General features: G+C 35.1%; 16 protein-coding genes and 1 long non-coding RNA gene across 35 annotated transcripts; 8 read left to right on the top strand and 9 right to left on the bottom strand.

The window, feature by feature from the left end:
• The first annotated feature begins 20,997 nt into the window (after positions 1-20,997).
• On the top strand, positions 20,998-22,816 carry LOC120771761 (probable proline--tRNA ligase, mitochondrial). The gene is made up of 6 exons (XM_040099942.1): positions 20,998-21,132; positions 21,187-21,438; positions 21,505-21,766; positions 21,831-22,386; positions 22,445-22,613; positions 22,674-22,816. Exons 1-6 carry the CDS (start codon positions 21,040-21,042, stop codon positions 22,716-22,718), a joined length of 1,377 nt encoding a protein of 458 aa, XP_039955876.1. The 5' UTR covers positions 20,998-21,039; the 3' UTR covers positions 22,719-22,816.
• Positions 22,817-22,919: 103 nt separating this feature from the next.
• LOC120771763 lies at positions 22,920-24,748 on the bottom strand. 2 transcript variants are annotated; one of them, XM_040099944.1, is made up of 3 exons: positions 24,666-24,748; positions 23,258-23,515; positions 23,021-23,187 (listed from the first exon to the last, which is right to left on the bottom strand). In XM_040099944.1, exons 2-3 carry the CDS (start codon positions 23,496-23,498, stop codon positions 23,021-23,023), a joined length of 408 nt encoding a protein of 135 aa, XP_039955878.1. In that variant the 5' UTR covers positions 23,499-23,515; positions 24,666-24,748. The 2 variants fall into 2 exon arrangements, with proteins under 2 accessions (XP_039955879.1, XP_039955878.1); XM_040099945.1 differs by lacking the exon at positions 24,666-24,748 and having other exon boundaries at positions 22,920-23,187; positions 23,258-23,498.
• On the bottom strand, positions 23,503-24,659 carry LOC120771762 (G patch domain and ankyrin repeat-containing protein 1 homolog). Its single transcript, XM_040099943.1, has one exon. The coding sequence runs from the start codon at positions 24,648-24,650 to the stop codon at positions 23,613-23,615; it is 1,038 nt and encodes a 345-aa protein (XP_039955877.1). The 5' UTR covers positions 24,651-24,659; the 3' UTR covers positions 23,503-23,612.
• A 501-nt stretch (positions 24,749-25,249) lies between the features above and the next one.
• LOC120771861 (baculoviral IAP repeat-containing protein 5.2-B) lies at positions 25,250-25,914 on the top strand. The gene is made up of 3 exons (XM_040100109.1): positions 25,250-25,404; positions 25,466-25,645; positions 25,712-25,914. Exons 1-3 carry the CDS (start codon positions 25,306-25,308, stop codon positions 25,838-25,840), a joined length of 408 nt encoding a protein of 135 aa, XP_039956043.1. The 5' UTR covers positions 25,250-25,305; the 3' UTR covers positions 25,841-25,914.
• A 667-nt stretch (positions 25,915-26,581) lies between these two features.
• On the top strand, positions 26,582-85,069 carry LOC120771736 (transcription factor GAGA). 11 transcript variants are annotated; one of them, XM_040099901.1, is made up of 12 exons: positions 26,582-27,134; positions 27,761-28,061; positions 28,128-28,347; positions 29,678-29,890; positions 30,763-30,927; positions 78,317-79,087; positions 80,267-80,405; positions 80,584-81,024; positions 81,535-82,092; positions 82,278-82,380; positions 82,452-82,632; positions 83,449-85,069. In XM_040099901.1, the coding sequence occupies exons 4-12, from the start codon at positions 29,744-29,746 to the stop codon at positions 83,749-83,751; spliced, it is 2,808 nt and encodes a 935-aa protein (XP_039955835.1). In that variant the 5' UTR covers positions 26,582-27,134; positions 27,761-28,061; positions 28,128-28,347; positions 29,678-29,743; the 3' UTR covers positions 83,752-85,069. The 11 variants fall into 11 exon arrangements, with proteins under 11 accessions (XP_039955835.1, XP_039955837.1, XP_039955836.1 ...); XM_040099903.1 differs by lacking the exon at positions 28,128-28,347; XM_040099902.1 differs by lacking the exon at positions 28,128-28,347 and having other exon boundaries at positions 29,675-29,890.
• Positions 36,641-40,325, bottom strand: LOC120771739. Its single transcript, XR_005705001.1, has 3 exons — positions 39,518-40,325; positions 38,969-39,061; positions 36,641-38,912 (listed from the first exon to the last, which is right to left on the bottom strand). It is a non-coding gene; the product is annotated as an uncharacterized LOC120771739 (long non-coding RNA).
• Positions 85,070-85,974: 905 nt separating the features above from the next.
• Positions 85,975-87,779, bottom strand: LOC120771738. The gene is made up of 3 exons (XM_040099910.1): positions 87,455-87,779; positions 87,239-87,381; positions 85,975-87,169 (listed from the first exon to the last, which is right to left on the bottom strand). The coding sequence occupies exons 1-3, from the start codon at positions 87,530-87,532 to the stop codon at positions 86,743-86,745; spliced, it is 648 nt and encodes a 215-aa protein (XP_039955844.1). The 5' UTR covers positions 87,533-87,779; the 3' UTR covers positions 85,975-86,742.
• Positions 87,780-87,883: 104 nt separating this feature from the next.
• Positions 87,884-90,466, top strand: LOC120772200 (conserved oligomeric Golgi complex subunit 7). The gene is made up of 2 exons (XM_040100666.1): positions 87,884-88,495; positions 88,549-90,466. The coding sequence occupies exons 1-2, from the start codon at positions 88,013-88,015 to the stop codon at positions 90,328-90,330; spliced, it is 2,265 nt and encodes a 754-aa protein (XP_039956600.1). The 5' UTR covers positions 87,884-88,012; the 3' UTR covers positions 90,331-90,466.
• A 799-nt stretch (positions 90,467-91,265) lies between these two features.
• LOC120771468 (mannosylglucosyl-3-phosphoglycerate phosphatase) lies at positions 91,266-97,124 on the top strand. 5 transcript variants are annotated; one of them, XM_040099481.1, is made up of 8 exons: positions 91,266-91,348; positions 94,172-94,605; positions 94,664-94,750; positions 94,820-95,383; positions 95,809-96,143; positions 96,239-96,418; positions 96,485-96,733; positions 96,801-97,124. In XM_040099481.1, exons 1-8 carry the CDS (start codon positions 91,317-91,319, stop codon positions 96,969-96,971), a joined length of 2,052 nt encoding a protein of 683 aa, XP_039955415.1. In that variant the 5' UTR covers positions 91,266-91,316; the 3' UTR covers positions 96,972-97,124. The 5 variants fall into 5 exon arrangements, with proteins under 5 accessions (XP_039955415.1, XP_039955417.1, XP_039955419.1 ...); XM_040099483.1 differs by lacking the exon at positions 91,266-91,348 and adding an exon at positions 91,940-91,980; XM_040099485.1 differs by lacking the exon at positions 91,266-91,348 and adding an exon at positions 92,246-92,411.
• A 581-nt stretch (positions 97,125-97,705) lies between these two features.
• LOC120771668 (ARF GTPase-activating protein GIT2) lies at positions 97,706-101,235 on the bottom strand. The gene is made up of 8 exons (XM_040099784.1): positions 100,597-101,235; positions 99,829-100,529; positions 99,606-99,762; positions 99,454-99,539; positions 99,146-99,391; positions 98,679-98,884; positions 98,149-98,557; positions 97,706-98,069 (listed from the first exon to the last, which is right to left on the bottom strand). The coding sequence occupies exons 1-8, from the start codon at positions 100,787-100,789 to the stop codon at positions 97,869-97,871; spliced, it is 2,199 nt and encodes a 732-aa protein (XP_039955718.1). The 5' UTR covers positions 100,790-101,235; the 3' UTR covers positions 97,706-97,868.
• Positions 101,236-101,890: 655 nt separating this feature from the next.
• Positions 101,891-108,818, bottom strand: LOC120771051 (sodium-independent sulfate anion transporter-like). Its single transcript, XM_040098854.1, has 10 exons — positions 108,693-108,818; positions 108,233-108,275; positions 105,211-105,510; positions 104,908-105,132; positions 104,574-104,689; positions 104,198-104,501; positions 103,827-104,129; positions 103,615-103,760; positions 103,388-103,558; positions 101,891-102,366 (listed from the first exon to the last, which is right to left on the bottom strand). Exons 1-10 carry the CDS (start codon positions 108,720-108,722, stop codon positions 102,145-102,147), a joined length of 1,860 nt encoding a protein of 619 aa, XP_039954788.1. The 5' UTR covers positions 108,723-108,818; the 3' UTR covers positions 101,891-102,144.
• Positions 108,819-109,138: 320 nt separating this feature from the next.
• LOC120771050 (ribonuclease 3) lies at positions 109,139-114,116 on the top strand. The gene is made up of 5 exons (XM_040098853.1): positions 109,139-109,879; positions 109,947-110,860; positions 110,948-111,689; positions 111,766-113,345; positions 113,469-114,116. Exons 1-5 carry the CDS (start codon positions 109,251-109,253, stop codon positions 113,822-113,824), a joined length of 4,221 nt encoding a protein of 1,406 aa, XP_039954787.1. The 5' UTR covers positions 109,139-109,250; the 3' UTR covers positions 113,825-114,116.
• A 586-nt stretch (positions 114,117-114,702) lies between these two features.
• LOC120771052 (mitochondrial-processing peptidase subunit alpha) lies at positions 114,703-116,985 on the bottom strand. The gene is made up of 6 exons (XM_040098855.1): positions 116,894-116,985; positions 116,461-116,839; positions 115,977-116,393; positions 115,775-115,915; positions 115,211-115,715; positions 114,703-115,133 (listed from the first exon to the last, which is right to left on the bottom strand). The coding sequence occupies exons 1-6, from the start codon at positions 116,932-116,934 to the stop codon at positions 114,964-114,966; spliced, it is 1,653 nt and encodes a 550-aa protein (XP_039954789.1). The 5' UTR covers positions 116,935-116,985; the 3' UTR covers positions 114,703-114,963.
• LOC120771056 lies at positions 116,952-118,099 on the bottom strand. The gene is made up of 2 exons (XM_040098862.1): positions 117,987-118,099; positions 116,952-117,925 (listed from the first exon to the last, which is right to left on the bottom strand). Exon 2 carries the CDS (start codon positions 117,914-117,916, stop codon positions 117,620-117,622), a length of 297 nt encoding a protein of 98 aa, XP_039954796.1. The 5' UTR covers positions 117,917-117,925; positions 117,987-118,099; the 3' UTR covers positions 116,952-117,619.
• A 591-nt stretch (positions 118,100-118,690) lies between these two features.
• Positions 118,691-123,478, bottom strand: LOC120771053. 4 transcript variants are annotated; one of them, XM_040098856.1, is made up of 4 exons: positions 123,202-123,478; positions 122,453-123,120; positions 121,495-122,350; positions 118,691-119,151 (listed from the first exon to the last, which is right to left on the bottom strand). In XM_040098856.1, the coding sequence occupies exons 2-4, from the start codon at positions 122,594-122,596 to the stop codon at positions 118,901-118,903; spliced, it is 1,251 nt and encodes a 416-aa protein (XP_039954790.1). In that variant the 5' UTR covers positions 122,597-123,120; positions 123,202-123,478; the 3' UTR covers positions 118,691-118,900. The 4 variants fall into 4 exon arrangements, with proteins under 4 accessions (XP_039954790.1, XP_039954791.1, XP_039954792.1 ...); XM_040098857.1 differs by having other exon boundaries at positions 122,453-123,182; positions 123,289-123,478; XM_040098858.1 differs by having other exon boundaries at positions 123,289-123,478.
• Positions 119,176-121,576, top strand: LOC120771055 (protein lifeguard 1). Its single transcript, XM_040098860.1, has 4 exons — positions 119,176-120,164; positions 120,217-120,383; positions 120,442-120,675; positions 120,746-121,576. The coding sequence occupies exons 1-4, from the start codon at positions 120,047-120,049 to the stop codon at positions 121,157-121,159; spliced, it is 933 nt and encodes a 310-aa protein (XP_039954794.1). The 5' UTR covers positions 119,176-120,046; the 3' UTR covers positions 121,160-121,576.
• A 4,583-nt stretch (positions 123,479-128,061) lies between the features above and the next one.
• On the top strand, positions 128,062-128,790 carry LOC120772306. Its single transcript, XM_040100819.1, has 2 exons — positions 128,062-128,474; positions 128,558-128,790. Exons 1-2 carry the CDS (start codon positions 128,167-128,169, stop codon positions 128,733-128,735), a joined length of 486 nt encoding a protein of 161 aa, XP_039956753.1. The 5' UTR covers positions 128,062-128,166; the 3' UTR covers positions 128,736-128,790.
• Positions 128,791-141,910: the final 13,120 nt, after the last annotated feature.

Genomic DNA, 141,910 nt, shown 5'->3' with positions numbered 1-141,910 from the left:
GACATCCAGCGGCGACCTTGATAAGCATAAGGCAAAGGCGGCAGCTATAGTGGAAAGCTAACAATTACGAACGTTGTTGTGCTTATTGTTGTTGCTGTAGCGCACGTAACGACGACTGCGTTGCTGTCGTTGGCATTGGCAATAACACACGAGAATGGCAACAACAATACACAACATTAGTAACCATGACAGCAGCTGAAGGGCCGAGTGGGAATACGAGTACATACATATATACATATGTATATATTTATATCATTTTTTGTATTTACATATAACATATGCGTGTAAATAATGTAACAATTTGCAGCTCCTACAAAAACGTCTGTTGGGGTGGCAGGAGCGCTCAGTTCTCTGCTTACCAATCGCTCTCTGCACTAGTTACGCTCTGAAAATTTCGAAGTTCACAAATTGGAGAAGAGCGTTTACAACACGCGTTAGAGTACCACGGCGAATTGCATCGTGACGTAACGGAATGTCATCATAGGCAACTGAAGACGCTTTAACGAGAAATTGTCACCTCAACCAGTGCTTGGGAGGGATGGAACCGAGACTAAGCACTGCAATCTGAGATCCCAAAAATAAAGGAATTTCACTTCCGAAAAATCCATTGTGATAAAAAAAAAACTGTTTTTCGGATCCAGGTTCTACAATATGAAATTAATAATTGTATAAAATAACTCTACTAGAGGTAGTATAATGACTCCTAGATTTTTTCAGCACAAAATGTGAAAAAGTTTGCAAAGCTAAAGATGAAAATTCCAAGCATCGAGCCTCATGAAGTAATTTTCCACTAAGTTAGAAGCATTTAAGGCGTAGGTACGGCTGCGACAACTTTTAGTACTGCTTTCATTGAGGGTCATAATTTATCTCCTCATAAGCTCCTCTAATTTCTACTCCAAAATTTGTCTCCGCCGTACATGATGGCTATCTACGCTGTCTACGTCAATAAAGAAGAAGAAGTACATGATGAGAGATTTACAAATATAACTCAAAGATACCCTAATTTATAACCGGACAGTGAGTTTTACCTCAGTAACAATCCTCAAAATTACTTCAGCAACATTTTATGGCATAAAAACAAAAAATTTCACTTAAGAATATAGAATAATTTTTATCTAATCGGTCCGAACTATGAGCTACATCCTAACAATATATTGGATAACCGGTTAGGCATTGGATTCAGCTTTGAGAAAAATTTCCAGACACAAAAAATATTGTCAGCAACTTGGATTTTATGGCTTCCAGTGATGCTAAAAAACCCCAGACGAAAAAGGCCATACGAATTTTGTTTCACCAATGTATAGTCCTATAAGTTTTATACTAGCCTTGAAATCATTTAAAGTGCGTTCAGTGCTGGTCGAAGAGTGCTAACCTCGTTATCAGTAGCAACGAGTATCTTTGTGATAAGACTGGTGTGGGTGCCAGGCCACAGCGGAATCGCAGGAGACTGTAAGCTGATGAGCTAGCAAAGAAAAGCTTCCTAGAGCTGCTATCGGTAGAATGAGAGCGGATTGATGCTCCTGTATCCTCTTGTGGTCTACTGCTTAACGGCTGGGCTTCTCGGACGCTTGGTCAGCGCTGGGAGACAATCAGTACGTGCGCTGTCGCAAAAGCCTTTTGACCCAAGATCAATGCCAAAAGATCTAGTGATCTCTTTGCCCTCAGTAAGGCCAGTCTTTCCCTAGTCCACGCAGTAAAGCTGGGAATCCTACCATACACCATCTGTAGAAGCTGTATGAAAGAAGATGAGGTGGAAACAGCTCAACACTTCCTTCTTAACCGCGTTGGAGAGGTCAAGACTTAAGCACTTGGGTGTGAATACCTTCGGATATCTCACCAAGCCGGCAGGAATGGAAATTAAACACCTGTGCAAATTTATATTGGCTACTAAGCGTTTTGCTAATTTATAATTAGAACACAGGAGTTCTTCTTTTTATGGCATCACAAACGACTACATAAAGTAGTCCACTTGCGATATTTGATCGGCCATCTAACCTAAGATATCCATAAGTTTTAAGTTACATATAGAATTAGATCAAAAGTTCTTCATCTAACAAAAATATACTCGAAAGTTGAAGGCTAGCGAGAACCAACTGGAAAGGAAATACGCTTTGCTACAATACCACTTAGGTGTTGCTTCAGAGAGATTGAAAAGCAAAATTTTTCGAAAGTCTCCCTTTCTCCCTTTGGTGAGCACACATTTCAAATGCTCAAAAGAGTCATCGAAAATTAGACACAACGGATGGACCATTTGAGACGTCGTCGGCTACGTCTCATCCAATCTTCAAAAACTAAGTGCCAAAGAATGTTCTTTCGTATGATAATAAACATTCGCCTAAAGTTAAGTTTGATGTTTCTGTGTCTTTTTTTTTAAGTGGGGAACCTCATTATGGATCACCCTTTATGATCAAATAAAAAAATACGCAATGTTTGCCTTGAGATGGCCATCAAAACTCTCGTTTCTTCAAGAGAAATTTTCAGCACATCCGCTTTCGTTGATTTCTAACTTTTAATTCATTTCAAACTGCTCTACAGTAAAGAATTCAACTCGCCTACAAAAGACAAACTCAAATGGAACAGCAATTAAATGGAATTGTGCTCTTACTTGCCGATAGAGAGCTATACGAGTATCATAAGCTCAAGTGTTTACATTCTCAAAACAGTTCCGAATTAACCATATTAACTAAGAAAAGGTGAAGGTATGTCACTCGAAAAAATCAACAAGTGGTTTTGCTAGTGTGGTGAATTTGTGGTTTATTGTGAGAGAGAGAGAGCGCGTGCGGATTTTCGAAAAGCTGCATTAACTAAACTCTTGAGAGCACGTGTCACTTACGACTGTCAAATATGCGAAATGGTGAATAAAGCGAAAAAAAAATTATTTTCATGAACTACCCCCCGCCGTACAAATTTTTCAGCAAAGTTTGCTTGTTTCGCTCACACTTGCTATTCGCTCTCTACAAATTTCATGCTCCGCAATGAATTTCAGGAAACTGCTGTGGTGAATTTTAAAGGTGTAAATATGTATGTCAAAGCCAGTATGTGTATGTGTTGCGCTTTTTTATTTTGCTGTTAAAATTCGTAAGCGTTAGCTGTTGGCGTCCACTTGTGCGCTCCACTCGCTCACAATGAGTGAACTGCAACAACATTGTGGAAGAGCGGTGACTGCCTGGCTGACGAACTGTGACTGCCCTAGGGCAGTTAACACTCCGTGCTGAGAGATTTTTCTAAACACTTTGTTGTTATAATTTGCAAAAGTTGTTGTTGCTTACTTGCGTGACGCATAACTGAATGTGTCTACAACGCTTTCGTTAAGCTCATTTAACGCTGTAGAATTTTTGATTGTTTTGCATTACTCTCTCGCTTTATCATACTTTTTTTTATTACTTTATGTGCACTTTCGTCGACTCATTAAACTATTTAAGAACACTTTGTTACGCTGCGCTTATTTTGAATAGAAATTAAACACACTTCGACCGCAAAATAATGAGCGTATCGGTTACAAGCTGTTGAGGGCAAGAGGCGGGGAATCAAAACGACGACTGTGTGATTATAATTTATTGCATTTGGTATGTTTAAGGTATGAATAAATGAATGCAAGTTTTGTCAGAGGCTGAAATAGCTAAAATTTTATAGCTTATGTATCAAGTTAAACTAGTGGGGATCATCTAAACATGTTTCTGATGAGTTTAAAACGTTTTATGGAGTCTTTGTGATACAACGATACGAGTTTTTCTGATTTCTGTCCTTAGCAGTAGAAGTCTGACAGTTACGCGTCCTGTGGATCAACTGTAGAAGCTAACCATATAGTATATACTTTTAATTAGTTAGATAGTGGGGATCATCTAAGCAGATGATTAGTTCAAAATGTTTTATAGAGTCGTTATGATACTGTGATACGAGTTTTTTTGGTTTCGCAGAGAACTACCCTTAGCCGTAGAAGTGTGACAACAACTGTAGAAACTAACCTAACTTACGTCAAATTGATAGAGCGCCCAAAGTCGATATTATGGCATCCGATCTTCATAAAAAGTTAGGAATTCCAAGTAGATCCAAGAGATTAATAATAAACATGATTGATTGATGCAAAGTTGACTCTAAAATACTCTTCTCTTCTAGTACTCTCCGATTGATCTTTATCTGACCTCGAACCTCTGATTAAGCTATCGTTAAACTCATAAAAACCGTTCAACTTCTTCGAACTTCGATGGGAATTAGAAAAGATTAATTGACGATAACTTAACCTTATCTGACCTTGAGCGCTGATTAAGCTGTCTTCAAACTCATAGCAACTCTTCATCTTCTTCGAACTCACCAAAAGTTACCCCAATGTATGTTAGCATCCACCCGGATCCATCGAAAAGGACGGGGATTAGAAAGGATGAATAGCCAATAACTTGACTTCATCCATATAAAGGTATTCATCCGCAATTTCATGGTCTGTACTTTGCGGCTGAGAGACTCAATTACTCGTTGGAACCCAATAATCCTCTTCCGTGAAGTGATCACAATGTTAAGATTCTTGGCTACAGATACTAATTGTCTTAGCCAGTACACATACTTTCATTCATTAATTTTATCTCTTTTATGTTGAATTCTGGTATGAAGATTTCTATTGAACAGGACTAAGCTTATTTAGTTTTTAAAAACTATTTCGATGATTTATTTCCAATCAAAAGGCTTCTAAAGTAAATATTTGAAGATTAAAACTCGCCATCTAAGGTTAAATGCGGAAACATGTTAATTTATACTGCACCGAAGCCTAAATACCCTTCAGAGGTCCATTTGGTAATTTCAAAACGATATCTCCAAAACTGAGGGACACACAGACAGAAATCGACTCAGTTCGTCAAGTTGATCATTTATATGTACACTATATAGGGTCTTCAAAGTTTTCTTCGCAGTTCCACAAACTGTGTGGCAAATATAACATACCTAGTTCACGTATAACCAGGGCAGCCCTCTTTTAAACAGAATTTAACAAACAGTTTTACTGAAAATATGAGTAATATAAATAGTTGCGACACTATTTATGTTATCATATAAAAGATTAATAGTCATTTTCACCATATATACATATACTTAACCATACATACATATTACTAGACGACGCGGAGAAATGAGACCTGTGGGAAAATCAGTAGCTGGATCGCTTTACAAATTTTTCATGTTTGTCTATGCTTCAAATCAATATACGCGTGGATTTCTATGTGTCTTGTTTGGTATAAAGTGGCTGATATAATATATTTGTATGTAAAGGGTGATCCATTTCGAGCTTCTTTATAATTCATATTTTATGGGGAATGTTATCATTCGAAAGAATAATCTTTGACATTTATATTTTGAAGATTATCTCTTTCAAATGTTGGCCGCGATTATGTCTCAGATGGTCCATCCATTGAGCCCAATTTCGATGACCCATTGGAGCATTTCGACTGGTATCTGGCGAATGACACGCGTGCTGTTTTGCTCCAAGGCCTGAATCGAAGCGGAATCGTCCAAATACACTTTAGAATTTACATATACCCACAGGAAAAAGTCTAACGGTGTGATATCACAAGATCTTGTTGGCCAATCGACCGGCCCAAAGCATGAAATTATCTGCTAAAGAGTTATCTCAATAAATCCACTGATTGATGCGATGTGTGGGAAGTGCGCCGTCTTGTTGAAACCAAATGTCGCCGAGATCACGAGCTTCAATTTCAGGCAACAAATAGTCGCTTATCATGGCGCCATTGACGGTTACGTTCTCAACGGCATTTTTAAAGAAATATGGTCCAATGATTCTACCGGCACCCAAACCACACCAAACCGTTGCTTTTTTCTGGGTGAAATGGCAGCTCTTGGATCTATCCAAGTTATTCTTCGTTCCAAATATGGCAATTTTGGTTATTTACATACCCATTGAGCCAGAAATGGACGACATCGGTGAACAAAATTTTGTCTCGAAAATGTCCGATCTTTTTACAATTTTTCAGGAACATATGGCAGTCCGAGTTGCTGTGGTCAAATCGACTCTTCCCGCACTTCGTGTACACTTTCAGCTACGACTGCTATATTTTCTTTACTGCGTGCTGAACATTGTCTATTCGGTCGAACATTATCCAATAAAAAATCTCAAGATTATGGTGTTTCGAATAGTACGCTCAGTAAGCCGATTATGTTGACCATCAGTTGAGCGAAGCACACGAAACACATTCTTTACAATACATGATTTTTCGTAATAAATCCATGATGAAATGCCAAACAATACTGAGTAAAAATAACATGACAAAAAAGGCTTTAAAAAAGTACTTCTACTTGGATCACCCATTATTACAAATTGCACATCGATTGCAACAGCAATAGATCAAACAGCAGTTATGCGTGTCAAAACCGGATGTATATAGTTAGAAGTAGTATATATGTACTAGATTGTAAACAAATTTTGAATTTGAGCTCTGTGTTAATTGATCACGCTGAGATTGATTGGTAAGAGGAGATTTGATTCGAGCAGACCTAATATCTTACATACAGGAAACAATGCGAACGGAAATACTACAGTTATGCTTAGATAACTTATATATACTTATTAAAGATTTCTACAATTGGCACGTACCAACTTATCAATATATTTCAACTCATGAAGAGGCGTAATATATTTTACTACAAACCCAGTCACTTGTTTCCTCGCCTCTTCATCCTACTATAAACGTATATGAGAATGAGCTAAATTCTGGTGGAGTATGTAGTGATTAATAAAAACATTTCAAGTTCCTTAGCGGATACTTGATTCACTCATGAGCTAATTATCTCTCTATATACTGAGTTACAGGGCCACAAACGAATTTCGGGAAACGAAATAACAGATGTGATGCATAAGTGCCATCCGTCTGGCTTCCGAACCCGAACAGTAAATACAGAAGTCACTAAAAACAATAATAACAATGAGATTTCCAACATGGAAGACAGACGGATCAATGCGAAATGGAATGTATTAAGGACATGCGCAAGAGACCCGAAGGAAAACACGCAAGCTTTTTGCTCACACGAAAGAACCGCAGCACATGTGGTCTAATGTCAGGTCACAACCTACTGACACCCCATGCGTGCTGGATGGCGATAAGTAACGACGATACATGCAGAAAGTGCAAGGAAATAGGCATGAGATAGACGCTGGAACACCTCTTGTGCTTCTGTTCAGCATTATCTAGAACTCGGCCAACTGGGCCGAGATATCTAGGAGCTTCGCAGTTCAAGGAACTAGATAAAGTATCAGAATTACATATCAAAGCTCTATTAAACTTCGTTGACGTCCTGTATGAAGAATACTTCAGCTCAATGTAAACTGCATCTCCATCTGACATTAGTAAGGATCACTAGGTCTGAAAGAGTGGTCTCACTACTGAAACCTGAAAACCCCCCAACCTGAAACCTGGAAACATACCCCGATAGCTCTCTTTTCCCCAGTAGTGAAGACCCTTGAGCCCTTGCTACTCCCAAAACTCACTCACCACCTGAATTTAACAGACCACCAGCATGGCTTATGCAAGATGCACGGCACTTAGCGTCATAAACGCCCAGATAGTTCATGGTCCAAGCCAAAAGTCACCCTGTGAAATGATGAACCCCATACCGCTGCACTTGTCTTGACTTGCAGAAGTGGACCATGACCTACCTGAGCGGTCGGCAATCGTACTGTTTCGAGATAAAATTTCCAAATTGAGAAAAATTGAACAGGAGGTCCCGCATGGTGGTGTCCTCTCCCCTTTACTGTTTAATTTCTACATTTCGAAACTCACTGAACCGCTAGAAGGAATTTCTATCACCTCTCACGCTGATGATTGCACGGTATTGACAACGGGCAATGAAATCGATGGCATGTGCTTAAAAGTAAACTTCTATCTCTCCGACCTTTCTCGCTTCTTTTCTGCAAGGAACCTAACACTCTCCCCCAATAACTCCACTGCGACCATATTTACGAACTGAACGAAGGAGTACAGACAGATTATAGTTGATAAAGATAAATTTCCGACAGTTAACAAACCTAAGATTTTTGGTGTAACACTAGACAGCCTGTGCACCTTCACTCCTCAAACGCCCGCAATAACAACCAAAGTACAAAGCCGCAACAAAATCCTCAAGTCGCTAGCAGACAGTTCATGGCGAAAAACACATAGAAATGTGGTTGACAACACACAACACAATCGGTCGGTTGGTCCTAAACTGCATTGCGCCGATATGGTCGTCTGGACGTAGTGAAAACAGACGTAGAAGCTTCAGGCATGTCAGAGCACCTCAATCCGGACTATAACAGGACGGCTCTTTACATATGTCTACGGTCGAACATTAACATAGCGAGTCCCGTATGTTTCCGCTTAAGGAACATAACAAACTTATCTCCAAGCATTTTCTACTGAGATGTTTTCGCAGATATTGTGAAAAGGAAATGAGAAAAAACCAAACCGTATAACTATCTCAATAACCTTGTAAACGACAATATATTTTTGAGATATCCTTTACACCAAGTCGCCCTTTATTTTAGCAAAAACTTACAGAAAGACCTTGTCTTTGCCATAACCTTGCTTCAATGAGCAACTACGACAACAATCAAGTTTTTTTCCAATAAAATGAAAAGATCTGAATTATATGTGGTGTCTGCAAAACAGGCTACGGATCACACTTCGGGTTAACGCACAGCTTGGATTACATAAATCTCTTGCAAGCATATGATATCGATCGGGTTACAAAATTGTGCGATGTGATCTCATTTGACAGTTGAGAGGCTTATTAAATCTACTCTCTTTGCGAATTTGTTAATCAACTGACATCCTTATAAATGCTGCGCTCAAGGAAATTTAAAATTAGATAATTAGCTTATGTGCCACCAAGTACAGACACGAAGGATATTTAAACGATCTCCTACATATTTCACTAACACGCACACTACATTGTGTATACGTTTCTTAAGAAGCGCCTAAAGTGTCATATAAATTAATAAATGCCACTTCTGGTCTCCGCCGGCGTAACTACAATGCACTTACCGCGCACTTCAAGCGCTTATAATGTGCCACAGATTTGCTCCGTGCGAAATGAAATTAAACTCACCGGCTGATGGCGGTTCGAAACCGCCGCCAACCTGTAACGCGGAATCGGTAGAGGTCACAATGTAGCCAGCGCTTACAATTGGTCTACTCATTTCATAGCGTGGTGCAGCAGAGCCGATATACATACATATGTACAAAAATGTTTCATTGTATGTACATATATATAAAAGAATTTATATATATATATATATTTATGTGTAGGTATGTGTGCGTTTATGTGACCGCACTGTTGGGGAAAGTCTCCTCAATTTTCTGCTTTATACGAGCACATTTGCTCATCATTTCTGTTTTTGCGCTGTCGATTTGCTCACACGCTGCCTCAATGAACGCGTTCGGCCAATACGCTCGAGGGCGAAAATGCAAACATTTAAATTATCTCGCATAAAATTACTTTTCTACGCTCAGTTTCGCATTCGATAACCGATCCACACCGGTTTGCGCTACTTTATTAGCTGCTGGAGCATCCTCTGCTAGCCACCTGTGAGAGTACGATGTACGGAAAACGATACTAAAGTGACTAAATAATATGTCTGCATGTATGAACATGGATATAAACACATATATGTATGTATATGCAAGTAAACATACATACAAACATTGTTCATAAAGATCTAGTCTGATTTATAGATATGAAATAGACTCGAGATTTCAGCAAATAATCATTAGTGCTTGTGTTTTCATTCACAACTGTTTAAACTGTTATATATTTATGTATGTATGGTTAATAATATATTTATATACATACACATACACACGTACATAGTCACATTTACATATATGTTCATTACATAGCTGCAACCTGCACCACTCATTACAACGTAAGCAGCTAAATGGCAGATTCACGTGCTGCCAAGCGTAAGCCAACAACAGCAAGTAAATACATATGTATATGCATAAATACACTCATACACACACATAAATGTACATGCATGCGAGCACAGCACCTCTCCGTCCATGACATTCAATCTTCATAACATCAAGTCGACATTTAAAAGCTCAACACTGTGACCGGTTCGGAAAGCAAGTGGCTCACACTGCAGGGTGTTTGAACTATGACAAGGTCACTCAAAGCGTCATTATGAACTGCACGCATACACACACCTACCCATACATACACATATGCTTATTTATAATATTAATTTACTATTTCTAGCTAGATAATATTTATTTATTGAATTATGTTTATGCATTTTGCTAACAAGTCGCGTTTTGGCTTGAAACTCGTACTGCTGCAAGCGTCAGTGTTTGTGTGTGTGCATATAAATGGCACAAAGAGTTAATAGGAGGAAGAGTTATGGTTCATAAATATACTAGAATTTAAAATGTGTCAATAACGTACATATATGTTGGATAATTAAGTAAACAATTGAAAGTATTTAACGAAATTGGAAAAACAAACATAAGAAAGGAATAAAAAAAAATGTTAAGAAAAGTTGTTCACCTAAAACAAATTTAACGCAGAAGGCGAAAATAGAAAAGGTGTAAAAATTTAAAAGCGAAAAATATGAAATGAAGTTAATAATTTCGAAAAAGTAAGGCTTAACTTCCAAAAAAGGGTTCCGTACAACATTTGAATTTTGTCGTACAGTTTGTAACAGGAGAATTGAAAAGTCCCCTACCATAGTAAACCAAATTTTTTTGGCAAAATTCGTTTTTTTATCCATCACAGTTCCCTTCAAGAGTGATACACTAATTGTAGCGACTCTCCAAATTTTCGATACTAACTATTTTTTGTGGTACAATTTGTCTTTTGCCTCAAAATAGGCCTCAGTTTCGATGGTCATCTCTTTATTCGAGGAAAATTTCGTCCCAGCGAGCATTACTTTGAACTGATCTGAGAACACGAAATAGTCGGTTTGGAGAATACAGTGGATGCGAAAGCAATTCGAAGCTCAACTCATGGATTTTTGCGATCGTTTTCACTGACTTGTGACGTAGTGCATTGTCTTGGTGAAACAGCACTTTCTTATTTTTTTCAAGTGCGGCCATTTTTTGGCGGTTTCGTTCTTCAAATGGTCCAATAACGCTTTGTAATAGTTACTGTTGACGGTCGTTCCTTTTTAAGGTAGTCAAAACAAATTATTGCACGCGAATCTTAAAATACAGATGCCATAACCGCTTGTTAACCCACTGATGCGTTTTTTCACGGGTTCATCGTGTGCAGTCCACTCGGATATCTGGCGATTGATGGTGCCATGTTTTATCCATGGTCATATACATATTGTGACAAAAAACGCGGAAATTGCAATTAAATTTCTTCGGGTAAATGATATTTCAAAAAAAATATATATTTGGATAAGCTGGTAGGACTGTCTTTAATTATTGTTCTTCTTAAATGGCGCCAATTCGAGGTACCAAGTGCAGCCAGGTCCTTCTCCACCTGATCTTTCCAACGGAGTGGAGATCTCCCTCTTCTTCTGCTTCCCCCGTAGGGTACTGCGTCGAATACTTTCAGAACTGGAGTGTTTTCATCCATTGGGACGACATGACCTAGCCAGCGTAGCGGCTGTCTCTTAATTTTGTCGTCGTATAATTACTATGGCAAATATGAGCAAGAGAGCCCGACAACTCTCGGGAGTCCACTCTGATGATTTTGGTGGATATTTTGGGTATCAAACACGTTCTTGCCCGACTCGTCCCGATAAAGCTGAATTTTTTCAAAAAGACTACCGTAAACATTTTCTTAGGGCATGCTTCATCGTGCGAATTCCGATCCAACATTCATGGAGAGCAATATAACTGCCGATGAGTAATGGATTTTTGAGTTTGACATAAAAGTCAACAATCATCGGAATGGAGGAAAAAAGAACCAAGCCGAAACCAAGAAAACCATGGCTAAGCCGCTCAAAATACAAGGTGTTGCTAATTATTTTTTCCGGTATTCGTGGGTTGGTACATCATGAATTTATTCCGGAGGGAGCGACGGTCAATAAGTAGTTCTATTTGGCGGTATTGAGGCATTTGCGTGAAAGCATCTGTCGACAACAGCCGTAATTGTGGAAAAACAATTCATTGATTTTACACGACGATAATGAATCATCTCATCGAGCCACGATTGTGTCGAATTTAAAGCTAAAAACGCAATGAATGCCATAGAGCAACCACCGTATTCACCAGATTTGGCGCAATGCGTTTTTTTCTTGGTCGCCAAACTGAAGTTGCCTCTCCATGAAACCCGTCTTCAGTCGATCGAAGAGATAAAACAAAATCCGCTGAAGGCCATCCCAAAAAGTTCTTATGAAATGTGTTTCGAGGACTGGAAAATCGTTGACATAAGTGTAATACATCGGGTGGGGATTACTTCGAAGGCGAAAAAATAAAAAATTGACGAATAATTAAATATTTTGCATTTTATTTACAATCCTTAAGATCCCAGACGTTTCATGTGCTTGTGAACAGTCTCGTCAGTCTAATTTAATCTTTCAGCAATCTCTCGAGTTGTTATTCGACGATTTGCAACGACCAATGACTTTATTAAATCATATCGACTTTAAGAGTCCTACCCTATTAAACTTATTTACGGATTTGTCCATGGCTCTGTGTACTGTAAAGTCTCCGGCGTTCTCTTATGGGTGTTACAAACTTCAGGCGATAAAATCCCAAAACGAGGGTCAAACAGTTAATGCCGGGTTTTTTCGACAGATTAAGAAACGAGTATAAATATAAGGCACAAAGTTTGTGAACACTACAATCGTTATGGAAACAAAAAACTAGGACATTTTATTATCATAAAATCATATACATAAAAAATTTTCATGCTAATCTTGGCTTAATAGTAAAGAGCAACGAACTATTCGAGACCTTCGTATGATGGTGCAGCGCTATCAAGTTCACTAACTGACTTGTTATAGCATTCAGCGCGTCTCTCTTACTTCACTATCGGAAATGAAATTCTATCGAATATCATTTTTTATTTCAAAGCAACATACTTAGCTTAGCAGCTGAGTAATTAAAAGCGTCTTAAATTGTTGATGGTAAAATTTATAATAAATTGTATTTTCTTTCTTTTTTAGTTTTGTTTATTTCTCTTTTTCTGTCTACAAACACTTTTTATTATTTATTAATTTATTTATAAATCATATTTTATATTTATTTTTAACAATTTAAATATTTTTTTGTTTATTTTTTCATCAACAATCCAAGATCATCGACGTGCAAGAGTCAATTCTTTTCACAAATGCGAGCCAAGCAGTGGAAGTAAGCTCGCATACAAACACACATATGTATCATACATACTACAAACTTATTTACTGATGAATTTCAACTGCGAGATAGAACAATTCAACGAAAAAAAATTGTAAATATGATAAAACGTCTGGAATAAAACTTTTGCGCAAATATTTGGCAGACACACCTCCACCCATATCCACCATACCGTACCATGTACATACATACGTATGTTTGCATAAAAATAAAGTATTTGCCCTTCTTCGCACCGTCGCGTCGTGCTGATTATACTATAGAACCAATAATTATTCAAATACTCCGCATAAAGAGTTGGTCTCGACGCCTAGTTTCCGGGAACACTGCGCATTTAAAATTGAATACTTAAAAGGCAACACATACAACATTTTATAAAATAAAGTAAGGCTAAAAATGTTCCATTACTGAGAGCCCTTACTGTTTCTATCGAAAAATCTGAAGCATTGTGGTCGATGGTCTCGAGAGTTCCCACCAAAAGCGATGATTTTACTTGGAAGAAGAGGACTGTGCCCACAAATGATCATCGAAAACTCACTTGTGAACTGCAATCCAACCTGATCAATCTGTGCGCAATAGTTTCCGCCAAAAGGAGGTTTCTCGTCGAAAGAAGGTGAACTTTATCATGATTTTATGACTCTTTAAAGCTCATTTGCGAGCAGTGAGACGTCTGAAGCCCAATATTTACTCCAGTTTGTCCCACAAAAATCGGTTTTGTGACTGATCTCCCTGGGCGGAAACATGGTATTGTGAAACTTAGGGAATTTGTAAAATATACTATATTTGAAAAGACAAGAGAAATATGTATATCCCGAAATTTTAACTTTTAAGACAAAACTTAAGCCTTTCAAACCGAAAAGCAATCAGTAGAGCAAAATCACAAAATTAAAACCCCACTTCCTTCAGAAGGACCTATGGGGATGAAACATACATGTCCCATCAGCAAACACTAAGCAGGACATATTCTTCTTCTTTTTTATTGGCGTATTCCAGTCGTTCTTCCTGGCCTTTGCAACGGAGTAGATTTCTTCCTCTTCCTCTGCTTCCCCCGGCGAGTACTGCATCGAATACTGTGAGAACTGGAGTGTTTTCATCCAGTCGGACGACATGACCAACGTATCTTTGGGACAAAGATCGATTAATTCAGCCTGAAGAAACATCCTCAAATGGGTTGAGGCTGATCGACTTCACCGGTATCCGAAATATGGTTATCTGTGGTAGAAGATTCCAGCTTAGGAATATTTTATGCTACTTGGCTGTTTCGTAATCGAAAAGCCACCAACCAGATGGATCATGTTGTGATAGACGGAAGATAGGTCTACAACGTTTTAGATGTGCGTACGCTCCGAGGTCCTAGCATTGACCACTATTTTGTTGTAGCAAAGATACGCATCCTCCTCCATGCAGCAAAATACGCACATACCAACAAATAAAACTAACGGGACATATAGGTCTCATAAAACAATCGAATATTCACAAATAATTAGCAAGATATGCGAGCACTGTCACTTTCAGAAGAAAATTTAATGGTTTAGATGTACTTTTACTGCACAACAAATATTTTGAACCGTTATCTCAATCTCAAAATACCAGACGAGACATATTTAAAAAAATATAATGCGTAGCATCCATTTGTTGTGAGAGAACTTCTGTCGGCAGGTATTTATCTGTCAATTGGCTACCAAGATCGTGTGATATTACCTGTCCACTGAGAGATCTTTTCCTAAGGGGATATGTAAAGTCTAAATTCTAGCGGACAATCCCGCTTCAGTCGAAATGTTCGAACGAGTCATCGAAAATTGGACTCAAACGATGAACCATTCGGACCCAATAGGTCCGAAAATATTAATATTGAGCCTCGACGAGGAGAGTTATTATTTTAAGACCCCAGCAGTAAACCCTGAGCAAGCGGAAGACAAAGAAATATACGGTTCAAGGTACTAAAATAAGCTTAGAACCCGCAAAGAATTCTCTAAATATAAACTCATATTTAGTTTGTATTTTTAGACGAGTGGTTTTCAATGAGACAATACTTTTTTCGGGAATGATCTTTTTGACAGTTGTTGCCTGATTTATACTAAGTTTGGTTTGCCATTTCAAAATGAATAGACTTACTCCAGAACAACGTTTGCAATTGGGGCAAATATGTTATCAAAATAATGCCGCCCAGGAGAGTCGATAATTCGAAGACCCGAATGTATTCATTCGCCATCGCGCGCGGCATTTGCAGAAAATTGAAGCAGAACGACCATCAAGCTCGTCACACATTCGATGAATGGGCCTTTGCCTATTTTCAAAAGTTACATTTTTTCGGCGATGAAGCTTATATTTGGTCGAAATATGATAATTCACAAACCATTGGTTCATACTTCTTCAAAAATGTTATATGTAGAACCACGATTAAGGAGTTTTTGGTGTCTAAGCTGGAGAATATTGATGTGGATGACCTTTGGTTCCAACAAAACGGCGCTGCATGCCACACAGCCAGCGAGCAAGAAATTTATTAAAGGAAAATTTTGGTTTGAGCATTATCTCGCGTCGTGAGCATGTCGCGTGGCCTGCAAGATCATGCGATGGACTATGTTTGGTGTAATTATGTGAAGTCGTATGTCTATGCATATAAACAGATAAGCCAGAGATGACTGACGTATTGTAACAAAATATTTGGCACGTTATTGCTGATATACCGACTCAATCGCTGCAAAAAGTGTTCGGAAGTTGGACCTCTTGTCGAAAGTTTTTTCGAGTCCATCGCGGTGGTCGCTTGCCCGAAATTTACTATAGAAATTAATTCGCGGAAAAGACGGGCACAGAAGTGGATTTCATAAATAGAGTTGGTATAAAAGCCTGTTCTTACGGCCCTCTTTGTGTTTCGAGATCAAAACCAATGTATTTAGTGCTTCACATTTCGATTTATGCCACGCAGAACTGGAAGTTCTACTAGAAGTAAACATACATACAGATATCTGCAGAAGTAACTTTGTAAAAGCTGTTGGACACTTGATTCTTGGCGCACCAATTCACCTGCCGTTCCAGCCTAGATGCGCACAAGTGATTTAGAAACTGGCTTAAACGTGCATAAAATTGTTAAATCAGCACACAACAACCACTTACAGACCAACTACATACAACAAATAACAAGAAACAACAAAAATATATGGTCGTCACAGCGATCACTACACAACAACAATGACAATACAGAAATGTCATTACGCCTCATACTCGCACTCATACTCATGATCGTACTCGTTTAACTGAAAAACGAAATAAAAATCAGTTTAATGACGGCAGCGTCAGCAATAAAGCAATAACAAATACAACAAACTATAAAAAATACAAGTAATAAAGTTGACAACAAGTGGTCTTGTTGGCGTTAGCTGCCGCAAACAGCTACTTGAGCACTTAGCACAGCGGCGAGAGGGCCAGTAAAGTGCCGTAGACGCGCATGCGCAGAACCCATAATACGAAAACATTGCCAATTGACAATAAAATGACGGCAGTGATGCTGATGATAGTGATGGTACTACTTCTGCTAGTGAAGCCAGGAGGTGGAGAAGCGATGTTGTGGAGGCTGATGAGAGCTAGCGGTGGCACAGCATAGCTGCAATCGCCTAGAAAGGTGCAAGTAGCAAGGAGGAGATTTATAACAAACGAGTGCATAAAAGTGGACTTTGGATATCCAGTATGTGGATAGTTGCAAACATACAAGCAAGCATAGATAAGCCACTTGTAGTTTAAATGAAATAGCATTTTAGCCATTGTAGAATTGTCCTGATATAGTCAGCTTACTTTGTATAAGTGGATAAAGTTGTTGCTGCGAAAAAATATTGAAACGAAGTTGGGAAATTAGTGGATTTTTATTGAAGAAGATCAAGAGATATATATGTATGTATATATAGTTGTGTTCATATTAATATATATGTATGTACATTAGAGTGGGTAAAAAAAGCTACAAAATCCACAAAACGAAATATTTTTTCAAGTAGATATATTTCTTTCTATCGGATATTAAGAATAAAAAAATTAATTTTAGATTAGAAAATCCTCCGTCTAGAGTTCATACTTGGAAAGCTTTCTTAGAGGTGTCCATCTAACAATTTTTCAGAGTACCAAGAGAAAAAACATTCGTTATTTTTGACTCACCTTAACATTCATGTATTATAACAACCATTAATGAGGCTATTATTCTTCTTCTATAGCGTATTTTTGCTTAAGTAATTTTAGCCTAGTTCGCAATAATGTTCCTGTTTTTTGTTCCTAACAAAGTCCTTCTACTTCTTTCCTTTTTACTGTTTGGCGCCAATTGTAAATTCTTAGTGTAGCCAGGTTCTTTTCTACCTGATCTTTCCAACGAAGGGGAGCTCTTCCTCTTCTTCTGCATTCCCCAGCGGGTACTGCGTCGAATACTCTCAGAGCTGAAGTGTTTTCATCCATTGCGCCGACATAACCTAGCCAGCGTAGCCACTGTCTCTTAATTCGCTGAACTATGTCAATGTCACCATACATATATGTATGTACATATGTATGTATCTCGTACAGCTCATCATTCAATCTCGTGCTGAGTCCATTTAGACATGTCCGTCTGTCTATCTGTCCGTCCTTATATCGGGGGACTACCGTTTTTAAGATATTGATCTGAAATCTTTCACACGTTCGTTTCTTCAAATTCATTTCTGTGTTACGCCGATATCGATCCACTATACCATATAGCCGCCATACAAATAAAACGATTAAAATCAAATCTTTATATATTTTTTTTATTTGACAAGATATCTTCCCAAAATGTTAATGAATTATTGTTCAAGGCAACACTCCTATCACCGAACAAACTTTGCAGATCGGACCACTATAGCATATAGCTGTTATTTAGACTGACAGATCAAAATCAAGATAAAGATATTTTTATACCATTTTATGGTACATTAAATTCACCTGTGAAGGGTATTATAGCTGTGGTGATGTCAGATTTAACTTTTTTTCTTTTTTTAATCAACTAGATTGTTCCATACTAATGTTCTTCATTCTAAATGGGGTCACTGTCGATAAGTCTCATTACGGAAGCAAGTCGTTGCAAACTCCACCGCCGGATAGAAACTTCTTCTTATAATAAGCGATATTTGTTTAAGCAACAATCCACAAGAGCGAGACTTAAATCTAAAAATTGTATTTTAACGCTAGAAAGGCATTTATTACAGACGCTAAACTAACAACAACAACACGCATTTGAATATGTAATGCCGTAACGAATTACATTTAATAATTGAATAAATAATAATAAGAATGCAACTCACCTTCAAAAATGACGCCGCTTTAACCCCGATGTATAGTTCCAAATAGTTCCGTAGTTTATTAATTTTCAACACACTATTGTATTTATGTAGCTTAAATAAATTAATTTGAGTAAAAATTTTTATTCACTTTATGCTTTTGTTATAATAATAATTATTTTTTTTTGTAATTACGCCAAAGCAAACTACTTAACACAACAAAACTACAAATTCTTACTTATTGCACAAACACCAAAAATTTCATTTTAATATAACACTAAAAATTGTTGTTTTCTTTATTATAGATCGGAAGAGCATTATTATTATTATTATTATTATTATTATTATTATTATTATTATTATTATTATTATTATTATTATTATTATTATTATTATTATTATTATTATTATTATTATTATTATTAAATTTAGCTTTACACTAGCATTTCACTGCAACAAAATGACTTTTCTAAATCGTTATTTTGTTTTTGTTACCCACTCGTACTAACTTTTAGTCGCTCGTGGGATTATCACTTGTTGTTGTTGCAAAAGTATCTTGTCATTTGCTAAAGCATTCCAATGCACTAAAGCAGAAACGAAAAAATACGCAGCGACACACACGAGCCGGTATTAGCAACGCAACGGACACGATAAGATACTCGCGCTCTTTCACTGGCTTGACTTGACTCGACTTGACTTGCCAACGCTCCCACCGCCCCATGCAGTTTCAGCTTCGGACGTACAAATAATAGTTCTTGTTTTGTAGACGCGCTGGTAGTATGTGTATTGTTGTTGCATTGACTAATTTAAAAACACAAATTCACCACATGCAAGTAATCAGCATGAAATGAGCGAATTTCGAAAATACCCCACACCAAAATTGAGAGTGTTTATTCGCCACTGCAAGAGCACGTTGCTGCTTTCGACAACGGTTGTGTTGTTGGCTCCACCGCCTATCACCCACCAAACACCTCACCATTCATACCACTGCGCTATTGTGTCCGCCAGCAGGCTCGCACGATTTTCCTCTTTCAACTTTTACAACTCCAACTTTAAAAAACTCAACTTTTGGGGCAGTTCTTGGCACGTCTGTCGAATTCACACACTTTTCGCTTAAAAATCACAAAAAAATACACAAATATTGAACGTTTTTTTGGCGTTATTTCCACCTCCTTTGCACACGAAGCTTTGCGTGTTAACGAGAAGTGCGCGTTAATGAAAATCGTTCGCGTCGTGTTTTTTTATTTTTATTTTGTTTCTTTAAGCCACTTTTAAAGAGTCCCGTGTGCCCAACATATGCTCGCATGCAAAGGCTCAACGCAAATTTATTAAATAATTAAAGTAAATAACACTATAACACTTGTAATGCACAATTAATTAGGAACGCGGACGCGCAATGTGTACGATTACAATAAAACGAATTACCAAATGGCACAGTAATAACGAGTGCGAGATAGTCAAATTGATGACGATGACGACGACAACGACAACTACACTGCGTTTACAACCGCGAACGCGCTCACTTCGATTGTAACTGAAAAAACGAATTCACCTCGCTGCTCGCCAAATCGCGCATGAATCAAACGAGCGCCACTCTATGTACGACTAGTCACCGCCCCCACCCTCCGCAACAAAGTAACGAGGAAGTATTTGCAAATAGCAAAAAGCTACGAAGTAGCAATTGGTTGATCACAGGTTAGGTGGTGGGGTTCGGTAGCACAGGTATTTATGTATGTATGTACATATATTTGCAGGTATGAGAGTCAAAGGCGACATGTGCGCTCACAGTAAGCGTAGACTCCTCATCGATATATTGTATGTGTGTGTGCAATTGGTGAGTATTGAGTTTATGAATCGGATTTTATATCTAACATTTTGTATTAAGCCACCATGCCTACTTTGTTTGGTTTATGTGCGGCTTTAATTTACAGTTGAAGTACGTCTAATTAGGTACACAAGTTTATAAAAATTGTAAATTTATGTGAACTCGATGCCAATAAGACTAGTTTGCGAAAGAATTCAGCGTAGCTAGTGTAAAAAAAGTAAACAAAGAACAGCTGTTTGCTGGTTGCTGGTGGTTGCCAGTGTAGAGAACCATCAAATAATTTATTTACTTTTATAATGCATATTTGCAAATATATAATTTTTTTTAATTTAAACTTATCAATTTTACAAATAATATTAACTGAGGCTTAAATTAGTTCAATTAAAAGAGCGTATATTAAAATGTTATAATTTAATGCATCATAAAGAGAATTAAAACGCTAATGATTTGATGATAGCAAGACTGTTTTCCTTTAGACTTTACCTTAATAAAATAATTACTAAGTTATTTGTAAAATCAGATATAATATGTATATATGTTTGTATGTATATCACACTTTTTGCAATTTTACTTTTTCTCTTTAAACCACCCTGTGTTTTTAACAGCTGCCGCTGAATTCGCCGATCAGCTGTACGTTATCAATAGGACCAAGGCAAACGCCGGTATGGAGCGACTCTCAAGATTGTTTTGGCCAGTACTGGTGACACCAAAGAACGCCGTTGTAAAGAATGTCGAGGCAATTTCACGTAGTCAAAAGGTAAATAGAAAGACCAACTCCAAGAGAGAGATTTAAAAACTAATCGTTTTACAGTTGCTAACAGATTTGGGTTTGGTTAGACCAGCTTATAATGGCACCTACCAGCTAATGCCACTGGCGCAACGTGTGATGGAAAAGTGTGCCGATTTGGTGCGTCGCCAGATGCGCGATGTAGGCGCACAACAAATCACATTGCCTGTTTTGACGCCGTCGGAGTTGTGGAAAAAATCCGGTCGCTTAGATGGTGATATAACCGAATTCTATTTAATAAAAGATCGACATGGCAAACAGTTCCTGCTCAGTCCAGTATGTAATCAGTTTAATTTGAACAGTGTTTATACATTACTTACAAAACTTTTTAAAACTCATTAGACGCACGAAGAAGCAGTGACTGCCATGTTGGCAAGTATTGCACCGATTTCTTATAAACAATTGCCTATTAGACTCTTTCAAATCGGACCGAAATTTCGCGACGAGTTGAAGCCGCGCTTCGGTCTAATTAGAGCAAAAGAATTTGTTATGAAGGATCTCTATACATTTGATCGTGATGCGGTAACTGCTTTGCATACATACAATCAGATAAATTCTGCTTATGAAGCGCTTTTTCAGCAGCTGCAAGTGCCATTTGTTAAAGGTGCTTAAATAATTACTCAAAATATTGCAAAATTATATTTAAATATATGTATATTAAATTCCAGTGGAAGCCGCTACCGGCATGATGGGTGGCAGCGTGTCACACGAGTATCACTACCTGGCCGCCACTGGTGAAGATCAACTAATTACCTGCGATTCCTGCGGTTATGCAGCTAATATTGAAACAATAAATGAGACAATTAGTGACAAACACTGCCAACGCTGCAATTCAACGAATTTGCGCAGCGTGGCCGGCATTGAAGTGGGACACACTTTCGTATTAAATGATAAATACTCCAAACCACTGAAGGCAACGTTTCTACAAGAGAATGGCAAACCTGAAAATCTTGTAATGGGCTGTTATGGGATAGGCGTCAGCCGATTGGTGGCAGCCGCAGTAGAGGTACTCGCTACGGAGAGTGAGTTGCGTTGGCCAACACTTCTAGCACCTTTTGATGTTTGCATAATAGGTGCGAAAGAAGGTAGTAAAGAGGAGAAGTTAGCCAATAGTGTGGAAACCGAATTCTGTAATGCGCTCAATGGTATTTGTAATGAGGAGGATGTGTTGATTGATGATCGTAGTAATTTTACGATAGGCAAAAGGCTATTGGAAGCGAAAAGGTAGTATCGTTATATTTGTAATTTGTTAAAAATTAATAATTACGATAATGTTTTGTAGAATGGGTTATCCCATCATTGTTGTAATTGGAAGCAAGGCAGCGAACGCAGTACCAAAAATTGAACTGCATTTCATTTCGGGCGAAACAATGGATGTTGAGTCAGGCGAAGCACTAGCCTTAATCGCAAAATATACAAACCATAAGCGAGAACTCTACAACACAAAATTGGTTTGTAGAATTAAGAATGCTATAATGTATATGTAATTACGGAAATTTTGATATTTACAGAATTATAGTGCACCAGCAAAATCGAATAAGGCGTCTATTAGTTGAGACTTAGCAGTATTGAACAGTGACAAAGCCACGCGAAAGTTTAGATTTAATGTATGCACTCACTTTTCTTCTCATTTGTAAACATTTTATAGTATTTACATAGAGTAATGCATTTTCTGAATACAAACAAAAGCTTTCCCTTTATATATAAGTACACAATTAACAACTGTAAAGTAAAATTGTAAAAGAAAGAACAATTTCTTATGTTAACGCTAATTCAATATATTCTAAGTTTAATATTATTTTCAGCATTACTTATGCACATAAATAAATACAAATCACTTTTTTACTTTAGTATTTCGCTACAAAAGCGGCAGATTTGCCTTAAGCGCTGCAAACTCTTTACGATCGAGCGCTTTGAGCTGTGTTCCTGTATAAGGCGAAAAATGCTCCAAGTCACGATGCTTGTTCACCAAAATTTTTTGATCCGAAGTGATGATATTAATTTCACGTTCAATTTGCATTTGATCTATGATTTTTAAATGAAATACCGTTAGTCACTTGTAAACGCTTTTATCAATGAACAATTAAGTAATCACCATTTTTCAGAAGTTTCAAAGCCTTTTCACGTTCCATCTTGACAAGCATGCTGCCCACCGTTATCCAAACTTTCTTCTCATCTTTGGCTGCATGCTTTTCGAGCTCACGTATCGCTTCGCGTGTTTGCTGTCTGCGTTTATCCAGCTCTACCAACTCTTGCTTGTTCATCAAAATCTTATCGGCCACCTCTTCGGTTGATTTTATAATCTCAACAGTTTTTTCTTCATCGGTTTTAGACATTTTTCACTGATGATCAACTGATGAATATACGGATATAATATATGTTAAAACTTTATAGATCACCTAAATAATTTGACTAAGAGGGCAACTGCATCCAAACTTAAACTTGAAACATTAGCTCAACGCTTTCCGAAGTCGTCGTTCGCGTTTCCAATCGCGTAATTTTTCAGAACGTATGTCACAGCGTGAACGCTTTTTACTTTTGGGCAAGTTACTTGATCGATTATGCATTACGGCTTGTTTATCGAACGCATCGAAATGTGTTACACGCGCCGGTTCCTGCTTTGTGCCGAGACCGGTGCGTTTCTTCCGTATCACTGTTTTAACTGGATACAATCGTCCCGCTTGAGTTGGGCCCAAACCGCTTTCTTTGTCCCAGCCTTGTTTAACCATAAGTTGCAAACCACGATTTTTGTTGGATATATTAAATTTGTTTAGCTTATTTTGTGCACCTATTGCTTTTGTACTAAATTGATGCACCGTTGACGTTTCATGTCGTAAGCGAGTTGTGTTTGTGAATGTATGTTCACAACTGGTACAATAGAAAGGCTCAACTGAAACGGTTGCAGAAGAAAGTTCATGGCTAGCGTGTTCTTCAATATCTTCAATGCTCGTTTGTAATATTGTTGCAATGTGGTCGTAACCCTTTTCAATGGCGAAATCTTGTGCAGTGCGACCAGTTTTCTCTTTAATATTTTTATTAGCGTCCAATTGTAATAAAAATCGCACAGCGTCTATTGCACCCTCGCATGCGGCCATCATAAGAGCAGTCCAACCGAAAGCATCGCACACATCAACATCGCCAGCTTGGTAATTTATTCGCGCTAACTCTGTCACGTTGTTTGTTGTGGCAAAACGAAAAAATGTATTACGATCGAACTTCAACAGAGCGGATTTCTTTGAATTAAATGAACGGTTAGTTATAGTTGGCGCTGTAGTTGGCACACTTGTTTTGGAATGCTTTGTGAGTTCTTCGTAAAATTTTCTTACATCTTCGCCATTTCTTTCGCCACCCAGCTGAGCATTAATCTCTTCCACTTTATTTTCTTCATTGCTCTGCAACTCCAGACCACGCACAAAACGCTTCCGCGGAAAGGTAACTGTAGCTAGTGCCAGCCAGTTAGGATGCAGTTGTGCATCTTCTGAATCCATATCAAATTATAATACCAAATAACAGAGATTATCCCTGCCAAATAATATGCGTGCAGCAAAGACAAATAAAAAAAAAGTGATGAGATTTATTGACGTTGTGTGACAAATAATGATGACAACTTACGGCGCAGTGTTGTTAAGCGAAAACAATATATACACTCTTGTAATAATCCATCAAAAATTAAACTCTACATGATATAAATGTTAATTTAAAGATTAGCTAAATAAACCTAAATGTGTATATTATGAATATAATAATAAATCACATTACTTTTATACATTGTTAGTAAAGTTTACAATCCAAAAGTTGTGTTTTAATATAATATCCTTAAAATAAATAAGTTAGTAATAAAATATGTTCATAATAAATTCCCACGTTTCTTTTTTAAACCATTTCGGTTTTTAGTTTTTTTTTTATTTTAATTAACTATTACGGCAAACCCTACTTTTTTAATTTAATTACTTGTGAACCCACTGTAATTATTTGATTTGGTCTAAGGTCTGCGAAGTTCTCTACAAAAAGCTGAATTTTGTGAAACATATAAATGTCAAAAATATCGCGGTTTGAATGTTTGAAAAAAGATACAGCAGCTGAAGAACATAACAGCGTCAAAACCATTGTTTATAAGTATTTTGTTTTAATAAAATCACTGAAATGGATTATTCAAAGTTTGGCAATATGATGGAGAAGAATCGCTTAAAAAGTTTTAAAAAGTGGCCGTTTGACGAAAGCAGTGCATGTAGCGCAAAAAAGGTAAAACTGGTACAAAAATAAATTGATCATTGCTCTTCATGTTTTGTTTTGACAATTGTAGATGGCCGAAGCAGGCTTTTACTGGAGCGGTAACGATCGCGAACCAGATACAGTTACTTGCTATATTTGCAATAAAACTCTTGATGGATGGGAGCGATCCGATGACCCATGGAAGGAGCACGCAAAGCATGCGCCACAGTGCAGTTTCGTAAAGTGCGGACGAAAAGAGGCTGAATTGACGGTAGGTCCTTTGTGTATAGTAATATGGAAGTGCTGCAGTTATATAGTAATTGATCTTTACTTTAAGGTTCAAGAATTCATCAATATATGTAATGTGGCGCTTAAAGCGCGTTTGGATCAAAACTTAAACAGAACTTTAGAAGAGTTCCGAAAGTATGCCGAAAAGGAGAAAGAAAGAATATTACTCGGCAAATAAATGGAAGCCAAATTAAGTATAATAGTTTAAGGATTATATATTAAGATTTAATAAACATTAAAATATTCGTAATATGTGTTGTATGTTTTATACCTTACTTGTGCGTTAGTTGCAATAAATTATGTTAATTGTGTTTGCAAATTGTGCTAGTTAGATTTTTTTTAGATAACATAGACATAAAAATTTTGCAAATGGTGAAGCCAACAAACGGTGAGGAAAATAGAACATGGCACACCAAGAACGACAGCTCATATTACAAAAAAAATATTCTATAGCTTTATTTTGAACAATATATACCCAATTCGTTCCAATGACAGTCGGTTCTACCAGAGAACTTGAAAGTTATATGTTCTCTGCACAAATATAGACAGTCTCACAAAACTGGCTGGTATTTCTAGAACTTAGGTTCGTTGCAGTGTTTTTTATTATAAACTAGAGACGCATATCTTATTTAAATATTAATAATCATTATCTAGTCAGTTTATTCAATTGTAAATGAAAAATATTTGAATATTACTGGCGGTTTTAAGGAGAATTTCATTGTATGTTACCATAATATGCAACCGTGTTAAGGATTTAGAACTGCCACATTGAAAAAATAATATTCAATTTATAACCTACTCAACCATTTCCAGTCGGACAGTAAATCAATTCTAAATATTTTGTCTACTTTATTAAAAGCAACTGGGATGATCTGAAGCCTGTCCTTATGTGAACTTTATAAAAAAAATACAACAAATACCAAATAAAATGAATGCGCACATATTCAGTTATTGAGAATGGTGTATTTACCACCCACTTGATTAACTGTGCACAGTGTTTTTTTATATCTGCCCAACGAATTAGGAGTAAAAAGATGTCAGTGTATTACGATTGGAAGCAAGGTAGCATAGCGATTAGATGTCAAAACAAATAGTTCATTAGGCTTGCTCAAAGGGAAGCGATTGGAAGGTGTAAGAAGTGAGAAATAGGATGTAAATCTCTACGAAAAAATAATAATAATAAAAATGGAAAAATAACAAAAACGCAAATGTGGAAAGCGGTGAACAATGCAACAAAGTCGTAAAGAATTATAAAGTCCAAAAATAGTGAAGGAAAGAAGAGTGTGTGCGTGTGAAGAGGAAAACGAGATTATACGAAGCTGGTGTGAATTTTTAATAAACTACGGGCGAAAAAGAGCCCGCAAAATCGAAATATTGTGTGATGAACATAGTAACAAGAAGACGAGAAGTAAAAGTGGAACAAGAAACGTGAAAATCAATAGGTTTCGTGTTTAAGTGCGAAGCAAAAGCGGGTGAGCGGGATAGTTATAGAACAAAATAAAGTTGAAAATGGCGACAAAAGACGAACGAACATACGAACGAATACTATACGAAAACGACTACGATATGACGATGAATTAAGCTGTGAATGACGCCAAAAGTTGCCAGATTTTTGTGTTCTGTTTAATTGTGAAATGTAATGGATTTAGAACTAAATGGAAAATATTATGTTATATATTGGGAATTTTTTATGCTTCAATATATTGTGAATGTTGTATTTAAAAGTGGTTAAATCCTTATATTAACAAATTTCACTTGGAGCTGACAATTCATTCTCATTCATGCTTTATGTCTTTTTTGTGCTTATATACTTTCGTTCGCAATAAATTAAATTTTTAGATGTAAAAAGTAGAAACCAAGAATTGACGCAAAATTTATTAAAATATATTACCTATAAATAAGAAATAATAATAAAGTGGATATACATATGCCATATGCGCTATAAATAATAAAATCATAGACTACGTAGTATTTTCGTATCCAAATAAATGCATTTCTATTTATTACATCTGGCATTTCTATAATGGCGGGCGAACGACAAGCGAACGAACGACGTGAAAAATCCATTTTCTAATTATTCCGAATTCCTCTTTGGCAGCGAATTCCTTCGTGTCTAGCATTGCGTTGCACGACTGAAAAGTTGAAAAAGAAGCTGAAAAGTTTAGAAAACTCTGTTAAAAACTCGAAAACACATAGAAACAACAACAAGTGTTAAAAAAGTGAACAAATAATGACGCGAAAATTATAAGCAAATATTTTCTGCGCAAAATAACCTCCAGACTTCACGCATATTCGTACAAAGTGCAAAACATTCAAAGACATTTGTGTTAAAAAGATATTGTGTTCGGCCAGTAGCGCTGGAAGTTACGATTTGTACAAAAGAGTTGCCTCCTAAATTGGTAATATTCATGTAATAGGTGATTTGGGTTTCGCATTAGCAATTAAAAAGTGGTAGCTATTTTTAGTAAAAAATTTTGGACGCCTTGCATTCGGTAGCAAAGAAGCGAATCTGCATCCCGTGGCTTGAAAGAAAATTATGCAAAAAGACAACCCTCGATTGCAGCGACGTAACAGTTGGCAGTGTAGTTGAACAGAGAATACGTCTAGATATTGTTAATTGCTTGTCAGCGAGGGCAGAATTTAAGGGAGTAGAGGAAATTGATAAAAATCAAGAATCGGCAAAAGGCAAGTGCGTGCCATGTTTATAACAAGAAACCGGCTTGGTTATTACTTTTAAATATACTTCCTCACTTTGTAGAAATATATATATTTTTTATCCAAGCATGTGCAATAATTTACTGAAGGCTGTGCAATAAAAATATACAATATTTTGGGCGCTTTTACACTATTATACTTCTGATTTACGTGGTCACCATCCCGATAATTGTTTACATCAAAATTTCAATGGAATTTTTAAGTGTTGTATTTAAAAATAATATCCATGAATTGCTTAAATGGTATTGAATACGAGCTATAGGTTTGTGTGTTCATTGCACTGGTAGCAAAGCAAAATATAGAGAAAACTCTTAACCATTTTTTGGCGTTCTTACTCTTTTTATCAATATTAATAACAAATAATTAATTAAACTACTATGTAATTTTAGAATCTTTAATACAAAAGTTTAACGCAACAGTTTGTAACCCTATTTATATATTCATTTGCCTACACACAACGAATATTAATAAGTACCTTAAAATAAAATCAATTGAGAGTTTGTAATAAAAAGTGAAGAATTAGTAAGTGCATAATAAATTTAAAGTGAATTTGGTTCAAAATGTAAAGTCTCACCATAATTTTTACTTTGCCACCAATGGTTTATGAATGTGCAAATTTTAACCACTATTATTTATAAAATATGTATTCTTTATCAATATTAATAGAACAGTTTGTCATATTTACTGGAAGAATTAGTATAGAATAGAGCATTTAATTATCACTATTATAATGCAGTTATGAACTCGTTGTATATACAGCACCCAGAATGTGGTTTACGTGATTAACTCCAGGCGCGACCTAAACATCATTCAAAGCGAAGCTTTACTTCATAGATTCTCTCCTTATATCAAAACGACCACTTATAGCTGGCTGAGATGCTCTTTGAAAGCAACTCATCTGACACCCTCTCGCAGTGGTCAGATCATGGGTAAAGATCTTTTCCCATTGACTTCCCGTTAAATGATTTCGATGACCAATTTGAATCCCATACAAACAGGAATCAGATTCACTCTAACTAATTAATTTAGTATTGAAGGCCTTGATACAGATTTTAAGTCGAAATTCACTTAGTTCTTTGTATTTGTCCATATATTGTACTTTTAATACAACTAAATCTCTCTGCTATCAGCTCAATCTTTAGTGTAGGATTTGCATGTGATCTGTTTTAAATTGATAATTCACGTGAACATTGTTTCACATACAAATAATTAACTATCAATTTATTTTTTTTAGTCAAATTAAGTATTAATTCATTATGAGATATGATTAATAATTAATATTTGTTTATCTTTTTAGCAGAACCAAGAGTATAATCCAAGTTTAAAACTGGATTAGCGACAAAGTGGGACTATTGCTAACGTCAAAATGGCATCGAGAAGTCACCAGTATTTTAGTTTGCGTTGGAACAATTACCAAAACACCATGACTTCGGTGTTCCAGCAATTGCGAGAAGACTTATCTTTCGTGGATGTGACCCTTTCCTGTGAGCATGGTTCCCTAAAAGCACACAAGGTATTTTAAATAAAAATTTATAAATTTAACTTCATATCATATAAAAACTTCAACATTGATCTGAAGAGGACTGGAAGAACATTAAATTTGGGTTTATAATATATGTATGTAGAAATGTACATGTGTTTAGTTTTCAAACTTTTTTCTACAGTAGTAGGAAATTAAGCTGATATAAATAATAATATTAGATGATCTACCAGTGTACAAATATAAGTGGCACATACTTAAATTGAAACTGATTTCTTACTGTTATAATGGACTAAATATAGATTGTACCGATATAAAATATTAAAAAAGGTGTGGTTTGCTTGAAGAATTGTGTACGTTTATAACTGGAATAGACCCAGATTTTGATACGACCATGGTCTGTCGTCTAGTGCTGCGCGCATCCAACTTGTTAGGGGAAAACATTTAGAGATAAATAAATTCATATAAAAAAAGCGGCGAAAGAAACAACAAATTGCTAACTTCGGCTCCACTGAAGCTTCAATTCCCTTCCTAGGTGTTTTTCTTATAACATAAAAGCGTGTAAAAAGATGTTTATCTTGATTTTGAGCAGTCAGTTTGCAAGGCAGCTATATTCAATAATTGTCCAATTTGCAAAACACCTTCGTACTTCGGGGATTGTACCGTAGCCTTGGCCAATATTCCATGCGAAATTTCGTTAGATATCTCTTTAAATAAATAAGTTTTCTATGCAAGGACTGCATTTTGATTAATCAGTATGAATGACAGCTATGTCATACATACAGACAGACGAATATGGCTACATCGACTCAGCTTATCAGTTTTGAAATTATTATATGCTATTATAAATAATTATTACATTTACATATGTATATGACTATATCTAATCTTCAATTTTTCATTAGGTTGTTCTATCCGCCTGCTCATCATATTTTCAAAAACTGCTTTTGGAAAATCCCTGCAAACATCCCACCATCATACTTCCCGGCGATATTATATTCACGGATTTGAAGACGATTATTGATTTTGTTTATCGCGGCGAAATTGATGTCACCGAATCTGAATTGCAGGTAAGCGTTAAAAGTTTTAATGATATTAATATTTTGGAATTAGCAAATAATGCGCTAAAGATGCCCAAAAAAGAAATTACAAAACATCATAAAAATATGAATGTGCAGCAAAGGAGAAATATCTCATTTAAAGTATGTATCACAGTATTTAACGGTCATTATATTGTTTAAAATGATCTAAAATAGATACCATAAATTGTATAAAAAAGTCTAACTTATTTGCTCTATGCCGCAAGAGACCTTAAAAAAATTACTAAAGCACAATAAACTAAGGGCCAATTAGTATTTAATTTATCATGCATGTTTAGTGCTATGGAAATCTACCATAATTTACTACGCCAAAGTATTTTTCTCAGTGTATATATGTATATATAAACTCAGTCAACCCTTATGGCGGCAGTGAGTTACTTGAGTACGCACTTCAGTCTAATGAGTATACTCAAGCCAGCACACTTTTCGAATTCGAATTTATCTAGGACACAAACCGATGAAGCTTTTATGCACGCGCAAAATTGTGTGCTTCGCAGACCACTGTATGCATTTGTTGTCTTTAGGAATATTCATTCCTCTATTCGTCCTTTTGGTTTATAAATTGTCTCCTATAACAAAAGACTTGAATGGAAAGTTTGTATAGCATTTCCTTTGAACCTTATAAATACAAAAAACTTTAAGCCAATCCTTGAAAGCTTTCACTATCTGAATCTTGCACCAGCATACTTGTTAAGCTTGTTGGTAAAACTTGCAGGATATCAGTTTGTAAAATAATGTAAAAAAGAAAAATTTGTTTAAAACATGTAATTTTCGTTTCCACGTAAAAGTTGATTGAATTCAAATTAATATTGTTTACCTAGTTTAGTACAATACTAAGACTTCATTTCCGCCGGATGCCCATTTTACTCTTACAAACTAAGAAATATAAAATTCTACTATAAAAATATAGTAGCTAGTGCCGCAATGCATCTCTGAAACATATGAAATATAATAAAAAAAATCTAAACTAAATAAAAATATATTTTTTCTCATATCTCCGTATCCTGAAATTCAAAATTTCATCGTTAAGATAATATTATTATCACAATTATTTTTGGTTTGCATTAATTTTATTAAGATTCTATTTGTTTACTAGAAAGATCCTTAAGAATTTAATTAGTGCTTCCAAATCACGGTTTTAAAAAGTGTAGTCTGGTAATGTTATTTTCTGCAATAAATGCAACACTGCTAGGAAACCAATTGTATCCAATTGGACTTCCTATTGTTATGATTGGTAAAATAACAAACAATAAGAATACACAAAATAATGTATAATAAGCCTTTGCTTTACTTTTTATTCGAAAATAAATTCGAGACTTTCCAATCAGAGTATGGTTGAGGAATTAATCCGTTTTTTGGTTCATTCAACGGTCCTAAATCAATTACGGTTTTAGCACTATTTTCAACAAGTTTGCAGCAAGGTGATCAAAAAGTTCCTCATTCTGATTCTTTACACGTGTAAGTTGTAAAAAATATTACATTAATTTTGTACAGATTCTAAAGTGAATGCGTGTTTGTTTGCTATATCTGGTCGTAAATTTTTATCCCAGAAATTTTAGAAGTTGTACCGTTGTATCATTTATAAAAAAAAATCATATATGTAAATCTACGGAAGTGGGTTCAAACAAAGTAAAACTGAGTAAGTCCTTTAATAGGTACATATGTATATCTTAAACTCATTAGTATTAAGGGCAGGCGGCCATGAATTTAATTTTTATAAACTTGTATAATATCCAGCACATTTTCAAGAGCAGTTTTTGCATCTAAAGAAAAAAAAGATTGTGGACCGAATTATTGCCACAGGCAAATTAAATACACGATTAAAAATTGATTGACAGCATATTTACTACCTAGACGTTCCATTTACATATTTGCTATTTTTCTTCTTATGTAAAGCCATATAGCACTTAATAGAGAGCAAATTTATCTTTACCACTGATAACTTGGTTGTACTGATAAAGTTCATTAAAATTGAGACTAATTTGGAAACGTGTAGCATACATACATATGTATATGTATATAATAAGAGTACTTTTGTGCTCTATTTACAACAAAAATCCCTATACCGCGAGCAAATTAACAAATGAAGTGCTAATTCAGATATTTAATATTATTAAAAAAATTTACTAAAATCACATTTTATGTCTCTTAAGATGATAGGATTTCAGTTCAAATTATACATAAAAATTATATCTTATAAGTGTGTTCAATACCTAGTACTTGTCCATACATACATACAAGTATGTATGCACATACATACATATGTATTTGAGTAGATGTGTTCCATAGTCAGCTCAGACAAGTGAATTTTCTCAAAAAAGTTTATATTAGAGGAACGGGCTACAAGTGGTCCATATTTGAAATTGGTTTCATGAACAATTGATAATTTAGGTTAGGTTATTATTTATAATAATGTTTTTAGTGTTGCCAGAATTTCTGAAACGAGAGAATCCACGGTAAAGGGTCAACCTACAAGAACAATGTGTGATATTCAAATGAAATAAAGGACACATTTTGGTCAAAATGGGTTCTATTTTTTGTTTTTTGTTATGCAGATAATTTTATGCCTTTTATCATTACGTCGTTTTACGCCGATTTCCGATGACTCGGTGCTGCATTTCGGCTGGAATTTCAGCTATAGTCTGCTGTATGTTGTCTTCGCTTTATACGTAATAGAGCGTTGCTGTTTGAATGGCCTTTGTTTTAACAAACACCCAGAGAAAAGAAACATATAAGGTCCGATGATGCCGTCATGTCACAATCTCCGCCTAACGGTCAATATTTGGGGATGCAATTGCGTTTCTTGAACCGCACGAGAATTTGACTCATCCTAATAGCAATTCAAAGAGACGGTCTCCATCCGACGCTGTTTTGATCTTCTCATTGGGGGTGTTTTTTACGTAGCAGCTCCCATACCCAACGAACAACCCTGGGGAGGGATGGCTTCTCACTTTAGCTTGCCTTCAAACGGATGTTTTATGAGTACCCAGAGGACACTTGGTCTCAGACCGGCATTCATGAGCTGCTTGAGCCATATGTAAATGATTAATTTCTGGCCAATCACCAAGTGAATGGCGCTCAGAGAACTTTTCTCACTTCCGTGAATTTCTGTAAATGGTTCCATCCTCCCGGCTATAACCGCGTAAGCAGTGTCTACGCCAATAAAAAATAATAGCGATAATTTTGTTTGTTGACGAAGTCATTAAGCCAGAAATGTCCCTTATCTGAAAAGATCGTGTTTTGCGCGAAGAACTCTTACAGTAGCCACCAGAGAAAGTGAATTTAACAATTTCTAAGCGTTGTACCAAAGTGAAACCTGACATGAGATTGCATACCTTAAGATTAAGATAAATAGATGCACCGTGACCTAGGGTCTATTGTGCCGTCTCTTAAGTTACAACGACTAACTTAACTCCAGCATATTGATAAGTTCCAATATACTGCTAGGTGCTAATGGATCCAAGGGCAAACCTTACTGAACACGCAGACTATATAACGTCATTCGACGAAAACCTTGAAACCGTTACAAATTTACAATGACGAATCGGACTTTTCATATTACCTTTTATATGAGAAATTGAATTTAAAAGCAATGTTTAAGCAGCTGAATTGAATTCATTATCCAAATATTTTTGATGAAAGCGGTGGAGTATTTGCACAAATAAAGTCAGAATAATTTCCAGAACCTATTGATTGTATTCCTGGGCAGAACAACTTTGCGATCACGAAAATATTGATGATAGCGGAGACTTCGCTCAATAATGCGATATGTTTTTGTAGTAAAACATACTTCAAGCACTTCAAATAGGTCGCGATAAAATTTTTAAATTTATCGAACTACTTTTATATTTTTCAAAATTTATTTTATGTGGATTTTTCAATATAAATCTTAAAATTTTTCGTACACATCTCTACCTTTCGATATCCTAATTAGACGTTCTCTTTAGAATAGGGACTCAATTGGGGGAAGATCTTCAATGATTGGCTATACAACTTTGTAGAACATTTTAAGTTTTTTATTCAAGCCGGCGATTACTTTTTCCAATTTAGTTGAGTTGTTTTTGTCCTAAACAATCAATCACGAGTGAAATTTATTCGTGATATTTCATACTGAAAAATTCAAGGATAAAGCAATATGTCTGAAAGTTATACATATACATATGTATGTACAAGTTCTGTCGCAAAAGAAACAGGACTGTTAAAAAAACAACAAAAATTAATATTTTTCAAAAGTTATATTTTTTTATTCGAAGTAGTTTCCTCGTGCTTCGATACAGCGTTGAGCCCGGTCAATTAGCATTTCAAATGAGTGTTACGGTCATTTTTCGGAATGCTCTTGAGAATATCGGTCGTCGCCTTTTGGATAGCTAAAATGTCCTGAAACCAGTGCCCTTTCATGGGCAAATGAAGTTTTCCAAATAGGTAAAAATCACAGGGTGTCAAATCAGGTGAGTAGGGTGAGTGATTAATGGTTAATATGGAGTTTTTTGTCAAAAAATCAGTGACAAGCGTCGACCGATGACACGGCGCATTATCGTGCAACAGGCGCCAGGACTCTGCCTCACGGTATTGTGGTCGAGCACGACGAATGCGTGACAAAAGACGCTTCATAACACCAAGGTAAAACACAGCATTAATCGTTTGGCCAGGTGGGACGAACTCTCGGTGTACAATACCCTCGGAATCGTAAAAACAAATCAGCATTGTCTTTATTTTTGACTCTGAAGACGACCGACTTCTAATCGTCACAGAGGTCCTCACGACCTTCTTGGAATCGCTTAAACCACTCATGCACATTAGTACTGGATAGGCACTGATCACCATAAATTTTTTTCATCATTTGAAATGTTTCAGTAAACGTTTTCCCCAAGTTTAAAACAAAATTTAATATTTGCATTTTACGACCGATGACCAAAAGCTGCTGTCACTTTTTGATCGATAACATCGATTGTAGTTATCCAATTGTCTTAAAATTTTTACGAAATGTCAACAAGAGATCAAACTTTTTATTTCATATACCCACCAATAGGTGTCGCCACCAGAAACAGTTATATTTAAAAAGTTCTGTTTCTTTTGCGACAGACCTTGTATGTATGTATGTGCATTTGTACAGGTTTTTTTACGGTACTTTCATTTTCCAAAACCTAATAGGTAATGGTTTTCACATTATATACATACATATATTAATTATAGAGAAATTATGATATTATTCTACATTGAATTCTCAAGCGGCTATCAAGATAACTCACTACCACTTTCGAACAATAAAAAAAAATGTTTAAACCAAAGGTCCAATTTTCGTTTCCTGGTTCTATATGTAATGGAGTAAAGAGAGGACAACGGCTGTTGGATTCTCCATTTTTTATAAATTAAAAATTTATGAAAAATATAGTATTTTTTAATTACTTTAATTTTTAGGTATAGAACTGAATGAAATTTACGAACTTCTAATTGATTATTAATTTTCCTAATTCACACATTTTTCATTTCATAATAACTAAAATAACTTCCAGTATTCACATTCACAACATTTTAATAGTTCTATATGTTTTTAAACACAAATATACAGAAATTAATATTTTTATCAATTTTTTTTTATATATATTGAATTATATTTATTATAATAACACCAAGTGTACTAATTAAATAAAAATATTTTGAAATATTGGTGAGTGAGAGAAGAATAAAAATACATTATGTGTTAAAAAACTAAAAAGTCAATAAGAAAAGAGTAAACAATACAGCCCGAACAGTTTTATATAACGACATTTTTTTGAGTTTGGATTAAATAAAGCGTTGATATTGTTAAATATCGCATGATCTAGAATTATTACTATATTTTTAGGTATGGTGTGCCAAAAAAGAGAAGAAATTTTAGTTTTTTTCTTTTTAAGTGGTTAATAAAGAGCAAGGCAATTTCCATTTTCCCAAATACGTTCATCTTTTTTATTGTGGATCTTGAGAGAATAATTAATACTTGATTTCTGATTGGAGGTTGTACCGTTGTCTTGCCAAAACTTGTGAAGATACCTTGTCAAATAAAAAAATTTTCCTTACAAGGACTTTTTCGTTCAGTTTGTATGGCAGCTACAATCTATAGTGATCCAATCTAAACAATTTTTTTCGGAGTTTGCAACATTTCCTTAGACAATATACAATGCCAAATTTCGTAAAGATATCTTGAGAAATAGAAAAGTTTTTATACAAGAGCTTGATTTTGATCTTCAGTTTGTATGGCAGCTATTAACTATAGTCTGCACTGCATTAACAATTAAGGAGCATACCTACTTGGGAGTCGACTTGATGAGATCTAGCTTCTGGCCTTAAGCATTGGTGTTACACAGCAGTAGTCAAGCCAATTTTCCTTTACAATCCACTGGTGTGGTGACAGCTATGAACAAAATCTCATAGAGGAAACCAATCGAACGCATAACGGGATCACTAAGAACCACTCCAATGGCTGCACTAGAAAGGTTGCTCTACCTACCACCAATCGACAATGCTCTGCGGTAAAATCGGCTGCAAGATTGACGGTATTAGGTGAATTCTCTATAAGGATCTTCGGTCATAGATAAATAAGCAGGTGATTGTTGGACAAATTAGAGCACATACCCACACGCTCTATTTGGGAGAGAAAGTGCCAGGTCACAGTAAAGGTGAGTGGATGTCACAGGAGCATGCGACTCACCAGCGGAACTTACAATATCTATACAGACGGATCAAACAAGGATAAAGAAGTGGGAGCCGGAATCTATTGCTCTGAGCTAGATCTCAGGCAACCTTTCAAGTTTCCGGAATATTGCAGTAACTTCCAGGTGCGAGTCTTGTGAATTGAGAAATTGGTGCAGGAAACCATATAAAAAAGATTAATAATCTCTATTGCGCTACGTCAGAGAATGTCCTTAGAAACAGGGAGACACTTGATGTAGCAATTGACGGAACGCGATTGCATATATACTGGGTTCCAGACCACAAAGGAATTCCGGGAAATGAAACAGCTGATAAGATTACCAAAAGTTTCATCCGTCTGGCTACCGAATAAGTGAAGGAAATACGGAAGTCACTAAAATCGATATGCAATGGAATTTCCGAAAAAGCTGACAGGCGTTCTCATCCGCGAGAGAAAAAATATATAGAATGTACTATACATGCAGAATCGCCAAGATGATGTGCAAGAGCCTCCTAAGAAAACTCGTATGCATTTTGCTCATGCGGTTTCGAAAGTACTGCCGCGCAGCTGTTGGCATTTTGACAGATCCCAACCTAATGGCATCACATGCGAGTCGGCTTGAGAGAGACGTTGGAACACCTCCTATACTTTTGTCCAGCACTATCTAGAACTCATCTTAAGTATCTAGGAGCTTCGGAATAAAAGCAACTAGACAAAGTATCAAACGTACATAGATATAAAATCGCTTATAAAGTTCGCAAAAAGCGTTGAAGTCCTGTATGACGAATACTTCACCTCAAAGTAAATTGAACCTCCATCTGGCCTTGCTGAGGACCAGTAGATCTATGTTTGCCGTGAAAGCCTAACCGAACCTATATGCTATAGTGGTCAGATATCGGCGGTTAGGACAAATGAGCAGCTTCTTGGGGAGAAAAGAGACTAGATTATGTCTATACAGATGTCAAATTGTCAAACAATTTTTGAAATTATAATATTTAACTAGTTTTCGTGATGTCACATTACATTTTTACATATTATAGTGCTATTTGACCATTTGCATTTACTTAACTGCTGTCCAAGGGTTTCAGGACATTCGAAAATAATATCCAGGTTTTCATTAGTTAATTCCTATGTATGGATGTTCTTTATATTTGTGTTTGTATTGATTTTTTTTTTTTTTGATTTGGAGAATTGCTTAATCGGAGAAAATTTTATTTTGGGGGATGTCTTTTGCAGTGCCTTTGTTTTACCGTGAGATGATTTTCTAATAAGACTGGCATGCTCCCTAGAAATTTAGAAGTGTTATTGGTAATCCATAACTTTTTGTTGTTATATACATACATAAGTATATAAACTTGAAGTCACTTAGCAACAGCTAAAATTATTATAATCCCATTGATGTTCTTGTTTCCAATTAATCAATACTCCCATTCGCTGTAAAAAAATAGTTTAATTAATAAATATTTTCAAACGATACTTTTTTAGATATATGCACATACACATAAACATACATCTAACATATACATATAAATTATTATTTTTTCTTTGTTATGCTTAATGAAGACCTCAAAGTGTAGCGTCTTGCATGAGAATTTAGTTGATATCGAGATTTTCTCGATAGTGACATCATTTATTTTGTAAAACAGAAATTATTTACACGCTCAATATTACAAATGTATTGCAGAAAGCTACAAAAAAGAACAATTAAAGTCCTTGTCGCCTTCAAGGAAAGGATTATTATTTTTCTGATTCTTGCAATGGTCAAGAAAGAAAGCCCTTGCAATTTCGTGTATACGGGTATACACAAGCCTATAGGTATTTACGTTTTTTCGTGCGTACGTATGCCAGTACGTATGTGTATGTGCATAAATTTGAATATTTAGTATTTACTCCTTTGACCATTTGATAAGGTGTGGTGGTAGTAAGTCTTACTTCCAGCATCGCCACAGTTTTTTACACACACACTTTTTTACATACATACATATGTATATGGCTTATGTAGTACGTATGTATTGCTGTGTGTGTATATATGTATGTATGTAATGGGATACAGACTTTTTGAAGAGTTCGTTCGTTTCTGCATCTGCGTTTTTATTTAACTTGCTTATATTTCACTTCACTGTATGACTGCAAACAGACGAACCTTCGATGGCAGACGGTTAGACCGGCATACTATACTCGCACAAACAATCGAATGCCGATCCAAGTTGTTGGGCGCGCTGATATTATGGTGTGGCAATGGTGTCGCGGAATTTTAACCATGCTCCAATAGTCAGACGCTAGTCGTCTTTGCCGACGCTCGCACTTTCTATCTCCTTCTACCTTTTCGTTCCAGTCAGTTCGTTGGTTTGTTTCATTTATTCGCTGTTCCATTTTTATATTGCAAAATTTTTTCTCCTTTCGATTGCCGCCTGCCCCAATGTTGTTGCCTGCCTGCCTGCTTGCTTGCTGGCTTGCTTGCCAGTCAGCCCCCCACTTTGACCCTTCTTAAGGGTGACTCTCGCGTCTCTAGTCGAATCATCATCTTCTTTCTCTTCCTCAGCAGAAGTAGCCGAACACAGCCATACACACGCACACACACATTGAGAAGCAAACGACATTTGAGTATATGTGCCAGCAGAAGGTTTGTTGTAGTACACTCATGTGCAGATAAAGCTACATATATACTGTGTGTGTGTGTTGATTTTTTTTTTAAAGCTTCTGCTCAAGTCCTGTCGTGTGCTTTTCAGTTTGGCTGAGTATTAGTGTTTTTGTATGTATTTATACATTTTTTCTGCTAATTTTTATTCTCTCTAGGAGTGTTTTTGTTTTTGGCATTTCCATTTTTATTTTTATTTTTTCTGTACTGCAATTTTTTCTTTGTACAACCTTTCTTTTCTTCAACCAAACGTACGGGATACCCCAGTTGACCGACCGCAATGACGTTTGTTATTGCAACAATATGTATGTGCAGATATGTTTGTGTGTTTGTACATTTATGAGCGAGACTAGCAGGAAGAGCCGATTCGAGGAGAATTGCTAACTGCTAACTGTGGACTGTAACCGCACTATGGAAAATGTATCCTTGCGCTGACATAAATTAATAACTCAAAGTGAGAAAGCGCCGCTTTTTGTTTTGGGTTTGGCTTTTTTTTAAATATTATTAATTAGTTTTTTTTTAGTAAAGAAGAAAGTATTTTATTTCAAATAAATTTTTAAAATATTTCATTAACAATCCACGTATTAGAATCTTATATTATATTTATATTAAGGGATTATATACAGTTAGAAGACCGAAAAACACGAATTTTCCAGATTTTTTTCTTAGAGAACTTTTAAATTATTGATCCAAAAATTTGTGGTATCTTTTAAAAAAATATTTATTTGGAAAGGAAATACAGCTGATAGACGGGAGCTCCTCTCAAAAAGGACGTTTTTCTTCGACCACTATACCTTTGAACTGGATCTTCTGAAATTAAAAAACCAAACAGATTTCGTTAAAGTAATGTTAAATCTAGTACAACAAATCAAAGGAATAAGTAAAATGAAATTTTTTGAAAATACAGTGGTTTCATAAACAAAAAAAAAAAAATCGGCCTTAAATTGTTAATTGTAAATTAAAAATATTTATCGAGGAGAAAAAATCTTCGTTTAATTACTCTCAAATTTTAACACGAGCTTCTTAAATACATTTTTTTATATTTTAAAAACTTTGAAACTTTAACACGAGCTTTATTGCTCTCTTCGATAGTCGAGTCTGCCGGTTTTATCCGGTTAATTACTGTCAACTCGAAAGTATTCTTCAAACATACATAATATATGTATATTTTATGCCGCTACAACAACAACGAGAACTTATTACATTTCAAAATGAGGGCTTCAAAATTAGATAATTTAATTTTTTTATGGAATTGGTAAGACAATAACTGTTTGGTAGTAAGTGCTTAGTTATAAATTTCACACTAATCTGCTGGACTCAGTTACAATTCGATTTAAAATTTAAAAAGCAAAAAATTTATTCAATAAAAATAATTCGATCTATATTTTTTTGTCATCAAAAGGACAACCTTAATGTTGTTAAATGGAATTCGAACTAACCAGGCGTATAAAAATCACTTTTTTCAGTTGTACGTTCAGAAACCATAAAAGTTGCTTAGAGATGACAGTTTGCGCTTAACGATATATTGTTACTATCGATAATAGTGTGCGTTTGTCGAATATGTTAAAGCAATTTGCTCATAGTAGGACAAATTCACTACAATATGTGATAATGTCTCCGTCTGGATTATTATCGAATTTTTAAAACATATTTTTCTAACAGCCTTTAACTAGTTATTCCCTGTTCTGATTTTTGTTTTATTTTATTTTTAATTTTTATTTTTAATTTTTATTTTTACTTTTAATTTTTTTTAATGTTTTTGTTTTTTAAATATTTTATTTTATTTGTTTTTTTTTTAATTTTCTATTTTATTTGTTTTTTTTTTTAATTTTTTATTTTATTTTATTTTTTTTTTTTTTAATTTTCTATTTTATTTTTTTTTTTTTTTAATTTTCTATTTTATTTTTTTTTAATTTTTCGTTATTTATTTTAAATTTTTTTCCTTTTTTTAATTTTTTTTTTAATTTTCAAAATCGTCATACATATGTTATATAAAATTCGAAGTTTAATTAATGATAAAATTGTTTTTAAATACCAATTTTATAATAATATAGTTTTACTAAAAATACTAACAAAGATAGCTTTTCAAAGTTTTTAAAATTATAATTTTTGAAAAAAGTTCTTCATGAAACATTGTTTTTATAACGAAGATCATATTTGTATATTTAAGTTATACACTATTTCCGTTTTTTTATAAAAAATTTCTAAAGATACATACATACATACATATATGTACATACATATATAAAGAAATATTTTCGAAATGCTTTTTTTATTTTTTGTTTTATAAACAAAAATTGTTTTTATTGATAAAAACTTGGTTGTAAACTTATTAAAAACAGAGTTGATCATTACCTTTTTTTTTGTTTTTACATAAAAGTATTGATTTTTATGTCCTTAAAATAATTTGTTTACGTTGTTATAGCAAAAATATAAATAATTATAATATACATACATATATTATTATATGTATGTATATAATAATTAGTTTTATTTTGATTTCGATTATAAGCTTACTTTTATAATATATAAATTCTTTCCAAAATAAATTAGCGCCACACATACTAATCACATAAATGTCATTCGAAAAAACGATACTTTTATGACATTTCAATTAAGTTTTGTAAATATATTTACGACATACGGCCCACTGTACCTCAAACTTGTCTCATTCTTGGCGGAAACCCCTAGCAACTTTGATACTTTCGTCTGTGTTGGTGCGTCAAAAGCGTTTTTTCGTCGAGATTTCAATGTGTGCTCGCACGTGTGCGTGCGTTTGTGTGTGTGCAAATGAATGAATATGTATGCAAATACCTTGCACATATACACAAAGGCTCATTCATATATGTATTCGTATGTACGTATGTATGTATGTGCATGTATAAGAATGTATGTAAGCCGAGTTCTTTGGCAACTACTTTTGTGCATATGTACATATGTATGTGTGTATGTACGTTTGTGTGTGTTTGCATGTATGTGTGTGTATATCACTGCTATTGTCATGATTATTGTTGTTATACTGTAGTTGGCATTTTTTCAATTTTTTCTCTTGTATGGCTTCCTTCGTCGGTTTCCCCATTAACCACCATTCTTCGTGCTCGCTTGTTCATTTCGGTTTCTTATGACTTTGCTTTCATTTTATGCAACCACTGAGGGTGGCTGCCACAACTCCCACCACCTGACCGTCCGTCCGTCCGTTCGCTCGCTCATACATTTCTTTGCCCTTATTACAATTTTTCTCTACGTTTGCATGCTCACATTGCCGATGTTGTTGTTGCCTTTGCCTTCTCAATTTTTATTTTCTGTGCAGAATTTTTTAAAAAAGTCGCTGTTGTTTGGTTTTCTTTTTTTTTCGCTTTTTTTTCCCAATGCCCGTTGTTTTTTAATCTTAACTCAGAATAGCAATGATTGGGGGAGGGGTGGGCGGTTGGTGGTGCGGTCTTATGTCTGAGTGAAATGAAAATATAGTTCCGTTTGTGTCGTGTGTCCAAGAAATAATGTATAGAGCAGCGTGGAGGGGGGGGCGGGCGGTCGGGCGAACACGCGGGCTTGGAGAAAGAAAAACTCTATTGAACAAAAAAAGTAAATTAAATGCGAGCAAGAAAAAATAGCAACAACAGTAACAGCTGCAGCAACTACAAGACAGTGTGTAAAAAAATGCTGTAAAAAACAATTGGTGAACGCGTTTAATGTTTTGCAAGTATCATATAATACTAACTATACGCTGGATGAGTGTATGTGTGTGTGTGTGCATGTAGGTGTATTTATGCATTGTTGTTGTAGCCGCTTGTATAAGTATTATGTCCAGGTTCACGATTTCAGTTAGTTTTCCACCCTCACCGATTAACTGTAAACGCATGCACACTCACACATTTATAAGCTTTTGCATCCACACACACACATACACTCATGTGCACATATTTATATAGCACTGCTGGTCCCATATTTCACTTGGGCGCTGCTTCAATGAAGACCTTGAGTCAGTGAAATTTAATTGTACATATTATGAATTGGAAACTTATGTAATTCGGTGAAGTCATAATGAATTGTGGCGAAAATCTCCAAAAATTCCGCTCGATGCAAATGAAGCGTTCGCTTTGATTAATTACTTATTGTATTATATACACAATAGCATGCATATGTACATATATGTATGCATGTATGTGTGTGTATTGTGTCATCATCGATATTAGTTTGTCTTAATATGAAACTGCGTGTGTTAATTACTTACATATGTTTTATATACAGGTGCACACACATACACACACCGCTATATATGTATATGTACATGTTTTTTTTAAATTTTTTTTTGTAGTTTGCAACCATTGATTCGCTCCACTGTGCTATCATCCTTCCACTTCCGATACGTAGATGGTCAGACACATTGGCAGACCTGTGTAAATGAAAGCAAGATGGAAGCGAGCGAGCGACCAGCGCCAGAGCCGGAGCCATAGCCAGTGCCAGCGCTAGAGCCCGGTCGGCGAAGCGACAACTTGTGTCATTTGTGTTTTTGTTTCAATTTTTTCCTGTCTTCTCTTTCGTCTCTTTGACTCTCACCGCTGTCGTTGATTTCGCCGATGTTTCGTTAACTTGCCTTTTTCTTTATACTCATTTTTTTACAAAACTTTTTTATGTATTAAATGAGCGAGTATATGAGCCGTTTTTTCCCCGACTTTTTTTTCCACTGGGCGCTGCTGTGCATTGCATGGTTTGAGGATATACGGGTTGCTTGCTGACTAGTTGCAGGCTCATGGCCTATTGGGTGTTTAAATGAATCGCCAGCATACTATTTTTTTTCTGTTAGTTTTCTCATTTAGCTGCTGCTGCTGCTGCCTTTTTTGTTTTAAAAGATGAAGTTTCGTTTCGTTCTTTTGTGTTTTTTATGCGCCTTCACCTTTGTCGTCTTGCGAAGTCCGAGCGTACAGGTTTTTCGTATACACAACTTCAAGTTGTCCGAAAACTTTTTTCTCCAATTGTGTATTAAGAAAGTCGGTCCATCTTACAAGACAGCAGATTCTCGAAAATTTATTGAGAACTACTTTTCCTGTAGATTTAACGCTGATTGTTATATGCCAAATTGTAACTGCTGAGTTTGTATTTGTCAATATAACACCTTGATCCGTTTGAAGTTGAATTTTCTCCTTATAAGTAATGGCCCCATCAGTGGGAGATAACGTCACAGCTAGATATGATTTTGGAACTAACAAAAAAGCTTTTCGGACTTGGTACCAACAAAAAAGCTTTCGTAGTTTTTTAGCAGCTTAAAGCTTTCAGGAAACAGTTTTTTTTTTTGCTTGATCCAATCACAAAACTATCACAAGTCAATTTTATTAGACATTTTGTTTTGGCTTTCGTCCAGTTCTGAACCTATGCTATTAGAATTCCTGCTATAAAACTTTCAAAAATATTTTTCAAAAGCATTGTTTCAGCTAAGCTGCATATTAAAGCTTGTCGCTTCGTCTACTTCCCAATTAACCAAAATTGTTCGAACTTTATTTTTTTTTTAACAAGTTTTGGGTTTTGTATTGTACTTTTGCGCATTCGCTGCAGTAAAGTCAATGGAATATTAATATCGCTTGTGAATCCTACATATCGAACTTCTAATTAGGGTCCCGCATATATGTACATACTATATTTCATTAATTGCTAATGCAAATCTTCTAATTTTTTTTTAAATATCTAGGTTATGTTGTAAAATGTTGGACATAAATGGTGGAAATATTTCGAAGTCAATGTTGTTGGAGGTTAATCTTTATAAAAAAGCTCGAAAGGAAAGCTTTCTGTATTACACTAGCATTTTTTTTATTATTTTTTTTTATTTTTGACGGTTATGTGCAAAGGCTTGTGTAAATATAAATAAAAATCGGATGGTAAATCTAATCTGTACCAAACTTAAAAATAAAGCTTTTACTAGTTTCATAATTATAATTTTCAGAGATTTTTTAGGTTATCTCGAAAGTTTCTGAATATGTTTTTCAGAAATTTAAAAATATTAATTTAACTATCACACTCGAAATCAGAGCATAATCTTTGGGTTTTTTTTTTAATTTGAAAATGTTTAGGTTATGTTGAAAAGTGTTGAAGTACCAATAGTTTAGAATAATACTTAATCGCTTGTGCGGACTTTCATACGGAATTAAAGCTTATTTCGAAGTCAATTACTAACCAAAATTTTTAATTTTTTTATGTTATGATGAAAACTTTCGAAAATCAGACAAAATAAATATCGAAAAACTTTCAATATCGCTTGTATCCACCGGCATATAGGCCCTCACAATAATATAACCGTTATAGTCCGTGGAGTAATTGAGTTGCCGCTCAACAGTGCGATTCAACGTCAATACATGGACATGTTGGTATAGAAAGAAATTAGCCCACCAGAACCTGTTCTGTGCTGCCCTTTCCCATATTCATTTGCTGGTTTGCATATGAACAACCTGACAAACATACACACCAATCTACGCTTATTTATGTGCATTTGTTTGTATGTCAGTCAGTACATAACGATTGCCGTTTTTTTTCATACGCCGCACACTTCGCCTAAGAAGTGATTCTTGGCTGCAAACCTTTTGCAGATATAATTCTTTATTTTTCCCCACTGTACACAATTTTTTCCGTTTTGTTCTGTTTATATGTACTTCGATTTTTTCTTTTACTTTCTTGTCTATGTATGTGTGTGTGTGCAAGTTCCTGAGTGTATAAGCTTGTGTGTGTGTGTGTGTGTGGTTGTGTATGGATTTTTTTCCAATTTTTTCGCTCTCACCACTACTTCAGACTTTACCGCCGCCACCGCCGCCGCTGCCACCATCATCAACAGCAACGTTATTTCATGCCGTTCCTTAGCTGGCTGGCTGGCTCGATGGCTTACTGGCTGCCTGGGCGCTAATCGTCATCGTCTTCTGGCATCATCTTTTATTTGTAATTTGTTCATCATCGGCGTCGTCGCAGTTGTCGTTTATCGTTGGTTGCACGCTTGCCAGGTCGCTGGTAGGCTGGTTGATGTGTCGGTCGTAATGACTGAAATCGTGCGTTTGTCGGCAATAACAGAGTTTCGTAAATCGGTCCATATCGGGTTTATACTATATAGAGAATACTAACGCTTGCAAGTACCACAAATTTTGTTTGATATCATGCAAACATTATCCAACACACGCTAAATAGTTGCACCAAAACGATGGATTCACGTCATCGTACTACAACTTCCGAACGCAATTAATGAAAATCACAAACTTTTGCTACTAATCTATGGATCACCGTTAAGACAATGTGTATTTGAAACCGCCTACTACTAGGTACTTGCATACGTAACATCACACGCGTTGGACGGACGGTCATCATAAAGTGCGTTATTGTAGTGTTGATAAAGCGCCAGTGAGCTTTGATACGTTCTCGCACGGCGTTAATACCAAACCGCGCAACATAACTGATATCCATATTTTCCATATAAGAAATATACAAAATTATCAAAACAAACCGCTGACCGATTCGATTGTGTGTATTACGAAAATCAGGATCTAGTGCGTCGCGTTAAGTACGCGTATATCATCACGTCTAAGCTGGTTATTGCAACTAAGGGCACAAGAAGCAGTACAAGAAGTAGGAAAAAATAAAAATAAAACAGAATTTCCCTTTCGCTGACTTTTCCATTTTATATATTATTTGGTTGTTTTCCGCTTTCTTAAGAACTGAGACTACTACTGACATTTACTCTCTATATTCGCTGATATATATTTTTATATGTCTTGTGTGCTGTTTTGCTCACCATTTCTATTTGTTCGGTATTTTCCCTACTTTTATTCCGGTTTTATTTTTACTACTACTCTCAATTTCAAGTTCGTCAGACGATTTTTATTATTATTTCTCTTTTTTCTCGTCTTCTTTTTCATGCTTTTCTATTTAAGCTTACATTATGGCTCCGGCTCCGTCGTATCGTGCTCTATACGCGCGAGTATCGTAATTTTTCGCACACATGCATGAGCACACATGCGGACACACACATACCCATAAACGCCCATAAACACACACACGCACACATACACGCGCACACTTATGGCCCGACTCACGATTTACGGCTCAGGACGCACATATGCGGCGTCCTCATATTTTTCGCGTCTTTAATGCTTTAGTTACATTATAAATATTTGGACTAAAAATGCTCGTGTTTTGGGCCGCTTTAATAAAAAAGCGCTTTACTATTGTTATTGTTGTTGTGTGGTTGTTATAATGGCGCTGCTAAGTGTCACATCGAATTTCTATAGCATAATGTTCGACTATTTCATTCATCAAACCCATCATTATGTTGCAGGAGCAGACTCTTTAAGCCAACACGTGACTATTGGTGTAACATAGTGTTGTAACTAGTGTTGGAATTCCGGCATCTCAATTGAATTTAGTGAAAAAATTTACGTTTTACACTTATATTTTGACAAACAATTTGTTTTTGTGACCTTAGTGTTTCGAAAATTGCTTAGACGATTATTAAGCAGACTTTTAAAGTTGGTAATAGTTTTAGTTTTGGCAGTTAAAAGGTGCTGATTTATGAAAAGTTTGAAAACATTTGGACATAAACTCTACTTTGGACTTCAAGCTTGAATCAACATGTTTCAATACTTTGTCTTGGTAGAAAACAAACATTTACTATCTAAGAACTTGGAAGTTGAAACATTTGGCACCATGCAATGTGTGCTATCTTATAGACAATTGTGTACAATCCTCAGAAAAGTTTTGAGTTAAGATAACATGAATTTTGAACATTAAGATACAAAATTTGTAACAATAAACAAGTTGTGTTGCAAGCAATGATAAAGTTAGGTTAAATAAGATTTTATACATACATATATGCAATAATCTTTTTCCGTCTGATCTTCATTTGTTTGTTGTGTTTCGGAAAATTTCTACAACTTTGGCGTTGCTTTCATGAAAAACATCTGTTGTTTTTGATTTTGGTGCTCACTGCTGCGTTCACGGTGCTGGGCAGAAGATAAACCTGGATCAGTCTACTCCGGTTATGTAGACACGACTGATTTTTTTCATGGCTCATGAACTCAAGTCCTGGCGAAAGGCAGTATCAAACTATCGGTGTTTTTGTGACTTTTTAAATTAAGCTGATCCGGTGTAAGTTTGAAATTTAAGTAGTGTACATTTTGTTTCTAACACCTAAACTTTTTACTTCATATAGTATGACGCTTCAGTTTTCCAATAAATTCCAATAGGTTTAATATGTTCTCTAAGTGTCGTTTCGGGCACTTTTAATTTGTCATGATCTGTAATTTTTTCATTGTATTCAGTAATGTTTAGAATTTCATCGTGGAAAGATATATGTACATACGTATGTAATGAAAATATTGCCGCCGTTCAGGCAAGTGTTGCTAAAGACTGGTATCTCAAACCACAACCTGGTATATTTTGAAAAAAAAAAAAAATTGCATTCGTGTAACACTGTTCTAACTCAAGAAGTGAAGCCATTGGACCACCATAAACGTCGTGAATCAGTTAATTTTGTCTTGGAAAAACTTGAATATTATAACGATTTTTTTTTAAAGAAAATTCATCTTCTCTGAGGCTCATTATCATCTTAGTGATGCCGTAAATAAACAAAAGTGTCGATTCTGGTGCGAAGAAAATCCACAAATTATTCATTAACAACCATAACATCCACATAAATTGACAGTTTGGTGTGGTGGAATCATCGATTCGTACTTCTTTCGAAATGAAGCTGGTGACACCGTTACTGTCAATGGAGAACTTTTTCCATTATTGCTGCAATTGGAAATTGATCTTGACAACATCTGATTCCAACAAGACGTGGTTATGTGCCTCACAATACGTGCAACAACCGAATTATTGGCAGGGGTTCTTTGAAGTCATTGGTCTTTAGCATTAAACCAGATTATCTTCAAGCTTTAGAAGTCAATATTGAGCATGCTATTTCTGACATATAGCACGACCTGATTTAGTGGAAAAAGTACTCGAAAATTGAGTTCATCGAATTCGTTCCTGCAGAAAAAGTTGTGGAGGCCATTTGAATGATGTTAGATTCAGAACTTAATATAAAAATCATATAAATAGATTGAAAATCCCTGTATATTTGCAGTTCAAGAAACAAATTATTCTTCTCTTGGCATAAATATTTTATTGGTGACGTCCGTATTTCAAGAATTTCATGTTATATGGCTTATTAAGCGAGGAATGTAAAGATGTTCAAAGAGACAGACCCTATGTCTTTCACAGCTTCAAAAAGGTTTGAAATCTGTTGAAAGTGTAAAGATGTGAATAGAAGTATTTTAGATAGTTTCCTCTTTACAAAACTTACTAAATTTTAGGAATGTTATTCAAACAAATAACCTACAACTGGCAACTCTGCCGAAAAATGTGCTTTTATTATAAAACAGATTTTTTTAGTATCTATTTTGTTATTTATATGGTTTCTTGGCTAATTACCGAAGATTCATATCATTATCAATTTTTGGAAGCTTAAAAGATTTCTTAGCACCCAAAGTAAAATTTAGAATGAAAGAAACGTGCTTTAGAGTTAACTTTTCATATATGGTTTACATTATTTGGCAAAAAGTTGAAAACTATTTTATTTAGTTCGTTCAAAAATTGCTCACTCAGTTTTGTATTTAATGAAATTCTAGTTTTTTAATTCATGAATGTGAAAGCTTTGTTTAGCCAAAGAAAAAAGTTGGAGAAGTGTTTAATAATATATTGTTCCTTTGTGATCCATTTCTTATTTGTATTATCCATCTACTTATCAACTGATAAATGGCATATCTGAATTATTAAATTGTTTTTATGAGAAGCTTTGGGAAAATCATTCTGTCTCATTAAAACTTTTGTCAACATTAGATACTAAAAAGCTTGCAGGTCAAAAAAACGCATTTTTTCTGAATTCTTTTGAAGATATTTCTTTAATAAATAAAAAATGTATATTTACAGAATCTAATGTATTTTAATAATCGGCCATTTATTTTGAAAATCTCTAGAAGAAACTTCGAAAAAGAGGTTGACCATGAGCGCTTAAATTACCTAAATCCTAAAACCAAAAATATGTATTGTTACTATATATGGTAATGATTGAAGGGCTAGTCAAAACGTTAATTGATTGATTGATAAAATTGAGGCTTCCCAAAAATTGTTGTTTTAATCATTGGTTATTTATTTTATAAGTTTACAAAAGTGCTGTCAACTAATTATTAAAATAAGAATTCAGACATAATTGTCTTATCTACTTAATAATAACAATGATTATTATGATTAGGCTGTTCACGATATGGTGGTTATCGGGTAATGTGGTTATGTGATTAAGTTTACAACAACAAAATGCGGTATGACAAAATAACCAACTATGACTAACATAGACCCTTGTTTACAGATTATGTGGTTGTTTGCTTATTTCCAGTGTTAGAAAGTCGTTGGAATTTTACTAAATGGCAGCACAAAAAATAAATAAAACTAAGCGAATGACATTTCCATTTAGATTTTCTTATTGGAAAATCTACTGTTAACAGCTGTTTTTTGTTTACAATCAGCAAATTAAAACCGAAATAAAAAGCATCACAAAGAAATTATCAAAAGTCATCAAAGTAAGTAAGAATCACAATAAAGTCCATTTGCTGAATAGAAGAACTTATTTTAAATTCGATTATTTTGCTTTTTAAACTTTGTTTAGGCATTTTATAAGTAGGAATTTCATTGAACTAGAATTGTAAACAATGAACAGCTGTTTGTGTAAAAATAAGCAAATAACCATACATAGGATGTTCACGGAGCACAGAGGTTATTTTTAATTTAATAATCACATAACCCGATAACCACCTTACCGTGAACAGCCTAGATATAAACTTAATTATGACAATATACAATAAGAGAGCAAAATTGAGGGTGATCCAATTCGACTAGTAATTGGCGAATACCACGAGCGCTGTTTTACTTCAAGGCATGAATGGAAGCGGGATTGTCCGCATAGACTAAGGCTTTACATATCCCCACAAGAAAAAGTCTAACGGTGTGATATCACACGATCTTAGTGGCCAATCGACCTGCCCAATACGTCTCTGCTCACCGAAGTGTTCTCTCAATAAATCCATTTATTGATGCGATGTGTGGGAAGTAACGTCATCTTGTTAAAGCCAAATGTCGCCGAGATCACGAGATTCAATTTCAGACATCAAATGTCGATTATCATGGCACGATAACCGTCGCAATTGACGGTAACGTTCTCATCGGCATCATTATTTTTGAAGAAATATTGACCGATTATTCCACCGGCTGACAAATCACACCAACCACATCAATCCTTTTTTTCTAGATGAAATGACAGCTCTTGAACCTTTTAGGTTGCTCTTCATCCCAAACGCTTGCTTGTTTACATATCCATTGGCCCAGAAGTTGGCCAGGTCACTGAACAAAATTTTGCTCGAAAAAAAGCCCATAGAGCGAATCGATGTCGCTCGGGAAGGTCGAGTTCAATTATGTGTTGATAAACTAAATAACATCATTCGGAATTATACTTTAATTATGCGTTCTTTATGAAATCGGACACAATAGCTCTGTATTAGCCAGAATGTGCAGATTCATGGTCGAGTGATGCCAGGGGAGGTTTACATTTCAGAAGGGCTTAAAAAATCGTTATTGTTATCAAAAATCTTATTCTTTCGATCATTACCTGACCTGAAAATATCTAAAAAGGTCATGTTAAAATGTCAAGCCGTATGGCCAGTGGTTTCGGTAACATTTTCCTCATCGATTCTGAAAACAGCGCTTCGAGAAAGACGAGTGTAATGTTTTGGAACCCTTTTACACTAAGTGAAAAACAATAGTTTTTTAAAGAGATCAATTCGATTGCTAAAACATTATTAATTTGTTTGAAATTTCATTAGCACATCGTAAGTTGATTAAGAACCCGTGTTTATTGTGTTTTTGATAGCAAGAGTGGCCAGTAGTGTCGTGTAAGTAAGTGAAAAATGTTATCTCGAATATGAGCCCCGAAGTTGCCAGTCAATATCGATCACGTTGTAACTCTTTAAGTTTGCCACGGAGCTTGTAACAGCAAGAATGGAATGTTGGAGACCATATAAAGTATTTTTTATATGTAAATGATCAACGTGGTGAGGTGAGTTAATTTAGCCATGTCCGTCTGTCTATTTTTTGTTTTTGCACAATTCATATTGTCCGCATTTAGCATTTTCTAACTTTACTGGACTTGCGTGGCAGTAAACCGACGTACTAAACCCTTAATTCCGGCTGCTTTCACTTGTATTTAGTCCTGCGGGACCGCCGTTAAATATTACTTCGCAGAACCAAGCTGGGCAAGAATGCCTCCTCACAAACTCCCTGCGGGATTATTCAGCTGATCTTACGCTTCTTACTCTTTCATTTTCGTCCATACCAGCTTTTGGGCGTCATCTTTTGCTTTATTATTCCTTCGATGGTAGTTCTCTTGACTACACATCTCGAGAAGGAAAAAAAGACATGCTCGACGTTTTCATCGGCACTCCTGTAGAATGAAAATTTTGTGTCGTCATCGAGGCCGAATCTGTGAGGTACTCCCTGAAACAGCCATGGTTAGATGAAAGTCGCCCCGTGTTGTCTCTCAATCCACGTTGGTACGTTCTTAATGAGCCTATGCGTTCATCATCCTTTTTCTGCCCCATCCCATTGTCTGCTCGTCTGCCGTTAGACGCCTATTCATAGATTTCGATTTTTTTATTGGCTCTACTTGGCGCTGAGGCTATTAAATCAGGCGGCATAGGGCCAGATATGATACTGGCCGCTGCATGTGTATTGTTCTCCCCAAGAAGCTGAAATTTTCACCAATCAAAATCAAAATAAAAATTGGACTTGCAATAGGAATTATAGCTAGTCAGTTCTATCACTAATTTCCCATGTTTTTAATATTGTGACTTAAAAGTTTTTAAGAACTTTTTGAACTTTTAAATTGAGATTGAGAGTCCATTACTTGTGAAAACGAATTGCTTATGATATTCAAACGTTGTTTAAGAACAAAAAAATCATTCAGACATAATATTATGTACCGCTGACATATAATATATTTATGTCATATGATGTTTACAAAGAATGTTGGAATTGTTTCATATTTTCTTAAACCCTCCATAACATCGTCTCGTTCATATGTCGTTCGATTCCTAAATCTAACTTTTTAAAGAAATGCAGTGGATACGATTTGATATCTAGCTAATTTAATATCAAAAGAGCTTAATTCACATAAAAAATCATAATTATATTGGTTTCTGTTGTTTTTGTTTTTTTAATGTATTTTTCTACTTTCTCTAAATATTTCGCACCCTTTGTGTTCTTAAAATTAGATAATTTGAATTTTTTTTTCACTTTTTGTGTAGGGATGATAATTTTTACTTACCATCCCCCAAAGTATGGTAAAAGCTATGAAAAACAACTTTGTATGAAAATAATTTTTCTACCACGATTGTTTCTGATAAGCAACTGGAAGTTTACTCGTAATTCATCAGTTTCAAAGGGAAGGAGTAGGGGGATGTGTTTTTATCATCATTCTGGTGCTAATTGTCTTGGTTTGGTTAAAAAATATATCCGAATTATTTTTATTTTTAAGGAATAGTCCAGGGAATGTCAAACCTTTGATTGTATCTCCAAAATGAAAAGCTGCTCATTAAATTCCTTCAGCTATTCATTGGTAAAAAACAACTTGTCAGAAATGCTATAAAGTTTTTGTGTGATCTGGAAGTATATAGAATGCACTTTGTTATTTAAATATCGAGCATAAAAGTGTTGATTTGTTTGTTTACAGATTGGTGTCAAATTTTGCCAGTGTATTCAGTAAGGTTTGCCATTTCATCATGTCACGTTTCATTTTGGTACAACGTTTCGAAATTTACCAAGGCTATAAAGTTTCACGTTCTCCAAAAAATTCACAAAATCACGTTAATCGAATAATTATCTTATCATATGAGGCCCATTTCTTGCTTAATGGCGTCGTCTTCAAAAAAAGATTCTCGTTACTGGGTTGAGTCAAATCCTCATGTGGTTCAGGAAATGCAATAGCATCCCCATAAAATTTAACGTATGGTGCAGATTGTGTGACGGCATTATCGGACCTTATTTGTTTCGAAATGAGGCAGGAATTGTAACGACACCATCAATAAATGGTAAGCGTTATAACACGATGTTGACTGACACTCGCATGATGAGGGTTTCATGGAATTCAAGGCTTCTATTACACTATTTTCTCTGATGGTATGTTAAATCAAAGATTTGCGCTAGTCAACCAGAAACGCTCATGGGGCTCGTAGACAACATTCAGCGCACTATAGCCGAAATGCTGCACGGGGTCATCGAAAATTGCCGTAAACCGGTGGAGATACTATGCAAATGAAGTCATGGTGGCCATTTGTCCAACATTTGGTTCAACTCATAAATGGCCGTAAATAACAAAAAAAAAATAACAATCCATTTTGACCAAATTTTTATTTAATTTTAATACCACGTCGTTCTTGATCTAAAGGTCTTGCAAAAACAAATCCACAATTTTTCCATTAAATTGAATGTTTTATATAGTTTGGTTAGAGTGATATGATTTAAGTTCAATTTGACATAAACGTGTTGCCATTTTGATAGTAATTTCATAATGCAACGCTCTTAAACCCTCGTCTCTTCCGTTAAAAATCTAAGACAGTCGATTTACACAAGTTTCTGTTCCGCTACATTTTTCACCAGCAAATTTAGTCGCCATAGACATTAACGGGTAATAAGCACATGGTGCCAAGTACGGTCCATAAGTTGATGCATATCACTATCAATTTGTGTGGTCTCGCGGTGTCGTGATAAAATACAATGCCTCCCTATTGGTCAAAGTTGACCGCTTCTGGACGATTTCTTTTTTGAGACAGTCCAACCATTGGCAGCACAGGTTTGACCGTAGAATAGCAGCACGAGATAGATTTTTCACTACCAATCTAACGAAACCAAATAACAACCTTCCGCGACTCTACCACCACCACTAAGTGGTTCCTTTTTCATCAGCAGTAGCCATCCGCTTCAAAAATGGATCGATATTGTTGCGATTCAGCAGCGATTTAACCGTTGTTATTTTTCTGGATGAGATGGCAGCTCTTGAATCTCCTCGGGTTGCTCTTCGTCCCAAATGCGGCTTTGAACCAGAAATGAGCCTCGTCGCTGAACACAATTTGGCTCAAACACGGATCTTCTTGGAACTTTTCAAGAGCCCATAGAGCGAAACGATGTCGGTCGAGCGGCTTCAGTTCTTGAACAAGCTGTATTTTGTACGCTTTCAATTTAAGTTCTCGCCAAATATTTGCGAGCCGACTACACTGAGTTAAAAACTCTAACAAATACGCTCATATGTATTATCCGAAACCGTATACAATTTTTGGAGAATATTCTCAAATATATGCACATTAGCTTTATGTGGAAGTTGAAACTAGACTAGGGATTTAGGTTTATCCTCTTTACATGAACTGCATTTTTGACGTCGTTAGCCGGTTTGAGAAGAGCTTCCTCCCTAAATTATGTTTATTCTGTGCGTCAAGAGCTTTACTTTCTCATTCAGGCAAGATGGCGTCCCGGCATTTATTTCCTTTCTTTCCTTGCCATTCATCATGAAGTCATTGATTTGATTATACGTTCATCGGCCGAGTTGTCGGCTGAAGCAAAATAAAGGATGTGTTTTTTAGACATGTGATTTTCAAGCAGAAATAAAACGCATATAATTTAAGATTTTCGCTTTATTATAACTTAAGAGCTTGCTATTATAAAAAAAAATGATTTCGGACAAATGATAGTCTCCGTTGGCTTGAATAAAATCCAGCCAAGAGACACAATTTTCGGCAACTTTTTGCAACAATTAGTGCCATGTCAGCAATACTGCGCCGAATATTCTATTCTAAGGCGTCAATCGTCTCGGGCTTATCCTTATCTACGCAGACAAAAGACTTCGCATTAATACCACAAAAAATGGTCCAGCGGTGTTAAATCAATCAATCTTGGAAGCCAAAAGCCCTTGAGGCGAGATAATGTGCTCACCAAAAATTTTATTCAATAAATTGGTTTATTCGTTGGAGATCAAGGTCTTACAATTTAGGCATGAAAAAGTCATTAATATTATGACCGGCTTTATTTTTCAAGAAATATGGACCAATGGTTAACCAAAAATTTGAAAGTTTAAAGAAAATTTTTGGTATAAAACGGTATCGGCTATCTCGCTTTGGGTCCATTCACCGAACCTGCGCCGCGCTTTGATGTCCGTTCATTTGTAAGTCCACACATCAAAATCTTTCTACAAAACCTTTCAATTGTTGTGCACGATGGCGGATGAACTCATTCAGGTCTTCTTCGATAATCTGCTTCACAGTAGCAATGGCGTCCTCGGTGTACACTGTACAACGTATTCGAAGATACTAGTCCACTAGAGTAAAACCAGTGCAAACTGATCCATGGTCCGAATATACGACTCTCCGAGTGTTAGACGTAGCGCGTAATGTTGAGCGCGAAACGAACCAGTATTTTGGTAACGAATTTGTAGGATTTGCAAACGCTTTACCAAAGTAAATCTGTTCATTATGAAGTGGTAAATCAAATTGTGTATAATTTAATTAACAGCTGTCAAAAACATCAACTGTGAGACAAGTATTGCCTGGTTGACAGTCATACGTCTAAAAAACAACAGTCGTTATAAAATAATTTAAGAACTAATTTCAAAGATTGGTTGAAACTTCGAGTTGTTTTTTTTTATACCCTAGACTGGGTGTACTAAGTTTGCCACGCAGTTTTTAACATCCAAAGTTAAACGTCGGAGGACCTATGAAGTACATACATATGTATATAAATGAACAACCAGACAAACTGCGTCGAACTAGCCTGGTTGTATATATGTGAACTAGTCCATGAGTTTTTAAGATATCGATCTGAAAATTTACACAAGATTTTTTGCTCCTTATTTGTCGGAACCACCGATATCGGGCCATTGTGGGATATACACTAGGCATTAAATGAAAGTAAAAATTTCACAGACGTTATTTCAATGCAGTTTTATTAAAATAAACAATAAATAATTACATTAATAATTATAAATTAATACGTAGATTACTATATAAGTATATTTCTGGCCTAATAATGTAAATAGGCATATTTATCAACGAAAATGTTTTTTTTTTTTGTTTTTTTGTCAATTGTTGTTTTGTTTCGGGCTCATACGCATAGATCCATGATTCGTCACCTGTGACGATCTTATAAACGTCTCTTGAAGCACCGCGATCGTATTTTTTCAGCATTTCTTTACAGCAATCCACACGAGCCTTTTTTTGAGCGATTGTTAAATTGTGCGGGATCCAACGAGAACAAACCTTTTTTACGGCCAGGTGTTCATGCAATATCGAATGTATGCTGGTGGGAGAAATGCATAGGCATGCCTCTATCTGAAGGTATGTTACATGACGGTCTTGCATTATCAGTTCACGTACGGCATCAATGTTTTCTGGCACAACGGCTGTTTTTGGACGACCTTCACGGAATTCGTTTTTGAGCGAGCGTCGGCCACGATTGATTTCGATGTACCAGTTTTTCACAGTGCTATAGGATGGTGCTTCATAGCCATACAAAGATTTTAGTTCATCGATGCACTCTTGTCGTGATAATCCACGTCGAAAGTTGTGAAAAATGATCGCACAAAAATGTTCACGAGTTAATTCCATTTTTTGGCCGAGATGAATTTTTTAATTCCCTGTAAATAAAACAATTCACGATTAAATGGCAAAACGTTCTGAGTGATGTTCTGCTAAAAAATGTCAAATTTTCCAATGGAAATGTCAGATTGCACCTGGCAACACTTAGTGTTGCCCTAGGCCAGAATATATATAGCAGCCCTCGTATATCTTTTTCCCGGAATAGAAAGAAAAAATTTTGTTCCACTTCAAACAAAGGATCTTAAACAAAAGTGGTCAAATGGTAGTATAAATTTTGAAAAAATACAAAACGTTTGGTTTAAAAGTAAATTTAGTAATTAATATTGCCTTCGTTATTCTGAATTACTGCACGAAGACGTTTTGGCATGCTTCGAACCAAATTTTCCAATATTTTCATTGGAATAATGTCAAATTGACACTTCGTCTCTAAGAAAAATTATTCCAAGTTTGTACGTCTGTTTTTTGTTATTTTGGAATCAAAAATTAACCACAAATGCTGAATTGGATTTAAATGCGGTGACTGAGTTGGCGAGGCCAGTTTTTCGATTAAACCTTCTTCAAAAAAGCGAGTAGCCAAGCGGGATGTGCGTTGGGGATTGTTATCTTATTGAAAGATAAACGACCCAGCTAACCCCCAGCGAATGCCAACATATGAAGCACCCGTCATACGTCTATCGATTTTATCTACCCTACCTACACCAAATATTGAGAAACAGCCCCAAACCATCAGAGAACATCCTCCATGCTGCACTGAGGATTGTATGAACTGTGGTGTTAAGCGATAAGAAGGTTTACACCACACTCGCTTACGTGTCTTTTAACTCCTTAGTTCGAATTTGAATTCAACGGACCAAATTACTTTATCTCAAAATGTGGTTGGCATATTTAGATATTGTTTTGCAAACTCTAGTCCTTTTTTCCTACTCGAAATGGAAAATAGAGGTCGTTTTTTGCGACATAGTTTTTAAACCAGATGTTCGTAGTTACCTTTGCATTGTACTAATGGAAACATTCAAACCAGAACTTTCGATCAACTCCCGCGATAAAATTGCAGGGTTTTCAGGAGCTTTTGTTCGTACAAGTCGCTTAGCGTGTATAGAAATTTTGGACTTTGAACCTCCACCGTATTGAGTCGTGCATTTCTCATGTTTGGATCATCTGAAACACAAAAACCCAGTTTATTTTTAAAAAGTACGTGAATGGTTATCGTCCCTACTAGAATCATTAAAAAATTTTGATAAATAAAAAAGTAATTTACGTTTTTTTTTCAAGTTTTTTTACATAAATTTTGTCATAATATTGTCAATAAATTATAAAAAATATAGGGACGATAATCAGGCGTTTTGTGAAAATTAAAAAAAAAAATAAAGCAAATCGGTTGATTAGTTCGATTGGCGTGTCCGCCAGTCTAAAAAAGTGTGTTTTGAGAAAAACGCGTTTAAAGTTTGAGTGCGTTAAAATCTGCTACCTTTGTCGATTGTTCAGTGAGAATTTCATGACGTTTCATCGATTGGAAGTGAAGTTATTGCGTTTTAAGTGTCAGTATATACATACGTGTTATCGGTGCGAAAATGAGCTTCGGACAATGAGCCAACATTAAATTTTGTTTTAAAATTGATAAAACTTTTACCGAAACGTTTCAATTGATGAAACAAGTTTATGGCGATGATTGCCTATCCAGTAGCAGAGTGCACGAGTGGTTTCAACGTTTTCAGTGGTCGTGAGGACATAAATGACGATCAACACGTGGACCAATCAAAATCCGTAACCACTGGAAATTCCATCGAAACTGTGCGTGAATTCATCAAAAATCTGCCGAGATCGTCACTGAAATTCATGGAAATGGAATTGAACATCTCCAAAACATCGATTTATCGATCCAACTTTTGGGCTTACGAAAGGTGTGTTCACGGTTTGTTCTGCACAAATTGACTGACGACCAAAAATTGCTCCGAATTGTCTCATCGATTGACGCTTGTCACCGATTATTTGACCAAAATTAACATTTTAACCATTAACCACTCCCCGTATTCACCAGATATGGCTCCGTGCGACTTCTTCCTTTTCGGAAAAATGCCTTTGCCCATGAAAGGAAAGCGTTATGCATAGGCCAGATTACCCTACTGACTCCTTAAATCTGTGTGACCTAGGGGACCAGCGAAAAGTGGAGTTTCTTGATATTAATTTGTTTTCAATTTTTCGTGGGAGCTCCGCAATAAACGGTCTGGCTATGTGCGCAGTGCTCCATCTTGCTGAAACCAAATGCTATTGAAAGGGATACGTCTTCTGGTTAAAAAAACCTATTCAAAAACTTTAAATAACGGTGCCCATTCACAGTTACTGTTATGCCGTTTTTATCAATGAAGTATGGCCCTCTGCTCCATATAGTAGAATAATGAGTGACTTATAGAGTTTGGTCTTTGTTCGTCGAGAGAGGACTTACTCGAGAGGATCTACTCGATTAAAACGATCACTGAGAGCACTCGTAGATATTTTATGTTATTCATAAGAATGTTCTTTAGCACCTCGGTTACGTCTACTTAAACGGCTGGGATATCATCATAAAATGCTTCTTTTATGTTGGTTTTCATTTTTGGAAATAGAAAATAGTCACGTGTTGATAGTTTAGGCGAATTTGATTGCGGAAGGCGGTTTATGAGAGAAAATGTTCCGTTAATAACGTTCACTATTTTGGTCTTCATTTAATTCGCCTGGAATAAAAGGTGCACATACCATACCTGTGTTATACTTAAATCTTCAGTTAAAATTTTTCAAACTTTTTATTTGTTGAAGATATTCTAACTTGAGCAACCGATTAATTATCATCAATATTTATTTTGTCGCCTTCAAAGTAATCTCCATCAGATGTAATACACTTATGCCAACGATTTTTCCACTCCTCGAAACACTTTTCATATGCGCTTTTGGGATGGCCTTCAGCTCCTCAAACTCATAAACCCATGCCTCATCGACAGTTATAATGCTCTCCATGAATGCGGTATTGAAATTCGCACGATCAAGTATGTCCAAAGATACCTGTTTAAGATACTCTTTTTTGAAAAGAAAATCAGTTTTATCGGGACGAGTCGAGCAAAAACGCGTTTCATACCCGAAATTTCCACCAAAATCATCCAGACGGACTTGAGAGAGAATTCTCTTGCCATCTCTCTAACACTAGCTTAACGTTTTTCAAACACCATATCCTTCACTTTTTTAATACTTTCATCACCTGAAGAGGTCGAAGCTCGTCCAGAAAGAGATATGTCTTCAACGATCTCTCGACCGTCTTTGAAGGTTTTGTACCACTTGTAGGCTTTTGTTTTTTTACATATGTTTTTGTTACATATGAATCACCATAAGCTTTTTCCAACATTCGCAATGAAATTTGAGACAAATTCTTTGTTCGATATTTTTATCCATTGTTAAAATCACAACGCACTACTGAGGTGTACCGACTTAAGCAGCTGCTGTAATCAAACTAGTTGACAGAACGCGCTCATACAAGCTGCTTTCCAAAGTAAACAGGACTTAAAAAAAAAACAGAACAAATGGTTTTTTTCGTCAAAAATCAATTTATTTTATCAAAATAGTCTCCTTCTGCTTCAATATAGCTTTTTGCACGGTTCAAAAGCATGTCGAACGAGTGTTTTAGCTCGTTGGCCGGCATGGCCGCCAGTATGCCGGTGCAAGCCTTTTGAATAGCCTCTACGTCTACATAACGCTTTCCTTTCATGGGCAAATACATTTTTCCGTAGAAGTCGCATGGTGCCATATCAGGTGAATACGGTGAATGTGATTTTTGGTCAAATAATCCTCTTTCGAATGTTGGATTCTGAGCAATTTTTGGTCTTCAGTCAATTTGTGCAGAACAAACCGTGCACACACCATTCGTAAGCCACAATGTTCGCTCAAAATGCGATGAATCGATGTTTTGGATGATTTTCAATTCCGTTTCCATGAATTTCAATGATGATTTCGGCTGATTTTTGATGAATTCACGCACAGTTTCGATGGAATTTCCGGTGATCACGGATTTCGATTGGCCCACATGTTGATCGTCATTTATGTCCTCACGACCACTTTGAAAACGTTGAAACCACTCGTGCACTCTGCTACTAGATAGGCAATCATCGCCATAAACTTGTTTCATCAATTGAAACATTTCGGTAAAAGTTTCACCAATTTTAAAACAAAGTTTAATGTTGGCTCTTTGTTCGAAGCTCATTTTCGCACCGATAACACAAACATACCGACACTTAAAACGCAATAACTTCACTTTCAATCGATAAAATGTTATGAAATTCTCACTGGATAATCGATAAAGATAACAGATTCTAACGCACTAGTCTACATATAGAGGCTAGATTCAAAAGTCCTGTTTACTTTGGAACGCACCTTGTAGTTTGCATATTTAATAAGGACAGTCCTACTTAGCAAAATATATTTTTTTTTAATTATCATTTACCCGGGGAATTTAATTACATTTTTCGGGTGCGTTTTTGCCTTAAGGTAAGTTATCTGAGTAAAAATACTTTAAATGACATCATTCAGGCCCTCAGGTTTCAATCCCAAAACAATTTTCGAGAATTTCCATGTTATGTTGAGATGTTACTTTTCTCTGCTCTTTGCTTTTGACCTCTTTAGTTTGAATTTAATGCAATAGACTAATGTGGATATAAAATGGTATTACATTCGATTAGCTTGCTATTCAATCGGTATCTGATTATGGCAGTTGATTGCTCGATTAGTTCCCTCAAAGACTTGGCAATTTCCATAAAATATAGTGATTTTAATTTAACAATTAACAAGAAGAATTTTTTGAGGGGTTTAAGGCATAAGATATCATAACCAAATATAAGGCTTTGGCGCAGTTCGTAGTCATGATATTTGCTACAGAAACTCTGATAATTAAAAGCAACTGATTTCTACGAGCGCAGGCACACCAAAACGGTGTAGTCTCGGACGTTTTATATTCCCGGCTTCCTGCATTTTCTTGTAAAGTACGCCATAATTATCACCGAGAAGTTTTTTTCTCGGCTTCATGCATACCGGCAGTTGTATTGGTGAAAGTGCGTGAAGATTTGGAAATTCTGAAAAGAAATCTTTAGATTTAAATATATTGGCATACTTTTTCTTCAAAAACTATCATTAAAACCTTATAAAATAGCATTGGAAAATTAAAACTTCGTATTTGTCTCGTAATTGCATGGAATTGGTTGGTTAAGAGATACCAAAATGATTGAATACCGCACAGCTTGTTGCGTTACTTGCCTCTATCAAGCAGAGCACACTTTTCAAAACAGGTTTTGGAACATTTTCAACACTTTGGAGAGTGTCGTTTGAATTAGTCAGCTAGAGAGCTAAATATTTGACTTGACATGTTTCCTGCAGAGTTTGGCTGATCTGATATTTCGTAATTATTTTTATACATATTATAGAAGTTTTTGTAGATATTGAAAAAAAATCGATTTTCACGAATTTCAAAATTTTGTTTCTGGTACTAAAAAACATTTTTTGTTAATAATATACTTATATACTATTGTGAACAGGTGTGATGTATCGCGAGAGCTTTGGCTTCTTCGGATGCATGTCTACGTGGAAGGTTTATGCATATGTATGTATGTGTGTGTGTGTGTGTGGTATGTGGTATAACTATGATTTGAGATTGATTTATTAATTACGTTGGGCATCAGCGTAAATGCGGGAAGTCGCATATACATACAAACATATAAAGATGTGTAATATGCAAATGTGCATACATAAATATGTATGTTTGTATGTATGTATGTATATACTTACGTTATAGAACGCTTAAGCATATAAAAGAAAAGGTTTAACTCAAGTATAGACGAATGTTAATACCCCCGTTAAGCTGTGAATTAAATTCTCAAAACTCAATACTTGTGTGCAAGTCAATAAATGAGAAAAGGGCAATAGCAAACACGTCGAGGAAACCTCATAACGCAAAGCGGTAAAATGCAAAACTGCACAGCACCGGCATTACATAAAAAACAAGGGCTGCCAATGGTACTAGCATAATGAGCCTACAACACTACAAATACTATGGGTATCATACCTGGATATAACTAGTGTATCACATACATGTGTAAATATGTAAAATAAAATATACATATGTATGTATGTGTTAAAAATTTGTACGGCCATACATACATATATAAATATCCGCGTGTATTTGAATTTTATTTTATTTTACCACACTATATAGTTATAAAGGTGTATTGGCATGCCTAAACATACATACATACGTATATAAATGTAATTATATGTATGTATGTGTGTAGTGGCTGAGCTCTTATTTTAGTTTATGGTGTTGTTGGTTTTTGGTTTTTGCTGCTAAGGTATTTGTTTTTACCTGAATGTATCGGCTACGCTACATACATACATACCCACATACATATGTATATGTTTGATTGTAGCATATGCATATGTATGTCTGTCTGTTTGTCTGTCTGACTTAAAAAGTTCCACAATGATGAGCCAGGCACGCCGTTTTAACCCGAATATCATTGCTTTTGTTCAAGCTGCAGTAGTTGTAGTCTCACAACACAATACCAGGTCGGTCTACCTGTCTCGCGCTCGGCTTTCGATCGAATACAACGTGGCTTCACTGAAGACACTTCACTGGTAGTTGTAAATATGTATACGTATGCCACTAATACTATTATTTTTATTTAATTTTATACATATTTTTTTTCATTTCCCCAATAATTACCTGTGTGCGTATGTATGTATATGTATACACATACATACATATAGAGGCGAAGACCTCCGGTAGAAATAGCAACTGACCATCTTAACAACAACAAATAAGCCAAGCCATACTGTTAGGTGAGCTGAGACCTGAGACGCAACCAAACGAGACAAGTCCAGACGAAGTAGTGTACGGCGCTCGTCATTATACACACACATACATACATATGTACATATGGATTCGGGTGCGCACAGCAAAAAAAGAGAGCGCGAGGAGCGCCGAGGAGCAGCAGTGTAGTAGAAATGAGCGACGACGGCGGAGACGCGCGACATGACTACGCAACTAAGTGCCAAGTCGAGGTTTTGAAATTGGGTTTTGGATATTTTCTTGTCGTCTTGTCTTTTCTTTTGCTTCAGTATGATTTCTCATTCAGTTTGGTATTCGTCAAAATCGCGACGGACATACCAGCGTGGTAAAGTTTCAAACAAGCATATCAAATACTCTGTGTCAACATACTACTAGCACTAGCTCTAGCCATCATATAACTAAGCCTTAATTGGAATTATATTTTCGAAAACTTACTGGAAGTTTGAAAACTCGCAAACAAATTTACATGTGTCGGCAGAAAAGCGTTTTGTTTTTGCTTTTTTTGAGTTCGTGTTGTGATTTTGCTTTGCAAGAAAAGTGCGAAAATTGTGCAAAACGGTTTTAGAGACACAAAAAATAATATTGACATAATAAAAATAAAATTGACAGCAGCACTGCCAAGTGGTAATGTTTTATATAAATTAAAAAGCAAAAATCAAGATTTATGTACATTTTACTGCTTGCGTTTATTTGTAATTTTTTTGTTGTTTTATTTTGGTTGAATATTCATTTTATTCCTTAAAGGCATTTTTTGTGTGTTGCACACTGTAGCCACATATGCTTACATAGATAGTTGAATTATTATGCGTTCATCCTAGCCGCCGCATGCATACACACGTCTATCCATCCATCTATAAATTTATCGAGCTGGCCTAGTCGCCCGACTACCTGTCGACCTGTTAGCCTGCATATCTTGCTTGCCTTGGCTGACATTGAAATTTGCTGCAGTAAAATTATAGTACTTGTTTTTAACATCATCTCCTTTGGCTTAATGTCTTTGAATGCATGGACAGCATATCGGCATTGCTGCTGCTGCTGCCGTTACATACATATATGTATGTATGTATATTGTACATGTGTATTTGTGCATAGCAGTGCTACACAAACACTATTGATGCCGGCTTGGTTACAACCACTATCTATATGGGGACTCTACGTAGGTCTAGTATGTTCAGTTATACCATAGCTATGCTGTTTAAGGTGCCTGAAGAGTCTCTTCGGCACAAACACTGACTGGTGGTTTCACGCGCAATGCACTTACCTTACCCCGCATAGTGCTTACTTGTTGATTTGTGTCTTAGTTTTGCCCGTTTAAGTCAGTTGCTCAAGTGGCGCGAGCAGACAGACACACACGCGAAGAAGACGAGTTTTGGTCGGTCGAACGGTCGGTCGGTCGGTTAGTCGTTTCTTTGGTTCATTCGTTTGGTTGGTTGGTCGGTCGCCTCGGCATACACCTTGCCCAGGCTTTCTGGCAGATTTCTTTTATTATTATTATTATCATCATTTTTTCTTTTTGTTTTTTCATTCTTATTTCTTGTGTTTGTTTTATGTTATTTGATTTCTTTGCATACTCTCATACTACTTGTGTGCGTTTATGTTTTTTTTTGCTTGATTCGCGACTTTTGTGTTATCTTTTCCGCGTTTTTCGTAAGTTTTCCTTTCGTTTTGATTTTCTAAACACAATTCGTTCTTTTTATGAGTTTCAATAATATTTATGCAGCGTTTGCACGCTTTGCACGCGCACCTTCTTCGGGTGATCTTATTGAAATTGCATAAAATACATACAAACATATGTACATATGTACCTACATGTGTATGTGTGTGTTACAGTGACTTTGGTGAAAGTGTGCACGTATTAGTCACAGACAGTGTTTTCTCAATAAGAAAACATACATACATACAGGCATACAAATATTGACGCCATTCAAAGCAATCGATTGCATATAAGTTGAAGGTGCATTCATCATAATATTGCACACTTCCTACATGTTGTGGATGTTGTTGTTGTTGCTACAAATACAAAATTTCACTTGATGCATTGCAATGGTCAAACAAAAGCAAAAAAAAAAAAACATTGAAAAAAACTGAAAATTATGCGTGTACGATCGAACCACCATTTTGTTGGAGTGCTGTTGTTTGTTGCTGCTCTCGCTGCTGTGCCATGCTGCTGCTGTGTAGTTTTATGCTGAAACGCTGAAATCGCCGACTCTTCGTTTCGGGCTCAGCTAGCTGGCTGGCAGACAGGCAAGCAAAGCATTGCGTATGCGCCGTTGGTTGGCTGACTCCGGCTCTGGCGCTAGCTGTTTGGTTCGTTGGTTGGTCGTTTGGTTGCTTGTGGTTGGTTACTCGGAGTCATTGACGCTTCTCTGTGACTATGCGGTTGCTTCAATTGATATTGATTAATTATTTTCTACTCGTACGCAGCGTTTGCGCACAGCCAGCTGGCCGTCTTACAATCCGGTTCAACAACACATGCCCCAAAGCCATGGCTCACAACTAACCCAACGCTACAAATATGTACATACATACATACATATGTACCTGTATACACACATACCTAAGCCAAACTCTTATGGCACATAGTGTACCATAATCCCAAAGCGTTACATTTCATATTGAAATCCCATTAAATACACATATAATTCAAAAACATATACATATGTATGTATGCTTAAAGTGATCACTTTCATAAATTCATGTGTATGTGTGTCTACCTTGCTGACGTTCACAGTAACGCAATATTTAGGTCTTCGTGCGAAACAACCGACCAAAATTCATTACAATAATATTGTGAAGAAAACTTAAGAGTCGCCATTGAGCTGGAAGTCCTTTTGACTTATTTTATGTTGCACATAACTTTGTGGTTTACTCACACCTCTACAATGTACAAATATATAATTCATATAGTTTTTGTCCATGCACACACAAGTACATAAAGTCAATAACAAGTTTACATGCATTTTGCTTCCCTAATTTGAATTTTCATGTGCATTTACAGTGTGTCACAAAAGTTTACGTGCACTTCAACTCACAGCTTTGCCGTTTTTATTTTATGAGAATACGAACAAGGTCGTGCATGCAAACATATCCACATATAACGCTTAAAAATGTATTAATTTCTTACTTTTTCTTTACATTTTTGTAGAGAATACTTCACATTTTGAATTAGAAATAAGAAAAAACGCCACAATACCCTTCACAAATACTATTTATAAAAAGCGTTCATACAAGACCTGAATTTTGATCGATCAGTTTGTATGGCAGCTATATGCTGTAGTGATCCGATCTGAACAATTTATTCGAAGATGTAGTATGACCTTGGTTCATAGTCTATACCAAATTTGGTGAAGATATCCCGTCAAATAAAAAAGTTTCCATGCAAGAACTTGATTTTGATCGGCTAGTTTGTATGTCAGCTCTATTCTATAATGGTCTGATATCAGTTGTTCCGAGAAATAAGCAGCTTCTTGGGAAGAGAAATACATGTGTAAAATTTCAGATCGATAGCTCAAAAATATGTATACTTAAGGGTCAGTAGGGTAATCTTTTTTCAAAAAAAAATTTTTTTTTTTTAATTTTCTGTTCCCTTATACCCTTAGAATTAATGTAGAAACCCACTTTACCATTGGAAGGTTTCGAAAAAGGCCCAAAAATAATAATACCGCTCTACGTTCGGAGCGCCCGGAGTGCACACCTCAAACTTTAAACGCATTTTTCTCAAAACACACTTTTTTAAACTAGCGGACATGATTTCGGTCGAACTACTCAACAGATTTGCTTAATTTTTTTTTTTTTTTGAAATTCACAAAACGCCTGGCTATCGTCCCTCTATTTTTTTTTAAATTAATTAAAAAAAAAACCTTAATTACTTTTTTATTTATCAACATTTTTTCATGATTCTAGTAGGGACGATAACCATTCGTGTACTTTTTAAGAATAAATTTGTTTTTTGTGTTTCAAATGATCCAAACATGAGAAATCGTGTCCGCCAGTGAAAAAAAATCATCTCATTCACCCAGCCATTTCTCTGACAGATATCGTCAAAAAATTCCGAAAAAAATTGTTTATACACTCCACGATATACCTCATGATATGTGAAAAAAGTTCTATTCTAGAATAAAAATTTCTATGAAAAAAAATGTCAATAAACAGGCCAGATTACCCTACTGCTTAATAGGGGCTCAAACGTGTCCTCCAGGCTTAATATTCAGTGTTCAGAACATAAAAACGGAGAAGAAAAATGTCGCTTCTGTAATTTCATAATATACTATTCGGCCCAAAAAATTATAATTACTGTTTTAGCATTTTCAGAAAACTTAATCCAAAGTTGATACAGCTTTTAGCCGTATCAATATTGATGTACTGACAGTTCTTATCCGGATAAAAATCTGGGTCATGGGAACGAAATTTATCGTGTCTAAACCTATCAGGGCCTTAGTTCCGATTAGTTTCACTTAAAACTTTAAGAAACCCAGTTTTCTAACTAACGGAGAATTTTTTAGTGGTATAAAGCTTTTATTTGAAAAACACAGATAATTGAAAGAAATCTCAGTTTATTGGCGAAAATTCGAATGCATTTTTTGTTTGAACAGAATTTATAACCATAGGACCATATCACCGGTCTAATTTTGCATTTTCTGCAGCGAAGCCGTATTTTCAAATAAGCCACTGAATACGGGTTCCAGTACGTGTGTTACAATTGATTTATCAGCACAGATTATTGACATGACATATTCTCATCCTAAAAATGATGCCTGATGAATTCAAATATTTAATCTAAATTGCCAATTGCCAAATGCTTTTTTTTGACAGATTTGATCACCAAAAAGTCCTAATAAGTTATGATTTAACGCGTTGTATTTGTTGTTTATCCTGTTTCCTGCTGAAAGAGTCGCAAATTATTTGTTTGTGCTCACCATTGATGTTAATGTTTAACTTAAGATCAAAAAAACTATGCACCAATAATACCTTTGACATCTACATAAATAACAAAAAGACAGTAACTTTTTTTGGAATCAAAAAAGCCTGAGTATCTGCAGAGTTTCTTTATAATAGCTCTGATTCTAAACACTAAAATTTACTTACTTTCGCTATACACCCTTTAGTTTAACAATTTTCATGTCTTCTAATCTGCATGAAGTACTCTTTAAGTTTGTCGCACAAGACACGGATTTGAAAATATATTTCTTAAATACTAATTCAGGATAGATCTTCTTATGTTAGTTTGTAAAAAGTATGTAGAATTTAAATGCGAAGCACATCTCTTTTTACGGATTTGATCGGTACCCTCTAGGAAATTTTGTTACTCTAAAAATTTAGTATATAATCCAGTTTTTTGGATATTCGTCTATTTCCACATCACTGCTGATGCTTGATAAACCTTCTGAATAGTTTCGGTTATGTCAAAAATACTATCGGTAACAGCTGGTGTCGATCGGAGATAGAAAAGTATTCCTAATTTGTATATATGTATTTTTTTCTTTTTCGTGGTCACTATCATGTTGAGAATTCGTGAAACGAGGCCTAACTTTACAGGTATGAAAGTTCGAATGTTTAAAAACCACATTATAAAGATCTAAATTAGAGATGAATGGAGATCATTTCTCGTGCAAACATTTTGATGTAAAGTATTTACTATCTGTAACCATTATTCAATACATACATATGTATATAGTATTTCAATTATGAATTGGTACACATGAAATCACAAGAAACGTTTGCAAATTACCGCTAAAAACTTCGGGTGAAAGTCTCATGCAATAATTTGAAATTGGCACATTTTGATCAATCGGAAATCTCTCAGGAAGTTAAGTGAGATATATAAAGAAATTTTGATTTTTAGTTAATGTTTTATATATTCTGAAAAAAAATTATACATATTTAAGATAACGAACTTTTTAAGACTCATCATTCATCATCATTTTTATATATGTACATATGTACATATATATTTTTTAAATTTTATTTAAATTTTTTAATATTTTTATTTTATTAAATTTTTTGTTATTTTTATTTTTTTATTAATTTTTTTAAATTTATGTTTTTTTTAATTTAATATTTTTTAAATTTTTTTTTATGATATCTGGCATCCATTTCTTTGTTTTTGGTGTTGTAATTATTACTATATAATATCTGTTAATTTTGCTCCAAAAAATAATTACAAATTTCGTTACCAATTTTCGAAATAATTAATCATAAAACCAATCAGCAAAATAATTATATATAATTTTTCATTTTCCTATAATTTTACGTTTCATATTTGTTTCATAAAATTCGTGGATTACTCGAAAATCTGCTTTACCGTCTTCCCAAAGGTGTGTTTGCTCAAGAAATAATAGCGCTTAATTAAATGAATATTGAAAAAGAAATCAATTATGCAATATGTATGAACTCATTGTGCTGTATATGACATACTTACATACAAACAAACGCACACAACGCTACACCTTGCTGCTTGTAATGATCAATCTATTATATAATTTCGTTTTTCTTTGTACTATTTTTCTCCATTTCCGAAATGTTATCCTTACACAGCAACAACAATAACACAAGTCATACGATCACAGTAGGTTACAAGCCGTCTAGCATTGAGGAGAGGAGTAAAGCGTACCAAAAATAAATATTTATTATTAGGCCATTCTATTTTTAGAGATAGTACCTGCTTGAATGGTTGTCCACTTCCAACATATGACACAGACACACACACACCCATGCATGCACCCATATGTTGGAGTGTGTGTGACGCGTGTGTGCACTTGTAAACATGTTATGCATACTGACAAGCATTTAAAGTGGACAGGATCATGGTCAAAGCGTACACGGTTACAGCATACCCAAGCCCATAGCCGCACCATAGATATAGAGTAAAACGCTATAACGCGTAACCTGTTCCGTAAACCTGTACCAGCGCGTCTAGTAGTCAGTGTTGTAAGTATGGTAGTCGGCTAGTCACTTTTCTGGGCCACGGTTTTTCGTTCCACACAACTATATATTTTATATTGTATGTATGGCTCATCATGTTGGTTATGCGACGCGCAGAGAGCATTATACCAGTTCGACTCCTTTTGCGGCAGTTAATCAAATTAAAGCAACGTCGGCGCATAACTGTTAAATTTTCTATGTTTCATTTTCTTTTTTCCTTTCGTTTTTCTTCGTCTTTTACTATGCCAAGCGTGTACATAAGTTTATTACGTCAAGTTGAGCGTTTCATTTCTGGTAGGGAGTGGTGTCCTTTTCGACATTCCTTCGGTAATTTGACACGAAAATGTCCGAAATTTATAAAATGTAATATTTTTGGTGGTGAAAAGGGTTTTAAAGTATGGAAATAATGTTTGACTTTTTTTAATATAAAATTCTTCAGAATGACGGTTTTATTACAAAGTTGCTAAATATAGAAATCTTGTCTTTTTAAGCAACAAATTTAATATGCGCAAAACTTTTATAGTTATGGAGTCAGTCCTTTCGTTTCCAGTATTTTAAAATACTCGGTTTTCAAAATTTCAACTCGGAAGTTTATTAAATTTCTCGAGACAGAGAACACAACAATCTTTTGATATCTGGGTCACAGCTTTGAGGAAATAAAATTAAAAAAATAAAATAAAATTAGAAAAGAAATTGGTATTCTGCCAATTGTTAAAGCTACTATTCACATATTTATTACGCAAAATTCGATTTACAAAAAATATTGAACCACTTAAGAGTGCTGGTGCTGTTGTGCGATGATCTTGACAAGTTTTTGGGTTTAAAAAAACGCTAGAACTGCTACGTTATCAGACTATTCAATGTTTCATTGGTCGTCAGATATTTTCTTTGAAGTTAAAACTTAAATAACAGCCATTGATACAATCTGGGTCAAATTTGGTACCGTAGAACCGGAAGTTTTGTTTTGAACTTTCTCCTTTGCTATCCAGCCTCTACCAAGCTGAGGCTAAAACGTCTTGGTTGTTATACCTTCTTTAAACTGAGCTAATTATCTTTTATCGTTATTAGGTGTGTCAACATATGATTGCCACAAAGCTCTTTGTAAAGATGTCGCAACTATCATAACTGGACCACGATTGCTGGGTGCTGGGTTTAGCTTTCCTTAATAAGGGGTTATATTCAGTTAGAATGCCGAAAAAAAACAATTTTTCCAGAATTTTTTCTGAGAAAACTTTTAAAATTAATTGATCAAAAAATTTTTACACTTATCGTATCTTTTAACTTTATTTTAAGTCTTAATATTGGTAAAAATATTTATTTGGAAAGGAACTACAGCTGATCTCCGCGAGCTCCTTCGAAAAAGACGTTTTGCGGTCACCACTATATCTCTGAATTGGATCCTCTGAATTTAAAAAACCAAAAACATTTCGTTAAAGTTAAATCTAGTAAAGCAAAATTAAGGAATAAGCAAAATAAAATTTTTTGACAAAATGGCGGTTTCTAAAAAAAATCGATTTTTGCCTTAAATTGTTTATAAAAAAATATTTATCGGTGCGAAAAAGTTCGTTTAATTACTAAAAAATAAAAAAATAAAGACTAATCGGTTTAGCTATTTTTGAATAATGTTGGTCTCCGACTTGCAAAACACCATTTTGAGAAAAACGTGTTTCAAGTTTGGCCTTATACTTCCAAGCACTCTGAAACGCCTTTTCAAATTTGGATGTAACTTCGAAAATATTCACCGGAACGATATTAATTTTTCTGTGTATTCTTAAACATATGTATGAACATTAGGAAAATAAAATAAAAACAAAATTTGAAAAATCTAACTCTAAATTAACCCCTTAATCTAATCATCGAATCTAAGTAAACATTATGTGGAAATTTTTGTTTAGGAAAGTTTAAGAAACCTCTTTTATTCTCATATCTGATTTAGTTGTGTTAATCCCTATTTAAAAAGAGTTTTATTTAATAAAAAAAAATTGATTTTAAGGTCTGTTTTCATCTTATCCAAAAATACCACATTTTTTCGTCTAACGTCAGCGTTAGCAGAATATTTTTGTCCATTTTTTTGTGTCGTTTCTCTGAGAACTATTCTAGATCTATATAAGTGGCACCGAACACCTGATTTAGTATTTCTGCAGTGCATTTCTTGGCATGAAATGTTCCTCAAATACTCGTAATTTTGTGCTTCGTCAGATATAATGCCGTTGCAGTTTCGTAGAGTCGTTTCGTTTGAATTTCCGAAATGTCAAAGCAATGTGTTTTGTGAAATCTTTACACTTGAGAGTCAAAAGTAAAGCAAAATACAATGAGTGTTGCTGTTTTTGTTCTGCAGGTGCTACCTACCTATCTATGCAATAAGTTTTGAGTTTTATGAGAAAGCGGAGCATTATTTATTTTTTGTTGTTAGTTTTCAGAAACAACTTTACGGGAACTCATAAATAATTAATTCCTTTGGGTGACCTTGCTAACCTCGGCTATGACCGAATAGGCGGTGTTTACGTCAATAAGAAGAACCTTACCTAAAGGTTCAGCTTGATATATTTCACAGGTTCTAGAAAAATAGTTTTTTCTAAAATGACAATCAGTGATTATTATCCAGGAAATAGCAAAGCGGAAACACTTATGTATATTTAATTAAAAAAATTTAGTAAATAAAATTTAACACATTGAATTCACATGGTCGTCGATAAAGCCATACAGTTTCGCAAAGCAAATAGTATGTAGTTCGATTTGTATCAGAACGATATTGAAACTTCATCGAAAAATTGCTAATACACTCATACATATGTATGTATGTATGTACATGTGCCTGTGAGTGTGTGTATTTGGGAAGTCAGTCTAACTTTCACGCCGAGCTGGCTTATTCGGTCAAAGCGCTTCGTTTACTTTCAAGCAGTGACTTCCAAGTCTTTCTCTAATTATAAATTATCGACAGGGAAACATACACATACGCACACACATAAGCACAAGTATATACACATACATAATATGTTTAATATATATAAATATTTTGAGTGTATAGCAAATTTGTTATTACGTATACATATGTATGTATGCTTGTTTGTATGTCGGACTGCTGTGGCCATAACCATGACTTGATTTTGAGGTCAATAAACGACTGAGAACGCCGCTATGAAAATCGTCACTTTAGTTGTGTAAAACGCGTAGATTGGAAAAAGTAGCGATGAGTCTTCGATGGATATCGCTATTATATGCCGTGCCGTGTTGTGTTGTGTTGTATATTTGAGTTTGTGAGAATTTAAACAAATTTCGCAATACGAACAGGTTTTAAAACGTGCAACAAAACTCCAAACACTCGCCGCATCGCCGCTCACATTAGTTTTGTGCTCGTATGAAATGATTTTTGTATGACTTTTGCTCACAATGATCACCACCACATATGTACATATTTAACAGACTATATGTGTATATACATACACATATTGTATGTATGTTTGTATGTGAGTGCGGACATTCATAATATTTTCTCAGCGTTTTCAATGAATTGAAAATGAACATTCAACACTCGAATTATTTTATGAGCATAAATGTGAAGGCACAACCGCACACACACAAGTTCATTTGCGCATTTGTTCTCTTCTACAGGTATATTTTTCACACATACCACACATGCATACATACATATAAGTTTGCTGGTTTTGCTGCATACTGCGCATGTGTGTTAGTGTCTTTGCCGGTAATGACTTGATCGTTCTTTTGTGGTAAGCATTCGTAAGCGGCTGATGAGTGTCCGTCGTGATTTTTATGGTTAATAGGGAAGTTAATACCCCTCTGCGGCGTTCACAATTCACGAATGGATTATGTTTATACATATATGTACATATGTATGTATGTCCCCTCAATTACATAATTTGGCGCTGCTCATTACAGTAGCCTCTAGAAGCTTTATTTGACCACATTAGTTAAAAACATGTTTTCACACAAATTGTTTCCCCCCCAAAAAAAAAAATAACCCGAGCCGTGCTACGTTTTTTAATAGATGGTTTGTTCAAAAGCATCTGTATTATTCATGAAAAATATATTCCAACGGCGATGTCAGTCCTATAAGTACACATACAGCTTACGAGCCTAAATAAGCAAAAAATGTGTTAAATCTCAAGATAATCTCTTTTTAGTATGAAACTCTTTGCAAACACCCGATAGTTCGTCGAGGTTTTAAATTAATGCTAACCACCTCTTCTTTGTTGAAAATTTCGTTTAACTAGCCGGTTTTCTCATATTTACAGCTCAGGCAAATCTGTAGCATGCTCTCTAACAGCCCTTATGATCTCGTTTAATCACCTCCAATAGATAGGTTAGGTTATGAGGTCATTCCTAACAGGAATCTCACTTGTACAGCTTAGAACACCGGTCCGCTGTGTTTGTTGAAACGGCTAATGTCAGTTTCGGCTATGTCTCCTGGTTCGCCGAAGGTAAGACTGCCGAGATGTTTCAACATCAGAGGTTGGACAAAATGGAGAAAGTTTTTGGATCTTTTCGCCTCATCCACCTCTTCACTTCTTCACTAATTTGTCAACTTGCGCCCGTCCATCACTTCACCTCTTCTCCAGCGACTCCTCCCCAGCCATATATGTATTGTTTTTTTCTCGTCGGTATGTGAGTAGAGAAAAAGTCGCCACGAGTAGCCTCTCCGACGCAGTGATTATAACAAAATTTTGAAAGATGATGTTTATAATTAGAAAATTTGTTATCTAACGGTATTCATTAGTTAAGTGCGGTATTTCTTCGGCGCCTACTTTTATCGAACGATTTAAATCTTCATCCTTTGGCGTTATTACCTTCAACTAAACAAAACAAAGTCACTCATTGGCATTTCTAAGTTTTTTATGAGCACTAGAAAGAGAACATGACACTGTTTTTCGAAGACTGCAATGCTTTTAGGATGATTTCATATTTAATTGGATGAGTCGAAAAGCGCTCTTTGCTGAAATTTGCTAGATATTAAAATGTGAAAGCTTTGCCAGAGCTAAGAGATGCATTCACATGACAAAAATATTCTCGCAGGGGAGAAAAAATATTTTATTAAAGGCCGGACTAACTATCAAAAAGCATTTTCTCAGGCTGAATATAACTTTAAACTCATTTGCTTTTTTGGAAATCAAAGCAGAAACTACTGACTGTTTTTATGTATAACAGCTGATTATTTGTTTTGACTACAGGTGAGGGTGTCACAACTCACTCACAAAATAACATTTAATCAAATCTTATTTTAATTTGTGCTTTCTATATATTCTGAATTTAAAAACATTGATTAAACTTATTTTTGTTGAGGCTTAGAGTTTATTTTTGAAGTATTGATAAATTATTTTTTTAAGAAGTGTTTATTTTTCACTCAGAAAAATTGGACAAACCGTGCATCTTTGAAATATGTTTAGAAAGGAAAATTCGTCTAAGTTCGCTTCAAGCTTAAATTATCCAAAAGTTGTAACCGAAAATAAATAATTAAAATATCTTAATTATTTATTTTTAAATATTTTTATGTACCTATCGCTTTAAATTAATTTTTCAATTGCAGCTAACCTCAAACGTACATTTTTTTCTGATTCCAGGGTTTATTACGTACAGCCGAACAGCTGAAAATAAAAGGACTTTGTGAGACGGCCGAAAACACAGACGATTTGAACGACTCGGCTACAGCTACAATTACAGTATCGGAGAATATACAGCAAGCCGTCGTTGGAAATATCGTTAATGCCACAGTAGCAACGGGTCAACTCTCACCCAATATACCACATCAATCGCAACAGCAGCAACAACAGATCGCTACTAATACAGCGGTGCTCACGCATAATATTGGCAACGTGACCACTGCAAATACACAACAAATTGGTTCAGCCACTACGAATGTCGCCGGACAGTTAGTTAGTGCAGGCACATCGGTACAACATCAACAGATTGGACGTAAATCTCGTGTACGTAAGCGTTCAAAATCTCCAGATATACAACAACAAGTACAGAGTACACAACAACCACAAACAATTTTAATACAAAATCAAAATCAAGCCGCTATTGTTAGTTTACAACAGACGTCGTCTGGTAATTATATACCGGTATCCGGTGTACAAACGGTTAGCACTAGCGGTGGTGGGCAACAGCAGACGGTAATCACCGGTGACGATTCGGATACGGATAGGCCGGGGAAGATCTGTAAGACAGAAACAGCGTCAGCGTCACCTGCGTCCAGCGTATCTGGTGTATCGGGAACGAATAATGCTGGCAGCGTAACGACCGTTGCAGCACCAGGCACAGCGATTGTAACGCAGATTGTAGTAGCACGAGACGGCAAAGATAAAAATATGACTAGTTTAGGAATGGGAATGGTGAGTACATGCAATCGATGTCATCGATAATATTTGTTGTCAAATTATAGCTTATCAGTAATTTATTTTATAAAAGTTGGATAGTATTAAACAATTTCGAGAGTGAGTGAGATTGATTTTTAAACCGAGTCAAATAACTTTTAATAATTATTGGTATCAAACTAATTTCTACATGATCCTTCTATGAATCATTCATTAAACTGTTAGAAGGCACGATCAATTTTAATCTGGATAGACAGATTAACACTGTGTTGATCTTTAAGATTTATTTTTTTCCTTTATTATGCTATAATTGTACATAGCTTGGATCTATAATTATTAATGCCAAATGAATAGAGATAAATTTACACGATAGAACTTTATTTAAAGTACTCGATATAGCGATAATTTCCGATTCTGGTATAAAGAGACGGAGAGAGTGAACAGCGACAACGGAACCCTGAGACACATGGCCGTCGTCCGGCACTAATAGAGAAGTTAACCGCCTAGTAAGATCCTTAAAGCAGAATCCTTTGGAATCTTCAACGAAAATTAAAAAAGAACTGAGTCAAGACAAGGGCGTAAAGCGCCCAACCAATTCGGAGTACAATCCAAAATACATCACCGAAACAGTTAAACCTCCCTATGTTCAATCCAGTATTATGATTTGTGCATATGTTTCATTTTATTGAGTTGAACCAATATATTTGATTAAATAAACCATGGATTGTTCTGTGTATGTTCGAATTATGCCGAAAATAATGTTACCTTATCTCTGCAAGAAAGGCCGCTACCTTGAATGTTTTAACAAGACAATGACCCAAAGCACAAAAGCAAGTTGGCTCAGCAGTGGTTTCAGAAAAATAGGGTTAAGGTCATGGAGTGGCCGGCACAGTCTCCAGACTTCTACCCTATAGAAAATGAGTCGTGCGACGACATTTTCTTTATTTATTTTCTACATTGTGCGCACCACTATTATTTTTACCGCAACTGTATGTGCTTTTGGAACATATCGGAACTATTTTCTATAGAAGCTTCAGAGATATATTCCGATATAATGCAGAAAGGCGGACTCATCTTTTTAGAGTTTAGAAAGCGCATCCCACCACTTATTTAAATTCTCACAAAAAATAACTTTTTTATTTTATTTTAAAATTTATTAATATACAACTTTAAAAATTTGATTTATTTTATTTTTAGAATGGCGGAATTCTTGGAGTGCCAATGGGCTTTTTAGATTTTGCACCAGAACCTCCAGCACCCTCAGCCACACCGGTAACAGTAACGGAGCATGTCGATTTATCATGCAATCCAAATACCGACACTCGAGATTTATCAAGTGAGTTTTCGGTACTCTATCCTATTATCATACATATGTATTTTTAAGGGCAACAAAACTTCTTGGTCCTATTAAATACATTGTCAACTAGTTTTTCGACACTAGCGATAATGAAAAACTTCTGGACTTTATAATAATCGATAATATTAATAACAAATTTAAACGAATGCCATTGCAGACCCCACCGAAGCACTGGACATCGACAATCATTTAGCCCAACACATGATTCAACGGCTTGATCAATCTCCGATGCATGCTATTCATCATCAGACTGGTGATGAAAGCAATTCGAATTTAGTACAGCATATTAAGAGTGAGGTGATTGATGCGAAACAACAACAACAAGTACAGCAACAGCAACATCATCAACAGCAACAACATCAATTGCATGCTCAACAACTCTCACAAAATCAAGTACAGCAACAGCAACACCAACAGCATCAAGTACATCAACAACAAACAGCACACTCACATTCAACACACGTCCAACAACAAGCACAATCACATCAGGACCTAAGCGGAGCAACAGTAATGGAAATCGATCCAAGCCAAATAAAACATGAACCCGGAATGATCATAACACCGGAAATTGTTAATATGATGACCACTGGACATATGGGTGAGTGATCGTTTAATGTAGTTCAGCTTCAGCAGGGTTATTCAATTTTATATCATGATGATCGCATGAAATTAAGTCATCTACGCATGGTTGTTGGATTAATAATAAAAAAAGATTTTATGGTCTTAAATCGATATATCAGAAATTAAAAATCACTTCCTGATTGGTGTTGTCGCAGCGGTAGAAAACATTTCATAAATAATTTTGAGAAAAGCTTGACAGGGCTTGGTTGGATAAAGATCAAGGTTCTTTCCGGTCATTGTAGAACCGACTGTTATGTATTATGTTCATATCTTATATATTTACACTCGACGACAGCGACCTCTATCCATAATTGGAATTTTCGACTTTAATTCAATCAAAAATCATTTACGATTATAATTAATTTCAAGCAAACACTAAATACTTTTATTGAGATTTCAGAAATTATCTCAACATACTTTACTTATGATCTGTTAAAACCAGATCAGTACTAATCCAATATTAATATTCAATTTCAACTCCTTACAGATATGTATAATTCTGATACAAGTGAGGATTCAATGATGATAGCAAATGGCTCACCAAACGATCAAACTGAGCCACATTATACTAACTTAGACCAACAGCACGTGGATGGTAAAGGTCAGTTTAATGGTCCAAAAACTTGGACTCAAGATGATATGAATTCAGCTTTAGATGCATTGAAGAATCAAAATATGAGTCTTACAAAAGCATCAGTTACATATGGTATACCATCAACCACTTTATGGCAACGTGCCCATCGTATGGGCATCGAAACGCCAAAGAAGGAGGGTGGTACGAAATCATGGAATGAAGATTCTTTGAATAATGCTTTAGAAGCCCTACGTTCTGGGCAAATATCAGCAAATAAAGCGTCCAAAGCCTTTGGTATACCATCCTCGACATTATATAAAATTGCGCGACGCGAAGGCATACGCTTGGCGGCACCCTTTAATGCGGCACCCACAACGTGGACACCGGAAGATTTAGAGCGTGCATTAGAAGCAATACGCGCTGGTCATACGTCCGTACAAAAGGCCAGCGCTGAATTTGGCATACCAACGGGTGAGTTATGAGAAAACCAAATTCTTATTATTGAAATAATAATAATACACAGTTTTAATTAAAAATAAGGGTAATAAAGCACAAAAAGTGTGCGAGATCCGTATTCAGTTCTAAGTCTTAAGAATTAACTTAAGTTCTCATTTCTTTTACTACATTATTAAAAATATATACTGCTTCTTCCAAAGGCACCCTATACGGTCGTTGCAAGCGCGAAGGCATTGAGTTATCACGCTCGAATCCAACACCATGGTCGGAAGACGCAATGAATGAAGCTTTGAATTCAGTTCGGTATGTTAAAATCTACTTTTTGCAATAATTGTTCACCCTTTTTATGAAATGTTTTAATTGTTTCGTTTCAGCATTGGTCAGATGTCTATTAATCAGGCCGCAATTCACTATAACCTTCCCTACAGCTCTTTGTATGGTCGCTTTAAGCGTGGAAAGTATGACGTTACTAATACCAGTAGCACCTCCATTAATAATGCATCAGGAAATACTTCGGGAAGCATCGAAATTATCGAACATAGTCAAGAAAACTCGGTGAGTCAGAATTTCATGCAGAAAACATGTATTGGTAATCACTCTTCTTTTGTCGTGAATGTAAAAGGCGCCTTTTTGTTTTTGTTTGTTGTTGTTTGTTGTTTTTGGTATAAAAAAATATATACATATTTTTTAATTATCCAATACTTGAAGCTAAAAGCATCGTATTGTTTAGATGACAGATGGTAACAACAGCTGTTCTATGTAAATATTAACGTTGAATGTACATAAATTGACTGATTTTAGTTAAAAATGAGAAAGGAATTCATATAAGTTTGGAAATATTTTATAAATACGTTGAAAAAAACATTTAGAAGCTTTTCTGCGTTTGTTACAAGCTTATTTCATATTTTTTATTTATAAGTTTTGGGCATTACATAATAGTTGAAAAACATATGAGCAATTCACAACCTGTCGTAAAGCATCGTAAAATCGTAAAATTATAAAAAAACAAGTGTAAAAATTTACAATTTTACGATTTTTTTTAATTGAACAATAATTTTTTTGTTAGTACAAATCTAAATTTATATAGTAACATCATAAAAACGTTTCCATTTTGTGGAGTTTTGCTTTGATAATGTTATAAAATCATAATTTAGCTTAGTTACAATGTAAAGTCGATTGCAAATAGGTTCTTCTGAGTGAAATTTAGGCAGATTTGTGAAGAGCAAGAGTTAATTGTGATACAACGCCTAAAAGGATGCAATATCAGCAAGCAATATTCAGAACGTTATTTTAACAAAGTGCGATTACTCAACGACATCAATCACATTACATTATTTTCTTAACGAATGCGTTAATAACTAAATTATAAAGTTACATATGTTTCAGCAACAGTTCCAGTATAGTCCGTCGCCACATCAACAACCTCAGCATGGCGGTCAAACTCAATCGCAGACACCTCAACATATAACCCAACATGTTGTACACATTCAGCAACCACAGACTCATCATCAGCAGCAACAAGTACATGCTCAACAACAGCAACATATCCAGCAGCAACAAGATGTTGTAACATCCAGCAGCCAGGTGGCACATAGCAGTGCAGCTGTTGGGCAGCAGCAACAACAACAAATTCAACAGATCTATCATCATCACAGCACGCCGGAAAGAAGTTGAGAATCACTGCAACAAGCAGCTAGCAACAGCAACTCAACAACAACTAACAGCAGCAACAATAAGAGGAAGAAAAACTCGAAAGGTAAACGTTGAGAATGGCGACACACCAGTGATGTGTTTTTGCGTATGAAGGTTTGCAATAAGAAAGTGAAACAACAACACCAAGAAATACGAAGGAATAAACAAGTTACTAAAAGAAATTTAAATGCGAAGAGGGCAAAAGGAGAATGTCAAAAATTTCAATTAAAATTATTTGCGGGCATTTAAGCATTGAATTTGTTTGACAAAAACTTCGTTTTAAACCGAATTAAAATATATGACGAAAATCTATGGGGCTTTTTTGGAGAATGATGAATGATGCATATTACATAATAATGATAAATGATTTGAATTAGTAACTAATAGTGAAAGTGTTGAACATAACAAATACTTTCCTATAACTAAACAGAAGACCGAAGGAGTGCTGTCTGCCACTCCTTTAAGGGAAAAAGTTTTAGAAATACACAAAAAAAATATCAAAAAAAAAAAAACAAAAGAAAAATTGGGGGGTGTACAATGAATTGAGGGAGTATAATAGTATTCACGAATGCCAAGTGATTGTCCACGGGTTTGACCACAAAAACGAAATAAAGTTTTATTAACTGATGTTGAATATATCCTTATAAAAATTAAATGGATTATCCTTTTGCATAAATAGAAGAAAATGGATTTGAAAAATGAATTGTATTTTTGATAATTGAATAGTAGCAAAACAATATTGAATAAAAAAAAATATACATACATAGTAGATGATGCACTTTTCGGACAATTAACGTACGGAGAAGAGTCAAAGTTAAAATTTTTTGGAGTCGTGACAAAATTATAAATAAGTTCTTTCACCACTAGATTTAGTGCTAAAAAATAGTTTTTATCTTAATATAAAATTTACGGTTTTGTCAATCAAAACTAGTAATAAATAAAAAGAAGTAGGTTTAAATGTATCACATTTACCGAAGTGAATTAAAAAAATATATATAATTGAAATAGAATTATTCGATTGGTTTGAGTTCATCTTTTGGCTTTTCGTTGAATAATATTATGTATGCGATATACTTACATATGTATGTAGATGCCTAAAATAATGTTGATATCTTTCTTGTAACTAATAGATAAGTTTTCTTTTGTTCCAAACAACAACAAAAAAATTAAGCATTCATTGAACAGAAATTGGATATTTTTATTTTCAAAATCTATATCACATACATAAAAACAAATCACACACACATACACACCGAAAAAATAAAGGATCTTTTTAATGATTGCTAACGCAAGGATGAAATATCAAAATTTTTAATTTATATATATATACATATATATATATAATATATATACATACATACATAGTTAAATGCAAATACAAAGTATACAGAAAATATTAAATAATCACGACACATCATGCTATATAATAAATCATTATAAATTTAAACATTAAAAATAAAAAAGAGAAACATCATCAAACAGAAATTTGTTGCTGCTGCTTTGAAATATTGAATATTAAGAATACATCCTTGTGGATAGAAAACTCCACGATGATAATCTAATGTTAAACAGACTAAAATCATAAAATAAAACAAAAATTAAATGTAGTTATTATTACTATTACTAAAGCATTCATATTTAAATAGTATGCAATATAAAGAAAATAATAATAAAATGCGAACCTTTCAACATGGCAAGTGTAGTGTACACATTAAACCGGCAACTTCGAAAATAGGACCTAACAATGTTACATTTTAGCGCATCAGCACAGTTTACGTTTCTTTGTGTTCTTGTTACGGGGTCATTTTCTTTTTAATCTAATTTCCTTCTCATGGTAATTTGGCGTACTGATTTGCAGTGTAATTTTTATCTTGAATTAGTTAACCACTTCATTCAATTGCATTCGCATTGCTACAAACTCGACTTAATTCACATTCATACATACATTAATCCTATGGAATAGCATTAAGTTAATATATAATTTATTTAATGTTAGAGTTGTATGCAGTCTTCGGTGAGCGCTTGCAAAGCAAGTCGAAATTTAAAAAATGTAGTTTTTTAAATGCCCGCTTATATTTCGAAACGTAAAGCTATACAAAATTATCTAAAAACGAAAAAGATCAACAGAGAGAGGATTGTGTTAACTGCATGAAAATATATCGCGAATGATCCCTAGGCACATATTCATGCACGAGGTAGTCTATCTGGTTGTTGTGACAAGAATACAAAATATCAGCTCGATTGGTGGACTAATGCCAATAATTAGCGGCTTAATTATAAGCACTGAATAGTGTAGCGTCAATTCAGATATGCGGTTGATTTTGTTCTTTCTTTAAGCAAGGAAAAAGTGAGTTTGTAATTTTTCATTTTTTGAACGGTTTGGATTTTAGTTGCCGAAAATGCTATGAAATGATAATTACAAAAACTGTGTACATAAATATATTATGGCAAATAAATATGGATGTAAAAATCAAATCTCGATGGCTTCATTATTTTTCGCATTGTAAAATAGTTTATTGGATATTGCGTTTAATAATTGGCTTATGGGGTTAGGTTTGTATTGAGCCAAACTTGGAATAAAAAGGTAAAATATTTATCTCCTTCAGGCGTTATTAAACTTGTATATAAGTAAATAAAAGTACTTTCATACAAAATGGTGGCTACTGAGTCAATATTCCGAACCATCTGTTCCACGTGAAGGCAACGATGACTCTGAAAACAAGGTTTAACTTTGGACTGTTCGAAAGCCGACGAGTACCATTGTCACCCGACTTCAAAACCACGGTCTCTCAAGGAAAGGTTTTCAAAATTTTCCGTATTGAAGCTGATTAATCTGACCGCTTAGACATTACAGCGGATTTAATAGGTAAACTTAATTTCGCTGTTCTACTATTGGAACAATATTTTTAGGATTCAAAAACTGAGTTTAAGTCAAAATATTCTTCTAGTCAACTATATTAGTTGTTATTTCTGTTATATAACTTTATCAGGAGAAACTGTTGAATACATCAACTCGAAAATGTCTGAAAAATCTTCGTATGCATTGTCAGAATAGAACATTTCGATGATAAGCTGAATATCTTTATCAGTTAGTAGTCTGCTATATTTTGGTAACACTACAATGCTAAATAATATCGAGGATTTGTTTTGGTCTTCTACAGCGTCCGAGTGCGTGTTGTTTAATACGTTCATCTTATTAAATAATGTAGCAATACATTGTATAACACGTTTTAATTGTGTCCCACTTTTCAAATCATTGCACATATCATTCAGAATGTGTGTATTTTCATTTTCCATTAAACTAAATGTATTTAGATCCAATACAATAATATGAGGTTTAACCGTCCACCTGTGTATATCAAACAATATTTTAATAACTCCAGCAATATTATCACTACATCTGAAAACAATAACAACATTAGTATTTTAATTGGAGGGTAATTTCCCACATATAAATTTTTTTATTTACATAAAAAAGAACCGCCGCAGACTTTGTTTATTGTTGTACACCTGCATTCCTGTACGTTCCATTAATGGTAACAGTTCAGGCGATGACGCCGCCCGTGTAATAACTAGGATTATTTTGCCAAAAGGAACCAGCTTTAGTAAGGACTGAAATATGTATATTTTTTTAATATCATGTAGGATATGTACATATATTTTATGATATGTCGATAATACTTACACCATACAGTGCATCATTATATTCTTGATTTTTTGGCAGAAATAAACAGTTCTTTACTTTTTCTGAACAAAAATTCATATCTTAAGAAAAATATGTGTCTACTTCAACTAGTGTGCATGAAAAATATATTATTTTTGAGTGCGAAATATGTTTTTACTTATAAATGTATCTCAATTAAAATAAATAAAAAGTTAATACATATTGATGTAAACAAACTAATAGAATGGTTGCCAGCACTTTGAAAAACTTTAATGCAGCGGTTAGTGACGAAAGAACTAATACAAAACGCATAGGCAAAATTCCCAAAACAGTAAAATATAATATAATTTTCCTTCAATATAATTATAAATAAATAAAATAATTTATTTTAATTTAAAAACGAAATTAAAGGTCCAAAATCGATAAATATCGATAGCTTTCCAGTCATCCCTACATTGCCAAGTTGCAACGTATACCATCTGTGCGTATTTACATGAATGAAATTGTTTAACTGTCATTGAGTAGACGTAGAATTTTAGTAAGCACATAAAGTTCTAAACAAATAATATTCTAATAAAGATGGATATTGCCGCGTTGTCGGATGACACATTTAACGCTATTGATTGGATAAATGTAAACTACAATAAATATGCAGCAGAGCATGCAGACAGATGTAGAGATAAAAGTACTTTGCCGGATGATACCGACGCATTGGCGATGAGTTTTATTGACAAATACGTTTCCAAATTACATTTGTATATACAGCAAGTACACTGTGCTGTTGAAGAAACCGGTCAAAAGTTAGTGTCTGGTATGCCGCGTGTTATTAAGGAATCTCTTTTACTACAAGCTGAAGTGGAGGAATTAAAAAAACGTATGCAAGCAATGCGAAAGGAAATGACTGATGTGCAAGAGGAAACTGGCGATTGCATGGCTACATTGGAACGTTTAAATACCATCCAAAGTAAATTACAAAAAGCCAAGGAATCACTGCAAGAATCCGACGGTTGGGGAAATTTAATAAGTGAATTAGAGGATTGCTTTGAACATAATAACATGAAGGTACGTATTTAAATAACTATTATATGCTTACGTAAAAAATATTTCTTATATAGGGTGCATTTGAGAAACTACTTAGCTTGCAAAAATCCTTACAAGTACAAGAGCAATTACCTGGACATACTGAAAGACTCACGCAAGTGGAAGACTTTAAAAATCGTTTAGAAGCTTTAGCTTCACCAAATGTAGTTCAATGTTTTGCTGAAGGAGACTTAGAGCAGACGAAGCAATACGTAAATATTTTCGCGGGTATCGGACGTATCTCACAACTGGAACAATACTATCGAGCCGTTCAAAAAAATTCCTTACAACAGAAATGGAAGCAAATATTGGACGTGCAAGCGGCAGAAAATACAATGCTGCACCAGTTTCTTTCAATCTTCTATACGAGTTTAGTGGAGCATTGTCAACAGCAAGTAAAATGGTGTGCAGATGTGTTCGATTATGATCATGGAAATTTTCAACCAATCATCGTAGTAATAGAACTATTACCAACATTACAACCAACACGTGAGAATCATGTATTTCAAATGCTTAAAGCGTGTAACGAGAGACTCGAACTTTTGGAGGAGTGTGCACAGGCCAATCACAAGTTTCTGTCGCATTTAACAGCATTCCTAGAGCAATCGAAAATCGAATTATCTAAAGAAATGCAATATCAAATGGTGCAAGCCGTGTACGGATACTTCCACAAATTTATAGATCAATACCCTCGTATAGAGGAAACACATTTTTCAGCACAAATAGATAAAATATTAATAAGCCATGCATCTGCAGGAGATTCTGTGCGTCATTTGGAAAATTGCAACCAAAAAATTTTCGATTGGCTTAATGAATCATGTGAACGCTGTAAAAATATAACAGACGATTTGGGATTGTGTAAACTTATTGAAATTATGAGTGGAATTCTAAAGAAAATTTTGGATAATTTTTCAAAAGCTCAACGTCAAATCGCCTTAAGTATTGGGCATGCTACAGAAAATTGGTTGGCATTGCAATGTGCGATGTCACTTCTACAGTGTTTGGCAGATTTTCAAATTAAACTTAACAAATTTGAAAAACATATACAAACTCGTCTGATTAAATTAAAGGAAAATATTGTTTCCGCCAAAACGGATAAAAACTACAATATAATTGACATTCTGGATAATCAAGAACAAACATATTTATTAAATACCATAGAAAGATATCAACAAAAATTAGTAGAAGCTAGTGGAGCGTATTCATCATCTTCAAGATTTTTCGCTTCAATATGTGACCAAGTGAAAATACATTGTGAGGAAACGCATGAAATCGCTTTAAATGTGTTGTTAAAGCCCGTGGAGGAGCATCTCGTAAATATACAACCATCACTAAACTTAAATTCCGATTCGTTATTGCCAGCTAATATGCCGGAATTTAGTTTCGTACCACAAGAATGTATCACTCAAATTGGGCAATATTTACTAACACTGCCACAACATTTGGAACCGCTGTTATTTACACCATCTCCGTTACTTAAACAAGCTCTTGAGATTTGTAACGTTAAATATACCCAACCTGTTCCATGTGCCGACATATTGTTGTCTTTGGTAGTGGAGCAATGTTGTCAACTCTATCAGTCTCAAATATTGCAAGTTAAAACACTGCCGCCCACTTCTTCTAAACAATTTGCTGTGGATATTGAGTATTTGTCAAATGTCGTAGAAGAACTAGGTTTGTCTATTAGTGTTGGTTTGTCGCAAATTTTGACATTACTTAAGGCTGATCCGGAGAATTATCTGGCTTTAAGCGGTGGCTGTGAACCGCGTTTAGTAACGGCTATACGACAAATGCGCAATATTGTTTCAACACAATAGCCATTCTCTGTAGTATTCAAAAAGTGAATAATGTTTAGAATATTATATGTATTGTAATTATAATATATTATATATTTATTGCTAAGCAGGCACAATTCAGAAAGCCTTGAACTAATTTAAATAACTTTGATTTATTTATTTTGATTTGAATATAAAATATATGTTTATTTTCAATATATTTTTCATGTACGTACATATATATGTACATATCGCTATTTTTTTGTATTTCTATTTAAATATGTTTAGCGACCTTATAAAAATCAAAAATATTAACTTTACTTGCAAAAAAAATTTAAAATATGTTCCAGGCAATTAAATGAATATAAACTAAATAGACAAAAATAAATTAGGCACACTAGATGTATTCTAAAAAATTTTTTTAAAATGTAAAAATATCGCCAGCTGTTAAATTAGTATTAATGTAATGGTGTTAAATAGAATATTGGACTTCATCAATGTGCTGGGGCTAAATGAGTCCTTGTGATTTAGGAGACGGCACAATAGACCTAAGGTCGCGGTGCATTCCTCATCAATAAATCTAATCTAATGGTGTTAAATAAATATTAATGTCTATTTAATGCCTATAATTTTATAATAAGAAGTAGAGTAAATATATGTATGCACACGAAATAATAAAACAACGCACAAATTAATTGTTTTACTTAGATTAATTTATTTTTGGTTTCCCTTATTAAGCTTCACATTCGAGTAGCTTGTTTTATTGCATATTAACTATTTAATTAACTTTTATGGCGCTTTAAACAAAATATTGTCGACAGAGCACATTTTCTTTGGAGCTTTCCGAAAAGAGGCATCAATAGGTATCTGAGAGATCATCAGCATAGTGTAGGGTAAGCATTACTTGTCAACCATGGCAGCACTTGTTTACTGTCAAAAGCGCAAATGCAAAACATTGAACAAGTGTGAGATTACAATGGAAGTCAGTTAAGGTTACTTTTCATAAGCACAATTTAACAACAAGTACAATGGGAAATAGATTTCTCTTCTGCACACCTAAGTACACAGTTTTCAGTGGAAATAAAGTACATTAACATAAGATAGGTATTAAAATTTCTAGAGTGCGTCTCGCGTTAGGAAAACTAAAAGACAGTGAAAAAGTGATATTGACCTTACTTTGGTAGCTTAATATAGAACAATGCTAAATTTTAGCGCGATGTATTCATGTACATACATACATATGTGGATATGTGTGGCGAAAAATGCATATACTTGGTTTTTGTATATGCATACCTCGTAGATCTTGTGTGGAAAATTTGAAGAATTTTGGACGCAGTAATATTGAATAAGAATTACCACTTATGATTTTCATTCTCGGCAAAAGGGCGCGATTTAACAACAATAATATTGAGTGATGCGAAAAATTAGCAACTAAATAGTAGGAATGCATTAGCGACAATTAACGGTTTAATCAATAATTTTTACACATACTATTCATTATGAAATAAAGTTGAACTTACTACAAAAGTCCTTTCTTAAAAGTAAAGTTTATAAGTGCATTGTTATTAAAGTTTCAAAATTTGCAATAGCAAATATTTGCAATAGAGAGCTTTTATAAAGGGTCGTAAAACTATAAACCTGTGATTTCTGAAATATGCGTGTGTGAATGTTATCTGAGCACCTAAAAATTGTGTGCGTACGAAATATTTTTTAGATACATTTTTGAAATTTGCACTTCCACCTAAAAAATTAGAAAAAAAACCAAAGCTTTACCGCATACAGACTTTTCGGCGCATTCGTTTGACAATTGTGATGAATATACACGTACTTACATATACATTTGTATGTATGTATATAGGTAGATGTACATACGTATGTATGTACAATTGTCGTAAAATGTTGACATAGGCAAGGCTGTCTCCAGCAGAAGACAGCTGATACAAATCAAGCACATTGACCTTAGTTACAGTTAGCTACTTTCTTAACATTCTTTTTGGGACATTTGTAAATAAAACATTACGAACTTTAACTTTGCACACGAAGCTTGTGTATTTGGAATTGTGAAACGCTTTCATAAAATTAATGGATTTGTCACTATGACCTTTAAAGTGGTGTATGAAGTGGTGAGGAAAGTAGTTCCCAGAATACACATTGTAATTGATTAAACAATATTTCGAATGTATGCGAGTAATATTTTTGACTGCTGTAGCGAAAAACGACATGGATGAATATAATATTTAATTGACCAAATTAAATTTTTGACTGCTGCCGCGAAAAATGACATGGATGAATTGTGATAACAAAAATTTGTACCAAAGACACATAAGAAATATGTATGTAAATATGCGCAGCTATTTATTTTTCTTTTTTATGCAGAATGTTGACTCACCGCCAAACCTAATATGGTGTGGACAATGAAATGAAGTGAAATTCAGCCGCCCCTGTGCTGTTATTTTTTCGTTGGCTGTTTAAGTTATATTTGCAGTGAATAGCTTCTCTGAGGTAGACAGTACACAGTACAAGGCAGTTCTGTTTTTTTTCAAATACCAGCTTGTGATTTTTAAAACTCACATAAATTTATATACAATTTAATATATAGAAACAGCTTTATCTAAAATAGTGGTACAACATATGTCAAGTCCTATCCTAGTTTTTGAAGCGACTTCAAACAATTCCCAGGTGATAGAGATAATAATATGCATGCATATACATACATATATGTACATAAGTCTCATATGTCTTGGCTGTAATGAACTTACTTTCGTATCAGGCTTCTTTCAGCTTCAAAAATACTCAGGTCTGTAACAACATTTTCGGATAATTTAGATAATTATGGTGAGAAACAAGCAGAGAGCTGTTCCACCAAAAACTAAAGGTGATCGAAGAAAGGTATCAAGGTTGATTGGATCGTTCTGTTGTGTCAGCTTATTGCTGATCCTTAAAAAAATATTGCTAACTAGAAATTATGAAGGAAAAATCATAATAAGCGTTTAATAAAGATTAAACGTATGTTTTTTGCTGAACTGAAATAAAAGCAAATCTTACAAAATCATTGAAAGTGTCATGAATCGTGAGCACAAATGTAACCAAAACTGATCTTATATCTAGGGCAACAAAACCATTGGAGACTAGTGTTATTAATAGTAATGATTGGATCAGTGTGTAAAAGCAGATTCGATATCATAATGTGCATCAAAACAAAAAAACCGTGTACTTATGCACTTTTAAATACGTACATATGTTTACATATGTACATAGATCTAATATACATATAGTATTTATATTGAAACAAAAGATTTAGGCAACAAACTTTAATTTTGTTTGTGTTTCTATCAATTAAATTAAAAATTTGTAGTAAGTTTACCTAGTTCTGTTAGTATTTTCGAGCTGAAATACAGTGGTAATTCAACGCAGCAGTGACACTATAATCAACAACCACGGTGTTCTTTACAATATTGATCCATTTAAATAAAACATCTGAAACATTGTGTCTCTTAGGATTGAGAATTTCCGATTTTTTGGGTTGGAGCTTTTTAATATTATCTCGTTACAACTCAAAACGCACTTTACATTACTTCGAAAGTTTAAAACTATCTATAATGTTAGCAGTACCTTTACACAGCATTAATATGTACATATAACTCATTAATTTGAAGAATTCGATAGTGATATACATACATACATAATAATAATCAAGTCATGATAATATTTGTTGTCGTCAAATCATATATTAAATGGGATCATCAAATTCAAAATTTCCACATACTCGAGATCACGAATAAATCAAAATTGCAATACATTTTTCACGTTTTTTAATACTTTTTTTGATATGTTTACAATATATGTACATAAATATTCATAGCAGTTTTATTAACCGTTTTAGCCGTCAATTAATATTTCGACAAGTCGGAAAACGAAAACCATTCGAAAATCAGCGTCCAAAACCAAATTTATTATTCGAGGGATTTATTATTGGCACGGAATCAAACGATAATTACAAGTTAAAATCTTCATCGCAGCGGGGTACATCATTTCATCTACATAAATTATACTCGACAGTATTAACAAATCTAAACTGCCGCAGCAATTCACATTCGAAAGCGCTAGAACTAGAAAAGTCACAAACTTTATTAAAAATGTCCACATTAAACGGAGTACCTTTAACTATTTTACATTACAACGATGTCTATAATATAGAAGCAAACAGCGGAAAGGAGCCCGTAGGAGGCGCTGCACGTTTTTGCACTGCGCTGAAGTCTTTTGCTCATCTCAATCCACTGATACTTTTCAGTGGTGATATTTTCTCTCCTAGCATGTGTAAGTTAAACGCCTTTTAGAGTCAAGGAAAAGTCACAATTTTTGTTCGTTTTTTTAGTAAGCACTTTCACTCAGGGTGAGCAAATGCTACCAGTATTGAGAAGAACGGGCACCCATTGCGCTGTCTTCGGAAACCACGATTTTGGTGGGTATACTTCTCTCTTTATATTCTCTCAATACTATAAATTATATATGTATTTCAACAAACTTCCAGATCACGGCTTGGACGTACTGGTGAACTTAATAAAGAATACCGATTTTCCATGGCTCATGTCCAATGTGGTTGACAAAGAAACAGGTAGACCGCTGGGAGGTGGAAAAGTTACGCATACCATGTTACATAATGGAATAAAAATCGGTTTGGTGGGACTTGTCGAACGCGAATGGCTGGAAACCTTACCCACCATAGATCCAAACGAAGTTACCTATATCGATTATGTCGATGCTGGTAACAAATTAATAACTCAGTTGCGTAAAGAAAATTGTGATATTATAATCGCTTTGACGCACATGAGAACGCCGAATGATCTTAAGTTGGCGGCCAATTGTTCCGGTATAGATCTCATTCTTGGTGGTCACGATCATGTTTATGAGATTAAAGAGGTTAATGGTGTGAAGATTGTAAAGTCTGGCACTGATTTTCGACAGTTTTCGAAAATCGCTTTAGATACGAAACGTGATGAGAATGGCAAACTTCTGATAGAAATTGAACCAGTGAATGTTACATCAGATTTTGCCGAAGATAAAGAACTTAAAGAGGAACTGGAAAAATACTCAGGTAAGAAGCTCTAAATATGTGTATTTGTATTTCAGAATGTATAACATTGTTATCAACGAATCCATCTTGCCTTGTGAATTAAAATTATTCACCGGAGTTATATATAAAGTGATTCCTTGTATCCGTTTTTGTAGAAATTAATTGACAATTAACCATTCGAAGCTTAACATTTTAACTGTACCGTCACCTAGCGGTGTATTTACACAATTCTATAAGTATATATGTATATTAAATATACGCCCAATTGGACCTTAAAGTCGAACCGTAAATACGATTTCTTCGCGTTATCTTGGCATGTTAAACTTCGAAACTGCTTCGAAATTTTTTTGTGGTAATAACTCTTACATCCGTTTTTAAAACACGCTTAGGCCCACACACATATATCTACAAATACTTTCTTATACTAGTTTCACTTTAATTTCCAGAGGTTGTTGAGGCTAAAATGACCGAAGTGCTGGGCAACTTCAGTGTGGAATTGGAGGGCCGCTTTTCCATCATTCGCACTCAGGAAACGAATTTAGGCAATTGGGTATGCGATGTTGTACTCGCTGCTACCGGCGCGGACGTGGTCATCATCAACGCAGGCACGTTTCGCTCAGATCAAATACACCCTCCGGGACCGTTTACAATGCGTGATTTAGTTAATATTATACCGATGCGTGATCCCCTCATACTTTTAAGTATTAGTGGTAAATGCTTGTGGGAAGCTTTGGAGAATGCCGTCTCAGCTTATCCGAAATTGGAAGGCCGATTTCCCCAAGTGAGTCCAAATAACGGCAATATATACTTATAGTACATAACTTTAAAAATCGGTTTTTGTTTACATATTAAAAATTTTTGTATATTTATTGTTAGGTAAGCGGCGTGACATTCGCTTTTGATCCCGCCAAACCACCCGGGCAACGTATTGATCCACGGTTAATACAGGTTGCCGACGAATTAATTAATTTACAACAAATGTACAAAATATGTATTAAAAGCTATATACATAACGGTTGTGATGGCTTTACTATGTTTAAAAATGCTCAAATTTTGGTATGCTGATATTGGCCGCACATTTCATGAAATTATAATTGATTTGTATTGCTTTTCATTTGTTAGATCGACGAAGACCTATGCCCTGAACTGGGTCTGACTATACAAAATCATTTCAAAGCAATCAATATACGCAATGACAAAAGCGATCACCATACCAAACATCGACAATCCTTAGTTACGCTCTCGCGGCGTCACAGTATGGTACAAATGCTTGAGAATTTACATCTAGATGGACCATCGCCCATAAGAAAGTTATCTGTTGGTCATCAGGCGAAATCTGTAGATCATCATACTAACAGCAAAGCTTCTAAGGTGAAAAATATTTGTAATATTACAAATGCAATACGCACTAATATGTCTGTATGTATGTTCTTTGAAGATGTTAAGACGCGCCTCTTTAGATGATTTGGAACAGGCCAGTTGCGAGTTGGCTCCGATTGTACAGCAGCGTATCATTCAAATTCAGGACGAAGAACACTACAAACACTTATTGTTGAAAAGTGAATCTTTTATGAAGAATTCTGTGATTACCGAAACCGAAGAGGAGTAAATAAAGGTATTCTTAAAAAGATATACATATATAGTTCACTTCTGTGAGTACAAATTAGTGCGACTACAATTGAGCTACTACTGTAATAGACAAATTACTATGCTATAGTCTAAATAATGAAAATATAAGCTTATTTCTAAACTAAAAACATGGCTAAATGCTGTAAGATTGTTTTATTATTTGTAAGTAATTTTAGATTGACGACTTTGGTTTTAAACAAAACCCAGTTTTTGAACACCGATCACTTCAGAGTATAACACAAATTATATAGCCTGAATAATTAATTTTTTTTTAAATTTATAAAGAAAAATTTCCTAGGAATGCTCGGCAGTTACTTCAGCGGGATTCTTCAAAGCAATTTGAAACATGATTTCTGCGACTACAAAAACAACGAAAGAGCGAAAAATTTTCGTGGTCAACACTCAAATACGCGTGGTGATGTCGTCCATCCACTAAAAAAAATCCCAAAAAAGAAAATACTCCTACACAATTTTTCAAAAAATCCCAAAAAAGAAAATACTCCTACACTTGGTGTCAAAATTGGAAAATAATATATTCTTGCGGTCTTTGAGCTCTCAAGTATCTCGAAAATGTGCACCAAGCTAGAAAAACCATTAATCGCATTAGATCTAGAGAACTTGAATTAAGTTCAAACGCTTACTGCCACTTTTAGCGAGTTTTGGGACTATTGTAGTAATTTTCGAAATTGAGAAATTCGAATTTGCAGAAAAAATTAACGGAGACTTTATTATTAACAGGGTAGGGGTATTCCAAAAGTTTATTTTTTTTTTTTGTAAATTAGTATTTTCGTTATAACAACACAATTAGCAAGTTTATATGTATATACATATATATACAGTATATATATTTTTAAATATTTACGTTAATTATATGTCTTCATTCGTATTGCATGACGAGCGTTTTCATTGCGCTAACAATATAATAAGCGCATTCACGCACTTCATGATTATACTTCTCAATTGCCGTTTTATCTTCCATGGCATACGATTTCTGCAAATTTTCGCATTCATGTGGTATCAAAATATTATAGCGCGTCAAAGTCTTAAGCATTTCCCTAATGGTTTCGTTGTAATTTGACTGCAAAGCAAAACCAAGAAATACAATTTTATCAAAATGGTGTGGTGAATATTTGTTACTGAGAATGAGCGGAAATTACCGTTGTAGAAAATATAGAAATCAATTCCATCCCCGTCGTACGTACGCGCTCACCACACGGCACCAATTCGTCTTTGTTGGTCGGTAGATCTTGCATGATGGCAACTAGCTCCTTCACGCGCCGTGTCACCAAATCTGTACGATGTTTCAACTCCTCCGAAAATGGCTTATCAGCAGCCATTTGATACATACTCGTCGTAGTGCGACATTCAACATTCGGTTTAAACAAAGCGGGTGCGAGGCGACGTTCATACATACTTGCTGGACGCTTAATGGTCGATTGGTTCGAACTGTTGGCTGACGAGGAACTAGAAGAATTGGAATCTATAGTTACGGGTGCGTTGGCGACTTCCTCTGGTAGTGAAAGCGATTCGCTTCCATTCTCAACACCATTTAACGGTTCAGGACGGCTTTATAGACAAAATGTTCGTTTGAAAAATGAAAAAAAAAAAACAATGTAAACAAAAATAAAAATTGAAAATCAAATCAAAAAATAAGAAACGAAATTAAATAAAAATAAAGTCAGCTCACAGCGCATCATGGTGAACGACAGTCTCATTTATCGTACAGTCAACAGGTGCATTGTTGGAAAACTTTGATTTTAGTTCAGAATTTTCCGACGAAAGTTTTTCAACAGTCGATTTCAGCTGATTGATCACATATTTGTAGTCGTTTATCTGTCTCAATAGCGTTTGCACTTCATGCTGTGGCTCGTCGGGCGTTTGATGCACAATAGCCTGAATTAGCGAATACGAAATGCAAAATCAAAAGTGGCTTAAAAACTCAAAATAAAATACATCGTAATATGTAATTTTGAAAATAAAAGTTCGTAAATAAACTCAACACCCTACGCACTTAAGAAAATTATCAAAAATATCAACTAAATTGCTCTTTTAAATTTTGCAAACTTAAAAAGACTAAATATTTGTTAGCTGTTTGCTCTACGTTCAGCCAAAACTATTGTGAAGCTTTAGAAATTCTTCCTACATAATATATACCTGCTGTGCAATCGGCGGCACCGGTGCATAATCATCGTCACTTGCCACTGGATCGTAAATGGGTTCATCATCGGACAATTCGAGTTCGTTTTCATTTAATAATGATGGATTATAGAAGGAATTCAAATTAGGAGTGTCGAGTGGGCGCAAATTTGCGATTTTTTGTCGACGACGTGCATCGCAAAGCACATCCGTTAATAAGCCAGCAAATTCTTTACGCGAAAATCGTGCAAGTTTTTGTCTACCCTATAAATTTAGATGAAAATCAATTTAAGCACTTATGATATTATTATTTTTTTAATATTTACTTGATTGCGCGTGGCGCTTAAGAAGGGATTCGCTGGTAGAAATGGCACAGCTACATTCTCGGCATTCAGTGTGGAAGTTGCCCAAACTAATAGAATTTAAGTAAAATCACTTTATAATATATTTTTTTTTATGATGATACACTTTCACATACTTGCTTCATTTTCACGCCGGTCTACTTCATCGTATAAATCCATGACCAGTTCTTCGAACATTTTGTTGGGCACAACTTGTAAACGGTTTCGCGCAATGGTGAGTTGTTCGCTAATTTCAGTATTAGCAGTTTCTGGTATAACTAAATGGTTACCTGACTATTAACGGATATAAATAATATATATATAAATAAAACTTGAATAAAAAGCAAAGTCTTTGTTTACCGTGTGATCTGGTTTTTTGCCACCCAAAAACATTATAATGCGATCGGTCACTTCATACATTGCATCCAATAATCTCTCAGCTATAATATTATGATTGTTAGCTTTGGCCACCTCCAGCGGTGTGAGCCCATTACCATCAATAGCATTAATATCCGCGCCGTTTACAATAAGCAATTCAATTTGTGACGCTTGTCCAAATTTGGCAGCAACATGAAGTGGCGTTGAACGTTTTTCGTCATGGAAAAAGTTTGGATTAGCGCCTTGTACGAGTAGGCGAAGAGATGTCTCTAAATTGCTTGTCCGTACACTGGCATGCAGTTGTCTGCTTAGTTCATTTTCCAAATTTATGCCAGATATGACACCTTCTTCTTGAAGATTTGATTTTAAAACAAATACCAGATTTACGTGTTTTGATTTGATAAAATCAGACTTAGTTGGATGTAACGGATCTTTCGGATTAGGTTTACGTACACGCGGTACACTTTTATCACTTTTCGATGCATTGTTATCGAGTAAATGATGCTCCCAAACGCTATTTGCTCCATGCGCATTTAATGAATTCACAAAATTTAAAACTGACGGCTCCCAGGTGCCTTGTCGTAAGGATTTTACCATGGATATGTGACGCCCTAGACTTCGATGTACTGAACAGCAATCAGCGCAGAGTAGAATTCCGCGATTTATTGAAGCCCATGAAGGATCTGTGATAGTTAAGAGTTTTATATATTAGACATTTTATATTTTGTTGCATATTTATATATTACTCACCTGATGCTCCACAATCGCCACATACCTCAATTTGTAAGCGTGATTTAGTACGTGACATTCTCACTAAATTTGTATTATTGCCAAAAATATCTCTGTGTTCGCTCTTACTATAAGCGCTTGTGTTCAGACTACCACCTCCTACCGGTGTGACGAATTTTTTATGGGCTTCAACAATAGTGCTAGCGAAGCACATTCAATAATATTAAATCGAAGGGTGCTGCCCTTCTCCCGCGGCGTAGAAACAATATATTGCACAATTATTAAATGAAACAGCACAAATTAAATCGTTTAAGTTAAAATGCTTGTTAGTTTAAATTAGATCAGCATCCGCAAAGCTTATTACTGGTACGAGTGGGTGTTTGTATAATTGGTTGCACCCACTAATTAAATCCACCTCGCTTATTAATTCCAATTAAGTGCAACTACTAGTATAAATGCAATCCTATATGAGCCAAAACAAATTTGCTGATTGCATTTTTCCCTACTTTGGGGTGCCACTTTGGCTGTCCTCCAGTTGCTGCATAAACTTGCAGCGTTTGGTGAGACAATTAGATGCACGAAAATTATATTTATTTAATATTTATAATTTATAAAGTTGATTTGAGAACTGAACTATATAAATAACTTCCAATAAATTATCTTTATTTCGTTATACACACCTTTTATCTGGAGAAAGATAAGAGTTGCCACATTATTCTACGCCAGGGTTGTATTTTTATTCGTTTTTTGCAAATGCTAAAATTTTCGAGATACAGCGCTTACAATAGAAACACAATGTTTTAGTCCTTAGCTTTTTATTTCCTTTTTGTTTTTCAATCTTATTGTTGTTAATAATACTTTTCAAATACTCGAAAAACAAATACCTCAAATTTATGCGTTGAATCAAGAGTTTCCGGGAGGATCAAACCGGAACTTTAAAATTGTGTACAGATCTATGTTTTCGCTATAATTTAAGTAGAGCTTTAAAAAACGTGCTGTTTCGATACAAAGCCTATGAACATGTTGTTTGTACCCCACAAAAGTCCAATACACTGAAAATGGGTGAAAGGGTAATGCCGTTGTTATAGCGACAGAAAATATTCCTAGAGTAATTTAGAGGAATGTTGCCGCCTTTGGCAGGATCAAAATCCGGGCCCGTTCCGGTTGCGTAAACTTGACTGTCGTGGGAACGATAATGCATCGCCATTGTCGCCCGTTTGCTAGTACTTGGATGAGATTTCGAATTCACGCATTATTTTCACATTCACTTTCAAACAAAATACCTTTATCAATAAATCAATATAAGCCAAGCAAATTCTTCATTTGAATAAAACTATTTATTTGTATACTTGTGCAGATAGCAGAATAATACGAGTAAAACATATTGCCATTATTTTAATCATTAATTGTTACGGTCTCAACAAGTGGCGTATTGATATCAGCGTTAAGTTTTTTTATGGTACTTGGCCTTTGCATTATAGTAGCTATTATTCTGGTATTTGTATATTTATATTTACACATACTTTAAACAAATAATATTTCTACTTAGCACGCGTACGCGTAAGCCAACTAAGAAGTACTTGTATACACAGTATCGATGGAACTTTCATTTTTCCTTTGTAGATTTAAATAATAGTTATTCACCACCTCCTCGATGCTATGGTCATTTTTGAATAAGCTGCACAAATCGCCGTTCAACCTGCAAACAACCCCCGCGGCACGAATATTCCAATTCCAACAAACAAGATCACAACTGAGTACCTCAAGATCTTCTTTAAGTGAGATGATGTTCTGCAAAATAGTGAGAAAATATAAAATATACTTAACGTTTTAAGAGTTAATACGGTAGGTGTTTTCTTAATGTTTATATGTAATAATCATTATAAGGGGGAAAATGAAGAGAACATTTAACGGTTTTTGAATTATACCGAATGTAGTGCAACTCTAAGTGCAGTGATGTCATATAACTGTTGGCAAGAAGGCATAACACTGAAATTAAAATTTATGATGCAAGGTAATCTTCGTTGTCATAAATCGCTTTTTATGACCTGATTTGTATGCATATATGTATGTCGGTAGTTTCCTATCTTAAATAATATTAGTCATGAAGAAACTCCACCGCAGCTGCATTTCTCTAGTTGAGGATTTTAATTGTTGTTATCGACTAACTGTATTATTAGACACAGTGGCATTGATAATTTGAAGCGTGCTTATTGCCAAACGAATAAATCAAAATAAGTACACAAGTTACTTATATGAAATATTCATATCTAGAACGAGTTAGGTTATTCAAATTAGTTTTGTTCTATTTTTTTATATTTACTTGTTGAGAGAGAGGTGTGTCTGAAATTCGGGGGTAGAATATATATTTTTTTATTATATTCGTTTTAAATTGGAAGATACTTATCTCACAAATTATTTGGAAATTATTTTGGCATTGCACAACAATAGTGACTAAAAGCACATAACAATATATGTATGAACTGTTAATATACTAGTATATAGTATATAATGCGTTTAGAGGGCCAAATAAGATATTATTTAGTTTCAAATGGATTAAAAATTAAATTGTGCTTTACCAGTGTAGGAATTAACTTTTAGCTTTCATTGAGCTATGTACATGTTTACCTAATCAAATTCAAATAAAAAAATACATAAACTTTTGGAATATAATTAACTATTATAAACAAAAAAATCAAACAATAGTATAAACCCTGATTTTGAAGTCACTTTAAACTTCTTACTATATTATTAGTTATAACATTAGTATTATTAATAATCTTATTATTTATTTTGACTATATTTTACTCACCATAGCAACAGTATAATCAATGGAATTAATTTCCTCTCCTTTTACGATAATGAGACTAACATCGTAGCGATTACCGCTCATAAACTTTACAATTTTTTCTTTTAGATACTCCGCAGACGCGAAATCTAATCTCTGCTTAACATCTACAAAACATATTTCGTAATTGCTCACCTATAAATAGTTGACGGTCAGCAGGTAATAAATTATAATATTTTAACACTTTTCACCTTTTTCTTTTCTAAATGAATTTGTGGTCTTGCACTTCTATATAGTATAAAAGAGATATTCACCACTATGCCACAAATAATGCCGTATTCCAAACTCCAAAATAAGCAGGTGAAATAAGTTACGGCAAATGGAAAGAGATCCATTCCTTAAATTAAAAATTCAAATACAGTTATTTGCGTATAGAACATATTTTTTTCATAAAAATGTGTACTCTTAGATTTCCATATTTCGGCAAGTCGCTCGAGTTCCACCAGCGATATCATGGCGGCTATAATTACTGACGCTAACGTTGCTTTTGGAATGTAGTAGAAGGTTTGTGTAAGAAAAGCCAGCGCCATCAATACCATTGCACCAGTGACGGCACCGCCTAATGGCGTTTTTACGCCACTCGCATTGTTCACAGCTGTTCGGGTAAAAGAACCTGTCACCGGCATAGATGATACAAAACTTCCCATAATATTGCACATGCCGAGAGCTATCATCTCTTGAGATGCGTTGACAATTTTACCCTTAGCTACATATAAAGAGAATTTAAGAGATTTTTTATCTTGTGTTGAAAAAATGTTTAGAGAGTTTACTCACAGAATGCCTTAGCTATCGCTACAATTTCTAGTATTGACACTAATGGTATTGATGCCAACGAGGAACCGTACGTGCTGATCATATCCGAGAATGTCACTTCCTTTCCATCCACGATTGTGCTAAATGGTGGTGGACGAAACGGTGGCAAGCCTGCTGTAATATTCCCGGTAATTACGAAGGGTTGGGAGCCATCACGACTTAATTGATATGCCAAAAATGTACCGAATATCACCACCAGGGCGTTGCGAGACAAAGAAATATATTTCCAAAATGTCTTATTGCCATATGGTATATTTTTCACTTGCTAGAAGTTAGAGTATAATAAATTATTTGCTCTTAGTCAGATGTATGTTATCTTGTTCTCTGAAGTTAATACCTTCATCAAGAGTAAAAATATGAGTCCACCAACGCCAAGTAATGAGTCATTCAAACTTACATTCGGGAGGTGCGTGAAAAAGTGTTTCCACGCCGGAATAAGGTCATTTGACGGACCTTTAAGGTGCAAAAATTTTAAATTTTATAAATTATAGCTAATCAATTGTTGAGATTTTATTTAAAAATAACAATTATTAGACAGCGAAAATAACTGTTATATACCAAAATTATTTTAAAGTTTACGGTCTATAATAACATATAAGTACGATCTAACGGTTTTTATACATAAATTTTGAAATTTGAAAAGTAACTGCTATGGCATAAAATTTCCTTACTCTTCATTCCGAACAGATTGTTAATCTGCGCACTACCAATTGTACACGCCGCAGCCATAGTGAATCCCGTAATAACCGGCATCGAAATAAATCGTACCAGCACGCCCAGGTTAAGAATGCCCAGCACCAATATCGTGCAGCCCGCCAGAAATGAGATCAAAACGGCGAAATCCGGTGTAATTACTGCATAATCATGTACCATTAAAGCCATAATTGCTGTAGTGGCTACAATTAATTGTAAAATGATATTAAATTAAATTAAATTTACGAAAGTAAAAATAAAAAACATGAATGTTTTCATACCGATAGTCACGTCCTTGCAGGAACCAAAAATTATATAAGTGAAACAGCCCATAAAGGCCGCATAAAGCCCGTATTGAGGCTGCAAGCCAGCGACTACGCCATAAGCAATCGCTTGCGGAATAGTTGTGAGACCGACTGTGAAACCGGCAATAGCATCGCGAAATACAAATGAAGTCTGATATCTAGGTAGCCATTTGAGTATGGGCAGCTTATTTGTTAGTGTCGCTGGTCGACATAGCTTTTTGCTGCTATTCAAAATTGTTGAACGAATGTTTGGAAAATCTTGTTCATATAAGCCCTCTGAAAGCGTAGAAATCAATTAATTAAGAAAATATTATATAAAGCAGATGTATGTAGTCAGTTAGATTTATTACAACGTAATGATTTAGTTTTATATACATATGTACGTACAGTTAAAAGTGCTTTCCCACAGCATCCCACAAGAATCAATTGTTTTTACAAGAACAAAAAAATTCATATAAACCTTTATGTAAACCCCCTCCGTGCTTTTCGATTTCGGCTTTTTGGAGTAAATAAGGTATCAAACCTGTTATAGTTGCTCCCATCGCTCACACGACAGTAACCGGCACAAAATTTCTTATATCCGGTCAAGTATATTCAACTGAATAACATTCTTCCAAAATATTTTGCGTATTCTTTCTGCCACTACAGCAACAATATCGTTTTTGTTTTTTGCAATAAAAATATTTTTAACTTCCTTTCACGAACTTCCTTTCAGAACATGGCTTCACTATAGCCATATTTTTATATTATATTTCCTGATGATCACAGATTAATATTCATGTTGTAACATTTTATTGACCAACCTTAATTATTTTCATTTTATCACTCTATTTGGCAAAACAACAGTTATAGCAACAAGTGGATTTTCCATAAAAATTTTAGTATCGCTGTTGTTTCAAACAGATTAATATTTATGGCTTTAAAATCGAATAGCTTAAGCCATAAAGATGTGTTCACTTATCACAGTTACGTGCATAAATAAATGCATAACTTAATGCATGTACATGCATACACACATATGTACATATGTATATATGTAGATATGTACATATAGTATATATGTATGTTTTATAGTAATTTAGAAACACTTTGAAGTTAGTTACTAAGCTCGTTCAATGCAATTAGTTAGAGTTATGCCGTTATTCCATTATCTACGAGACGGCATTGGGTTTACACAAAATCTAGAATTAGGTTTCACATGATATACTAATTTATGTCGAACACTGTCGTAAACACTCAAATTTACTACACTTTTTATTGAGCAATATTCTCATATTCCTTTTACTCTAGTTACTACATATTTGCATATGCGATCTTACATATGTACATATATGTATATCCTCTTAATCAGATCTGCGCATGCATATGTACATATGTATGTATATATATGTTTGCAAACAGTGATTTATTATGGAGCGATGCTTTATAAACGTTTATTGAAAAGTGCAAATATTTACCGTCTCTGCTTGCCATAATTACAAGCCGTCAAGAAAAAAAAAACAAATAAAAATGTATTTAATTGTTGTTAACGATTGCGGCAATATTTCAATATTCAGCTATATTCCTGTACATGTATATACACTATATTTTTGTGTATGAGGCACGACACTTTGCGATATCACCACCGATCGCTTAGAGTGTTGTTTAATAAATACGAAACAATTAGACGGCTCCGTTTGAGGTGTACTTTAATATATCGGTAGTTTCTTAGCGCTGAAACTCGAAGCGTATGGGTAATCTAAATGTCAGAAACCTTCCGAAACAGTTTGTGATAGCAACACGACTTTGCTTATTAACAAGAAATTAACTCTGTATAAATTGTTCATGTAGTCAAGTAATCTGAGGTGTGTTATATACAAATATAACATGTATTCACAATATTATTTATTGTATTATATACATGAGTTCAATGTTTCTTATGAAAAGCATTTAGCATGAGACATTTTTAATGGAGGAATGCGTTAGATACGCAGGCATCAGATTTTAAATTTGAGTAACTGCTATTTGCAATCTAATTATCGTTATACATACATATGTATATGTAAGTAGATGTCTAAGTATAGTTTAATCCATATAGCAGACTTCAGTCTATAAAAACATAAAAACTCGAAACAAATGCGTTTTAAAGTTAAACATATATGATACCTTGAAAATTATATATGTATACCTTACAATATAATACAAAGTATTCGTTATTGTTATTGCTGCAGACTAACTATTGTAAGAGCCGACAAACGCGAATTACCTTCTATAAATCGATATTTTGTTAGCCTTACGAACAATAAAATATCGAATTAAGTGTTTGTTTTATTTAAAGAACGCGTGTAAGCCACTAACGAGTGAGGACATAAATTGCTCGGTAGTGCCCGAAATTGGCGTTTCCCTATTTATTTTATTTACTGTTTATAAAGAATGCCTTCGCTTGAACACGAGGCGCTATTCATCAGTTCAAGATGTTATGATGCGCGCTTAAGATAATTGCACACATATATACAAGTACATGGTATATTGGAGCATATATTTATAAAAGTATGTACCCTGCCGGAAAAATGAACTTGTGCGAAACCGGAAAAGCAATGATTATGGAATGTATCAGACAGAGAAGGAACTTGTTGCATTCAGTTAACAAATACATTTTAATACAAGGTTTGGTGTTGAAGTATTTGATTTTCTTTAAAAAATATTTAAACTCCGGACATATTATTTAAGAAAGTCTATCACAAATATTTCAAATATTTGTAAATATGTATTACATAATAACTATATAATATTATAGTAATTTTGTTATTCTTGAATAATTATTCTCAGAAATTTACTGATTTTTAAAGAGTCTACACAAACAGCACAACTAAACTGCGCAAAACGATATTCATGGCTATTCGATTCGTTTATTCACAGTTAAGTGTGCAGTGAATGCAAAAAATCCCCCAATCTACAACTCCGCTAACACTGCAAAGTAAGTAAATGGCAATAATTAAATTGTTATCATGTATTTTACCTGTCTCCTCAGAAGAACCAAAACTGTCAGCACCTCTGTTTGTCTGAAATTATATGTATATAAATGCAAATAAGTATGTATGTATATACAAATGAGAAATTAATTAAACAGCTACAGCAATATTTAGAATAAAAAATATGAATCTATATTTAAAATTTACCGGCATAACCTATGTAGCTCTACAAAAACAACCTTATTAGTTCGGTGAAAGAAATAACAGTACAGTTTTTTACGTATGCTTTCAGACATATATCTAAATATAGTAATTTGCTGAGGTGTTCCACGGCGTTTATATAACTCTATTTTAAGTAGAGCCAGTTTTGTTGACAAAATAATTTATTACTAAAAGCGTGCAATAGGTTACACCTATATGTGTGTGTATATGCTGATACTTCCTTTTGCGCATTGTTTAATGATTTGCCATATAGTAAAGAACACATTTAACATTTACGTTACTAACATATTGAAATATATCACTGTTCGCTTCCATTTTCCACTAAAACAATAAATAACTGTAGTATTTGTTTATTTGATTTTGACTTTGTTATTATTAGTTTACTAATGCATTTTGTTAAACAGCTGATTGTTAGATACTGCAATTCTATCAAAATGATAGTAGTGAAAACATAACTCTACTCGATAATATTTAACAAATATCGATTTTACCGCAAAACTTTCTTAACTTTAAACTAATACTTAATTACAAATATTAACTAGAAACATAACATTTAATAAGAAAAAATAATTTTAATTATACGAAATAGCAAATTTATTAAAACCTTAACATTAACAAATAAATCAGCGTTGTAAACTTTTGCACTTAGCTTTTGCTTACATCGATAAATTAGCTGCGGTTATCGGTAAAAACAGTTTTATCAATGAAGATCAAGTCACAGTTCTACATTGCAAAATTTGTACACAACACATCTGTTTTTGCCGGATCTTCATTGAGTGCAGTTGAACTTGTAGTGTGCTTGTGAAAGATACATTTTAGAGATATTAAATTTATTTGGGAGAAATGAATTTTCAACATTTTTCGATGGTGCCACCTCCACCGCCAGATGTTGATCAACCAAAACCAGCTCCACCACTTCCAGTTGGGATACCACCAGGTCCTCCACCTCCGCCGCCACCAGAAACACCATCAACAGAAATTCATCAATCAGTACACTCAGCAAATAGTTACTCTAATGACACTTTGCCGCCTTCGAATCCACACGTATCTGGAGCAAATAGTTTTCATTCTTATCCTTCAACTTTTTATCAACAATCTTATGCCGACAAGAGTACGCCTTACTATCCACATTTTCAACCAACAAATACATATACGGAAGTATATAATAATGAAGGTGTATATAATGTGCCGCCACCGAGGAAAACTCCATACACACCCTATGATTCAACATATAATGAATATAGTTACCATAACCAAAAATATGATGGCCATGTGCAAAGACCTTACAAAGGTGGCAGAGAATTCACGGCAAATAGAGGACATTATAAACCACCTGGTAACATACGACCATATCCATACGAGCATAAGCCTATGACAAATCGTGCGCCTTATACTGCACGTGGAAATTATCGTAATACTTCTACTGCACCCCAAACCAATCGTCCACAATTTGCACCTCCATCGCCTCAGAGGTAAGTTTTATAAATATATGCTTGTATGAACGTATACGTAATTACTTTATTTATATTGTTATTCCAGAGGTTACGGCTATGCGAAATATGCCGAAACTTCTAGACCCCATACTCAACGAGAAAGAAAGTATGAAGCACGAAGCGATTCCAAGGAACCAAAACTTGAAACTGAAAGAGACAGACTTTTGAAAAGTTGGAGATCAAATTATTGTGAAACCTCAGAAGATATTGCCGAAAAATTGGCAGAAATGGTTGGGCAGGATGAGGACTCTCGAACTGTATGGATACGTTCATCGCCAGCAGATCCATTTTACCGACGTTCAGATGTACCAAATGAAGTTGTCTCCACTAGTAGATTAGAAGCGCTGTGCAATTTATTCGAAGAAAAATTAGTACAACGCTCAGATCGTGTGCGCAAAACATTACCACCCTACGAACCGCCAGCACGCAAGTCGCGTCGCCGCTTGTGTAAACATAAATCTGAAGCTTGCTCATCGTCGTCAGAAGACTCTTCAGATGATGAACTAAAAATTGAGCAAGATTGTTGTATGGAGGAACTTTCACGAAAAGTGCAGCATCCATATCGTATACATGCCGACTTGTGGCATAATGATTCGGGTGAAATGAATGACGGACCGCTTTGTCGTTGTTCTGCTAAATCGCGTCGTATTGGTATACGGCACGGTATATATCCCGGTGAAACAGGTTATAAGAAATGTTTGCCGAATTCCAATAATGCTTCGCAACTTTACCACTATCGTATTACCATTTCGCCGCCCACGAATTTTCTCACTAAAACGCCAACGATAATTAAGCATGACGAGCATGAGTTTATCTTCGAAGGATTCTCGATGTTGACACATTCACCCCTTGCAGACTTGCCAACATGTAAAGTTATACGCTTCAACATTGAATATACCATCTTGTATGTTGCTGAGAAAATGCCCGAGAATTTCACCATAAGAGAATTGGAGTTATTTAGTGAGTATAAACATTCTAATACACACAATATTTTCTTTTCGAAAAATAATTTTATTATAAAATATGTAATTATATATCAAATTTCAGATCAATACCTATTCCACGAACTGCTCGAGCTGGTAGATTTTTCGCTATACCCCGACGGCATGTCCAGTTCCGAAACATGCCCAGCCTTTCATTTCTTACCACGTTTCGTACGTGATCTACCCGACAATGGTAAAGAAGTATTGGCCATAAGTGAAGTGCTCCGTTATTTACTGGACAGTGCTGCTCCACTTGTGGATCGGGATCAGTTGCGTTGCCTAAACGATATCAGTCAGCATGAGTGGCAGGATTATGTTGATTTCATAAAAGGAATGCTTGTGACAAAACCGGGTTACAAACCATGTTCGGTACGCGTGGATCAGCTGGATCGCAATGTTTCTGATTTACCTGAGTGTTTTGAAACCGAAGAGAACGTAACACATCCGGCCATCGTGCATTTTGGTATACGACCACCGCAGCTCAGTTATGCCGGCAATCCGGAGTATCAGAAAGCATGGCGTGAATATGTAAAATATCGCCATCTAATGGCCAACATGTCGAAGCCATCGTTTGCCGACAAGCGTAAACTGGAGGAAAAAGAAGCGCGTTTACAGGAAATGCGCACTCAAGGCCGTATGAAGCGTAACATAACTGTGGCGGTGAGTTCAAAGAGCTATTACCGAACCGGTATTATGTGTGACATTGTGCAGCACGCGATGCTCATACCAGTGCTTACTGGTCACTTGCGTTTTCATCGTTCACTTGACCTTTTAGAGAAAAGTATTGGTTACAGTTTCAAAAATCGGTGAGTTTTTACGACATCCTTTGTTATTGTTTTCTTTTCTTGATTTTTAAATAATTGTTTTCATTTATCGTTTTAGATATTTATTGCAATTAGCGTTGACGCATCCCTCGTATAAAGAAAATTATGGCACGAATCCGGATCATGCGCGCAACTCGCTTACTAATTGTGGCATACGTCAGCCCGAGTATGGTGATCGTAAAATACATTACTTGAATACAAGAAAGCGTGGCATAAATACACTTATAAACATAATGTCGCGCTTTGGCAAGGAATACGAGACTATGTCTAATATCACGCATAATGAACGTTTGGAGTTCTTGGGCGATGCCGTTGTTGAGTTTTTAAGTTCAATACACTTGTTTTTCATGTTTCCCGATTTGGAAGAAGGTGGTCTGGCTACTTATCGAGCGGCTATCGTGCAGAATCAGCATTTAGCTTTACTCGCCAAGAAGTTGCACTTAGAGGAGTACATGCTGTACGCACATGGTTCGGACTTATGTCACGAATTGGAATTGCGTCATGCAATGGCTAACTGCTTTGAGGCTTTAATGGGTGCGCTGCTACTCGATGGTGGCATATCAATAGCCGATGAGGTGTTTATGAACGCGCTATATATGGAAAACGAGCAGCTTAAAGAGATTTGGAAGAATTATCCAGAGCATCCGCTGCAAGAGCAAGAGCCGTTAGGCGATCGGGGTTGTATTTCCTCTTATCCGGTGCTGCAGGAGTTAACCAAATTCGAAGAATCCATCGGCATACAGTTCAAACACATACGTCTACTGGCACGCGCTTTCACCGATCGTTCCATTGGTTTTACTCATCTCACATTGGGTTCCAATCAGCGTTTGGAATTCCTGGGCGATACGGTGTTGCAATTAATTTGCTCCGAATATCTTTATCGCCATTTTCCCGAGCATCACGAAGGTCATTTGTCGTTGTTGCGTTCATCGCTTGTGAATAATCGCACACAAGCGGTGGTTTGTGATGATCTCGGCATGACCAAGTATGCGGTCTACTCGAATCCAAAGGTGGAGCTAAAGACTAAGGATCGTGCTGATTTATTGGAAGCCTTCTTGGGTGCATTATATGTGGATAAAGGTTTGCTGTATTGTGAACAATTCTGTCATGTGTGTCTATTTCCACGTTTGCAAATATTTATTATGAATCAAGATTGGAACGATCCCAAATCGAAATTGCAACAATGTTGTTTGACTTTGCGCACAATGGAGGGTGGCGAACCCGACATACCCATCTACAAAGTGATCGAGTCTATCGGGCCCACCAATACACGCGTGTATACGGTAGCTGTTTATTTTCGTTCGAAACGCTTGGCAACCGCTACCGGCTCATCGATTCAGCAAGCTGAAATGAATGCAGCCAAACAAGCTTTGGAGAATTCACGTGATTTATTCCCACAATTGGATCATCAGAAACGTGTTATAGCCAAAAGTATTAAAAAGCAAAAGGGTGGCGAGCTCAAACCGGAATTTGAAGAGACCTTAACCGAACAAGCGAAACCGAAAAGTACGAATTCCATGGAAGATGAATCACATCTTCCCAAGCAATATCGTGTACGTGAAGACATTTCCAGCGATGAACTGCCAGATGATGATAGTGATGTGGAGGAACCACAGGCCACATCCATAAGCATCGAAGGTTTGTTGAATCTGCTATTCATAATTACAAATTATAAACCCAAATGCGCTCGCCATTATATTTTTTTACCACTTTTAATTCATATTGTTGACTCCTATTAATTCATATTTTTTTGATTTGCAGATCATTCAAGTCACAGCAGTGATAGCAGCACCAGTTCAGATGATGAGCAGTTGGAAAAATCTCGCACACACAAAAAGCGAAGCAGAAAACGTGTTAAAAAAACATCACAAAACAGGGCGAATTCGAATTCACCCAAAAGAGCAAATCTCGAAGTGGACGATACGAAAAGCGCGAATAAAAGAAATTGTGAAGATGTATCGAGTGATGATTGCTTTGAAGAAAATTTAACCGCCCCCGCGCCCAGTACGAGCGAAAATACGAAGTCATCTTTAAATACAATGCCGCATGATCTTCAAGATTTGGTGGAAGATGTCTCTTCGAATTCCGATATTGAGTCGGGAGAACTGAGTAGCTAAATTGCGGCATATTAAGACTTAAGGAGCACAAGGAATGTCCGTCGAGCTAGTTGCTAGCGATGTTAAATATTCAAGTATTACAGTAATTTAATTAAAAGCTTTCCTTAAAACGCAGCAAACTTTCAGTGTGGAATCCAAAATACGTTGAAATGGTACAAGACACCATATAAACTCAACTCTGTAATCAATATACTAAATGTTAAGCTTAAATATTAGTATTATATTTTAGTTATCAACTAAAATATAACTGAAATATACGAAAAACATGGTACAGTAAGTACCAAAAAATTAATCCCTTTGCTGTGATGTGTTAACATAACCTAACTATGATTTATATCCAGCGCAAGTATCGAAATATTTTAAAAGTGTTGCTGTTGTTGTAACGGCATAAAACATTCCTGAAGCAATTTCGAGGAATGGTGCCGAGGTGAAAATCCTTGGCCGAATAAAAATCCGGGTTAGTTCCGTTTACTTGGACTCGACTGTCGCCGGAACGGGCCTGTTCAAGCCTGCCCAACACGCACACTATCCAAAATATATACAACAAATATTGTGCTTTTTGTTTATCCAAACCGGTTTATCGTTTTATTTTCGATATTTAAATTTAATTTTTCGAATTTATACATAAAAAAATGTATGCAAGGTATGGCAGATTTATTTTTGCCGACTCACCGGTTTACATAATTTTTCGTTTAGAAGAAAAAACATATTTTTGTCATACATATTTATAAGTGTGATGTATACACTCTCAACAATGAATTTAAACTCATGCCTTTGTCTGAATCCATTGCATAATTTGTGGCTACGAGTAATTACTAATACAAACTATTTTCTATATGCGCGCTTTTTGTTTTCTTCGTCAATCAAAACGCATGAAATTGTAATTTTTTAGCATCTAATAGATTTTATGTTGACCTTTAATGTATTAGTTATACAAAAGTGATTGCTTATGAGTTTGGTGTGAGAATTTACGTAATTGCTACGAGGGTATGATATGCTGCAATGGATTCAGTAACTGGGCTTTATTTGAACGGAACACACGTGCTTACATATCATTCCAAAAATTATATTTCGTTTATATTACCTATATAAAGCAAAAAGACTTGATATTCTCTTTAATTGTATGTACATGGGAATTTTCACTTAAACAGTGAGAGTCGTCGAGAGGATAAGCGACCGCCGTTGCTGAGAGCGCTTTGTACGTCCTTCATCTCCGGTAATTTGCCGATATCACCACGGGCAGCCATTGATGGCACCGTGGCGAGTAAACGTCGAGCTACACGCTGTATATCACCATGACTGATTTTTTCTGTATGAAAATTATTAAAAAAAAGCGTTAAATTTATATATATCTTTTGTATATATATTGATATGCGTTTTAATTACCGATTTCACGTATAAAGTGTTCAGGTCGCTTGCGATGACCTGTTGCCAAAACTTGTCTACCCACATCTTCAAATACAACCGGCCTTGATTCCAGGTTCATTAATAGCATCGATTGCAACTGAATTTTGGAACGACTCAATTCATCTCTGCCCGGCTCACTTGCCATGTTGACGAGTTCACGTGTAATAACCTCAACCATGTCACGTACGTTACTAGGCGGAGCGCTGGCATGTATGCAGAATAGACCAGTATCTGCATAGGCGTGATTATATGCCGTAGCGCTATACATCCAATGATAGCGATTAAGAACGTTCGTGTATAAACGCGAGTACATGCCCTTGCCGGGACCGCCAGCGGAAAACGAACCGCCACCGCCCATCATTATATTTAAAACACATAATGCCACAAAATCGGGATCTTGATGAGAGCAACCCTCCAGTCCGATAACAACGTGTGCGAGCTCTGGTAGTCCAGTAGCGGCGTAAATCGGTATTTCACATTCTTCCTATAATAGTCATTTATTAGCTATCATCATACACATATACTACATATGTATGTACGTACCTTTTTCAAGCCACCTGTGTATTGTGCAACTGAGGCATCGACTTCTGTTGCTCCCGTGCCTTTGATAACTTGAGTTTCCCAAATTGCTTTTTCCTCTACAAAATACTTCTCAACGTTTTGTACCAGCTCGTCGTGGTTAACCTAGTTAGTTTACATAATACAATTTTTTAACTATTTCACAACAGTCAATAATTTAACTTACCCCGACACCTGCTATTACCATACGTTGAGGTGTATGATGATACTTCAAATAGTTCATTAAGACATTTCTATCTATTAATGAAAGATTTTCTGATGGACATAATTTTGGCAGTCCCAAAGTGTTATCACGATATGCCGCTGCGTGTATCATATCCATTAATATGGGTTCCTGCTCCGGACGCATGCCGAGCGTTTCAAGTTCAAATTGTACCGCTTTACGCGCAGCGCTCACTTCTGCGGCATGTAGTGTTGGTCGCAATGTCACATCGGCAAGTAAGCGTGTAACCGATTCAATTGCTCTACTATCAATGCTTGCAGCATAGATGAGAGTGTCACGCGAACTCTGACAATCGCAAATACCACCGTTTTTCTCCAATTCTTTTAGTATAGCATCTTTATTTGGAAATTTCTCAGTTGACTGCAAAGTTAAAAACAATTACCTAACTCAATGAATTAAGTAAATATTAAAAATATTGACTACATACATTAAAGGCCAACTTCTCAAGAAAATGTGAAACACCACTGGGGTAGGTGACTTCATAACGTGGACCCGAATCGATCACGAGTCCAACTGTGCAAAACTGACCAAATCTGGGTTCAGATGCCACACGTAATCCATTCGGCAGTGTAGTGACTTGTGTAAGACTGCTTTCAGCTAGTGGTCGCGCATACTCAACTTCAGGAAGATTTGGTACCGGATCCGTTAGCGGTGGTAGATTGGTGACTATTTTGGTGGAAGGCTGATTTACAGTAAGCGAGCTGGCATCGTCACGAGCTCTGCCTGTTATATTTCCAATGCCAGTGCCAATACGCACTTCTTCACCGGACAAAGATGATGGTTTTGTCGCATAACGTCTCAAAACACTGTGGGTAGAAAAAAAGTCATTTGAGGTTATTGACTAATTTATTTGCGCTCACCTCCAGCGTTGCTGCAGTCGGCTTAGTAAACGTACGTTCATATTCTCTTTGGTTTGTTAAAACAAAATGTAATTTTTGCTTAAACACTCAACTTTAGGTGTTCCCTTTGGCTATACTAATATTTTTTTAAATTTTTTTCACGATAAAGGATTTTTTATTGAAACATAATGCAATACAGCAAAAATAAAATCGGAAAAACGTTTCTACGCACAGATGATTTTAAATGTCAATTGTATAAAGTGGACTGTATTTTGATGTGGTGGAAACTGTCATATGGTTAATATCAGATGATAGCAATCTGGTATAAATTGATTATGGGTACTCTTGTAGAGTGATTTCGGCATATTGTACGAGATGTTTTTAATTGTAGAAAGTCAATTGGTAATTTTAACGAATTATTAATGTATAACATAATGAATACGAAATGTGGATTTTATCAAATAAAGAATCTTTAATAATTTAAAAATAATGATAGACTTTAAACACCTTCATTATAGTTTGTTGGGTAAGCAAAAGAGAGTTAAGCATATGTGTACATACAAATACACTAATGTATTTACAATACATATGTATGTATGTATGTTAACTTAAAAAACTGGTAAACAAAGCCTCACCAACTCCATTGGATATACATACATACATATGTATGTATATTATTAATTTTACATTTTATTGAATTTTCATAAAACCATGAGGAGAGCACACAATGTAATTATTATTAAATCTTTACTTTAAATTGAAACGCCGTTTACCATCAAAACGATATCCGTAAGCTGCTGCATTCTTTGTGTCCACCAAAGCTGGATTGCGATGCTTAAAGAAACTGCCGTGCGCATGAGCAGGACGGGAAGCACTGTTGGGCACACCATCCATTTCTCTCGGATAAAATGCCTCGAAAAAACCTTCAGGTGGAATAACTGAAGCGATTTTTGTATCGTTTGGATCATAAGCAATTGCAATGCACGTTTTAACAGCAACAACAAATAGGCATATCCACATAATTGTATTAAATACTGATGTCATATTATTAGCCTAAATTATTTTTTTAAGTTTAGTTTTATAAGCACTGGTAATAATTCCAAAATTCACATACTTATAAATGTTGATTTATCTCAGCTGTTGTTTGGCTCTGATCACGGTAATTGGAGTTAGGGCTTCTGCGTCAGCAAATGATTGACCACACTTAAACCTAAACGTCTATGCAGTTTTAATTTATGTACAAATGTACATACAAACAGCCATTGCAAATTCACATACATCTATGAATATTTACTGTGACTCCCAAAATTGTGCAAAAAAATTGTGTTAATGTAACGAACCTTACTATTTATTTGCTTTATACTGTTATAGCCCCTATTAAACACTATTTTTAGACTTATGAGGTCGAAAATTTACTGCTTCAATGGAAATAAAATTTTGAATTAGTTTTTTGAACAGAGCCCAACATATTTTCAGACATAAGTTATTTAGAGGTATATTTAAAGCTCGGTTTGAAAATTGTCTGGCCTTAGTATCAAGTAATGCTTAATAATTTTAGCATATTTATAGAAAAATGTTAAATGTAAATATAATTTAACAAAAAAGTTAATTGAAATCACCACAAAGCTTCAACGACATCATTAGGGGAATCGCTAACAAGTGTCATTTCTTTGTTTACAAATATTAAAAAGGTATTCAGAGACATACAGGGGTTAAAAAACGGTAATATGAACCATACAGCTGTTTCAAACAAGTGTAAACAATCTTCCAAATATTAACATAAATAAATGTTTCAAGCGCTTATTCAATATTATTTATTTTTACTCGTATGGCTCGTGACATAATATTATATAAGTATTTGGTTTTGCTACAATTTGAAAGAAATTTATTTCTTAAGCATAGAAATTTATACACTAAACTTACATTTTACGTAATTAAATATTTAAACAGATAAGCTAAAATTTTGGTTTAGCACTTAAAAAAATAAAACAAACAACAATGTCTAGTAAATTCTAACATTTTTTAGAACTAATCTTCCGTTACGGGATGCTCCGACGTATCACTGTTGTTAAGTCGTCTATTTTCTAGTATTCTAGTAGCTTTTTCTAAAGTTTCTTTGTAAAAAATATTATTTCCCTCGCTGGGCATTGAGTATTGTGAGACATCTAAATGCCATGTTAAGCCGAGGACTATGTTGAAAGCTGAAACGTCATAGGCGTGACATCCAGAGTATCGATAAAGCGGTTTCTTATTATATTTGCAGCCATTCCATTGCGCACCTAAAAGTAGACACATAATAATATATTGAAGACAACATAATCTTTTGAAATTTTTCGAGTTGATATTGAAAGTTTCATTATTCAAAATTTTTATAATACGATAAGGAGATTAAGAAATTATGTTTCTTTGGAAGCTTGCCATCCCTGCACATTTAAAACTATAGGCGCTTAATTTACTTATTATCTAGAGACATACCATAAATGAATAAAACGAAAAAATGACCATATACATACAAGCATACATATACGGTATAGTAAAAAGAAATCCATTATTTTTCCAATAAATGATTTCACTAATATGTCTCGCGCGGTATATTTGTATATTTATAAGTGTAATCGGGACTATATGACTTTGCAAAGATAAGATTTCGCACTGAAATGACTTTTCAAACAGTTTTCTGCTTGCTAGACTCAGTATTTTTTGAACACCGTCAAGGATGGACACCAGCATTTGTATTTTTATCGCAATTTTCAAAAAAAAAAAAAAGGATTTTACACCATCTTCTGCTCCTATTGTGATGCTGCTTTTAAAACAATTCAATTAGACTCATATTCACAACCTACAACAATGTATATGTCGGTATGTACGTAGATAAGTGAATTAAAAGCGCGGTAAGGGCCAGAAATAAGCATTTTTAAGAATTCAGTAGAGCATATAAGTTGAGTTGAGATGAGTGTATCACAGGACAGCGCATTAACGTACGCGCATGATTCGAATTTGTCGCCAAAAAGTCTGAAATCAATCTGTACAGATTTCTACTTTGTGAGCATATTTATTCCTAAACAAATAGTTGGAAAGCGGACATCGGCCACAGCAGTTTGAAATAAAAAGTGACGTCACTACACAAAATTTAAGTTATTTGTTAAAAAAGTTTACACTAAAAACCAAATAATTATGTATGAATATGGTGATAATTCAGGTGTAAATGCACAAAATGCAAACACAATGGTGCCGAACGTTATGTTTGATAATACAGTGCCGGAATTGGGCAAGATGCAGGTGCAGGAAGGAGGTAATTATCATTTCAACACACAGTGTTCGCTCTAAAAACAATAAATTTATAGGTAATGGTATGGATGTGGGTGGCAATGTCTATATTGAACCTAGAGCAGATGGCGGTCCGCAGCAAACTATGCCAATATATGCGATTGATGCCAGTGTGCAGCAGTTCGAAATACCTGATCCAATCCTGCGACGCACTTTTGCACGTAAGGTGTTCATCACCCTCGTAGTAAGTTGAGCATGTCAATTTTCGTTTGAGCAAACTTTAATAAAATTTACTTCGACAGCTGCAACATGTATTACAACTGCCGGTGATTGAAATTTTCATACTCTTCTTTGATCCAATTTCTCATTCTGCTATACAAGGAGTACGAGGCATCATGTTTTGCTTACTTATTGCAATGTATTTTTTTAGTGACATGCGTCGTTATCCACCCGTGAATGTAATTGCGTTTGCTACAGTGACTTTTTTACTAGCCGTAGAGGCCGGTGTCTTGGCAACTTGGCTAAATTCACAATTGGTGAGATATATACATATGTCTTCTGTATTCAAAATATACATTTCAATTAATTTACGTTTTCTTTTTGCAGGCAATATTCCCTCATCTGATAGGAATTGTACAACTTTTAAGCATAGTGGCTTATTCGGAACAAACTCGTTATAAATTTACAGTTATAAATGCCATTTTATTAGTTCTGCTAATATCATTGGCTGGCCACTATTTGATAGAGATTGTATTTTCCTCATTTTCATTGAACGCCATTGCATACGCTCTACTCTCACTAACAACCTATCGCGCTGCATATATCGTTTACGATATGCACCTCATGTTGAGTGGACATCATGGTTACAATCTTCAACCACATGAGTATATATTCGCAGCTACAAATATTTACGCCGACATGCCAAATCTTTTATGGCGAATAATCAAATTTTTCTTGGTTAAACCTTTGATCATAATGTACCGTTTTCTTGTAGGCTGTTGTACTGCCGAAGTGTGTTAAACATTTTGGCGTTTTCTTTTTTATGTGATGTTACAAAAATATTTAATATATTGTACGGGTACAATTCGCATTTGCCTTATATAATACTATACTTTTCATTAAAAAATATTAAAGCTTTTGATATTTATACCATATAAATTATATAAATACAATATGTTAGTGCATGCTAAATTAATTCATAAAAATTATCTTATCGTTGAAATACGTTGGGAGTATTGACAGTTATCTATTTGCGCTTGTAACTTGTAAACGTTGGTTGAACAATAAATATTAATTAAAAATGAAAACAAAAGAAAAAATGGAAGAATAAAAAACAGAAAAGGAAACAAACATACCAATCGGATCTATACATTCCACTGTCAATGCACACTTCAACCAGGGCAGCATTATATTCTTTTCTACGAAAGGAGTGTCCAAGAATAAAACTATATCGAGGTCAACCATTCGTAGAAAAATGAAGTCGTCCGCATCGGTTTGAAAGTATTCGAACATTTTTGGATGTGTGCGTGTGGATACAGCAGTCGAAGTGTTCCAACCCAAAACTCCCGTACTTAAGACTTTATTTCGTAATTTTTGTAGATCATGGTTACCACCACGAAATCGTATATAATTTTCGACAAAAAGAATACTTTTCGAACGCGTCAAAGCGTCTTTTATCACAATCGGCCGATAAGCGTGCATGCGACGATCAAAGGCGTGCGACGGAAATACTGACAAATCATAGTTAATGACTGAACACCTAGTGATGTTACAATAAGTTGTTAAACTGCGTGAATCATCCTCTGATAAGCCGATATCATAAACGAGTAAATGTTCTTCCGGAAATTTTGAAGCAATATTTTGTGCTAATAATATTACCGAAGGCGCTTGTCCATCTTGTACATATGTTACAATGGAAAAATTTGCTTTCGTACCATTGTATGGTGTTGTAGCTAAGCGTGCCTTGCTGCTATGTTGAAGTGAGTTAATATTACTTGTATAACCATTGGTTTTTTGTAGCTTCTGTGCAGGTTGCTGTATCAGTGGAAGATGAGATATTTCAATGTCTACATCTGATTTGAAACCATTTTCAAATTCATAGCGATTGTAAGCCTGGGACTCCTTAGCGTAAATCGAATCGGTGAATCCTAGCAAATTCAAATATTTGGCATCTATTTCAAGCTTCTTTTGCTCAGTAACACGCAAATTTTCCTAAATAAAAAAAATTACATGTAGTTATGTTTTAATAAATTAATATACAAATAATTACAGATACATATGTTACATGTATGTTTATAAGTTTCTTTTACTTACTTGTAATTTGTTTAATTGCTGATGAGTATGTGAAACAATGCTTTTTAAGGAATCGTTTGGTTCACCAGCCGGTCCCAAAATTATGAAAAATATAGTCGTAATGATAACACAGCAGAGTATTAAAATAAAGTGTTTTGTTCGCATTGCCGCTAGTTTTTGGTTTATTTTTCGTAAAATTCGCGTATTTCTACGTCCGATTTCTTTTGATCTCTCCACAGTGATAGTTAAAAAATGAGGTACTTGCTATGTAATTTTATGTATATATAGTTATATATGTTTGTCCAATATTAATGATTCATTTAAACGCCAATTGTGAGTCGAAATCAGTGTCACACGATATTTTTGTTATCACTTTGGTCATAAATTGATATACAAGTGATATGATTTTATTTATGTAAGAAATTTGGCACAATATTTTTCAGATAATTATTGTGTTTATCAATATTTTTTATTATCTTTGTTATAAGAATATTTTCCATCAACATTCTTGTAATGTGTATCCACTTTAGTTGGTGTTATTTTCTTGAAAAAAGTTCATTAGCACGTTGTTGCAGACTGTATTCCGGCTATTGTTATATTTTGAGTAGTGTTGCTTTATCTTTGTGTTGTCCAGTTTTGATAACAATCATTGGTATTTGTTTTATTTATGTTAAAAATATGATGCTTTGCTGTGACAAATTGTTAAAAATAACACAATATATCTGTAATTTGGTTTACACATTGCTTAATTCTGTAATTGAAAAACTTACACTTGAGACTTCTAGACTTTAAACGAAATATTCAAATAGATAAAAACAATATAGGTAACATTGCTTCTAAATTATAAGACATCTTACACTGCGAGATGCAGATTTCTTACAGCCATCGAATAATTGAAACTGAGGCAACACTAAATATAAATACAAGCAGAACTATTTACTCTCATTATATACCTCTTATTCACTTGTCATAAAATGTTTTATCTATATTAGATATTTTTACTCGTTTTCAATTATTATTGTTTAATTTCAACGGGGTAGCTTATAAACTAAAATTATGACATTTTTTATGAAACGTCAATAAACCTTGGCATGCAAAATATAGTTGCCATATGTATTATTATTAAAAAAGCTTATTGTGGCCTAGACATGCAATTTTGTAATTTAAAAATAAGTTTTTGAATCTTTTCAATCCCTAGTATTATTATTATTAATATAGTATTATTATATTTAGTCAGACCTATATCAACTAAGCGGAAATATTTAATTAGAATTTTGAAGTCTTTATTGTCGTAGTTAAGAGCTAAATGTTACAAATTGTGAACTTGTTTATCATACTAATTTGTTCATAACAATAGCTCTTGTTTTAGTCCTTATTTAAATTGGGCAAAACATGTACACAAACAGTATAATGCTTAATTACTTTTAAATATTAAAAGCTTACGTTTACGTTAACATTACGAATTACAGTTACATTTGTTATATCACACAGATCTGGTAGCTTTCCACCGAAGCCAAATTTTCAAAGCGACTCGTTTTAATGCCTAACCGGACATTGAAAATATAGTTTTAAAAAATAAAAGTCGTACGTATTATTTTATGTGTATATACTAATCGCAAAGTGTATGTAAATAACAATGCTGTATTGTGTTAAATAACACCACTGTCGCCATTTATATTTGCTTATTTGTAAACGCAATTATCAATGTATAACTTTCATGCCTTGAAACGAATTGTAATTGCTATGCTGAAGCTTCGTTTTCCCCGTTTTGTTTTGAAAGATTTTCCAAGTGTTCACCTCCAAATTACAACTTCCAAGCCAACGGATGTCTTCCATAAGTTCCGCCGGGAGAAATGCGCCGGAACTGAGCATGACAGCCGGCGCAGGTAAGGTAAGGCATGTATGTACATACATATATACATTTTACAAGTATTTCGGAAAATAGAAGCAATTAAATACGATTAGGATGTTATATGTGGAATAGTAAAGTGTAAGAATATAATGTAATTTTAAACATTTACATTAGGCTAACATATAACTTTCTAGTTCAAAATTTTATAAATAGTTCTTTTATTGGCTGGATTTTCTCACTTAAAGTTCCAGTTTTTTTCAGGTTTTTAGAAGTTAAGGTTGAAAATAAATAATAATATTAGTACTCAGTTTAACTGAGATTGTGAAAGTAAATGAATGCAACTGTCTTAGCGCTAAATATATACATACATATATTGTACTAGCAATAAATGATAAATAATTTGTTTGTATAGAAAAAAATAATTTAGGTCGGGAAGTTAAGAAGAGCCTAGATGTTAAACACTGATCACATACCAAAGCAGTAGCTTATATTTGATATCCATACATAATATAAATCTTAATAAAGATATTTACATACATACATAGGTATGCATAAAGAATGAATAGAAAAATTGTAAGTTAATATTGTAATTAATTAGACTAATTAAACTATGTATTAACACCTTGTACCAACATGTATAAAATGACTGACAAGCTACATATTGTCCCCACCAGCTTGATAATATTCACATGAATATGTTTGCGTGACAGTGGATCCGGATTCATAGTTAGATAATTGAGGGAATCAAACCCAGTTCTGGACCATAAAGATAAATAAATTGCTTAGGCATACACAATTATGTACTATATATATACATAGATATAGTATACTTTGTAATAAGTGAAAACAATAGTCATTGTGAAACGGATGCTTCACTGATGTTTTTGGTTTTCCCCCGAATCTGACGAATTGTGCATTCAAATCAATTTGCTTATCTGTATTGATTGATACACTGTGAGTTGGCGGTTCAAATACATAAGTACACTCGTATATATGTACAATATACATATATATCTGTGAATTAGAAGTGTGTGGTTAATATATATATTTTAAGCGAATATTTAGTGCTGGCAGTGGATAATGAATTGTATGACTCAGCATGTGGTATTACTATAAATAAATATGTGTATGCATGTGTGAGTGCATGTGTTTAACAGAAAAGGAGTTCGCAATTGGTATTTTAATCATTTTAGTTATTTTTTTGTTTTACAAATTTCTGCAAAAACGTACATATTAAACTAATTAATGATTTCGAGCTGAGTATGGAGTGAGCTGTTTTCTTTAATAATGATCAGTTATGATGACATGCTAACTTTATTGTTTGGTTTGTTTAACGCTGTGCAGAAAAAATATGCTTATATATATGTACTTTGTTATGTATGGTATGTATATATTTATGTTTGAGTATTTGAAGGAGAATACTAAACTATTTTATTTTGTTAAAATCCGAGTTCATTAATAGAAAAAATGTTTTGCTGTTAAATGAAGTCGTTGATGACGTTATGTATTATAAATGTCTGAATATATGTATAAGTGCAAATTCTGCTCCTCTAACAATTTAAAGTGCTCAAATAAGTAAGTGAATTATTCACATTTCTGTGTTCTTTTTTTTTTGCTATTTTCACAGTGTTTTTCATAGCTTAATAGTTGTTAGAATAACATTCGGGTATACGTTTGTAACCGAAATGGGCTTGGATTTGTATCCGGAAAGCGATTGTGATTTCAGCAGCACTCCCTAAAACGTTTTAAAGTATGATTTTGATGCTGCTAACATAAAACAACAGCAATATGAACTAAATGAAGGCTTCTTGCTCAAAACAACAGAATTTTCTTCGAAGAAAATGTGTTCTTTGTCAAGAAGTCGGCAGCACTAGGTAAGAAAAAGAGTAATAAGAAGCAGAGACGAAATTAGCAAGAGAATATACGGGGACGTATTATCAGTACCATTACTAGTCAAGCTGCACTTCAGGCAATCTCGATCTCGCCCATTAAAATCAAATCAATAATGGTACTGAAGCGCATAAAAAGCTTAACAGGGTTACCACAAAAATAACATTTTATTAGTATAGATCCTTACGCATGGAGGTATTAATGGAAATTAACTTTCCGATCTTCTAGTGAAAGAAAAGGGCCGGACCTGCTTCGAGAGGAACTTCTGAAAACAGAAAGGAGCTGAGAAAACGCCACTGGCATAAAATGCGAGGGCTTCGACATGTGAGGCAATTTCTGTGGGAAATGGATACAATATGGTACAAGAAACTCCTTACGAACAAATTAAGTCAGCTAGTGGGATTTTATACATTTCACTACAGACAAAGGTGCCATCTACACAGATTGGGTAACCGTTCCACGGATCTGTGTCTTTTCTTTGACCAAAAGCCAAAGACACCGGGCCATACGCTCGTTGATTGCCTCGCAATCGCAAGATAAAGAGTCAGACTTTCGGGCAAGTGTATCCGGCGGGAGAACATATCCCAATCGTTATCCCAGAGGCTTTACAAAGTTTCTTTGATTCTTCTCCTTCTTCCTCTTTGGGCAGCTTTTCGCTTGCGTATCATTTCCCACTTGCATGTCAACAACATGACCTAACCAGCGCCAAATGTAACCAGCACATTCGTTAGACCGTGGCGTTCGCATGGAAGATGATGGATTTTTATGCACTTTACTATATGCATGTCGCCGTAAAGCTCTTACAGTGCGTGGTTCCACTTCGATATTCATCACTCACATGGAAGACTCCAAAATACTTGCGGTGAACAGTTCTCTCGAATGCTCCAAATGCTTACTCATCTCTGTTCGTCATTGTCCATCGCTTTTAGAGCGTAATTTTTATTCGTCGAGAGGGGATTTGCTTCTCAATTGACTATTTATGGAGGTTCTGAGATAAATAAAGTAATAGGGATCGTTTCAGTGTGAAAATTTCGAGAAATTGATTTTTTTGTTGCATTGTCGGAGTAATAAACATTCTCTAAAATTTTGAAATCGAAATTTAAATTATTGCGGTCGCTAATGCGTTTCTTTTAGAAAGGGAACCGAGTGGGGAATATAGCGACTCCAATCTTTATAGCTCCAATCTTTAAGCGTGTTTTTCTCAGAATGGTGTTTTTCAAAACGGTTACCACTCTTAAAGGAAGAGTTTTGAAGATATCTAGTTTCTATTTAGAGAGAATATTTTTAACGTCATTCGCTATCGCGCCATGGAAGCTTTTTTTTTTGAAATATTCCTTTTTTTTCTACGAAAAACTGTCGAAAAAAGTGGCAAATTCGATATTTTTTGTTCAAAACGACCCCATTTTGTGAAATTAAAAAAAAACCATCTCCATAAAGCGATAGCAATTTTCTTAAAGATTAATAATCTTTTTAAATTTTTGGTCACACTGAGACGATCCTTCAACTTTTTCAAATTTGTAGCTGTCAAAGTGACGTTGTTACCTGCAGTTACTTGCCCCCTTTCGCTTCTCTTTCTAGGCTTGTAAAGACTGCGCTGATGGCCTTTTTGATTAAACTGGGTTAAATGAAATATAATGCACCAAAAAAGGGCAGAATAGCCCACAGCTCACCGGCCATTCCTCAACTTTGAATCTAACATCTGAAAAAATTATCTATCTACTTTTCAAGGGCAGTGCTTCATGCAGAGCGCTTGTGGAGATCAAAACCTTATTAACTTACTTCACTACAATTTTCTTTTATATATTTCTTAAGCATAGTTATTTCACTGCTCATAGAAAACATATTTGAGCAACCATTCAAGTTTTATTCCATTGTTCCTTGACTTTAATGATAACTTTCAAATATAAAAATTCATTTGAAATTCTCCTGAATATATTCAATTTGCACAAATTCAACGTACAATCCTTATAATCTAAATATATTTTTGAAAAAAATGGTGCACTTTCCTATGTGTGAGCCAAATTATGATTTACCACAAACGCTAAGCGCCATTTTCGAAACCGAATCGGATGTAGTGGAGACCGAGCAGGACAAATTAGATCAAGCCAGTAAACTACAAAGTGCCGAATATGAAACCGATTATTACAGAGTGCTTCCATTGTTGTCCTTCAAGAACGATCATCGCGAAAAGGTTTTGTCATTGAAGGAAAATGAATATTTGCGTTTACGCTGGCAAAAGTTCTTAACCAAAATACCAAAACATTACATACGCATTCGGCTTTATAGCGACCAACAAAAAATGTAATTTACCCAAACGATTGCATATTATTTCATCTACTTATCCATATATAAATTTACATATGTACATACATATATATTTTTAGACCGATTACCCCACGACGTTTAGTACTGAACGGTTGTTTTTATGGTGTAGATAACAAGTTGTCACCGGTACCGATTATTCCCGATCCGAGAATGTATGAGAAAATCACTTCTAAAAATATAGACAATGGACAAGGCAAAGAAGTAAAGACGAGAGATAAAAGTCGGCGTCCTTTATAAGAAAAGTGGGTGACATGAAAAACAAGAAAATAAAAATTGTTGTTATTATTTTGTATCCATGCCTATAAATACACATATATATACATATGTATATATATATATATAATAAAATTCTTGATCTTTAAGATGTTTCTTTATCTCACATATGACAAACTAACTGATCATGGTGATCTCAATATTCACGGGAATTATATACTACTGTGATCAAATTGAAAGGTGAATTTTGTCCATTTCATCTCCTTCAAAGTAACCCCCTCCCGCTGCAATACATTTATGCCAACAAATTTTCCAGTCATCATAGCACTTGGAAAAATCCTCCGTCGTGATGGCCATCAGAGCCTTCTTCGATTCAGCTTTTATATCCTCAATTGAGTCAAAACGGTGTTCTTGGAATGGTCATGTGATTTTGCTGAATAGCCAGAAGTTACACGAAGGTAAATGAGGTGAATGCGGTGGTTGCGGATGTCACTAACAGTACTACCAGCTTTTCCGATTCATAAAACACGCAAAGTGTAAATTAAAAATTCATCTTTCAATTTGATCACAGTAGTTTCATACACTGACGGACATATTCGGTATAAAGTTTGTTAGAAAAATGAAAATTTATATACGTAGTACCCCCTACATAGGGTTGTGCGCTGGGTTTGGGACCCGCCACGTAAAAATCAGTACCAATGAAAAAGACAAAACAGCCTTGATGACGACCATGGCACGACGCAGTACCCGCCGGGGGAAACAGAGGAAGAGGAAGACCTCCACTCCGTTGGAAGGACCAAGTGGAGAAGGACCTGGCTTCGCTTGGAATATCCAATTGGCGCCACGTAGCGAAAAGAAGATACGACTGGCGCGCTGTTGTTAACTCGGCTATAATCGCGTAAGCGGTGTCTACGCCAATTAAGAAGAAGAAGAAGTATATGTGAGTTGGGGTAGTACCGACCCGATTTTATCTATTGTCATGCCATATACTAAAAAAATGGTCCCTGGGTTTCATTAAAGTACATACCTCATGTACCATCATCAACCATATGGAGTAAAGTCAAGCGGATGTTCGGAAATCCTGATATTAGTAATATGGGGACTAGGTCAAGTATACGCTCAAATTTATCTATTTTAGACACAAAGTTACACTATTATGATTAAAACACGCTTTCTCATTTTTGTTGAGATAACTCACATATTGGCTGATATATGCGGTACAAAGTCACCCGGACGTTCGAAAACCTTTATATTATGTATATGGGGGCTAAGGGAAGTATTAGCCCGAGTCAACCCATTTTTGTTATACAGACATATTGTAGTCAGATCAGGATTATCCCTGAATTTCAATAATATATATTACACAATGACCGATATTTTCGATCAAAAGTCAACTATAGGTACCGGGATCCGAATATTCGGTACCTAGAGGTTTGAACAGTTTTTCTTGGATTTTTTTTATGACTTTTGGTCATAAAGTAATAAATATACACTAAAGACATAATTCGTGCAAAGTTTTATCCCGTCATATTACATAATTGCTTCTTGATTTGTGTACAGGAAAGTGAAAGAATAAAATGAAATTTAAAACTGTGCTATATGCACATATACGTTCTAAATTTAGTAGGAATCAGTTGGCCGGGTGCCGGGATATGTGATTTCACATCAATTTTCACATCGACTCCCATGAAGCCCTGTCATATTATCTCGGGTGTAAAATTTAATGTCTCTTTTTTGTGTTTAGTTACTGATTTATTGCGCTTTTAGTCGTTTGCCCACAGATGCTTCTTGCTACTGCGATCCCCTGTGCTAAATTACAATTTTATATCTTCATTAATGCTTAGTTATTGCACATTGGGCGTGGCAATGGTCCGATTACGCCTATCTACGAACTCGAATTTTTTTTTTATACTAAGGAACTCACATACCAAGTTTCATCGAGATATCTCAATTTTTACTCAAGTTACAGCTTGCATGGACGGACGGACAGACAGACAGTCACCCGGATTTCAACTTTTCTCGTCATCCTGATCATTTATATATATGTAACTCTATATCTATCTCGCTTTTTCTCTGTAGCAACAAAGTTGCTAGAGTATAAAAGTGATCGTTTGGTGCAGATTGTGGTATGGCGACATCAACGGGTCTTATTTCTTTCGAAATCATATCATCAATAGCGAACGTTATAACCGCCTCATATATTACATGGACATTATTATATAGATTATTTTATCTGGGGTTGTGTTAAACCGTTTACGCCAATCAACCAGCAACTCTCGTGAAGCTCGAAGACGAAATTCAGCGCACTATAGCCGAAATACTGACCGGGTCATCGAAAATTAGCGTAAACCTCCACACGTTTATACAAAATCATAAATGGTCTTAAAATTACCCTTCGTCTTCTCTTGCCTCAGTGATATATTCTTCCTCAAACATTGCTTGCTATATGCTAGCATTAAGATTCTCGGTTCTAATATTTGAAAACTACGTCTGCTTCACATAGAAAGACGTTTTGTGTACTTAGTTCTGCCATAAGTTCTATTACAAGTTTAGGCTGTTATAAAAAAAAATTATAATACAACTGACCACAAACTGTGTTCCAATAGATTCAAATCTGTTCTTCCAGACTGCCAATCAACTGCAGCTATTTGAAATATTGCTTTTAAGCTACTGCTAGGTGATTTTTGCCTAATGTGTTGAAGCGGAATCTGGGTGGAAGATCCAATGCTCTCCATCAAAGAGAGTGTTGATTAAGCGCTTTACCACGCTTTTTAAAATATTCTGCTAGTATTCTTTTGCCACAGTTTCAACCCCTTTTTCACAGAAGAGAAGAGGTGTAACGCCTTTCACAGCCTTTCTTCTTCTTCTTCTTAATTGGCGTAGACACCGCTTACGCGATTATAGCCGAGTTAACAACAGCGCGCCAATCGTTTCTTCTTTTCGCTGCGTGGCGCCAATTGGATATTCCAAGCGAAGCCAGGTCCTTCTCCACTTGGTCCTTCCAACGGAGTGGAGGTCTTCCTCTTCCTCTGCTTCCCCGGCGGGTACTGCGTCGAATACTTTCAGAGCTGGAATGTTTTCATCCATCCGGACAACATGATCTAGCCAGCGTAGCTGCTGTCTTTTAATTCGCTGAACTATGTCAATGTCGTCATATATTTCGTACAGCTCATCGTTCCATCGGATGCGATATTCGCCGTGGCCAATGCGCAAAGGACCATAAATCTTTAGCCTTTACGCTCCACCAAATGGCTGGATGGTAACCACAGTGAAACCTTGGAATACCAGCTTTTGCAGTCTTTGGAAGTATTTGCGTAATTTTTGTTGTTTTGCTTATTAACAACTTCTTCGACAGTGAAAATGTTTTCCTTTGTAAAAAACATACTTTCATGGCCTCATCGTCGTTGACCGCGTGCCACTGAAGAAACCGTTTGCATGTGTTGAGCCTAATTTGCCGCAAGCAATGTCGGAAGATTAAAAGTGGCCCGACGAAAGCCTTTCATGAGGAGATCATCTCGAATAAGTTTTGACATTTATTGGGTCGATATATCATTTCTCGTGATATAATTTTATGTTTTTAAGAAGATTTCTTTCTCTTAACAAACAACTGCTGTACATTACCCCTTGTATTCCAAACCCTTGCACATGCAACTACATATAGTATATACATACATGCACTTTTACAATTTATCTGCAGCGGACTTTAGAATAAAATCAAAGATATTGTCAATTTTACTGGTATGGATCTGTTGTCTAAAAAATCATCCGTTCAGTGGCGTTTTCAACTTTTTAATTATGGTATTTGTAAATAAAAACAAGAAAAAATGCTAAATTCAGCTGCACGGAAGCTGTAATACCCTTCACAGTTGCATTTTTATAGCACAAGAGAGTATCAAAAGATTTTCATTTTGATCGGTAAGTTTAACCTCTGCTGCCATCTATGAGGTATAGTGATCCAATATCGGTGGTTTCGACAAATAAGCAGCTTCTTGGGACTAGTTCGAGTATGTACAGACGGACATAATCAAATCGGCTCAACTCGTCATGCTGTTCATTTACAGATATGCGTCATGCCATCCATCATTTACATTCAAATATTTTTTTGTGTTCTTTATGACAAAGTATTGAACTCGTATTTTTTTATAATGACTCATATGAAAAGTTTTGGAGTTACTACTATGAGCAAAAAATAGTAAGACTTTGTTCATAATTTTAAAATTCTTAATTCATTCTTCAAAATCTATGTCGCCCCCATCAAAATAATCCTGCTTGGCCCCAATACACTTACGCCCATCGTTTTTTCCAATCCTCGAAATAGTTGTTAAAGTAATTTTTCGGAATAGCCTTCAATCCGCGTAGCAATTCATGTTTACTGGGTTCAACTGACTCACACAGGAGATGTCGCTTAAGTTTGCTGAATAGCCAGAAGTCACACGGAGCTAAATCAGGCGCATGCGGTGGTTGCGGCTCGATATTGGTTGAAAATTTGGCGAAAATTTTATGAAGAATCAATGAAGCATGTGACGGTGCATTATTGTTGTGCAAAAACTAAGAGTTTTCGGCCCATAACAGTTTGGCCTATCGGAAGGAGTTCGGAGTGCCCCACACCTCGATAATCGAAGAACACTGTCAATATAACCTTGATGTTTGACCTGCTTTCAGATGGTTTTTTCGGCTTTGGTTCACCTTTGCCACGATATTCTGCCGATTTATCATCTGTGTTAGGTTCATAAGCATGGATCCAGGACTCATCGCCAGTAATAATACGTTTCATGACATACTGGTAAACGGAAAGCATTGTTTCACAGACGTTATCCCGACACCTTTCTTAGGGCCAAATGACCTTTCAAAATGGTTTTCATTGATCCTTCCGACATTCCAATGATGCCAGTATGATCTTTGACTGTTAGTCGTCGATTCTCAAGCCAATTCCTTTATTTTATTGACATGTTGAATATCAGTAGATGTTGATGGCCGTCCTGGACATGGTTCGTAGTTAAAGCGTTCTCCACCCTCTTTGAATAATTTGTACCAAAAAAAAACCTGCTCACGACAAACAATTATCATCGAAGTCTTACTATTTTTTGCTCACAGTATTGCGCTCGAATTTAGAATTTCCTTACTTGTTTTGTTAAATTTAGAATTCGATCGGCCGTCAGCCAAACTCACAACTAATTGAGCTTGCAGTCATGCAGCCACCTACGGCGCTTGCTATTTACATTTGTATGCATGTATATATGTAAATATTAAAATATTTATCTATGTACGTTACTCATGCATATATATGTAGTTGTTGCAAAAATGCACATACTATACTAATATTATACATATGTATATGCATGTACATACATACATATGCATACTTGCATGTTTGAGTACCCTGGAAAATTTTACATCTCGTTTCGCTATGATAACACTGGCGTTAACAATTCTTAAACGAGGTCAAAGGCTACGGCGTGGTCAATCTGATCTGCCAAACGAAACTATGTGAGTCGTGTTTTAAACGCGGACACCTTCATCTTTGGCACCAACGCCAGCAACGCACACACACGACTATTTACGTACATATGAATGTGTATGGGCTTGTGTATATATACACCGGTGCTTTGACGTCAGTATCGTCACTTCCAACTACGAGGCTAATGGCATTTTCATCAAGGTTTACTTTTGTCATTTAAAAAGTTAAAAATTATTTCTAATGCAAAATCTGACAACTCCAGCCAAAGTTGTGGTGGAAGATTCTCATGCGAGCGCCATTCAACGTACTTGTATATATGTACATATACATAAATATATGTGTGTTTGTGTTTGTTTGAGCTTTTAATTTGTGATTTCAAATTACAGCCGTTATTTGTTACTTGTCACAGAAGTCGATATCAAACATGCAACAAGTACAAATGGTTGTAACTTAACAACAAAAGCCTAGACAAACTAAATTCTCTACACAATTTGATTAGTTACAGTGCTCTGTGGTCCGTGGTCCATGTTCGGTGACTGTTGGTTGGTGGTTGGTAGCTGGTGGATGCGGGTGCAACCCACTGCCAAAATGACTAATAATTCTGTGTATTGTGATTGTTGTTGCTTTATTTCATATTCAATTTATGTTTGCCTATCAATATTGGCTGTCGATGTTCAACGTGCTATTCAAAATACAAATACAATAAAAACACAAAAACAACACATAAAGAAAAGAATAACAAATAAATTACAAAAATTGAAAACAAAACATTCAGATCGATTGGTATTTATTTAATTATGTTGTTAGTGACCAGTACAGCAACCGGTTGATTAGAATTACATTAATTTCGTTGGTCGCATAGCTGGCGGCAACGAGGATGAAACAATATGCTTTTAAACTAGTGCTTAAACGCGTCAAGAACGCGGTAGGCGCATTTTTTATAACTAAAAACAATTAATAATAACAATAATACATCAATATGTATTTGCTGTGCATGTATGTAAATCCGTAAAATGTATTTATATCATAAATACGAAAATAGTTTTATCGGCTCTATTTTATTTATATGTACTTAAATATATTTTTACAGTGTTAACTATGCATATAAAGGGGTTCTCAATAGGGACGGATTATAATAAGCTAGGTTAGGTTTACGCGAAAGGTAACACTGGTGTTCTCTTGGACAGCTGTGGACGTTGGTTCTTTGTGATACTTAAAACTCAAAAAAATGGTTGCTAGATTGAGCAAGCGGCTTGAGCTTACCACATATTAGGTTGTCAAAAAAGTCTTGCGGTATTTTCGCTAGTTGGCGCTGAAAGCGCGTAGTTCTAGTTTTATTCGTTGCATCGGGTCATGCTATACCTTTTTGGAAAGCTCATTTCACGCGCTAACTCGTGTTTGATTGATTGTCGTTTCTTTTAAGTCGTTCGTGAGTTAAAGCGTCGCAAACATGGAGCAAAATAAAGAGAAAATACGGCATATTTTACAGTACCTACTACTACGATAAAGGCAAAAATGCATCTCAAGCTGCCAATAAAATTTGTGCAGTTTATGGACCCGATACAGTTTCCATTTCCACCGCACGACGATGGTTTCAACGTTTTCGTTCTGGTGTAGAGGTGGTCGAAGATGCGCCACGTTCCGGAAGGCCTGTCGTCGAAAATTGCGACAAAATCGCGGAATTGGTCGAAAGAGACCGGCATAGTTGCAGCCGTAGCATCGGTCAAGAGCTGGGCATGAGTCATCAAAAATTCATTTCAATTTCAATAAAAAAAAAAATTCAATAAAAATACCGCAAGACTTTTTTGACAACCTATTATTTGTTAAGGTGACTAAAACCTATCTACCGAGGTAGATATTTCAAACTCAACCTGGCAAAGGCTGTGAAGTAGAGGAGTAAAAGCCTAGATGATTCCACTTCGCCTTCTTCCGCACAGAGATGGCTTAAAGAAGAGGTTGGACGTTGCTACGAGCAAAAGTTAACATTTTTTTACATATTAGACATTTTTCAGTATAATTTTCGGTTTTTTCTTCTTCTTTATTGGCGTAAACACCGCTTACGTGGTTATAACCGAGTGCGCCACTCGTTATTTCTTTTCGTGTTTGGCGCTAATTAGAGAATCCAAGTGTAGCCAGGTCCTTCCTCACCTTGTATTTCCAACGAAGTGGAGATCATCCTCTTCCTATGCTTCCCCCGGCGGGTTCTGCGTCGAAAAATTTGAAAGTTGGAGTTTTTTTGGCCATTCGGACGACATTATTTAGCCAGCGGAGCTGCTGTCTCTTAATTCGATGTCGTCATTGTCGTCGTATATCTCGTACAACTCATCGTTCCATCGACTGCGTTATTCGCTGTTGCCAATGCGCAAAGGACTATAAATCTTTCGCAAAACCTTTCTCTCGAAAACTCGTAACGCCGACTCATCAGATGTTGTCATCGTCCATGCCTCTGCACAATATAGTAGGACGGAGATTATGAGTGACTTGTATCTTGGTGTTTTTTTCGTTGAGAGAGGACTTTACTTCTCAGTTGCCTACTCAGTCAGAAGTGGCATCTGTTGGCAAGAGTTATTCTGCGAGGGATTTCGAGTCTAACGTTGTTGTTGGCTGGTTCAAGATAGACGGTAGGCGGTGATATTTCGTCCTGCCCTCGTTCACTACCAGACCCATTTGCTTCGTTTCCTTATCTAGGCTGGAGAAAGCATAACTAACGACGCGGTTGTTGAGGTCAATGTTATCAATATCAGCTATAAGAAATTCACCTTTAAATAATAACTTCTAACCTCCACAAAATTAAACGTTTTATTTTCCCCTCAGTAATTTCAATAAAATAGCTTTCAGTTAGATGCCAACAGTATCTATTCGCACTAATTGATAACCCCTTTATACGAATGTAAACGGTTATGGTGGATTCGCAAGTTTTTAAAACCTGAAATGTCTTAAACTGTAAACATGAAGTTGCACGATTGATGAGGATAATCTCACTTAATAAAGTGTGCGAAATCAAAGCAAAACGAATTTAAATCAATCAAAATCAAACGAAAACAAACGTGGGAAGGAATAATTAGTATATCGATAAACGGTCCATATACCGTACTCTAGAGTGCTATCATACTTTTGACACACCTTCCTTTTTTTTCGTTAAGTTATAAAATTCATAGGAAACAAATTGTGTTCATTAAAATAATCAAACTTTAACCGTTAATATCTTTTAAACGGTTAGGTTTACGAAGAGCATTCAATTTCCTAAAAAATCTACAGAACAAAATAATTTAACCAATTGTTCACAAAAATATATGTAATTGCCGGTTACTGCATTGCTAGATTCTTGGTTTAGAGATTCCAAAATGTCTTAACTGCCTTGGAACGTCTGGTAGAATGAACATATACCATATAGTATATAATAAACTTTGTTGTCGTTTTCAAAGCTGCTTTTAACAGCACGAAAAGGATCTGCCTTTTTGCCGCTATTATCCCGCAATACTAATACGGCTATGCAAACTGACGTGGAGCAATTCTAAAAGCTACGTCAGGGCCGGGAAAGACCACTCGGAGCCGAGGTTTCAGACAAGGCGACTGCCCATCGTGCGACTTCTTTAATCTATTCCTGGAGAAAATAATTCAAGCTGCAGGTCTGAATAGAGAGGGCACAATCTTCTATAAGAGTGTACAGCTGCTGGCGTACAGCGATGATTTTGATATCATTGAGGGACTGCTAGTGAACAAGGGCAAGAGGAAATATCTCCTGTCATCAAATAAACAATCGTCGCACTCGCTACTTGGCTCCCACGTCACTGTTGACAGTCATAACTTCGAAGTGGTGGATAATTTTCTCTATTTTGGAACCAACATTAACACCAAGAACAACGTCAGCCTCGAAATCCAAAGCAGAATAACTCTTGCCAACAGTTGCTACTTCGGACTGAGTAGGCAATAAGAAGAAAAGTCCTCTTTTTACCTCAAATACCGAATTTTACAAGTCACTTATCATTCTCGTCCTGCAATATGGTGCAGAGGCATGGACGGTCACAATATCTGATGAGTCGGCGTTACGAGTTTTCGAGAAAAAGGTGCTGCTGCGGTGGTGCTTGCGCATTGACAACGGCGAATACCGCATTCAATGGAACGAGGAGCTGTACAAGATATACGACGACATTGACAAAGTTCAGCGAATTAATAAAGAAGAAGAATAATCTTGCGTATCTTTTGTTAGTTGTTAATTGAATAAATGAATAGTAGAATCCAGACCCAGTGTAAACTTTAATGGGAAAGGAAATCTGTTTACATGCTTTCTTTGATTTTTATAAATATATTTAATTGAAGATAAAATATTTAAAAATGTTCGCTTACTTTGAATGAAGTAACGAGTTTCGAGAGTTTCGGAACTGCTAACAAATGCATATGTAATTTTTTTATTCTATTCAGGAATGTTTACAATTTCATCATGGAAAGATATACGCAAGAACAACATTACAAATTATTCAATTTTTTTTATTATCAAAATAATCGTTCTCCAATATCTAACAATCTAACAAAATAGTCTTCTCCGGAGGGGTTCACTTTCATTTGAGTGGTGTGGTAAATTGTCAAAACTATCGATTCTGGTGCAATCAAAATCCATGCATAACAATTCTTCTTCTTCTTTACTGGCGTAGACCCCGCTTACGCGATTATAGCCGAGTTAACAACAGCGCGCCATTCGGATATGTTGTTGTTCCTTTTCATTGGTATGATTTTTTACGTGGCGGGTCCTAAACCCAGCGCCTTCTCACTTTAGCTTGCCTTCGAACGGATATTTTTAGGCTATCCAGAGGATACTTGGTCAAAGACCGGAAGTCATGATCTGCTTGAGTCATATGTAAAAGAATCGGTTCAGGCCACTCCCAACTGAATGGCGATCAGAGAACTTTTCTCACTTGCGTGAACTTCTACACATGACTCCATCCTCCACAATTACATTCACCTAAATTGACAGTTTGTTATGGTTTTTGTTCAGGTGAAATCATCAGTCAGCTGGTGACACAGTTACTATCAAAGGAGAGCGTTATAGATCCATTATAATCAACTTTCTATGACCGCAATTGGAAGAAGCTGATCTTGACAACATTTGGTTCCAACAAGACGGGGCTCTGTGCCACAAAGCACGTGCAGCAACCGAATTATGAAATGAAAGAATAGACACACTCTTTCTTCAAAAATCTAACTTATCGTTTGAGATATAACATACATTCGAAAATCTTGAGACAATTATTATACAGATACATAGCTATTTGAACTAATTGTGGGCATGGCTATGCTCGTTTCTGGAATACAGAAATATAATGCTAGATTATTTTTCAGTTTGACTTTTTTAGGGGGTGGTCATTAGGCTGGCGGCTGGCTATTTCCAATAATAACTTATAAACGTCAAACCTACACTGTCTTCAGACTTTTCCAGTATTGGGTAAAAGCTGGTCCCAATCCTATGGTATGCGGGGTATAAGTATGCAAATCGTATCACCGTTGTCGGTGTTTTTTGAAAAGATGAGCTTATTCGTTTCACTATCTATAACTATTTACCATATATAATTCTATTTGAATTCTCGAGGAATAGACGATTAGAATAGAATATCATTATGTACATCAAAAGCGATTATTAGAATTATGACAGTACATTAATATGCTGGCTTAATATTTTTATTAACACTAATACCCATAATTAATAGATATAATTTCGTAAAAATTTCTTGCTTGGTTCATCATTATCCGGTAATTTGATTGCAAATCTCTCAGCTTCGGGTGATTGTTTTGACAGTGGCGACGGTGGAATTTTATTTATATGTATGTTTATATTTTATACGCATTAACTATCGTATCGAGTATATGCGGGCATGAGTTTACTGGCGTCCATTTCCGGCATTTCGTTTTACGCAACTCAGGCTATTTATGGAAAAATTTGGGCATTTATAAAGATTGATAGTTGTTTTCTCACCAAAATGTTCATATGAAAATAACAGTATTAATATATTAATAACAAATAATATTTCAACTTTATTTTTTTCTGAGTTTGGCGAAGCTTCCCCTGAAAGTTATGCTTTATCCTATCATTGGAGGGTTTTAATAATTCTTAACTGGCTTTCCTTCCAAAGCTTGATGGGGTTTTTTATGTTAAAAGAATCACTTACTTGTATTGTAGGGAAGCCTCTATTGGCATAATGGAATCAGCATTTAGAACTAACAATTTAAAGAGTAGTACTTAACTTTCTTCCATATCTTGTACTAAAACTTTGTTTTTTTTTGCTTTAATAACCCTTAATGATTATAACGTACGACAGTGGAAGAGAGTAACGAGTTTTGGAGACTTCTGCTAATCTAAATTTGTTTGTGATAAAAGTTTTTGCTTTCAAGTAATTTTTTCGAACATCGGATCATATTTAGACACATAGCCTGTTAAAGGGTTACATGAGTTTACGGGTTTCAAAAATCGAATTTTTTTATTGTCTTATTAAATTCTGCAATACCTCTAGAATATTGTCCTAAATAGATCCGAGTAATAGTTTTGGAAATATAGCCTTGAGAACTTGTGCACTCGAGGCTATCTAGGTTAATTGCTTCGTCTTTAAACGCGTTTTTCTCGAAACTGGATTTTTGAAGTCGGTTGGCAAAATTCCTTCAGAACTACTCAACCGATCTTTATGAAATTTCACACAGGCTTTGGAGATACAATTCTTAAATACTTGGACGGATGCATCTTTTTTCCAAGGCGATATCGGAAATGGCGTCGCAATGGCCTAGATTAAAATATTTTTTTCCAAAAATTTCAGAATTTCTTTGTTAATAGTTTTTGCTTGTAACAATAAAGAATTCGAACAAAATATTTAATTTTTTATATGGAAAAAAAATTTAAAAAAATTATGCTTCTTACCCGAGGACACCCATGTAACCCCTTAAGACACTGATATACCTGTTTAATGTTTCTGCGTGGACGTCATCTCTTTCTTTCTCTCTTTAGTCACCAAAGTTATTAGAATCGACAGACACATCATGGTGGCTTTACAGACATATTATAGTGAACGGATCGCGTATGCCTAAGTATATATGTATTTATTTATGTTTTATTGTTCGGATTGATTTTAAAAGAAATGTTTCGTTCGAAACTCAACTTCAACATGTCTTATGAATGTTATAAGCACTTTTTGGGATGGCCTTCAGCGAATTTTGTTTTCTCTTCGAACGACTGAAAACGGGCTCCACGGAGCGGCAATTTCAGCTTGGTGAACAAAAGAAATCACACGGAGCCAAATCTGGTGAATACGTTGGTTGATAGATCGTATTCATTACATTTTTGGCTTTATATTCGGTCACAATCGTGACTCGATGCGATGGTGCATTAACATCGTGTAAAACCCCTGAATTGTTCTTTCACAATTTCAACGGATGTTCTCACGTAAACTTAGATCTCCTTAAGGATCGTCTGTCTCTCCGGAACAAATTCATAATGTACCAAACCAGAAATATCAAAAAAAAAGACAGTAAGCTTCGCCTTGATTTTTGAGCAGCTTTGAAAAAATTCAGCTTTTTTTAGCCAACTATCAATACCCCTTGGATATCATTGAAAATAAATTGGATGGGCGCCTACCTGTTAGTCTGCCTGTCAGTTGCAATTTTGATATCACCCGTTACATTGTGGAATGCTATTTCTCTGAGTCAAAACTAGAAAAAAGACAAATGCTTATATCATTTTCTTCAGAAGTATCCATAGCAT

This window comes from Bactrocera tryoni, chromosome 3 (assembly GCF_016617805.1).
Source record: "Bactrocera tryoni isolate S06 chromosome 3, CSIRO_BtryS06_freeze2, whole genome shotgun sequence".
Classification (NCBI taxonomy): Eukaryota; Metazoa; Arthropoda; class Insecta; order Diptera; family Tephritidae; genus Bactrocera; species Bactrocera tryoni.
This window is presented reverse-complemented; position numbering and strand designations above follow the sequence as displayed.

What these genes read in the sequence shown, in the direction of transcription:
- LOC120771861 (XM_040100109.1), top strand. Translation starts at nt 25,306, where the DNA reads ATGGATTATTCAAAGTTTGGCAATATGATGGAGAAGAATCGCTTAAAA. An exon ending in GTGCATGTAGCGCAAAAAAG is followed by an intron (nt 25,405 to 25,465) that starts GTAAAACTGGTA and finishes TGACAATTGTAG; the next exon opens with ATGGCCGAAGCAGGCTTTTA. An exon ending in GAAAAGAGGCTGAATTGACG is followed by an intron (nt 25,646 to 25,711) that starts GTAGGTCCTTTG and finishes CTTTACTTTAAG; the next exon opens with GTTCAAGAATTCATCAATAT.
- LOC120771052 (XM_040098855.1), bottom strand. Translation starts at nt 116,934, where the DNA reads ATGAACGTACGTTTACTAAGCCGACTGCAGCAACGCTGGAG. An exon ending in CGACTGCAGCAACGCTGGAG is followed by an intron (nt 116,840 to 116,893) that starts GTGAGCGCAAAT and finishes TTCTACCCACAG; the next exon opens with TGTTTTGAGACGTTATGCGA. An exon ending in ACACAGGTGGCTTGAAAAAG is followed by an intron (nt 115,716 to 115,774) that starts GTACGTACATAC and finishes TGACTATTATAG; the next exon opens with GAAGAATGTGAAATACCGAT.
- LOC120772200 (XM_040100666.1), top strand. Translation starts at nt 88,013, where the DNA reads ATGGATATTGCCGCGTTGTCGGATGACACATTTAACGCTATTGATTGG. An exon ending in TTGAACATAATAACATGAAG is followed by an intron (nt 88,496 to 88,548) that starts GTACGTATTTAA and finishes TTTCTTATATAG; the next exon opens with GGTGCATTTGAGAAACTACT.
- LOC120772306 (XM_040100819.1), top strand. Translation starts at nt 128,167, where the DNA reads ATGGTGCACTTTCCTATGTGTGAGCCAAATTATGATTTACCACAAACG. An exon ending in TATAGCGACCAACAAAAAAT is followed by an intron (nt 128,475 to 128,557) that starts GTAATTTACCCA and finishes ATATATTTTTAG; the next exon opens with ACCGATTACCCCACGACGTT.
- LOC120771668 (XM_040099784.1), bottom strand. Translation starts at nt 100,789, where the DNA reads ATGTGCTTCGCTAGCACTATTGTTGAAGCCCATAAAAAATTCGTCACA. An exon ending in TGGCGATTGTGGAGCATCAG is followed by an intron (nt 100,530 to 100,596) that starts GTGAGTAATATA and finishes TAACTATCACAG; the next exon opens with ATCCTTCATGGGCTTCAATA. An exon ending in GTCGTTCACCATGATGCGCT is followed by an intron (nt 98,558 to 98,678) that starts GTGAGCTGACTT and finishes TTGTCTATAAAG; the next exon opens with CCGTCCTGAACCGTTAAATG.
- LOC120771056 (XM_040098862.1), bottom strand. Translation starts at nt 117,916, where the DNA reads ATGACATCAGTATTTAATACAATTATGTGGATATGCCTATTTGTTGTT.
- LOC120771053 (XM_040098856.1), bottom strand. Translation starts at nt 122,596, where the DNA reads ATGCGAACAAAACACTTTATTTTAATACTCTGCTGTGTTATCATTACG. An exon ending in AGCAATTAAACAAATTACAA is followed by an intron (nt 122,351 to 122,452) that starts GTAAGTAAAAGA and finishes TTTTTTATTTAG; the next exon opens with GAAAATTTGCGTGTTACTGA. An exon ending in GGAATGTATAGATCCGATTG is followed by an intron (nt 119,152 to 121,494) that starts GTATGTTTGTTT and finishes GTCTACTTTTAG; the next exon opens with GTGCGCAATGGAATGGCTGC.
- LOC120771051 (XM_040098854.1), bottom strand. Translation starts at nt 108,722, where the DNA reads ATGGAAGCGAACAGTGATATATTTCAATAT. An exon ending in TGGTTCTTCTGAGGAGACAG is followed by an intron (nt 105,511 to 108,232) that starts GTAAAATACATG and finishes CTACGCTTTCAG; the next exon opens with AGGGCTTATATGAACAAGAT. An exon ending in CAATCTGTTCGGAATGAAGA is followed by an intron (nt 104,690 to 104,907) that starts GTAAGGAAATTT and finishes TGCACCTTAAAG; the next exon opens with GTCCGTCAAATGACCTTATT.
- LOC120771762 (XM_040099943.1), bottom strand. Translation starts at nt 24,650, where the DNA reads ATGGATTCAGAAGATGCACAACTGCATCCTAACTGGCTGGCACTAGCT.
- LOC120771738 (XM_040099910.1), bottom strand. Translation starts at nt 87,532, where the DNA reads ATGAATTTTTGTTCAGAAAAAGTAAAGAACTGTTTATTTCTGCCAAAA. An exon ending in ATAATGATGCACTGTATGGT is followed by an intron (nt 87,382 to 87,454) that starts GTAAGTATTATC and finishes TACATATTTCAG; the next exon opens with TCCTTACTAAAGCTGGTTCC. An exon ending in CTGCGGCGGTTCTTTTTTAT is followed by an intron (nt 87,170 to 87,238) that starts GTAAATAAAAAA and finishes TATTGTTTTCAG; the next exon opens with ATGTAGTGATAATATTGCTG.
- LOC120771736 (XM_040099904.1), top strand. Translation starts at nt 29,744, where the DNA reads ATGGCATCGAGAAGTCACCAGTATTTTAGTTTGCGTTGGAACAATTAC. An exon ending in CTAGTTTAGGAATGGGAATG is followed by an intron (nt 79,088 to 80,266) that starts GTGAGTACATGC and finishes TTTTATTTTTAG; the next exon opens with AATGGCGGAATTCTTGGAGT. An exon ending in GAAGCTTTGAATTCAGTTCG is followed by an intron (nt 82,381 to 82,451) that starts GTATGTTAAAAT and finishes GTTTCGTTTCAG; the next exon opens with CATTGGTCAGATGTCTATTA.
- LOC120771763 (XM_040099944.1), bottom strand. Translation starts at nt 23,498, where the DNA reads ATGTCTAAAACCGATGAAGAAAAAACTGTTGAGATTATAAAATCAACC. An exon ending in TTTGAAACTTCTGAAAAATG is followed by an intron (nt 23,188 to 23,257) that starts GTGATTACTTAA and finishes TAAAAATCATAG; the next exon opens with ATCAAATGCAAATTGAACGT.
- LOC120771050 (XM_040098853.1), top strand. Translation starts at nt 109,251, where the DNA reads ATGAATTTTCAACATTTTTCGATGGTGCCACCTCCACCGCCAGATGTT. An exon ending in AAGAGAATTGGAGTTATTTA is followed by an intron (nt 110,861 to 110,947) that starts GTGAGTATAAAC and finishes ATCAAATTTCAG; the next exon opens with ATCAATACCTATTCCACGAA. An exon ending in GGTTACAGTTTCAAAAATCG is followed by an intron (nt 111,690 to 111,765) that starts GTGAGTTTTTAC and finishes TTATCGTTTTAG; the next exon opens with ATATTTATTGCAATTAGCGT.
- LOC120771055 (XM_040098860.1), top strand. Translation starts at nt 120,047, where the DNA reads ATGTATGAATATGGTGATAATTCAGGTGTAAATGCACAAAATGCAAAC. An exon ending in AGGTGTTCATCACCCTCGTA is followed by an intron (nt 120,384 to 120,441) that starts GTAAGTTGAGCA and finishes TTACTTCGACAG; the next exon opens with CTGCAACATGTATTACAACT. An exon ending in CTTGGCTAAATTCACAATTG is followed by an intron (nt 120,676 to 120,745) that starts GTGAGATATATA and finishes TTCTTTTTGCAG; the next exon opens with GCAATATTCCCTCATCTGAT.
- LOC120771468 (XM_040099480.1), top strand. Translation starts at nt 92,566, where the DNA reads ATGACATGGATGAATTGTGATAACAAAAATTTGTACCAAAGACACATA. An exon ending in CTTCGGAAACCACGATTTTG is followed by an intron (nt 94,751 to 94,819) that starts GTGGGTATACTT and finishes ACAAACTTCCAG; the next exon opens with ATCACGGCTTGGACGTACTG. An exon ending in CTAACAGCAAAGCTTCTAAG is followed by an intron (nt 96,734 to 96,800) that starts GTGAAAAATATT and finishes TGTTCTTTGAAG; the next exon opens with ATGTTAAGACGCGCCTCTTT.
- LOC120771761 (XM_040099942.1), top strand. Translation starts at nt 21,040, where the DNA reads ATGGAGCGACTCTCAAGATTGTTTTGGCCAGTACTGGTGACACCAAAG. An exon ending in CAATTTCACGTAGTCAAAAG is followed by an intron (nt 21,133 to 21,186) that starts GTAAATAGAAAG and finishes ATCGTTTTACAG; the next exon opens with TTGCTAACAGATTTGGGTTT. An exon ending in AACTCTACAACACAAAATTG is followed by an intron (nt 22,614 to 22,673) that starts GTTTGTAGAATT and finishes TGATATTTACAG; the next exon opens with AATTATAGTGCACCAGCAAA.